At 47.3% G+C, this 104103-nt stretch overlaps 7 protein-coding genes and 1 pseudogene across 11 annotated transcripts; 3 read left to right on the top strand and 5 right to left on the bottom strand.

The window, feature by feature from the left end:
• Positions 1–652: 652 nt before the first annotated feature.
• LOC116648620 lies at positions 653–865 on the bottom strand (annotated as a pseudogene).
• An 18564-nt stretch (positions 866–19429) lies between these two features.
• Positions 19430–21087, bottom strand: PVRIG (PVR related immunoglobulin domain containing). The gene is given in 6 exon segments (XM_032430670.1): positions 19430–20057; positions 20170–20227; positions 20318–20441; positions 20521–20874; positions 20960–21011; positions 21013–21087. Coding segments are annotated over 6 exon segments (990 nt in total). The 3' UTR covers positions 19430–19730.
• A 6830-nt stretch (positions 21088–27917) lies between these two features.
• Positions 27918–56011, bottom strand: STAG3 (stromal antigen 3). The gene is made up of 33 exons (XM_032430669.1): positions 55860–56011; positions 54311–54413; positions 53773–53889; positions 49633–49729; positions 48718–48794; positions 48217–48421; positions 47501–47652; positions 44164–44237; positions 43243–43366; positions 42663–42761; positions 42372–42451; positions 41892–41999; positions 41514–41628; positions 40817–40922; positions 40548–40651; positions 40184–40276; positions 39969–40058; positions 39505–39705; positions 39313–39383; positions 39137–39224; positions 38561–38641; positions 38386–38478; positions 38076–38244; positions 37815–37951; positions 36923–37024; positions 36266–36414; positions 35881–36009; positions 35623–35780; positions 30686–30860; positions 30336–30437; positions 29944–30022; positions 28766–28825; positions 27918–28500 (listed from the first exon to the last, which is right to left on the bottom strand). Exons 1-33 carry the CDS (start codon positions 56009–56011, stop codon positions 28492–28494), a joined length of 3699 nt encoding a protein of 1232 aa, XP_032286560.1. The 3' UTR covers positions 27918–28491.
• Positions 56012–57377: 1366 nt separating this feature from the next.
• GPC2 (glypican 2) lies at positions 57378–63766 on the top strand. The gene is made up of 10 exons (XM_032431036.1): positions 57378–57718; positions 58384–58542; positions 58821–59143; positions 59985–60065; positions 60919–61081; positions 61300–61430; positions 61645–61818; positions 61921–62060; positions 62147–62322; positions 63372–63766. The coding sequence occupies exons 1-10, from the start codon at positions 57553–57555 to the stop codon at positions 63620–63622; spliced, it is 1764 nt and encodes a 587-aa protein (XP_032286927.1). The 5' UTR covers positions 57378–57552; the 3' UTR covers positions 63623–63766.
• Positions 63767–64841: 1075 nt separating this feature from the next.
• On the top strand, positions 64842–70581 carry GAL3ST4 (galactose-3-O-sulfotransferase 4). 3 transcript variants are annotated; one of them, XM_032431198.1, is made up of 5 exons: positions 64880–64930; positions 66123–66435; positions 66616–66919; positions 69128–69377; positions 69498–70581. In XM_032431198.1, the coding sequence occupies exons 2-5, from the start codon at positions 66311–66313 to the stop codon at positions 70160–70162; spliced, it is 1344 nt and encodes a 447-aa protein (XP_032287089.1). In that variant the 5' UTR covers positions 64880–64930; positions 66123–66310; the 3' UTR covers positions 70163–70581. The 3 variants fall into 3 exon arrangements, with proteins under 3 accessions (XP_032287088.1, XP_032287089.1, XP_032287087.1); XM_032431197.1 differs by having other exon boundaries at positions 64842–64930; positions 69128–70581; XM_032431196.1 differs by lacking the exon at positions 64880–64930 and adding an exon at positions 65311–65369 and having other exon boundaries at positions 69128–70581.
• A 173-nt stretch (positions 70582–70754) lies between these two features.
• MAP11 (microtubule associated protein 11) lies at positions 70755–75271 on the top strand. 2 transcript variants are annotated; one of them, XM_032431121.1, is made up of 11 exons: positions 70765–71425; positions 71634–71729; positions 71836–71965; positions 72134–72220; positions 72385–72505; positions 72610–72757; positions 72889–72971; positions 73058–73221; positions 73784–73938; positions 74171–74364; positions 74479–75271. In XM_032431121.1, exons 1-11 carry the CDS (start codon positions 71015–71017, stop codon positions 74630–74632), a joined length of 1743 nt encoding a protein of 580 aa, XP_032287012.1. In that variant the 5' UTR covers positions 70765–71014; the 3' UTR covers positions 74633–75271. The 2 variants fall into 2 exon arrangements, with proteins under 2 accessions (XP_032287013.1, XP_032287012.1); XM_032431122.1 differs by lacking the exon at positions 72134–72220 and having other exon boundaries at positions 70755–71425.
• LAMTOR4 (late endosomal/lysosomal adaptor, MAPK and MTOR activator 4) lies at positions 75124–78909 on the bottom strand. 2 transcript variants are annotated; one of them, XM_032431123.1, is made up of 4 exons: positions 78698–78909; positions 78124–78204; positions 76242–76359; positions 75124–75881 (listed from the first exon to the last, which is right to left on the bottom strand). In XM_032431123.1, the coding sequence occupies exons 1-4, from the start codon at positions 78698–78700 to the stop codon at positions 75784–75786; spliced, it is 300 nt and encodes a 99-aa protein (XP_032287014.1). In that variant the 5' UTR covers positions 78701–78909; the 3' UTR covers positions 75124–75783. The 2 variants fall into 2 exon arrangements, with proteins under 2 accessions (XP_032287014.1, XP_032287015.1); XM_032431124.1 differs by having other exon boundaries at positions 75124–75898; positions 78698–78806.
• A 17879-nt stretch (positions 78910–96788) lies between these two features.
• Positions 96789–97388, bottom strand: LOC116648879 (60S ribosomal protein L21-like). The gene has a single exon (XM_032431213.1). The coding sequence runs from the start codon at positions 97386–97388 to the stop codon at positions 96915–96917; it is 474 nt and encodes a 157-aa protein (XP_032287104.1). The 3' UTR covers positions 96789–96914.
• Between the last annotated feature and the right edge of the window lie 6715 nt (positions 97389–104103).

Genomic DNA, 104103 nt, shown 5'->3' with positions numbered 1-104103 from the left:
GAGAAGCAGGCCCCCCACCAAAAAGGGAGCCCGATGGGGGGCTCAATCTCAGGACCCTGGGATCATGACCTGAGCTGAAGGCAGATGCCCGACTGAGTGAGCCACCCAGGTGCCCCAGGAGCATGCCTTCCATATGCACACCAACCAGTCCAGAGCCCACACTCCAAACCACCTCCTCTATCTGATGCTCCAGGAGGGCAATATTCCTCTACCCCATTCCCCCCAGGGCAGCCCCTCATCCTCAGAACCTGCTGAAATTATTCCCATTGGTCAGTCCTAAGCCTGCTTATTCTGCTTTGCCTTGTCTTTTCCACAGACACTATGATAAAGTCTCCAGCCCCTGTTTTCCCTTCGCTTCCTCAGCCTCCTGACCGACCTTGGTGCCTCCCAACATGGCCCCGCTCAGAATTCTGTGCCTCCTCTTTCTAGAGGTCTGTGAGTATAAATTCGTATTTCACGACAGTCATTTCTGCATCTTTGTGTCTTACCATACCCGATGCAAACAAATCCAAATACAATTTTATTTTATTTTTAATTTTTTTTTACTTTTTTGTTGTTTTTATTATGCACTACATTAATACACTGCATAACCTTCTAGAAGGGATAGATGAGTATGACTGAGTTATTTTTCATCAATCGGGAAAATGCTTCCTTAATCGATATTCTCCAAACCCTTTGACACATAGTAACGATTAACTCCAGAGACCCGCCTATCCCTTTGCATCAAACTTCACTGATACGGATAACAGGCGACCCTTTTTTCCTTGCCCCCGTTACTGAACCTGTGGATGTGCACCGTGGCTATGCCGGGGAGGACCAAGCACTCGGCCATGACGCCGATCCTGGGCAGGATCTCGAACCACATCGCAGCGCGGTTGCCAGGGCCAAACCTGCCTTCCCGGCCCAGTAAAGGTGACCCGGCCTTGGCCCCCTTCCCTATAATTATATTTTAAAACAGTAGTTAAGTCTCCCCAAGCCCCAGGAGGTAGGCAGGGTCTGTTACGGTCCTCATTTTACAAGAGGAAACTGAGTTCCCGTGGGAGGTTATGAACATCACTTAAGGTCACATTGCCAGTGAATGTCTGCTGTGGTGTGGGGTCTGTGCTTGTGCACGGTGACATTTTCCCCACGCAGTGACAGAAGTCAACAGTCCCCTGACCCACATTACAGTCAGGGTTCCCTTTTCTGGGTTGTCTTCCTGCTACACAGGGAGATGCTTAAGGACAGACTGGCTCATGGAGCTTTGGGTCCCTGTCACCGGCTTCATGCACAGGGCAGTCAGGGCTGACTGGTGTGGTTGGAGAGAAGGCAGAGAGGTCTTCATCTTTAAAGGGTGGGCGTCAGGCGATGAGGATCCATGTAGCTTTCCAGTCAGTGTGCAGTGTTTTCTGTGTTGCTCATTCTGTCCCCACTCAGACCCTCTAAGGGAGGTGGCTGTTATCCCCACTTGACAGATGAGAAAATGGGCTCGGGGAAGGGAAGGCATTTGCCCAGCTGTCTGACCCAGAGTCTGCCTTCTGTGCAGTCGGCCTCTGTCACACTCACACGTTTCATGTGTGTCGTGTGACCGAGACTTCCTCACCTGTCAGCCTCCTCCTCACGGCCCCTGGCTGCATTCCAGCTCCTGACCAACCTGACACGTGCAGACTGAGCTTCTAGATGAGCGCAGAGGGCAGAGACCTGGGAGGCAGGGACTGACCCCTGACCTTGCTGCGTTCCCAGCTGGGAGGAGAGAAAGGATGCTCACAGAGGAGACCGTTGTCCGCCCTTGCCCTCAGAGCAGCGGAGGGTTGTAAATGTTGAACAAATAGCTCTCCAGAAAAGAAGCCCTGATTCATAGCATTTGCCCATTTCCATGGTGTAAAAACTCCCACAGTACTGAGTTAACTACTACTGTGTGGACCAAATGTTTGCGTCCCCACTCCACCCCCAAATTTACACGTTGAAGCCCTAACCCCCAGTGTGGCTGTAGTCAGAGATGGTGCCCCTAAGGAAATAATGAAGGTTAAAGGAGTCATGGGGGTGGGTAGCCGATCCTATAGGATCAGGGTCCTTATCGAAAGTGACAGCAGAGTGCTACTCTCTCTCTTTTTCTCTCTCTCTCTCTCCAAGTGCACAGTCTGAGGGAAGGCCTTGTGAACACATAGCAAGAGGGCACCACGTACAAGCCACAGGCCGTGACCTCAGAATGCAACCTTGATCTTGGACTTCCTGGACTCCAGAACTGAGAGAAATCCCTGTTACTTAAGCCACCAGGTCTGTGGCACTTCATTATGGCAGCCCGAGCAGACTACTCGCACTCCCAATGTGAAGTCGCTGAATTTGAGTCCAGAAGAAATGCACAGCAGCAGTGTGTCTTTCCCACTGTGGGACACAATAGCACGAATAACCTCAAGAGCATAGATCATAGTAATATGTGGTAAAATTAGAGAGGGATGATTCCTTCTTTTTAAATATAATTTATTGTGAGTTTATATTTAATTTTTTCTTGATTATAATTTTTGTATTGTCATAATGCTTACCTGACAAAATTTACCATTTTTAAGTATGCAGTTCAATGGCATTAGGCGTTGTGCACAAACTTAAATTTTAATAATGGCTGTGTTGAGAAAGGGCTCACAACATTCTCCAAAATGTAACAGTCAGCTCCAGCACACTTCCCTCTGTGGGATTCCTGGGTTGTCATAAGGTGACTTAGCAAATTTAGAAGAAAAAGCCATGAAATGAATTTGCTTATATGCATTTCACAGAATTCTAACTTAAGATGAATTAGGATTGACACGTAAGTCCTCTTCCTCTTTTTTTCCTTCCTTTATTTGTAAAATGGTTTTAGTAATCTGAGCTGAGCATGTGCCCTCAAGGAAACTGGCAAGTGGATCTCAGCTGAGGTGGGGCTGCAGTTCATGTTAGCCCCAAAACTTCATGTCACCGCATGTCACCGGCCATGGTATTTATGTGGTTTGGTTTGAAACAGCAGACGTGTATTCTCTCACCATTCTGGAGGCCAGAGGTCCAAACTCAAGGTGTCAGCAGGGTCGTGCCCCCTCTGAAGGCTCTCAGGGAGGGTCCTTCCCACCTCTCCCAGCTTCTGGAGCTCACAGGGGTCTCCCGGGTCCTTGGCCGGTTGGCACCTGGCAGTCCCTCCTTCCCGTGTCTGCCTTTCAGCGTGAAGACTGGCTCCACTGTATTTCCAGCTCAGACGCAGAGTGCATCAGGGCTCTGGGCATTCACCGGAGGGTAAAAAACTATGAGGAAGTGGTTAACAAACGTGCATGGGGACAACACAAGCGTGTGCTGAGGGTGAGACCCAGGAGGACCGAGAGAGGGGAGCTTGCATCTGAGATGAAGTACATGGGGGTGGCGACGGCAGCGAGGACCCCAGGAGGAAGAGGCTTCTCCAGAGTCAGGGCACGATAGCTGAAATCACCCCACCTGCAGTCCTGTCCCCAGCACACAGTCTGTCACAGGACTTGATTAACTTGCGGTCTCTGGAGAAAAGTTGTTATTCAGTAGGAGCAAAAGGCCATGTTCCTTCATACATATTGGTGAATGTTGTTTCTGAAGGCAGAGAAGAGGGAGCATCTCTACTTGCTGGATGGGATGCTGCTTGATTCATGAATTGCCTAAGAAAGCCAATTCTAAGAAAGGCGGAGAAGGGGGCGCCTGGGTGGCTCAGCCGTTAAGCGTCTGCCTTCGGCTCAGGTCATGATCCCAGGGTCCTGGGATCGAGCCCCACATCGGGCTCCCTGCTCCGCGGGAAGCCTGCTTCCCCCTCTCCCACTCCCCCTGCTTGTGTTCCCTCTCTCGCTGTCTCTCTCTCCGTCAAATAAATAAATAAATATCTTTAAAAAAAAAAAAAAAGAAAGAAAGGCGGAGAAGATACCAAAAGCACAGCGGCGACCCTCAGAGTTGGGCTTCCTGTAGCAAAGCAGGGCACAAGTCCTCCTGTTGGACCGCAGGGCCCATTCTCCCTCCCACACCTGCCTGAGTGCTGGTCCCACTTGCTCTTCCTGGGTTGATGGGCTGATGCCCCCTTGGGCTGAGCCAATGGAAGCAGCGACAGGATCCTGATTGGGGGCGGGGAGCGAGGGGAGCGCGGTCACGTGGGGGCGCCTGGGGTCCCTCTGGCCAGCGGGGGTGCGCCCTGCAGGGCTGTGGTCAGGTTCACTGTGGCCTGTCACCTTCCTTTCGGATGGTGGGTTTGCCCCTATCAGCTGTGAGACCTGGGCCAGAGCCCTACCAGAGCCCCATGCCTTATGTCAAAATATTTAAGTTATCATAATCTGCCAAATAATCTCTCTCTGCCCAGAGAAGTATACCTTCCTAATACAAAATTGAGAAACGTGTTTTTACACAAATGAAAGTCAGCAAAACAAGGACAACTGTATTGATTATTATTACATGAGCCTGGATGATCTGTTTTGGGGTGGCGATATTTGCAGGAGTTTTAAAGATATGTGGGATTCTTCAAGTATTACATATTTATGTTGTAAAATTTTTTTAACATCTCCCCGTAAAATCACTAAATATGTTATGATCATTATTCTCATATAATTTGTTTCGTATGGGTGGTAATGCCAAATTAGACCACCTTTCTTGGATCATTGTAGCTCTGAGGTAGTTTTGTTTATTAATTCCATCTGGAGAAACCCCTGTCTGTTGAGGCAGCAATCCGTACAATTCTTTTTTTTTTTTTTTTTAAAGATTTTATTTATTTATTTGACAGAGAGAGACACAGCGAGAGAGGGAACACAAGCAGGGGGAGTGGGAGAGGGAGAAGAAGGCTCCCGCTGAGGGGGCAGCCCGATGCGGGGCTCGATCCCAGGACCCCAGGATCATGACCTGAGCCGAAGGCAGACGCTTAACGACTGAGCCACCCAGGCGCCCCTATCAGTACAATTCTTAAAGCAATACTTAGATTTGGAAATGTCATGCATTTTACACAATATATTCACCGGCTGTGGTAGGGTCATATGACAAGTTATCCTTGTTACAGAAAATATTACAAAATGTTTAAATTTTATGATCTAAGTTGTTACCACTTACACCATGATTTTAACCACATTGTAAAGCAACTTTGGTAGCTTGCTTCATGCCTGATACGTCAAATTCGTATATATGTGTTACATATACGTGCACATATACACGTATGTCGTTACGGATATGCAATAAGACTTGTTTAAAGTTCTGCAGTTGACTTTTGCAACTGTTAGAGCTGCTAGTCTGCATCTCTAGAACTATGAAATGGAACATGAAGGAAGAAAGTGGGTGTTTGATACAACTAGGAGACAGGTGTTACGCAAAAATCTATTGCGTGCAAGTTATCTGAGGGAAAGATTTAACAAGTTAATTAGTCTTTTTGTTACTTAGGTGGCTTTTCTGCTCCTTCCCTTCATACAGGCCCATGCAAAGACAGTCTTCTGTGTCAACAGGCCACAGCCCCCACCCCTGGCATCGGGTCCAATCTGGGGGCCAGGCTTCTCTGGGGCCAGAAGGGTGTTACAGGATCCGGATTGCACTGGGCCAGCCCTGGGTGTTAGAGTCCCACATGTTCGTGTGTCTTTTATAAAGTCACTTGTATGTTTAGGTTCAAGACTTTCTAGAGCCTGGGGCCGGGGTGGGATCCCTGACTCTGGACGTGGTGTTGGTCACAGCCTGGCAGGCAGCCGATCTCCCCGCCTCTCTCTGCATTCTGGTAACTTAGCTGCTCTCTCTGGAGGGACAACAGCTGACTTTGCTGGAGTGGCCGTGGGCCCCCACTCTGTCTCAATAGCGTGTTCCTATACTCTGTAAGGGTTCCTTTCCTAAGCTCTCTGTTCCAATTGCCTGCATCTGAGAGAGCCATCTCTTTCCCATCAGGGTCTGCCCTGCTTCACGAGGGGACAAAGGCATGCGGGGTGTGAATTCGTCGTTGGCAAACATGCAGTAGACGCAAAGGGTGAGGTGCTCAGTGGCTATATGTCCCATCGATTGCTGAAGACTGCTGCAGGAGAGGAGAGCCACAATGTAGGTTGGAAAATGTAGACTGGAAAAACTTTTTTCATTCCTGGACCTGAGATGCACGGGATAAATTAAATCCCACCACTGCTGTGACACAAGCAAGCCGAAAATGCTCATGGTTTAAGACAATGAACATCAGTCCTTGATTGTACAACATCCCAGTGTGATGTTCCTGGTCCAAGGCACTCTGGGGCAGCTCCTCTCGTCCCTCCTGTACTCGGTGATTCAGGGACCCAGGCTCCTTCCATCTTGCAGCTTCACCTCCTCTAGTTCTGTGGGGTCCTCTCCACTCACCTGGCAAATGGGGAAACAGCGTGGAAAATTGCATGACAGAGTTTTGCATTACTTCCTCTGGAGGTAATATACATCTTTTTCCCCACACTGCACAGGCCAGAGATCGGTTGTCTGACCCTGACGTGTCTGTGAGGCAGGCTAGGAAATGTGTTTAAGTGTGGGACCAGGATCAGGGTGAGACAGGTGAGGCACTCACCTCTGCTCAGAGCCTTAAGAGGACTCCAAAAAACTCAGTAGATTTTGGAAGTATTATTGATGAGTTTGCTTCCATTAAAGCCAGGAAGGTAAAATTATAACAAATTCTATTTGGGGTATAAATAAAATATTTAAACTTAAAATAGTTTTGAGAGTTTTAATGACCTACTTTTTAATGTTTCAATATTTTTTCAACTCTTGAATGTTCTGTTAAGAATTGACCATTAAGGGGCGCCTGGGTGGATCAGTTGGTTAAGTGTCTGCCTTCAGCTCAGGTCATGATCTCAGGGTCCTGGGACTGAGCCCCAAGTAGGGCTCCCTGCTCAGTGGGGAGTCTGCTTCTCCCTCTCCCTCTGCCCCTCCTCACTGCTCAAGAACTCTCTCTCAAATAAATAAATAAAATCTTTTAAAAAGGCAATTAAACATTAAAAACACATGAAACATGTACATAGGGGCCCACTTTTTGTGTGTCCCATAGGAAAAGGATCTAAGTTTTGAGGAACATATAACAGTCTCAATCCTCAAACTTTATTTTTTATTTCTTTTATTTTTTTCATTTTTCTTCTTTAATACCAAACGCCTTTAAGAAGGGACACTTCTCTCATACAGCTTTCCTTGTGTCCAACGGTGTTGTTACGACAGTGTTTTCCTTCTTGTTGCCAAGTAGTTTGTTACTTCCCTTTTAATTTCTTTTTGATCCAAGATTTAAGAGTGTGTCTCTTCCTTTCCGAGGACATGTAACTAAGACTTTTTGTCCCATTTAAAAAAGGAAAGTTCTAGGGTGCCTGGGTGGCTCAGTCGTTGGGTGTCAGGGAAAGTTCTATCAAGCCATGATTCACACACCATACAATTCACTCATTTAAAGCATACAATTTGGGGTGCCTGGTGGCGGGTGTGCTGGCCGGGAAGTTTTCCTTCATTGGAGAATATCTTTCTTTTGCCTTCACTGCTAATGGGTGTTTTTGCTGGATAGAGGATTCTGGGTTGACGGCTCTTTCTTTCTTTTTTTTTTTTTTTTAAAGATTTTATTTATTTGACAGAGAGAGACACAGCGAGAGAGGGAACACAAGCAGGGGGAGCGGGAGAGGGAGAAGCAGGCTTCCCGCTGAGCAAGGAGCCTGATGCGGGGCTCGATCCCAGGACCCTGGGATCATGACCTGAGCTGAAGGCAGACGCTTAACGACTGAGCCACCCAGGCGCCCCTGACGGCTCTTTCTTTGAACACTTGAAACATAGTTCTACTATCTTCTGGCCTCCATGATTTCTGATGAGGAATCTGCAGTCCTTTGAATGATTGTTCTCCTGAATGCAATGCTTTGTTATTTTCTGGCTGCTCTCAAGATTTATTTTATCTTTGGTTTTCAATAGTTTGATTATGATGTCTTTGAGTTGATCCTGTCAGGCATTCACGGATCTTCTTAAATCTTTAAATTTATGTTTTTCACTGCATTTGAGTTTTCAGCCATTGTTTGTTCAAATATTCCTTTCTGCATTGATCTCTGTCTCCTCTTCTTCCAGAATTCCAATGACATAGATGTTCAATCTTTTTTAGAGTCCCATGGGTTTCTAACACCTCTTCATTTTTTTTAAATCTTATTTTCCCTGGCTATTCAGGTTGGATAATTTCTTTTGATCTGTTTTTAAGTTTCCTGACTCTTTCCTCTCTCATCTCTATTCTGTTATTGACAGACTTCTAATTAACTTTTTGTTTCAGTTATCATATTCGTCAGCTTTAAAATTTCCATTTGACCTTTTTTTATGACTTTTATTTTCTGCTGAGAATGTCTATCTTTCCATTAATTTCAAGACTCTTTACCTTTATTTCATGGGGCATGCTGTTAAAACAGCTACATGAAAGTCTTTGTCTAATAATCCCAACATCTTGGTGTTAGTGTCTTTCATCCGTGGGCTATTGAGATTTTCCTGTTTCCTTGAATGTCAACCGATGTTGGATTATATCATGAACCTTTTAAGTATTATTATTCTGTGTGGTGCTGGGTCCTGTTAAAATTCTATGGAGAGGGACACCTGGGTGCCTCAGTTGGTTAAGCGTCTGCCTTTGGGCTCAGCTCATGATCCCAGGGTCCTGGGATCGAGCCCTGCATCGGGCTCCCTGCTCTGCAGAGAGCCTACTTCTCCCTCTCCCTCTGCCCGCTGCTCCCCCTGCTTATGCCCATTCTCTCTGTCTCTGTCAAATAAATAAACAAAATCTTAAAAAAAAAAATTCTATGGAGAATGTTGATTTCTCTGTTTTGGCAGACAATTGAGCTAAGTTCAGACCACAAGTCCCAACACACCTTCTGTGGGCCGTGGTTCCAGTGCCATTATCTTGGAGGTGGGCTTGGGGCTTCATGCTTCATATACAGCTAATGGATCCCTTTTTCAAGCTTCCTCCTCTTACAGATAGAAGGCCAAGATTTTAGTTTCCTCTTGCACTTCATGTCATGCACTTCCTGTGACTGCATCTGTTCTCAGGGAAAGCAATGAGAGAAAAGGAAGAAAAAAACCAAGGGGATTCCCACCCTCCACTCCTTCCCTTTGCCAGTTTCTATCAGGCAAAGGGCTTTTTTCTCTGTCTCCTGGTTTCTGGAGGTCAGTGTAGTCATGTCTGCTTCTGGACCTTGCCTCAGGGCAGGCTTGGGTGGGATTAAAAATAAAAACAGGGTTTCTCTCCCCTACTCTCCCGGTCCTAGTCCCCTGACCAGAAAAAGAGAGTTTCTCTTGGAGCTTTTTCTTCCTGTGCCCGCTATGTAGTTCTGGGATCCAGGATGCCCTGAGTGTGAGCTGGAGATATGGGATGATAAAAACCAAAGAAAACCATCAGCTCACTGCCATATCTTTCCTTGAGTTTTGATTTCTCTCTCCAGTCTGTCTGTTATTACTTACTTTTCAGTCTTCCATTAGCTGCTTTTTGTGTACCCTGTCCAGGGTTTTCGTCGTAATAGTGCAAGACATGGGTCGGAGTATCACTTATTCCATCATAACCAGCACTGGGGCTCCTACCTTGATATTTTAAATCCCACGAATTAGGCGTTGTTGTTGCTGTTCGATAAGCTCAATTTGTTTCGAGTTACAATTTGTTTTGAGTTACCGACAGGCTTCTTTCTTCTCCCCACCCCCTTTTGTACCTCAGAACTTACTTCTTTCTGGTACTTTTATTTTGTCTGAAAGTGTCTTTATTTTTCCAGTGTTCTTAAAAATAATTTATCTGGGTGTATAAATCGAGGCGGACATTATTTTCTCTTCACAATTCAAAGACAACATTGCGCTATCTTTTGGGTTCCACTGAGAAGTTAGCTGTGTGTGTGTAGCTATGCTGTAGATAAGATTTTGTCTCTGTTTTTGCTTTTCATCTTGCCTGCTATTAACACCCTCTCTTTGTTTTTGGTATTTTGCTGTTTTACCAGACTGTTTCTGGTTGTGGACTTCTTCATATTCATTATGCTTGGAATTTATTGGGCTTCCTGAATCCATACTGGAAAACTCTTTTTTTTTTTTTTTTTAAGATTTTATTTATTTATTTGACAGAGAGAGACAGTGAGAGAGGGAACACAAGCAGGGGGAGTGGGAGAGGGAGAAGCAGGCTTCCTGCTGAGCAGGGAGCCCGATGCGGGGCTCGATCCCAGGACCCTGGGATCATGACCTGAGCAGAAGGCAGACGCTTAACTGACTGAGCCACCCAGGTGCCCCCATACTGGAAAATTCTTAACCATTGTCTCTTCAAATACTGCTTCTTCCCCATTTTTTCAGTCTTTCTTTCTGAAGTTCATATTATTAGACACATCCAACTTTCTTACTGTCTTTTATGTTTGATTTTTTTTCTTCATATTTTTCACCTCTGTGTTTCCATGCTGCATTCTAATCATATCTCTGGATCTGTCTTAGGCTCATCCAGTAATTTTATCTCTTGCTGTATCTAATTTGCTGTTTAATTTATCCTCTTACTTTCTTATTCTGATTTTTTAAAAAAGATTTTATTTATTTGATGGAGAGAGACACAGCAAGAGAGGGAACACAAGCAGGGGGAGTGAGAGAGGGAGAAGCAGACTCCCCAAGGAGCAGGGAGCCCAACACGGGGCTCGATCCCAGGACCCTGGGATCATGACCTGAGCCGAAGGTAGACGCTTAACCGACTGAGCCAAACATTTCTTATGGTTTGGGCCATTTTGATTTTTTCTTCTGTGAATGCCTCTTTGTATTTATTTCTTTTCTATATTTATCTATTTTTAACTTGATTTGCCATTGAATAGATCTTTTGATACCTGATTCCTTATCAGTCATATATGTTGCAAACACTGTCTTTCTGTTTGTGGCTTATTATTTCATTTTATTGTACCTTTGAACTATAGAAATTTTTTTTAAAGATTTATTTATTTATTTGAGAGAGAAAGACACAGAGGGAGAGGGAGACAAGCAGACTCCCTGCTGAGCGGGAAGCCAGACGTGGGGCTCAATCCCAGGACCCCGAGATCTTGACCTGAGCTGAAATCGAGAGTCGGATGCTTAACTGACTGAGCCACCCAGGCACCCCTGAACTGTAGAAATTTAAACCAAATCTTCTCAGATTCATCAATATTTTTTTTGTATGCCTTATTTAAGAAATCCTGTCCTACGTTGGGGAGGGGATGTGCTATGGTGAACTCTCGTGAATTGTGTAAGACTGATGAATCACAGACCTGTATCCCTGAAACAAATAATACATTATATGTTAATAAAAAAAAAAAAATCCTGTCCTACTCCTAAGGTCATAAAGATAACTTCTTGTATTTTCTGCTAAAGACCTCAAATTTGCTTTTCATTTTTGGTTTTTCATCCAGTTGGAATTGGCATTTGTATAAGGTGTGAAGCTGGAATTTATTTTTTCCAGCCAATTGTCCCACCCATTCTTCCCCAGAGAATTGTAATGCCACCTCTCTAATATTTAAAAGTTCCACATGCGCAAAGATTGATTTCCAGGCTCTCTATTATCATTGCTCTATTTATCTATCTCTGTGCCAAAGCCACATTGTCTGAATTTCAGTAACTTTGTAATTAGTACCTATGTGAGACCCTCATCTAATTTTGGCTCTTCAAAGTCTTATTTATCCTAGGCGTTTTGCTCTTCCATTTGCATTTTAGTATCTGCTTACACATTCCCATGAGAAAAACTGTTGGGATTTTTATTGGAATGGTGTGAATTTATGGACTAATTTGAGGAGCGGTGACATATTTATGATATTGAGTCTCTTATCCATGACCATGGTGTATAACTAAGTGAATTTCAATAGATTAATTTATTTATTTAGAACCCTTGTGCGTGGTGGGGGGAGGGGGAGAGGGAGAGAGAGAATCCCAAGCAGGTTCCACCTGGAGCCCAACGTGGGGCTTGATCTCAGGAACCTGAGATCATGACCTGAGCTGAAATCAAGAGTCTGTCGCTTAACTGACTGAGCCACCCAGGCGCCCCTCAATAGTTTTATATTCTTTTTTCAAAAAGATCTTATGTATGTTTTGTTAGATTTATTCATTTTATTCCTATTACCTTATTGTTTGCTGTTTTAGATAACTGTGTCTTTCTTTCTTTTTTTTTTTTTTTAAAGATTTTATTTATTTGACAGAGAGAGACACAGCGAGAGAGGGAACACAAGCAGGGGGAGTAGGAGAGGGAGAAGCAGGCTTCCCACGGAGCAGGGAGCCTGTTAACTGTGTCTTTCTTAAAATTAAATCTGGTCTAGTGCAGTCTAGTTTACATACAGTATCCTTTTCAGGTATTGTAGTGCAGTGAGTTTTTAAAAGGTATAAGGGGGGGGTGCCTGGGTGGCTCAGTTCGTTAAGTGCCCCACTCTTGATTTTAGCTCAGGTCTTCATCTCAGGGTTGTGAGTTCAAGCCCCACACAGGGCTCCACACTGGGCTTGGAGTCTACTTAAAAAAAAAGAAAAAGAAAAAGAGATGTAACGTTGTATAGCTGCGAACACAATTCGGATACAGAATATTTCCACTACCCCCAGAGCTCCTTTGCGCCCCTTTGTAGTCAGTCCTCTCTCCCCAGCTCCAGTCCCTGGCGTTCAGGGCTCTGTCCCTATAATTTTGCCTTTTCTAGAATGTTGTGTTAACCTTCAAAATAAAACTGCCAGCTATTTTACCAGCAAAAATGGGTTTGTTCGGGAACAGTGGAGGATTACAATCCGTGACAAACCAGTTATAGCAAAATCAGAGGCAAGTCCACCAAACAAAAGAGAGGAACACTTTTTTTTTTTTTTTTTAACAGAGGAAAGGGGGAAGCTGGGGGAGGCTGTTATAAACAAGTCCATTGGAGTCACCTGGGAGTTACAGTGGCTTCTCATTGGCTGGGTTGTCGCGGGGGGAGGGGATGAAAGCCTTTCTTCCAGCTGCTGGGGTATTAAAGTAGCTTCCACCTGAAAGGCCCAGGTCTTCCCATTGGATTTGCAATTGATGACTCAGCCTCCACGCTGCTCTGCTCGCTGCTCCGGGTAAGGCATGAGAGCGCTCCCCTTCCCAACCTCCCCACTTTATTTTAGTGAAGTTACCCTTTATTAATTTTCACAGTCGTACACATGGGATCCTAGCCTTTTGGGTTTGGCTTCTTCCACTTAGCAGAATACTTTTGAGATTTCTTCACATTATTACGCGTACCGGGGGTTGACTCCTTTATACTGCTGGTCATAGTGCCTTGTGTGGATGTACCAGAACTTGTCTATCCAGTCACCAGTTGATCGGTTGGTGGACAGTTGTTTTTTTTTTTTCCCCCACAGTTTTGGGTGATTACGCATAAAACTGCTATGAACATTAGGATGCTGTTTGTGTGAGACCATGTTTTCGTTTCTATGGGGTAAATACATAGCAGTGGGACTGTCAGGTTATATGTGCACATGTATTTACATTTATAAGAATCTGCCAAAATGTTTTTCAAAGCGGTTGTACTGTTGTTGTTGTTGTTGTTTGGTTCCGTAGGCATCCAGAGTCCACACCCTTCAGCACCCCGGGCCTGAAGGCCTCTGGAATGTTCTTGCTCTAACTTCGGTTTGTACCATTTTGAATCCCCGTCGGCAAAGTACAAGAGTTTGAGCTGCTCTGCATCCTCACTAGCTCTTGGTATTGTATCTTGTTGTGGTTTTAATCTGCATTTTCCTAATGACTAATGATTTTGAAGTTCATTTCACGTAATTATTTGCCATTTGTATTTCTTCTTTGATGAAGTATCTCCTCAAATCTTTTGTCCAGTTTGTAAAAATTGAGATTTGGGTTATTGAGTATTGAGAGTTCTTTATATGCTGTGGTTACATGTCCTTTATCAGATGCACGTTTTGCAAGTATTTTTTTCCAGTCTGTAGTTTTTTTTTATTATTTTTTAAAGATTTTATTCATTTATTTGACAGAGACACAGCGAGAGAGGGAACAGAAGCAGGGGGAGTGGGAGAGGGAGAAGCAGGCTTCCTGCCGATCAGGGAGCCCGATGTGGGGCTCGATCCCAGGACCCTGGGATCTTGACCTGAGCCGAAGGCAGACGCTTAACGACGGAGCCACCCAGGTGCCCCTATTTTTTATTTTCTTAATAGTATCTTTCAAAGAGCAGAAGTTGTTAATTTTTTTTTTTTTTAAAGATTTTATTTGACAGAGAGAGAGACAGCGAGAGAGGGAACACAAGCAGGGGGAGTGGGAGAGGGAGAAGCAGGCTTCCCGCGGAGCAGGGAGCCCAATGTGAGGCTCGATCCCAGGACCCTGGGACCATGACCTGAGCCAAAGGCAGATGCTTAACGACTGAGCCACCCAGGTGCCCCAGAAGTTGTTAATTCTGATGAAGTTGGTTTATCAATGTTTTCTTTTATGGATCATGGCTTTGGTGTTGAATCTTAGAGATTTTTGCCTAACTTATAGTCACAAAGGTTTTCCCCTGTTTTTTCTTCTGGAAGTTTTATAGTCTTAGGTTTAACATTAGGTCTACAATCTAGTTTAAGTTTTTAGAACATATAATGGAAAGTATGGGTCGAGGTTCATTTTTATTTTTTTGCAAATGAATATCCAATTGTTTCAGCACCAGTTGTTAAAAAGACTCTTCTTCCGTTGTTGAATTACCTTGGCACCTTTGTTAAAACCCAGTTGACTACAAAGGTAGGTAGGTAGGTAGGTAGATGTCTATTTCTGGACTCTATTCTGTTGCATTGCTCTGCTTATTCTTTCCCCTCTACCTCACTGTCTTAATTTCTTTAGCTTTACCTAAGTTTGAATCCAATAGCATGAATCCTCCAACTTTGTTCTTTTTCAAAATTGTTTTTGGCTTTTCTAGGTAATTTTGTTTTTCCACATAAAATTTAAAATCAGCTGGTCGGTGTCTACAGAGAAGCCTGCTGGAATTTCTATTAAAGTTCTGATTCTGTAGATCATTTGGGGAGACTAGACCTTTTAACAAGGAGCCTTTTGATTTATAAACATGGATATGTCTCCGTTTATTTGGGACTTTGCTTTTTCTCGTCAAGATTTTGCATACAGTTCTGGCCCCTTCCTGAGACTCTGCCTGGGCTCTGAGGAGACATCGATAGGCTGTATGTACTTCATTTGTGTGTCAGCCATCTCAACCTAAGCTGTCTTTTCTCGGCCCCTTGTCACCCCTTCCCTGGAAGATGCTCCTTTCAATCTTCCATTGAAGTAAATGGCACTTCTCCTACCTAGTGGCTCACGCTAGAAAACTGGGTGTAACCCTTGAGACCATCGTCATCCCCTCTTCCCACAGCCAGGCACAATTCTGCCTCCAAAACACATTTTGAATCCTCTGCTGCTTTCCATCTACATTCCACTGTCCTTGCCCCGGACACCTCATCTGCCACCTGGACCATTGCAGTAGCTCCCCAATTCTTCTTACTTCTACTCTTCCTCCCACACAAGTGCTCTCTTCCCCTCCCCAGAGTGCTCCCTTTATAATGTCCATCTGATCATTTTGCCGCACTCCGCTTATAACCCACCAGAGGTGGGCGCCTCTGTCGTTAAGTGTTTGCCTTTGGCTCAGGTCATGATCCCAGGGTCCTGGTATCGAGCCCCACATCGGGCTCCCTGCTTGGCGGGAAGCCTGCTTCTCACTCTCCCACTCCCCCTGCTTGTGTTCCTGCTTTCCCTTTGTTTCTGTCAAATAAATAAAATCTTAAAAAAAAAACAAAAAACAAAAACAAAAAACGCACCAGAGGTGACCCCCGCCCTTATAAAATCCACATCCCTTCCGGGGGCTTTGCGTACTCCCTCCCTCACCTTGTTTCGAACGCAAGGACCGGTTCGGGGCCCCTGCAGGGCCAGGCTCCTTTTAAGACCAGGGCTCTTGGACACGTCTTTCCCTGCCTGGCGTAGTCTCTCCACAGTCTTTGCCTGAACAGCTCCCACTCAGCTTCAGGTTCTATTGTAGGTGTCATTGATCAGAAAGGCCCCATCATTCCTTCTCACTTTGTGAAAGTGAAAAAAACCACTTTAATTTTTTTCTTTTAACATTTGTAATGTCTGTTTACTGTTTCTCCAAACAGCCCAGATTTCTGATTCATTTCACAGATGTTGCAATGACGCTGTTTGAGGGCCCTGTTGTGGAGGTTCCGGGTGTCACTGGTCCCCCTCAGCAGGGTTTGCCCAGAACCCTTGGGCAGGTTGGAGAGCCTCCCCCTGCCCTTGGCTGGGCCAGCACGCCTAGTATCCTGTGCCCTTGTGTGTCCCTGTGTTGGAGTGGGATCACAGCCTGGGGTTTCTTGTTGAGTAGCTACTCCCCCATAGCGCCTGGGAGAGGCCCAGAGAACAGGCCAGGGCCTTCGACCTGTGTCCCACTGGCTGAGCCCTCGGACACGCCTCGGCCCTATTTCTTCTTCCAAGGTCCCAGACCCCCCACCGTGTACTGTAGAGGTCAGCATGAGCAGGATGGACACCCCGGCTTGGCTGGGGGCGAGGCCATGTCCTCCAGGGCCCTGCAGTGAACCCAGCAAGGGTTCAAGTCTTCCTGGCCTGCAGGGGCAGAAGTCACACACCCAGCAGGAGGCCGTGGAGTCCAGGTCCCAGGACTCCTGGTGCTTGACTCTTCCCACCGGTCCCTAGAAGGGAAGCAACTGCCGAGCACTTTGACCACCCCCCCCCGCCCCTCAGGCTAGGGGTCAGTATGGAGAGGTGGCCACTGAGGGTCCAGAGCCGAGAGAGGCGGGACGGTCTGTGTGGGCAGTGGGCCACACAGAGGGGAGGGGTATTAGTGATGTGGGGCTGAGACTTTTTTGGTGCAAAAAAGTTTTTATTATAGCCCAGGGACAGGACCTGTGGGCAGAAAGAGGTGCACTGGTGATTGTGAGGAGTGACTGATTACACACTTCTTACTTCGTGGGGGTTGGAGATAGCTTAGGTCTCTAAGGAATTTGGGAGCAAGGTTTCCAGGACCTTGAAGGGCTAGCTGTTAAGATAAGGTTATTCTCTACTGTCAAGTAAAACCTCAGCCCTTCAGATGTAAATCAATGGGCCATATGTTGACCGAAAATTGTTACCATATTTCCTGAGGTCACCACACCACTTTGGGGGTGGGGCGGAGGCAAGAAGGAGCAACTGACCGTGGGTGGAGGTAGCCACGGGGTGGGGGTGTCCTGAGGGCCATTTGGGGAGGAGCGAGCTGGTGTCTTGGGTGGTCCGTTGGGCCAGGTGCGGTGGGCGAGGGCAGGGCTGAGGGACCCGTTATGGAGGGGTGGGGGTCGCTCTATCCTTTCCCTGAGACCCCTGCGGCGCCTCCAAAGATGCTCTTCTCTATGGAGGGTCTGGCGTCCTCTGCAGAGGGACTTCCGGAACGCACTCGCAGGCCGCTGCACAGTCCGCCCCACCATGGTGGGTGTCAGCGGCGCCACCTGGTGGTCCCCGCACGCCCAGCCTCCCGCCTGGGGCCTAGGCCCAGCTCTGGCTCCCCAGGGTCCCCACCGCCGCCATAGCCGAGCAGACCCAAGGACGTGTCCAGACCGGGCTGCTGGCACTGTGTCTCCTTTGCTCCCTGCTGAAAGCACCTCCGCCCTCCAGCTCAGTGACCCCAGGCTCGGGCGCCACATCTGTTAAATGAACTTCCTGAAATTACCTACCCCTTGAGGTTAAGTCCTAAGCAAGATACTCCGTGCAAAGTTGCTTCGTCCTGGTTTACAATCTTCACACTCCCCTCGGCCTTACGACCCTCCTTATGCACGCGATGAGCAAAGGGAGCCTCGGGGAAGTTAAGCTGCTGGGGGCCTCACAGCCAGGGAGTGACCCCTGGAGTTCAAACTCAGGGGGAGTCCAAAGCCCAAGCCTTAGCTCCAATTAAGGCAGAGGGCATGTCCTGGATGCCTGGTGGGGTAAGGGGGCGGGTTCAGTTCTGTCCCCTTGGGCAAGTCCTCTCTCACTCGGGCCGCAATTGCCACGTGTTGAATGAACAAAGAGCAGAGCATGAGCTCCAAGGTTGTGGCTGTGGGGCCACAACTCCGCTCGCCCAGCCGGGCCCTTCGGTGCTGCTGCTGGTTCCGGGACGTGGGGCTGGCCAGCCTGACTCGAAGACAGGCTTGAGTCCGGGGGTCCTCCCTGACTCCAAGATGGGCAAGTGGCTCAGGGGTGGAGCCAGCTTCAGGCCAGGGATCCCTCAGAGCTGCCTCCTTTGTCTGACAAACATTCCCTTTCTAGAGAAGCAACGGTTCCTGGGGGAGCCCCCCAAGGCCTCCCCTGAGACCCTGCAAGCCCCATTGCCCCCCCACCCCTGTCCCTGACATGGTCCTAAGGCAGCTGGGCCCTGATCTACTCCCTCTCTCACGTCTCCCTGACCCTCCCCAGGGACCTCCGCAAACCCCCACCTCTCTCTCTGCAGGGTCCATTGAGGTCCCCTGCAGGGACCATTGAGCTGATCAGGTCAGTGCTGAGGGCTTCTGAGAGGAGGAGGAGGATCACTGGCTGAGGAAGACAGGCCCTTAACCACTCCCTCACTCTGCCCGGCCCACCCTCTCCCCAGTGCTGCAGCGCTAGCGGCTGGGTGGTGCTGGGTCTTGGGAAGGCCCCCTTAGAGCATGCCTAGAATAGCAAACTGGGTTTCTGAAAGGTTCTGGGGTTGGACACCGCTCTGGGCAGGCCCTCCCTCAGCCGGGCAGAGGGGCTGGTTCCTGGCTTGGCAGGTGGCTCTGCCTGGGATTTCCCACAAGCAGAACCAAGGAAGGGATGGAGTGGCTGGTGTCCCCTCCCCCATGCTGGTATTCATCCTGGTTGCAGGTGCGGTCTGAGCCTGGCTCCAGGACCGTTCCGCCCCCTGCCCCCCAGAATCTGCCACGTTCCTACGGAGCCTTGCAGCTTTCACAGCTCTCACCACATTCTCCTGTGGCAAAGGTTTGATGAGGCCCAGGCTGCTCGCCCTGTTTACCGGAGGGCTGGCTCCGAGAGGGGAAGATTAGTGGGTAGGGGAGTGTGTGTCTGGTCCCTGTGTTGGCCGGGCCTCTACCTACCCCGCTAGCAACCAGTGGGGATAGTGCTGGTGCCCTAGCAGTGAGAGGCGCCGGAGGAAGCTACCGTGGGCTGATTTGAGGTGAGCTTCCCACCTATGAAGTCGGTGGAAGGCAGGCAGCAGGACCCCCTCCGCAGACCACCTCAGAGAGCCTGACATGGATGCCCCAAGGATGCTTTTCTTGGGTTGAAGACCCAGGAGCCCTTGCTGCTGTCCTACGATGTGGCAAGAATTGAGTATGGATCATCCTGCCATCAGCCCCCCCCCCCCCCCCCCCCCCCCCCCCCCGCCCCAGTCTTGTCTTCCCAGCCCCTGGTGTCTCAGCGAGGTCTGCAGGGCCAGGACTCTCCAGGGTGGGGGGCGGGCAGGTGAGCGACCTCCCAGGCTGAGGCCTATCCCCATCGAAGTCTAACCTGGCCCCTGCCTCCCAGGGGTTGAAACTGCCTCTAACTTCTTAACCCTTAAAGAAGAAAAGGTCCAGCCAAGGCCCCAGTCAGAAACCTTTCTTTTTTTTTTTTACTTATCAACATCACCTGTGAGGACTGGGGACTTGAAAACAGGAAACAACCTGGGATGGGATTTTGTCACTTCACGTAGACACGTGTGCCCACACGTGCCCACGTGCTGACCACATCCGCAGCAAGGGGGCCTTGGCCAAGTATGTGTGGAGACACTTACGCAGGCCTAAGAATAAAGTAAGATGTGCAAAGATGATGCGCCCCCAGGACACAGACACCACAAGGGGGTCCCAGAGGTCTGAGAGGAGAGGAGGCCCAAGCGGACTTGGGGTCCCTCTCATCGAACTCCTAAATGCCCCTCCACGGCTCTGTGCCCCAGAGAGTCCGGGAAAGGGACGAGGTTGGGGCCGGCTTGGAAAGACCTCTCTCCCGCCTGAGCATAGAGTCCGTTCTCCATGGAGATGAAACTGTCGTGTGCGGAGGCGGGCAGGGGTGGCCAGTGGGCGGGCGGCTGCGGCGGGCGGGCTGTGTGGGCGGGCAGTGCCGCCCACCGGGACAGTGGCCGGGGCGGGAGGACCGTGTCCAGAGTTGCCGGGCCGTAGCAGCTGGTGTTGACGGTGGCGTAGGGGGCCTGCAGAGAGACCAGGGAGGCTTGACCAGCCCCCTGCAGGCATGAGGGGAAGGAGGCCCAAGTTAGGCTCTACCTCACAGGACCCGCCCCCCCCCAGCTGCAGCCTCCTCTGTTCCCCACTCCCAAACAATGCCCCAGTCCTCACCCTTGCTCGTGGCTGTGTCTGGGGACTGGCGAGGCAGGGCTGGACCTTCATGACAGACCTGGCAGAGTGAGGCGGGTTAGAAGCAAAGCAAGTGGCTAGCCCACCGGTGCTGGGGTTTAGACTGGGCCCCACAGGGGTTGGGTCTCACCAGTGCCTCTGCCGATGCAGGAGGTGGAGGAGGTAAACACAGCCAAAGAGGAGGACCCCCGACACCCCAAAGATTCCGGCCAGGTCAGCCCGCAGTATGGGAGCTGGAGTAGGGGCAGGGAGCCCTGTGTATAGACAAAGAGGCGTACCAGACGGGTGGCTGGTGCCCTCCCTCCCTCCCTGCCCCCCTCTCCTCAGCCCTACCTTGGTCTGTGCTGAGGAAGAGGTTCCCACAGGCCTCCTGGGAGCCCTCAGGAAAGGAAACAAACTTGCAGCAGAAGGTGGTGTTGGGACTGGGGCTTCTCCCTGCAGACCCTTCTCCCACGGTGAGGGAGATGCTGGTTTTGGTTTCCCAGTGGGCCTGGCAGGCAGGGGGCCACTGCTGGATGCCGAATTCTGGGTGCAAAACAGCCAGCCTACTCCCTCCGGCACCATCAGGCCCCCCAGAGCTCACGGTCACTAGGGAGACAGAGCCAGATCCCAGGAATCCACAGCGGACAGTGAAGGATGGGGACTTGGTGGCCTCCATCTGAACTTGCACCCACACTTCAGGAGTCCCTGTGGGATAGAGACATAGGAGCACCCCAGGGCTGGGTCTCCACCTGACCCCCATGTCTTCCGCTTCTCTCCGCCCCCAACTCACCAGCAGTGATGCAGAGTGTCAGCAGCGCCAAGAGCAGGACCGGGGCCCGGGGCCTGTCCATGGCTTCCCTCTGGCCCCAGCTCTGGGAGCTGTCGTGGTGGGGACAGCACCTGTGCTTCCGTTCTCATCGCAGGAAGTTTTCATGTGAGCAGGCCCGGGGAGCAGCTGCGCTCAGTGTTCTCCACACCCCTGCCCCACTTCCTTCTCTGTCTGCCTCGGCTTGGTGAACACAGGGCAATGGACCCCCTGCCTTGAGAGACGTAAAGCCACAGCAACAAGGTTTTCCCTGCACCGAGGCTGCGCTGCACGCGAGCGGGGCAGCGGGCTCAGGTTCCTTTCCCAGCCCTGTCTCCAAGTAACCGCCCGGGCAGGCCAGGCCCTGGGAAGTACGAGGGGGTTGAGACGGAGCACCAGGGGTCCCTGGTCTCTCCTTAGGAAGAAGCCTCTGGCCCCCGCCCCCCAGCTAAGGGGTGGGGAATGTACAGGAATTTGGGAAGAAGGAAGATCCTTAGCAGGAAAGCCAGCAGGGCGCTACCTGAGAGCCGACCGGCTTGACTCATCTATGATCTCTAGCTCAGACCTCCCTCCTGAACCACAGCTTCATCATGTCCGGCGGCCCACTTAGCGTTGCCTCTTGGATGCCTGTCACAAACGTCCCCCAAACTGAGCTCTGTCCCATCTGCAGCCTCCCCGCAACAGTGGAGGGCATAGGGGCTTCCAGCTGTTGGGCCACAGGCATAGTCCTCTTTGGCTCTTCTCCTTCATCTCCAGCCTGTCAGGAAACCCCAAGGGCTTCCCATCCTGACCACCTGAGCCCTTTGTCCCACTCCTTCGCCGCCTCCCTGACTCAAGCCGTCTCTTTCCACAAAGTATTGCTCCAAATTGCTTTCTGGCTTCTGTTCGTTTATAGAACACACAGAGCAACCAGAATGCTGCTGTGAGCAGAATGATTTGCATCTTGTCCTCTCCTGTGCCAAGTTTTGTGTGGGGTGAGAGGAGCTTGGTGAGCTCAGGGTTAGAGCCAAGGGCCCGTGCTGAGGACTTCTTTGTCCAAGGTGTGGTCAGAACAGAGCTGTGGCCCTGTCCCCGCCCGTTACAGTGCGTTTAATCCTATGTTAGCCAAAAACCAAATCCGTCTTTTGGACAGACTCTCATCCCATCCACGCCTGAAAACCTAGAAAAGCAGGGCCTCCAGGTCAATCACTTCACTGCTCCCAGCCCAGTGAGCGTCCTCTCAACCCAGTGACCTTCACTCAGATCCGATGGGCCAATCTCCAAACCTGACTCAGACCTGCTGTCACTTCTTCCACTACTGTTCCCCTGACAGGGTGGGAGCCCAGCTCAGTGTGGATGCAGAGTACAGGGGCATATGGAACCTCAGCCTCCCCATCCTGGAAGCCCTCCTCCCACCCACTGAAATCCTCCCCACGTTGCGAGGCCCAAATCCCACCACCTCCGGGAAGTTGTCCCTGAGTGAACATTTCCCTCTTGAACAACCACTGCATAGATGGCGGGCCCTGGGCGGTGGCTGCCTGGGGGCCAGTCCTCCGGGGCTGACTCTAAGCCCTGGAGGGAGGGCTGGCTTTCAGAGCCCAATCCCACAAGGGGAGAGCAATACTTGGTGGTCGATGGGACAAAAAGCAATGGCACAACTACTCACCATCTTCCATTTTGTCTTCTAAGCCACACTGTCCCCTCAGTTCTCATTGTAGACGATTTAAAACATAGAAAACATCAAAGTTCTTTCACTTTCCCCGTCATTCCCATTCCCCTCCCCATTTTTTCAGGAGGTTCAGACTGTCCATATTTTATCATTTCTGGATTTTGTGCATGGCTTACGAAGACCAAATTATAAAAATAACATTGTAAGTTTTGTTTTTATCCCAAACTCTATGAAGGGTTTCCTTTTAGCCCCTAAATAATTTAATTTGGGGATGGTATAAAATAGTGTAACCTTTCAGGTGGAGAGCCAATGTCCCCAAAGTGTCTTTACCTGTTTTGAAATGCCATCTTGATCATAAATTCTTACAAATGATATACTTCCGGATTCTCTTTCCTAATCTATCTGTTGATTCATTTGCTTATTTCTGTTTCAATACCACAAGGTCCTAAGTAGAATGCTTTTGTTTTGATCTGATGACCCTTGCCCTTTCTCAAAACTTTCTTGGCTATTCCTGCACAATCTCCAGAATTCTGAGCTCCAGAGACACAGAAGGTCATTAAACCTGCCAACAAAAGCCCTGCATCATCAGGCCTGCATTGCTGGGCCTCTTCCCTTTTTTGTACAGAGACACACAGCAGATGACCCAGGTCTGATAATGGCCACCTCCAGCTCTGCCCTTTCTCAGTGAAGTCCCTGCAGCCACGCCCAGCTCACGTCCTGCTGCAGTAATACATCCCCTAGCATCAGTCTCTAGAATCAGGCCCGTGGGGGTTGAATTGGCGCCGTAATTTCATAGCTGTGCAAGCTTAGACAAAGCAACCCAACCTCCCAAAGCAGCAATATCCCAGCAGGGACGACACTTTGCTTCACAGCCCGTGGTGCTGCATTCATGCCTGGCTCCAGCCCTCAGTGAATGTTGGTGACCAGATTTTTTTTTTTTTTAAGATTTTATTTTTAAATAATCTCCACACCCAACATGGTGCTCTTGCTCACAGCCCTGAGATCAGGAGTCACACGCTCCACGGACTGAGCCAGTCAGGTGCCCCTGGTGACCATCATTTTATGAGAGACCTTCCTCACCTGAGTTTGTAGAGTGAGACTCCTAACTGATCATTTTCACAAATATCTTAAATGTCATGAAATGGCCATTTATGTTCCCTATCAAAGTAACAATAAGAGGTAACATCGAGGTGTACACTATGCGCTAAGTTTACTCTGAGCAAGTCCCACAGATCCGTTCCATACTTACAGTGACCTTATGAGGACGTAACTTGCCCAGGGTCGCAAGGCTAGTACACAGTGAAGCCAGGATTTGACAAAAATTTTTGCCCCAGAACCCACACTATTACAACTATGCTGAGCTGTCTCTCCCACATTTAAAAATGTTAAATGACAAGGTTTTGATCAAAATCCAGCAATCCTCTGCCCCATCCGTGGATAACCTGTGCTCAGTTCCGAGGCTGGGCTTGCCCCCCATCCCGATGGGAGCTGCTTCTGTGCCGAGAGGAGCTGCTTTATCCTTCAGCGCCTGCTCCCCCACTCCATCCTTTGGCTGGCTCTCTACTGCATTAAAGTTGATGTATGTTCCTTCATCTTCCCGAGTGTCCCAGGGTTCCTCCGGCGGGTGGGCCACTCCTCTATGCTCTGCTCTCGTCTGACCCCCCCTTTCAGTGCCTACATCTCCAGCCAGCCCAACTCCACACGCAGGGCTCACAGGGAATCTGTGCTCAAGGAAGACTTGTTGTGTGGGTCCTTTCCAGGTCTTGTGTTCCACCCTACCCCAGGGAAGGAACTACAGAGCTCAGGGAAGACTTCAGAATGTCTATGTGTGAAAATAAACCTTCCCCCGTCCTGCCCCCTTATCCTCTCCTGCCATCCAAGAACACTCTTTTCATCCTGTAACATCCCCAGTCAGTGCTGCCTGGAATTCAAAACACAGGATGACTTACCTGTTAGCCGAAGACTTTTCTCCTCAGCCATCTGAAAAAAATCTCTTCACTTTATAATTTAGGAGACCCCACCACCAACTCACCTTCTGGTGCAGCTCCTGGCCACAACAAAGGTTAAAAAAGAAAAAGCCTTAATTGAAGATGATTTAAAATAATTTAAAAGCTATTCTTTGCGGGGGGCACCTGGGTGGCTCAGTCGTTAAGCGTCTGCCTTCGGCTCAGGTCATGATCCCAGGTTCTGGGATCGGGCTCCCCACTCAGCTGGGAGTCTGCTTCTCTCTGCACCCCGTCCCTAAGCTCCTGTGTGTGTGTGTGTGTGTGTGTGTGTGTGTGTGCATGCACTTGCTCTCTGAAATCTTAAAAAAAAAAAAGAAAGCTATTATTCGACAATAAGCTAACAGGCAATGCACAGCATGCCAGTCCCCTGAAAAGCACTGCTCGGTGTCACCTGTCACCCCAGGTAAGGTCGGCCTGTGCAGAGGCCTCCACCTCTCTTACCCAAGCAGGCCTCCACTCCGGGTCCAGCTTGGCTGGGGCCTGGCCACTCAGGGCTGTTGCCCTGAAGCCCACGGCCCCGCCTCTGTTAGCAAGACGTTTACTGGCACGACACCCCCTAGAGCTGTGGTTTTTGGGGGGGGGCTTGAACCTCAGGTGGTACACAAGGGATCAACTGCTGTCATGCAGGACAAACTGACCAACATTTCTCATTTTTAAAGATAAGAATACAATGAAGGTAACTTTTATTACCACTAAGTGACACTGGGGCTCTCACTGGGATCCCAGCGTTCACCTCCAATCAGATCAGCGTCCTCAAGTAAGACACAAACCCAAAGCTGCTGCTGGCCTGCGGTCTACATGCTCCAAGATGCAGTGGGTTTTGTGGTCCTAACCATGCATATGCCCTCTAAACACACGGTCACTGTACTGGAAATCATTTTCTGACCTGTTTAAGTCTTCCAAGTGAAAAAATTTAGGGGGTTTTGGCTCATCTATTAAAAAACAAAAACAAAAACAACAAAAACCAGTAAATGCAGCCAAAGAAGCACCTATTCCATTTGGATTTACAAGGTTTTGAGAGGTACTCCTCTGTTATGTAGACCATAAAAAATAATTACCAAAATAAACTGAATTTTCAACAAGAACCTCAGAAAACATTAGACTATGATTTAAAAAATGTTTCTCACTTTGCTATTTTTTTAGAGCAAAAAGGTATTTTGTACTATTAATAAAATATTTCAAAACATTTATTTCATTAACTCACCCATTACTTTTGGGTTGGTTTTTTGTTTTGTTTTTTGAGAGCAAGAGAGAGAGCAAGACAGCGAGCACACGTGGGGGGGGGGGTGGACGGAAGGGCAGAGGGAGAGGGAGAACCTCAAGCAGGCTCCACGCTCAGCATGGAGTCCAACTCAGGGCTCGATCTCACAACCCTGAGCTCATGACCTGAGCTGAAATCAAGAGTCGATGCTTAACTGACTGAGCCACCCAGGCACCCCACCCACTACATTTTTAATGTGTGTAATAAATAAGGGCGCCTGGGTGGCTCAGTCAGTTAAGCGTCTGCCTTCGGCTCAGGTCATGATCTCAAGGTCCTGGGATCGAGCCCCACATCGGGCTCCCTGCTCACTGGGGAACCTGTTTCTCCCTCTCCCTCTGCATCTCCCCTTGTTTGTGCTCACTCGTGTGCACGTTCTCTCACTCTGTCAAATAAATAAAATCTTTAAAAAAAACTGGTAAATGTTTATATAATTCTTTTAACTGACAGACATGCCCAAACTTTTGGAGTCTTAGGACTCTAAGGTTCTCTTTTAATTACTAGTGCTATATAACAAACCACCCCAAATTAAGTGTAAACATTTTATAGTGCTCATAGATTCTATGGGTCAGGAATCTGGAAAAGGCACAGAAAAGATGAGGCCTGGGGCGTTACAATCATCTGGTTCATATCTGAAGCACGTCTGGTGGTTGATACTGGACATAGGCTGGGACTTGAGCTAGGCTGCTAGCTGGACCCCCAAACATTGCCTTTCCATGTGGCTGCTTGGGGCTGTCTCACAGCCTGGTGACTGGGCTCCAAGGGTGAACAGGTCAAGAAACAGGACATTGGAAACTGCTAGTTTAATTCAGTGTTCAGAAACTGGCACACATCAGTCCACCATATTCTATTAAGCAATCACAGAGCCCATATTCCAGGGGAGAGGATGTAGACCCACCCCCTCAATAAAGAGTGTTAAACAATTTGGGGAGCATGATATAAAACTTGCAAATATTCTAAGGTTGAGGCTCAATTCACCACCCTGCACCATCTGGATGCATAAAGATCTCCATATTTACAGAGCTGCCGAGTTTTTCTTTTGATCTTGTGAAGTACCCTCAGCTTGGCTGGTATTTAAATAACTTGGGAATCTTTCTCCTCCTGGATCCTTAGTGACCTCCTATGTTCACCTTAGTCTTCCACTCCGCTCCCAGATCCCATAGGAAGGGCTTCTTTCCCTGGACCTGTTCCCCCTTAATACAGATTCAAGATCTCTGAGTAGGTCAGCTGCCTTTCCAAAGAGACTCCTAAATCCACCTTTAGCGTCTATCTGGGGGAGAGGGTGCTGGAGAGGAAGGGAGGAGAAGGAAGAAATGAGTTTGGCTGAGTGACCAGATCACGGGAAGTCAGGATTCCTTTTGCACAGACCACCAGCCGATTGGCTGTATCCAGCTTGGGAGACCATAGTGAGAACCTGAAGTTAAAGCAGATGCCCAGGACAGGGAGGAGGCTGAAGGGCTTAAACAGTCAAAGTAGAAAGTGACAAAGAGTGTCTTCACATATCTGCGTGCTTGTCAGGGGGCAAAGAGAGAGCAGAGGTGCTGTGCTCTTTCAAGCAGCAGAACGAGAACAAAAGAGTTTGAAGGAGGAAGGTTTCCAGAGGTGGCCTAAGTGAGAGAGGATGGCTGCACTGAGCGAAGAGACTGACAGATGAGAGAGATTTTGCAGAATGACATGACAGGACTTGGTGAGGAACTAGCTGGGGAAGGCAAGATTAAAGGAGAAGGCAGCATTGAAGTCTTGGATTTTGGGGTTGGACATTTGGAGTCCCTTTTCTAAGTTTCCTCCTAACTCAGACACTGAGATTCTATACAATTTCAAGTTATAACAGGTGTCTTGGGGATGAAGTCACCAACCTCCCCCTGGAAAGAACCCTTGGGTGAAGGCTGCCAAGGTGGATGGCCTGTTCTCAGTGTAGGTGAGAGAGGCCACGCTCCAGCCATCAGGGATTCTGCCTGTCCTCCTCGGTGCTCTCTAGAGAAACTACTGAAAGGTAGCCAGTGTCCTCCCAGTTCCTCTGCCTCACCATGTGTCCCAGTTACTGAGCAGCCTCGAGCCAATACATGAAAGCACTTGGGGGCATGTGAAAGGCCGGCTTCTGTCTGTACACTGGGCCATGGGGCGAGCGAGGCAGAGCCGCTTAAGACACCAGCAAAGAACCTGATGGGCATTAGTTTAACAATCTCAAGCCACAACCCAGGAACCAGCTGCTTGAAACATGTTTATTGAGCTAATCACTAGGGTACAAAAGAGGCTGGGAAAGCTGTTCCAAAAATACAGGAAACTGTTGGGCTCTTTCCATTCAGCACAGGGAGGCAGCACCTCTCCCATACTGAGGTAAAGCCCCCACCCACTCCAGACACAGCAGGAAAAAGGCACTCAACACCGGGACGGAGCCGGGGAGCATTAAGAAGGACAGGGGGCCTAAGGCTTTTCTAGCCCAACATCATCAGAGAAAGGTTAGGTTAGGAAGGCACAGCCCACCTCTCCTTCCCTTCAAAGACCAGGGTGGGGCCTGGAAGTAATGGTTCCTTCTGCTCTCTTCTCCTATTTGCCTTTTCCAAGTTGAGGTGGGGAGTGGAGGTGGGAGGGGCACAGAGTCCTGTCAGAAATCCTGTAAGGGGAAAGATGAAAACACAGAGACAAAACAGCCCAAAGGGCAAAGAGATGACAGTGAGCTCCCCCAGGTGACCATTCTAGTTCTCCTCCTACTCTCCCCCCCCACAGCTACTCCTAAGGTTCCAAAAACAGCGGAGAGGACCGGCCACGGGCTATGGCCTCTCTTTCCGCCTACTACATAGGACAGAGGTTACCTGCAACACCTCCCAAGGACACAACTCCTCTAAACTGCCTTCCACAATCTGTGTGGGGACACTCACCTCAAGGTTCAGCTCTGTAGAATCTAAGAGGTCCAGCCCATGCTCGCTGGGAGAAGAGTGCTAGAGAGAGCAGGCAGAAGTCAGTCCGTCACATGGCAAACAATAACCAAGGGCCCTTTCCAAGCTGGGTCCCTGCAGCAGCCAGGGAGGGGAGACTAGCAAAGGGATGGTGGGCGAAGGTTCAGACCTAGAGGTGCCTCCTCTCCTGGCTTGCCAACTGAGGCCCTTAAATTTGTTCAGTTTGGAACCAGAGAATGGCATTTTTCCTGAGGGAACTTCAGGAAAGACCTTTTTTTTTTTTTAAAATATTTTATTTGACAGAAACACAGCGAGAGAGGGAACACAAGTAGGGGAGAGGGAGAAGCAGGCTTCCCGCTGAGCAGGGAGCCTCATGTGGGGCTCGATCCCAGGACCCCGGGATCATGACCTGGGCCGAAGGCAGACGCTTAACGACTGAGCCACCCGGGCGCCCCAGGAAAGACCATTTTAATAGAGGCCTTGCTCTCTAGTCTGTTTGAAGACGTCCTTGTTTTTATCCTTCTGAGTACAAGACCCTCCATTCCCCTGCACTATTCTGCCCTTTCTTTCCCCCACAAAGAGCAGAGAAGGGAGGAGAGTAACAGCAGCAGACACATAACCCTTCTCAGTTTACAAGCTCCATTTGAAAGATGAAGAGGTTGAGGAGTTAAGAGAAGCTAACTTGACGAAGTGGTAGAGCTGAGGACTCAGATCATCTCACAACTTCCATGTGCTCCTACTGGCCTGGAGCTATTTGCTCCTGAGGAAGCAGGTGGGCCAGGGTGGGAAACGGAGTGAGTGGAGGAACTGGGGGGAGGGGGAGGAACGGTGGGACCAGGGGACCGTCCATCGTCTCTAGCTCTGGGACTCCTGTCAACTCTTAGGCTCAGAGGCAAAATACTTATATGGGGATTGAGGGAGGGAAGGTTATCGGAGTCCTTTTTGGTATTTTTGTTTTCCCTCCCTTCTTTAATAAAAGTCCAAGCAAAGTACAAAGCAACTTACAAATCTCCCTCCTTTACTCTGTGATTCTTTAAAAAAAATCCTCAGCAGCTTTCAGAGAAAGGGCATCGTCAGGACAACAGAGGAGAATCATTCTAGCTTCTCTATCATAGTTGCCTCTAGTTCTAAAGGGAGAAGGGAATGCCGGGTCTACTCACCTTGTCTGTATCTTGCCATTCTTCACTTAACTCATTGTGACTTTCCAACTCTTCTTCATCCTCTTCCATAAGGCTGAGGCTGAGGGCAGGAGCAAAGGGCAGAGGCTCTTACACTGCTGCTTATGGACGAGCCCTGAGAGTCCCTGGGAGGCACCCGGGGGAGCGGGGATGGGCATGCGGGGAGCGGGCTCCAGGTTCCCGCTGCTGCTTCCATCAGAGCAGCTCTCCTCCTGTCAGTTCTACAGGCCGGGGGCACACACTATCCTGGAAGGAAGTGGTCTGTGACTTAAACATGTCCAAAAAGTATGGGCACAGAAGCAGTGGGTCACGGGAGAACCCCTCACAGTGGCCGCCAAATGTGAAGTGAGGACGGAAGACAATGAGAAGCTCACCGGGTCAGCCGGGTGCCCAAACCAGGACCTGAAGGGTTGAGCAGAGTCCGGAAATGCCGTGGACTCGAGAACCTTGACCTCTGGTTACCTGAAAGGGGCTGGCTGTTGGGAATGAAGTAGGATCAGGGATGGGGGTAAAAGTAAAGGGTAAAAAGGGGATGGTGGGCAATGTTACGCGAGAAAAACGTGTAGGGAGAAAGAAAATCCCAAGCTAAGAAAATGGGAAAGGTGCAGGGACGAACCGGAGAAGGATGGAGTGCCACAGGAGGAACAAGAGAACAGAAATGGCAGGACGGAGGCAGCCAGACACCAAGACCAGATGCCCAGATGCTGCTGCCCTCGGCCCTCACCCTTGGGTAAGCTCCGGTTCTGAGCTGCCTTCTTCCTCCACTTCTTCCAACCCCCTCAGGGGCTGCGCCCTCTTCACCGCTGTGGAGGTGAGGGTGGGTGAGGGGGGAATGCTGTTCAGCTGCAGGCTTTCTTCCTGGGATGAAGAGGCATCCCGTCTCTGCCGCCTGGAGGGGCCTGAGGAGAAACAGGCACGCATAGTCACTGGAGACCAGGGACTGCCACAGATCTTTCCTACGGTTTCAAGACCTGCCCAGGGTTTGGTTCGCAAAAGTTAAGAAGAGAATGGAAAACCTATATGGCCTCGTTATGTTAGGATAAAAACGAGTATAATCCTACTTACTAAAAAGTAAGGCTTACAGAATGGTATCTAGGGCTTGTTGAAGGAAAGTGGAAAAAAAAAGGCGTAAAATGGCTTTAGAGTTTAGGGACCAGAAGCCACAAGGGTGGAAGCATGAGGGCCAGCGAGAACAGAAAAATGGGAGACTGGATTTTCTAAAAGCCAGGAAAAATGAGGCAACCGCAGCACCAGCAAGCTGATCTGAAGGAGGAGTGGAACACCGGGGCTCACGGCCTTAGCCTCTCCTGCAGAGACCCGAGAAGGCAGAAGAGAAGAAAGAATCCAAGGTTATCTCAGAAAACCCAGGTCATAGTATTTTCAAACCAATATGAATATTTGTCAACTGTAAATGTTCACACCCCCGTTACCCTCTGTCCCACAGCCATGTCTGGGTGCTGAAACCAGTCACTGGAAAGTGAGCGGCTACTGGTCTAAGCGGAGGACTAGAGAAAACAAGGAAGAGCTACACGTAGGACTTTGGGGCGCCTGGAGGCTCAGTCGGTTAAGCGTCCGACTCTTGACTTCAGCTCAGGTCATGATCTTGGGGTCGTGAGGTGGAGCCCTGCGTCCGGTTCCGTGCTCAGTGGGGAGTCTGCTTGGGATTCTCTCTCCCTCTCTCCCCCTCTGCCCCTCTACCCGCGAGTGCACATGCACTCGCTCTCTCTCTCAAATAAATCCTTAAAAAAAAAAAGCCAAATTGAAAAAAAACAAAAAACCCCACATGTGTGACTTTGTATCCCCAGGGAGGACCAGGTGGGCCTTCCTCCTCTCCCCAGCCTATTCAAGGTGCGATGCCCAAGGGCTCAGCCCTTCAGTCTGTCCTGTCCTCCATCTTCACTGGCTTCCTTAGCCACACAGGTTCACATTTTTAAATACCAACTCCTAAATTTATCTCAAGTGTTTGCCTCTCCCCTGAACTCCAGACTCCTGTCCCCCCGCTGTCTGTCCAGCATTTTCACCTGCAACAACATGGCTAATACTCAAGTCCTATTCCTCTCACTCCCCACTTTACCCATCTAAGTTGGTAGCCATGCCACCAATAACCGTTGTTAGGTCAAAATCCTTTTTTCAGGCCAAATCCACCCTCAGCTCCTGTCTTAGATCCCACATTCAGTTTGTCAGGAAATCCTATCAGTGATACCTTAGAAATATATCCAGGATCTGGCCACTTCTCCCCACCTCCACCACTCCCCCCAGTCTATCCACTCCACGGCTTCCTTGCTGGTCCCTCTGCTTCTGCCCTTGCCCCTCTACAGTCAATTCTCAACACAGCAGCCAGAAGGATCCTTTAATAACAGAAGACAGATCTCCTCTGCTCTAATACTCTGTTTTCCCATTTCACTTTTTTTTTTTTAAGATTTTATTTATTTGACAGAGACACACACAGCAAGAGAGGGAACACAAGCAGGGGGAGTGGGAGAGGGAGAGAGAGCAGCAGACTTCCCGCTGAGCAGGGAGCCTGATGCGGGGCTCGATCCCAGGACACCCAGGCGTCCCTCCCATTTGACTGCTGAGTAAAAGCCAGAGTCTTTACTTGGCTTCATATGGTCTGGGCTCCTCCAATCTCTCTGGCCTTATATCCAACATACCCTCCATTTGCCATCTGGCCTGCCTGTTCTCAGAACGTGCCAGGCACATGCCCTGGGCAGCGGCGCCCCTTCCGTACGCTCTTCTCTACACACCAGGCGACCCCTCCCTTCCTTGAGGTCTGTGCCCAACACTCGGAGGCTCTGCCGGCTTCCCCCATCCCTCGCGAGGAGACTGCAGCTCCCGCCTCCCCAGTGTCTGCCAGCCCTCTTCCTGCCTTCCCACCACAGCACACAGCACAACCTGCCACTCTCTAAAGAAGAGAGATTTGTCTTTTTTCGTGCACTGCCCTATTCCCAGCACACAGCGCTCAATAAATATCTGTTGAATGAACAATGGAACCAGTCTCTTCAGTTTTCTCCTACCTTTACAAACCCTGTGTTTTAGGCAAACTGACCAATACATGTACATGCTTGGCTGACACATACCTTCCCATGTCCTGCTCATGCTACTCCTTCTTCATCTGTTCAGCTTACATAAGATCTTATCCATTTTTCAAGCTCCACTTAAATTCCATCTTCTTGGTGAAGCCTTCATAGGCTTTAGATCAACTAAACTCAAAGTGATACCTTCCTTCCCTGAATTCTAAAACACACATCTGTCAATTCTTAAAACCCTCAGGAAGTTATTTACTGGTGACTGTTCATAATTTAAATTTTCTATAAATGCATTTTCTCTATTAGACAGTAAGCTGCTTGAGGATCCTTCCCAGCCTCTAAAACACCTAACACAGTATCATGCACAGAATAGGTCCTTAACAAATATTAGTTAACTGATTAAAGGAGTTTCCTAGTGATATAAAAATACTTTTAAGTGGTACACAAAAGACATTAAAAAAAATGTTACACTCTACCTCACACCATATACAAAGATTTACTCAAAATGGATAACAGACCGAAGTCTAAGAGCTAAGACTAGAAAACTTTTGAAGAAAACACAGGTGTAAAAACTTCATGATCTTAGATTAGGCAATGATTTTTCAAGCTATGACACCAAAGCACCAACAACAAAAAAGAAACTAAATAACCTGGATTTCATCAAAATTAGGAACTTTTTCCTTCAAGGAAATGAAAAAAAAAACCCACAGAATGGGAGAAAATTTTTGTATATCCTGAACTGATACGGGACTTGTATCTGGAGTATATAAAGAACTCTTACAACTCAACAAAAAGACAAAGAACCCAATTTAAAAATGAGCAAAGGATCTGAATAGCCATTTCTCCAAAGAAGATACAAATGGTCAATAAGCACATGAAAAGATGCTCAACATTAGTTATTAGGGAAATGCAAATTTAGGCGAGGAGATACCACCTCATGACCACTAGGAGATGGGAAAAATAGGAAAGACAATAATGAGTGTTGTAAAGAATGTGGAGAAACTGCGGCCCTCATACATTGCTGCAGGAACTGTAAATGATGCAGGCACTTTAGAAAACAGTTTGGTAGTTTCTGCAAAAGATCTGGCAATTCCACTCATAGGTATACCTCAAGAAAATTAAAAACATGTACACACAAAAACCTGTACATGAATGTCCACAGCAGCATTATATATAAGTCAAAACATGGAAGCAGCCCATCGATAGGTGAATGGATAAAGAGTATACAGTGTACACATACAACAGAATAATACTCCACTTGTCTTAAAGAGATCTTGCCATTTGTGACAACGTGGATGGACCCAGAGAGTATCATGCTAAGTGAGGTATCAGACAGGCAAAGACAAATGATGATACAATTTTACTTATACGTGGAATCTAAAAAACAAAACAAATGAACAAAAAAAGCAGAAACAGACCCATAAATACAGAGAACTGGTGGTTGGCAGAGGGGTGGGGGGATGTGCAAAACGGAAGGGAGTGAGGTACAGGCTTTCCAGCTGTGAAATGAGGAAGTCACAGGGATGAAAGTCAGTGAGAATACAGTCATGACAGCGCTCTATGGTGATGGCTGATCACTACACTTACGGTGAGCTAGCACAATGTATAAAGTTGTCATACAGTTACAGAATCACTGTGTTGTACACCTGAAACTAATGGGAAGCTGTATGTCAACTATACTCCACAATTAAAAGAAAAAAATGAAAACCACCCAGATGTCAATCGACTGGCAAATGGGTAAGTAAACTGTGGCATAGCCGTACAATAGAATATTTGGCCATAAAAAGGTATGAGGTACTGGGGTGCCTGCCTTTGGCTCAGATCATGATCCTGGAGTCCTGGGATCAAGCCCCTCGTCGGGCTCCCTGCTCAGTGGGGAGTTTGCTTCTCCCTCTCCCTCTGCCCCCCCCAGCTTGTGTTCTCTCTCTCAAATAAATAAAATCTTTAAAAAAAAAAAAAAAGGTATGAAGTACTAATATATGCTAAAACATGGATGAACCTTGAAAATATTCTGCTAGGTGAATGAAGGCAGCCACACAGGGCCACCTACTGTATGATTTCACCGTATGAATGTCTAGAATAGGCAAATCCAGAAACAGGAAGTAGATGAGTGATTCTGACTACGGCTGAGAGATGGGGAGAATGAGTATTTTAAAATGTTCACTTGAAAACACAGAACTCATCAAACTTGTGATTTCTAGGATATTACCCACTTAAAGTGAAACTATATTTAAAAAGAAAATTAAAGAAAAAAAACCTTAGATTATAAGACACGTAGTGATCTGAAAGTGAAAAAAAAAAATCATGAAGGTTGTGTAAAAATCTTTAAAATCTGAAAAATAACAGAATACTAGATGCAAGGAGGGGCCCCCTAAATGTACAGATTTCTTCATTCAATCTTTGGTTTTATCATCAGTTTCTATTTGATTTTTCACAAAGGTTTGCTATTTTTACTCGGCAGATAAACCTTGAATAAAATGAATACCGCTTAATGACAACAGATGCTCAGTGAAATGTTTGACCAAAGACAAAAGTTTGAAGGAGGCAAAAGACCATACGCTGCTTATCTAAGAATTGGCTCTAAAGAAAGGAAGTAGTGCCGAGTACCCTGATACCCTCACACACAGTACTTTACCTTCAGTGCGCCTCTTCTTGGAGCGGGGGTAGCCCTGGGAGCTGGCCTCTGCTGTGTTCTCCACAGGGCTGAGGGAGTGGCGGTAGGTGGTGACTGGACCCCAAGGACAATCAGGTGACTGGAAGACACGCTGCAGACACTTTTCCAGGTAGGACAGTCTAAGGAAGGGGTGGGATGAAGAGGCTGAGTTGCTCGAGGGGCCCTCACCATTCCCTTCTTCCCTAATCCACGTCATTATCCACCCACCCACTAACTTACAGCAGCTGCTTGTCCTGATGGAAGAGTCGGGGGGAAAACTCGGAAAGGAGCTCCAGGAATGCCAGGTTTGGGGGCTGACCGGAGGAGCCAGCTGGAGGCGGCTCAGACAAGGAGAATTTGATGCCTTCCCTTGGTTGAGCAGAATTATTTTAGGAAGATAGTCCCTCCTCACTTCCCTCCCAGGGCTGAAGCATCCTGTCCAAGTGCACCCTCCCCGCCCTCAGTTTGTCTCTCAGAGAATACCCACTGGCCAAACTGATTGCTCCTCCTCAACATGCTTATCCCTCCATCCAAAACCAGACTTCAGTTCTCCCTGTACACAGCCTCTGGCTCAGCCCTCTTAGAAAGATCCAAGTACGCTGACCTCCAACCAATACTTCCTTACTGGTGTAGCATGACCACAAGGTCACGGTTCTGTAGCTGCTGGGGTCCAAAGCTCAAGGCAAACCTTCGGGCCAGGTCCCTCATCTCATTGAAGGCTGGAAGCTCATTCAGGCCCTGGGGCCCCTGTTCCTGCAGCAGTTCTGTGTACAACTGTGTCCAGGAAACATGGTACATTTGGGAAAGGGAGGAACAAAGTGGAAATAGAGAAGTACAGCATTCCCTTCTCGGCCAATTCTAAAGGGCTTGGGAAGCCATCTGCTACTTTTACTCTTTCCTGCCAGGACACTGTCCCTACCCCTGACCCCCTGCAGCACAGAGAGTCTTCACCCTTGCTCTAGAACAAAACAAATGTCTGTAGTAACTGAAGGGACTAAGAGACAACAGACTAGAAGAAAATTAGGAATTTCTATCATCTTACTGATGGTGCTCCTATGTCCTAATATAGTTGAATTTCTATGGAGTTAGGGTGGAAACTGCCCCTCAGCTAATACTTTCCACGCACCTACTAGTTACAAAGGAGACTGTCAAGTAGAGTCAAAATAAATTAGTTCCTGTTTGTAAGTTCTCACACCCTACGTGGCTGAGGGTGAGCAGACAGCTGGTGGGCTACAGGGAGGGCATATCATAGGCCTGAGGTGCTCCAGGCAGAAGGGAGTACCTGCTTGAGGCTCAGCAGCAGGATTCGGGAACAATGACTCCGGTCAATCTGCCTTGCTCTAGTTAGTGTTTCCTTGATAATGTCACCATAGTCACTGTAGAACTGAGGGACAGGAAATGGAGAAGATAATGTTTGACCACAAGACAAGACATTCCGTTCTGTTTCTTCCTTTACACTCATCATGTGTCCTTCCTAAAGTACCTTAGGTCAGGAAACATGAATCGAAGTATAAAACAACTGACTGGACCTCCTCTCTAGCCAACAGGTCCGGGCCCAAAGACATCAGAGTTTAGACAAAAAAATAAGGGAAGCAACTCTGCCCTGAGCCCATTTCTTGGGGAAGAAGAGTAATAAGCTTGCCACCGTCCGCTCTCTTCGCAGCACTGAAGCCTTCACTGTTTGCCTCTCCCCCACTAGAAGGGAGGCTCCGTGAAGCAGAAACTTTACTCTGTTGCTCACCGCTGTGTCCTTAGTGCCTGGAATGGTATCTGGCCCAGAGTAGGTGCTCAAAATAAACATGAATCAATACAATGGTGAGTCAAGGAAACTGAGGTACACATCTAGATATCTTGTAAGGATTGATACCTCTTCCATTCTTTTTCTTCTTATATTACACCCAGTTTAGGGAGACTGCATTCACAGAAAAAAAAAAAAAAAAAAAAAGATTCTGGAAAGAGTAAGATTTTCTTTCCAATGAATTTCCTCCTAACAGCTTTCTTCCCATGATTATTTACTACTGACTCTTCTCTGTCCCTTTATTCCAAACTCCTGTTGCCTTCTTCCTCGCACTTTTCCTTCAAGCCTGATAGCATCATCTCCCCCACCCTCCTTCCCAGAGTGCTCCAGTGTCTGAAGTTCCAGCTGTCCTCAGCCTGATGTCACTCCACTCCACCTTGTTGTAGTGTTTGAACACATCTGAGGCTGCATCCATCTCCAGGACCCCATAAAGCAAGAGTTTGCAGAACCCAGCCAGAAGGCGGCGCCGCTGGTGCAGCTGTTCTATCTGTAGATGATCCTCCTGGGAATGACCTGGCTCACATGAAATGCAGAATGGAAATATCAGAACCACCCATTTAGGACTCCTGCCCTCAAATGCCTGAGGCAGGCCCAAGCCCCAGACCCTTCCTGAGCCCCAGGTATTAAGTCCTTGTACCACTGCCCAGTTCTCCAGGCTGGATGAAGACGTGATCCATGAGGAAGCTGGCTAGTTCAGACTGGAGAGTAGCTTCAGGAAAAAAGACAAGGGGTCTAAGGAAATCACGACCCCCTACGATCATCTGAGGGCTGAAGATGAGAAGTAGATCACTTAATAAGACAAAAGCCTGTTGGGAAAAAGAGAATGCTTAAAAAGGACAGGATATTGATCAAGACAAATTACGCAGCTAATCTCCCCCTTAAAACAAGGCTTCCTCGGACCACAGGGAGAGGCGTGCCTCCTTGGTCCCACCCGAGTACATGCCAACCTGCTCCTGGATGTCCGAATCCACATCTGAGAGGCAACTCTGGCAGAGTTCGCAGAAGGCCACCATCCTGCCCTTCAAACTCAACAGGTGCTTCTGTGGAGACAGTGGCTTAATGAGGAGGAATGGAGACACAGGCCTTTCCATTCCCATTGTCCCTACTCAGACTCAGACTCACCTGGGAAGCATCTGATCCAGAAAGGTGGGTTAGTGTCCAGAGAATGGAAAAATAGACAAGAGTCAAGGCTGGCAGGATCACCTGTAACAACCAAACATTACAAAGATGGAGATCAGGAGAGTGAGGAGCAGATAGGGAGGGAGGGAGAAAGAAAGGGAAAGACAAATAGGCAACACACACCCAAAGCAGTGAAGAGAAACAAAAGCAGTGAAGAGAGAAAATGAGATTAGGGGACACCTGATTCCTTCTCTAGGGGGAAAAAAGCACTGAATCTGGACAATCTTCAGAGAATTCTGTCTTGGATAGACATGCCACCTCTTCCTTATTTATCTGTCATCTCCTAGAATCCCTCAATGTTATCCTTTACTCCCAGGAAAAGGGAGAGGGTGGCTGTTTTCAGGCACCGGAAAGTACAGTTCACCTTCTAGAGTGGAACGGAAGGCACAACATGCACACGACTTTCCTCCTGGGTCTACTCCACACCCCCGGGACTGGGACTGCCTGGCACTGTTGGCCACCTAGAACCCAGAACCCTGAAATGTTCCTCTCAGACTCATCTCGGACTCTTCTACTTGCCTGGTGAGGAACCTCTCCTGTGTCCACAGCCTTCCGGAGGAGCCGGTAGCATGGCTCATAGAGCTCCCAGCGACTCAGATCATGAGCACTTTGGGGAGGAGAGAGAAACGTTACTCAGGAATCAACGCCACAGACACCGACAGACACAGGAGAAGGAACAGAGGTGAGCTGCTCACTTGTAGAAGGCAGAGAGGCGCTTCAGAGTGGCTGCCAGACTATACACCTCATCCTCATCTAGGAAGGATGACTGAGGAAGGAAGAAGATCCACAGTGGAATTTTCCCGAGAATTCACAGATCCATGTTCCCCATCTTGTGGCCTTCTCTGACCCAAGTTTGGGGTGTCCCATCTTTCAGCTCCAGGTCCTACCTGCAGCAGCTCTTCAAGTTCCTGCTGGAAGCGGTCAGTCAGCAGATCCACAAGTTGGCTGCGGGCAAAGTCTACCCGGCCGAAGAATGTGAACTCAGGATTACAGAGCAGATAGAGGGCATGAGCACCCGCCTCAAGCACCGCGGGCTCTGCGTGCTTCACCACCACCTCGTGGAGTTGCTGTAAGAACAGCTCCAGATGCTGACAGAAAGAGGTGAGAGAAGATAGTGTTGCGGGGGAGCAAAGGGGGGGGGCAAGTCTTCTGGAGGGGAGGAGAGCTGTGGGAGATAAAAAATACGTAGTTGAAAGCATTAAACTTAAAGGATAAGATGCCTATGAAAGGGAAGACTTACTGATTTTTCTGGAACCCAGGTTCTTGAGAAGAACCAGATCTTGGTAGTAGAACCTCTGGCCCTAGCAAGGAAGCAGCACTGTGTAAGAACTGTATTTTCCTCTCTCCTCACCTTCTCCAAGCGCCTAGTGCAGTAGATGTTGAGGTCAAAGTAGCTGAGAAGCTGGAGCAGGGGAGCAACTTTCTCTGCATCAGCTGAGAACTGCAGGGATTGAGAGGGAGAACTACTTACTAGCTCATATATGCTAAGCCCTACTCCCAGTCCTCACTGGAGGCCATTTCCATTCACTGCTCATTCCCAGATACTGAATGGTGGGGCAGCTCTACCTTGGCCAGGAGCTGGGGGAGCAGAGGGATGAGGTGCTCCGTCAGCTTCACCTTGTCATCGGCTTGGATCTTCCGTTCTTTTGGGGTTAAGCCCTGGAATTAATCATTTGGGGGATGGAGGGAAAGATGTAGAAAAACAGTGGGTCCAGAGTGTGTGGATGTGTATCCCTCTTCCCTACGATCTTATCTGCCCTAGAAGGAAGAGAGAATTCATTTGGCAGCTCCTTCAGATCTCTTTTTTCTAGAAATGGGAATCTTTGAGGGGCAGAGAAGTGCACCCTAACCCAACACTTGAGGATAAACATGAACAATGCCTATCTGCATTTAATATTGCTAACCAACCCACCCACCCTTCATGCCATACCTTCCTCCCAGTAATCCGCCCCACAGGCGGGTGACCCTCTGAAGCTTGCCGAACGCTGGACACAAGGATTTCTATCAGCGTGCTTTCCTGCACATCTCCCAAGTCTGGGTTGGCAGGAGGATGAAAAACACAGAATCACAAATTAGCCACCCTCCATCTCCAGGTCACTCCAAATCCCATTGCCCATGACACCTCTGCCTTTATTAAGACTCCTGGTTTCCTATTAGGAGGTGAAAGGTCCCCTCCTCCGGCTATCACACAGCACGCACTCTGGTCCTTCTCCAGCAGCAGACTTGTGAAACTCTCCCAGTCTTTCAGCTGAGACGCTGCACAGTCCCACAGGCTGTCTACTAAGTAAGCAACGTGGTCATGGAGCTGTGGAAAAAGGTACATTTTTTTTTTAATTTTTAAAATTTTATTTTATTTAAATTCAACTAGTTAACATATAGTGTATCATTGAATTTCAGAGACAGAATTCAGTGATTCATCAGTTGCATATAACACCCAGTGCTCATTACATCATGTGCCCTCAATAGCCATCAGCCAGTTACCCCCTCCCCCCACGCCCCCTCCCCTCCAGCACCCTTCAGTTTGTTTCCTATAGTTAAAGAGTCTCTTATGGTTTGTCTCCCTCTCTGATTTCGTCTTATTTTTATTTTCCCTCCCTTCCCCTATGCTCCATTTTGTTTCTTAAATTCCACATTCGAGTGAAATCATATGATATGATTTCTTTCTCTGATTGACTTACTTCGTTTAGTTAGCATAACACCCTCTAGTTCCACCCACGTCCTTGCAAATGATAAGATTTCATTTGAAAAAGGTGCCTGTTAAGTTATTGAAGCCACGTTAGAAAATTCTGGTAAATACTGATAAACCATGTCTTTCCTTCCTGCAGTGCCAGCTCCCATCCTTTTCCACCAGCAGGTCTTATGCACAACAGCCAAATAACTCCTTCCCATACGTCACCTCACTCTCCACAAAGAAGGACAGCAGAAGGTGGAAAAAAGTCCTCTGGGCGTGTGGACTTCGGCGTCGCTGTCTCCCACCGACTGTTCTAGTCTCACACTCAGGGTAGAAGAGCCTGGTAGAACGAACATGGGGAAAGAGCCACGCACAGGAGCAAATGAGGAGTGGAATAATCACGATGGGGGAAAGAAAGAGTCCAAGGAGAGCTGTAAGGGAAAGAGGTGCAGAGCCAGGGAAAGCCTCAAGGAGTTGAGAGGGGGAAGGCAACACCAAGAGAGACTTTAACGGGTATGGTGGGTGGTCCCTGGGAAGAGCAGCAGCAGATGCAGGAGAGAAAACAGACAGTGTCATAGGAACTAATGAGAGGCCCCTACTCACTTCCAGTACAGAAACTCCCCTGCAGCAGACGCCAGGGCTCGATTAGAGGCATACACAACAGGGTAGACGCTCTCACAGTCTGCATCTGTCAGCACCCCTTCCATGTTCCTGCCAAGACAAAAGAGTAAAAAGCAGGTGGTTATGGATGTTGTCCTCTAGCACAACTAAGGCCAGAAATAAAGAGAGCCAAATGAGGATTTGGAAAAATCCAGAGGAACCAAAAATTAAAAAAAAAGGAATGAAGATTAACTGACAAAGAACTTTTAAATGACGAGTAGAAGACAGAGGAGTATAGAGAATTAGAGAAGATAGGAAATTTTCCTGGAGATCCTGCAACTCAGGAATGACCTCTGTCTTTCAACCTGTACATAAGGAAGTGTCAACTTATGATAGGTGGAGGGAAAGAACTCTAGAAGGGCCTGTCTGATGTTGGAAAGGTCAGACTCTGAGATGCACGCCTCCCCATTCCCCAGGACTCACTTCAGGATAAGTATTAGTAACTTGACGGCCTCCACTGCCACATCATACTCTCGGTCCATGACCATGGAAACCATCCGGTCCTGTAAGGAAAGAACACATCGCTCAATACTTCATTGTACCCATCCCCAAACATCACGCTCTCACAGAATTTGAGAGATTCCTAAAGAGAAGGCGTGGAGGCAGATGCTGGGATAGCTATAGACACATAAGAGCAATAGGAATGGAAAGATGAGGTGGGGAAATGGGAACCACAAGACAGAGCCAAGCACAGGAGTACTGTCCCGATTTCACCTTGAAGCGGCTGGTAAAGAGCTCCAGGCGGGCAGTCAAATCCCGGCTGCTGTACAGCCCTTTTAGAGCCTTCAGGCACTTCAGACGGACTTCTCGATGCTATCAAGGAAAATGGAAATATGACTGGCTATTCCTCTACTTAACCCCCACTGGGCCTTCATACCCCTCCGGCAGATTACTCTTTCTGGGCCTTGGTGTCCTGCATGCTGAGGACTTGGGGATGACTCAGAAATAACAAACAAAAGGATCACAGCAGAATCTAACAATCATAATGAAAAGGACCTTTTGGCTACCACCCTAGCACTTGTCTTACCAATCCATTTCTTGCTTTTCCTAGCTTTCTTACTTTTTCCTAGGGAAAGTCCTTCTCTCTGTACTCTGGTTTTGAGGTGCTCCATCTCCTGGATGTAGCCTTCTCTCTTTTGCCTTATCCTACCCAATACTGGGGAGTTTTGAGGTCGTCTTCCTTGATGGGCTGACCACTAGTGAAGCTTCCAAATGGCAGAACCAGGAAAAGCTGCAGCATCTTAGGGCAGGAAGAGGGTGAGGGGAAAAGGAGAAATGAGACTTCAACACGCACCTTATCATGCAGGGTCCAGCCAATATATTTCAAATAGCTGTCAGTGAGGAAAGATGTGCTGTAGCTTTGCATCCAAGACCCAATCTCCTCGATGCAGATAGCACGGATCTCAGGAAGGACATCCCTAGGCACAGACAGAGAAACTGACCCCCTATCACCTTCTTTCCAAACTCACTTTCCATCCTCCCACACATCTTCCTGCCATAGAAGAATCTATTTTCTTCACTAAATACCCTGCCCCATGCCTTTCATCTTCTCCTCCCAATGTAAATACATAAAAAATAAACATTTTCTGTCTGTAATACTGCATAAGATTATTGAGCGTATCCTCCTTGCCCCTTTTAAAACTGAACTGAAATTAGAAGTTAATTTAACTGTCGGCCAAACTTCCACTTGAAAAAAAAGATTAAATCAGCTGAAGAGTTCTGGAAAGGCAGAGGCTGAAATCTAGTTAAGAGTGAAAAAAATACGGATGCTATTTTTAACTTAATTCCACTAGTTCTTTTAAACGGTGTAAAACTCCCGTTTTTAGCACAGTGACACGGCAGGCTGGGCTAGGAAAAGGCCTGCCAAGTTGCATGTCCTTGGGAAAGCCCGCCTCTTGGCTCTTTGCTCTTGTCCTCTTAGGTCTCCAGTCCCAGGAAGATGTGGATGGGAAAGTCTTCTGCAAAGCTGGAGCAGAATAATATCAACAATGCCTTATTCTCTTATTTTCTCTCCCAAAAGAGCTTACAAGAGCCTTTGTAGTTGGGGATGAACTAAACCTTACTAATTCAAAACATCTGTTGTCAGAGTTTTTGCTCCAGCTGCATTAGCGCTAGGACTCACCAAATAACCAGGGTCAGGAGAGCGGCCTTGCTACTTTTACAGATTCTACAATCAAGGACCAGCTGCTTCAAAGAGGGGAGCCCATTGACTCACCTGTACCGATGCACAAAGACACCCCTGAAAAGGGCATTCATCATCCCCTCAATCTCCTCTTGATGCTCTTGGAGCTGGAGGACAGGGAGGAACAGGTCAATCTTTGTTGTGCCCCATTGGCATAAGACCACAGAAGTATAGTAAAGTATGACTTCCATCTACTTCTTATTTATTACAGGACACAGTCTGAACCCCTGAAAACCTTCTAATTCTAGAAGAAGCTATATAACCAACTAATGCCTCAGAGATCTCTTTGTGTTTTTGTAAAAAAATAATATTCCCCTCTGGGTCTGGTTATTCTGGCTATCTTTGGCTATTTACAGGAGCTAGCTGGTAGTTACATACGTTTTCGACTAACAACAGTTGAGAAAATGAATTTTTAATAAATGTAGTTTGACAGAAAAAGTAGAACTAGCAGAAAAAGAGAGGGAAGAGATTAGACCAGTGGTTCTCAACTGAGGCCCCTCGGGGGTCATTTAGCAACTTCTGAAAACAATTTTTTGGTGGTCACTCCTGGGAGGGGGCACTACTGCCATCTGGTGGATAGAGGCCAGGGATGCTGTTAAACATCCTGCAATGGCAAGACAACCTCCTGTGTCAATAGTGTCATTGTTGAGAAACCCTGGATTGGATGAATGATAAATATCAAGGAAGCAGAATGATAAGGAGAATTACAAGAACAACAAGGAAGCAGAATTATAAGAAAATGTTCTTTAAGACAACTGACCCTACCTCTTCAATAAATCAACATACTGGGAGGAAAATGGGGGAGGCAGAAGTTCTATATAAGATTAAAAGAGGCTTAAGAAATACAACAAATACAATGCATAATCCTTAATTAAATCCTGGTTGGAAATAATCAACTATAAAAACCATTTTGCAGACACATAGAGAAATTTAAATATGAATTGGGGTTAGAAAATATTAAGGATTATTAATATTTTTGAATGTGAAAATGGTATTGGGTTAATGTGGGGATAATTTTTTAGATGACTTTTTAAAATATTTTTGTAGAGTACATAGTTTAAGTCTTTAGGTGGAAATACCAGTATGTTTACAATTTACTATAAAATATCAAAAAAACAGATGAGGAAAATATGGTGAAATATTAGTTGTTAAATCTACATAATTTGTATACAGTGTTCACTCTACCAGTGTCCCTATTTCTCAGAATGTTTAGAAATTTTCATATTGAAAAGAAAAGGAAGGGGCGCCTGGATGGCTCAGTCGGTTTAGTGGCTGGCTCTTGATCTGACTCAGGTCAGGATCTCAGGATCCTGGGATAGAGCCCTGTGTCCAGGCTCTGTGCTCAGCAGGGAGTCTGCTGGAGGATTTTCTCTCCTCCTCCCCCCCACTTCCTCCCGCACGCGCATGCAGGCATGCACTCTCTCTCTCAAATAAGAAAAGGGGGGAGCCTGACTGGCTCAGTCAGTTAAGTGTCTGCCTTCAGCTCAGGTTATGATCCCAGGATCCTGGGATCCAGCCCCACCTCAGGCTCCCTGCTCAGTGGGGAGTCTGCTTCTCCCTCTCCCTCTGGCTGCTGCTCCCCCTGCTTGTGCGCTCACTTGGCGCGCACTCTGTCAAATAAATAAAATATTTAAAACAAATAAAAATAAAAAATGAAGAAAAGGAGAAAGAGGGATCGAAGGAAGGAGGAAAAGTGTGTCATCAGTACCAAATTCTACGGAAGTCTGGAGAAAGGAGATTGAAAAAAGGCCATTGACCACAGGGATTAGGAAGTCACTGGTTTGGAGAGAATAATTTCAAAGAAAAGCTAGGTAGCAAAAAAGGATTCAGTTGGAAATTAAGGAAGTAAGGAAATACTAAAAAGAAGGACAGAGATGGAATACTTCATAGAGAAGAAGAATAAAGGATCAAGGGCCCACAGACATTTATTTATACATGAAGAGCAGAAAACAGTGGGGAGGGAGCAATTAAAAACCAAAACCGAGGGTGCCTGGGTGGCTCAGTCAGTTGGGTGGCTGCCTTCAGCTCAGGTCATGATCCCGAGGGCCTGGGCTCCTTACTCATCGGGGGTCTACTTCTCCCTCTGCCCCTCCCCGTCCTCGTGCTCCCTCTCCCTCTCAAATAAAATCTTTAAAAAATATACAAAATAGGGGCGCCTGGGTGGCTCAGTCAGTTAAGCATCTGCCTTCGGCTCAGGTCATGATCCCAGGGTACTGGGATCGAGTCCCACATGGGGCTCCCTGCTCAGCGGGGCATCTGCTTGTCCCTCTGCCTGCCGCTCTGCCTACTTGTGCACTTGCACTCTCCCTGTCGAATAAAATCTTTACAAAATAAAAATAAAATAAATAAAAAATACAAAATAAATAAAAAATAAAAACCAAAAGAGAATAACCGATAAAACAAGAGCCTAGACAAGACAAATAAAAGATTCATGGTGGTAGACTCAGTTTAAGGCCTGAAACAAACCTTAAGTACATAAGGTTTAAGATCATACAGACACTGAAAATAGTGAGAGTGAGGAAAGAAGGTTTACCATGGAAGAGACCTTGGTGAGGGGTGGGAAACAGTCAGTTGGTGCAGTGACACATGGGGAGTCCTGCCAACCTCATGCTCGGGGAGTCTCAGACACTGCTGGAGAGTAGGGGGGAAATCAGTGTCTTGTGACAGACATAGCTGTTTGAAGGTTTAATCGATGTAAAAGATTTTGGTAGGGCTTATGTCATCCGGTGGTCTTTAAGTTTGAAAGGAAATAAAGCAAATACCTACTACGTGCCAGACTAGGCAATTCACTCACCATCTCATTTAATCTTCATAAAATGGTAGAATTATCCCCTTTTTAAAGAAAAGGAAACGGAAGCTTAGAGGTGACATAAGGCCACGGAACTAGTAGCTAATTGGAACAGAACAAACCCAGGAGTGACTGAAAGGCCTATCGCTTTCCAGTCCTTGAACAGTTGGCCTCCCTTGCCAGTGGCTGGCCTTTAACACTCCTGCGGTGACCTGCAGACTGTATACTTGACCAGGTCAAAAATTAACTGCCTGCACGAGATGCCAGCACAACACTTAAACACATTTCTGATAATGAATGTAGACAATAAAAACTAAGCCAAAGTGGAATTATAAAGAACTCTGAAATTTACTCTAAATTAGAAATAATTCATTGAGCTCACATTCCAGAAACAAGCACGCAATGACCTCTGACAGGATGGGTCTATTAAGACTGTTAGACTCCACTGTTCATGGCCTGAAAGGCTGCATAGGGGCCTGTGTCTTTCCAAAGAGAAGTGCTCGGGCACTGCTAAGACGGCCTACAGCAGCAGTGGATGGAAGCTGGGAGAAAGGGAAGGAAGAGGCAGGAAACACTTCTTACTTCTTTGCGTTTCTCCAACAGGCTCTCCAGCCGCTCAGGTGCTCTCTGTCCTGGCCCCTTATTTCGTTCAGCCTCATACTGTCGCTGATTATTGTCTTTGTGCAGACTCAGCTGAAGGGCAACTCCTACCAGGGAGGTCATTAGCTTCATGGCTTTGAGCCAGGAAAAACAAGAAAAGGGAATTATTACTTAGGTCAGAGGAACGAGGATAGGTTCAAAAAAGAAAAAAAAAGCTTCTTGTGGTTTCAGTGGGAAGAGGAGGAGGAAGCAGGAAGTGGGGCAGCTGGGGGAAAGCTACCATGGCTGCTGCCACCACTGCCACCAAAAAACAGAAGAGAAAGAAAAGAAAGGAAAAGGAAAGGAAAGGAAAGGAAAGGAAAAGAAAAAGGAAGGGCAGTAAAAATGAAAAGCTAGAGCAGGGTGACCCTAACATCTGAAGACTGACTGTTCTGGAGTGGACCTTTTTTTCTCTTTTTTGGCCTTCTTTTAATCCTTAGCATACTCCCAGCAGGTGAGCTATGAGAAAAAAGTTTAGGCTGAAAATTGTCACTATAATCTACCCTTTTCTATAATACCACTAGTGAGAAACTTGATTGAAGTGTAAGAAGACTGCCCTTGAAATAAAGAGCTAAGACAGAGGTAAGAAAGAAGATCCAGGACCAAAGAACAGAGGAAATCTCCCCAAGAACATTTATAGAGTAAAAGTGAGTGCTCACCCGCCAGGGTGCTAGTGTGACGGAAGGCACGGACTTGGGAGTCTGAGAGGCCGGTGAGCAGGGAGATGAGGTCGTCCATGGGGAAGCCGTCATAGAGAAGGCTATACTGGCACTGATAGACCAAGGTCTTCACAAATTCACAGAAGCTGCCCTGGAACTTCTTCCAGGATGGACCTGGTGCTGTCAGGGGATAGTCTCCTGAGTCCTACAGAAGGATTTATGAAAAGGATGAGAAAAGTATTATCAAGTCTATGAAGCCATAGGGACTCGGGATATCAAAACCCAATAGTATAGTAAAAATGTATCTCAGGTACACCTCATTTCCTGCTCTTCTGAACTCTAGAGGCATATTCAGATAACATCTATGGGTCCCTTTTACCCCCAAGAAATTAAACTCCTTCCAAAAGCTATCCCCTATTTCCCAAAATCAGAAAGAGGGGGATAATGGGCCTTATATTTTGAAATAAGAGTGGCAAGAGAATCCTAGTTGTCTTCCTCCACCTCATTAAACTGTTCTGTTAGGTGCCGGATGATCTCTGAGTTGGACATCTTCTTGAACATCTCGGGGGTCACATTGCCTGAGGAATGGAGGAGATGAGGTACTTAAGAGAAAAATAACAGGACACTGTGACCATTTGCATATACACCTGAAGATGAACTACGGAATACACTGAAAAGAGCTTAGGTGGGGAATAAGAAGACCTGAATCCTAGTCATAAAATCTGCTACCATCCAACTGTGTATCTGCTATAAAGCAAGCTCTCTAGAAAACCCAAGGAATCAAGCAATAGAAAGCAATGGAAAACAATGGTTTAAAATAAATCCAAATGGGCCATCTGGTTTGCTCAGTCAGTAAAGCATGTGACTCTTGATCTCAAGATAGTGAGTTCAAGCCCCACGCTGGGTGTGGAGCCTACTTTAAAAATAAATAAATAAATAAAGCAATAAAGCTACACAAATTCTGGATTCTTATAATACAACCTGCCTGAAATTATCTTGCCCCAATAAATTAGGTCATGACCTCTGGGGATCTGGGGGCCCACAGCTTCAATGGAGAAATATGGAAGGAAATGGCTAAGGAAATAAGGAATAATAAAAAATTATCTCATCTAGAGAAAGGACGACTGAAAGATGTCTAATGGTCTATTTTCAAATTTGTGAATATCATCTTCATCACATTAGTGTGATTAGTTATTTTTCCCCAAAGGGTCTTAGCTCCAAACCAACATAGTTCCCTAACTGGATCACTTACCTATTTACCAATCTACAATGTAGTCGAATCAGTGAAACTTTTTTTATGTTTTACTTTCTCCCTTTATTTAGAAAATAACTAGTCCCGCTCATCTAAATGTAGCAAAAGTTTCATAACACAGGAGTAAAGGGCTAGGGATCACAAAGGGGTAGGAATTTCCTCACCTTTACATCCACAAGATCGGATGAAAAAGTTAACGAGCTCCAGGAATCCTGCATCCTGGTCTTGCTTGTAGCTATCCAGCCACTCATCCACCAAAGACTAGGAAAACAAGGTGGATGATTTCTATTTCTGGCACTATGACAGACTGGAAATCCTGTATGATTGTCCCAACTGAAACAGCTAAACTTCCGATTAAAATATTAAAAACATGTTTTAAAATGTATTGCTGAACTGGAATGAAAAGCAGAATTCCATATAGGCCAAAAATGAAGTGAAGGTAGCAATCCTGGGAGATAAGAAAGCTGATTTTTGCCCTGGGGTTCTATTTAACACTGGAAATCCTGACTTTCTGTCTAGATAGCTGCATGGAATGCAGAGCATAAGATATAGAGCCTTTGGGTTTTCCATTCACTGGAATGAAAAGTAGAATTCCATATAGGCCAAAAATGAAGTGAAGGTAGCAATCCTGGGAGATAAGAAAGCTGATTTTTACCCTGGGGTTCTATCTAACACTGGAAATCCTGACTTTCTGTCCAGACAGCTGCATGGAATGCAGAGCATAAGATATAGAGCCTTTGGGTTTTCCAAGAGAGGTCCAAAGGGAGGCTCCTGCAATAAACCTAGGTGCTGGAAAAAGTCACATCATGGAAGCAGGAATAAGAAATGAACCTACAGGTCAGACGGGGACAGCAAGAAAACTAGCCTGTTATGACTAGTATAGGGTGAAGGGGGGAAAAAAAAGAATTCTCCCTTGAGACTTCATAACCATAAGCCAGCTCTCAGGTCAGGTCTAGATTTGCAGTCCAGATCCATACTTCCTATACAATCAGAATACTCTCAATCAGAGAATTTAATTCAAAGTGATTCTGGAATGTCCCCAGTCAACTACCGGAAGGAAATGCAGATTCCACTCTTAAAAACCCACCTTTAACCCAGGGCCCAAAGAATTCCAACATACAGAGCTCCAAGAAAAATGAGGAGCTCACAGTGAAACTTAGTAAAGAAATAAGGCACTGAAAATAAGACTTAGCAGGAAAAAAACAGAATTACATTCACAGACTTCAAACATTAAAGTTATTACAGATTATATATGATCCTATGAATAGAGAAATAAAAGTTTTAAAGAAGCAAAGAACAATAAATTTTGAAAAAGGGCCAAAAAAATCTATAGAAAAATATAATAAAATTTAAACTTCAATGAACGGATTAAAAGCAGATTAGACACAGTAAAACAAAAAATGAGTGAACTGGAAGATTAAATCAAAGATATTATCCAAAATTCAGCCTGGAGAGACTAACAGAAATATTGATAGAGCTATTAAGAGACATGGAGAATAGAGTGACAAGTTCTAATTGATGTCTAATTGAATTGCAGAAGAAGATACTAGAATGACAAAGAGGCAATATCTGAAAGGGACTGTCCACAGTTGTTGAAAGACACCAATCTTCAGAGCCTAGATGCCAATAGATTTCAAACATGCCAAATAAAAAGGAAATTTACACCTTAAAAAGGATTTGCATGTAACACAAACAAAACAATTTACAAATTAGATCTGCACAAATACATCAGCCCCTAGCCATCTATGGCTCTTAAAACTAAATCAAATAAAAATTAAAAATCCAGTTCCTCAGTCACACCAGTCACATTTGAAGTACTCAGTAGCCACATGTGGCTAGTGAATACTATACTAAATGATGATATATAACATTTCCATCATTACAAAATGTTGTATTAGACAGTGCTAACTTAGACTGACAGCTCACTTTCAGCAGCAATAGGGAAGTTAGAATAATCTTTTCAATGTGCTGAGAGAGAAAAATATATTAGAAGTCTATACCCTTTCAAGACTTTTCAATAACCTTTCAAGAACAAGAGTAAAAAACATTTCATACAAGCAAACAAAAAAAATTAGTTTGTTAGTAAACTCGACCTAAAGGAAATTTTAAAGGATACACTTTGAAGAAGTGGGTGAATTTGTATGAAAGATTTGAGAAGCAATGATTAGCCAAATGATAAAAATGTAAGTAAATACAAACACTGTATAAAACAGTAATGTCTAATTTGTTGGAAGAAGGGACATAGACTAGTGTTAACTAAAACATTACAAGACAGTATGAAAACTGGAAGGGGCAATTAGAATTAAAGTGTGCTTGGGTCCTTATAGAAGACAGAAATCCAGGGGGACCTGGGTGTCTCAGTCGGTTAAGTGTCTGCCTTCGGCTCAGGTCATGATCCCGGGGTCCTGGGATAGAGCCCCCGTCGGGCTCCCTGCTCAGTGGGGAGTCTACTTCTCCCTCTCCCTCTGCCCCTCCCTGCCCACTCATGCTCACTCTCTCTCTCTCTCTCAATAAATAAAATCTTTAAAAAAAAAAAAAAGAAATCCAGGGGTGCCTGGGTGGCTCAGTTGGTTGGGCGACTGCCTTCGGCTCAGGTCATGATCCTGGAGTCCCAGGATCGAGTCCCGCATCGGGCTCCCTGTTCAGCAGGGAGTCTGCTTCTCCCTCTGACCCTCCCCCCTCTCATGCTCTATCTCATTCTCTCTCTCAAATAAATGAAAAAAAAAAAAGAAATCCAAAACCAAGCAAAGAGAGGAGAAAAAGAAACAAAAAATATAAAGTGGAAGCACATAAAATGATAGAAATAAATTCGTATGTATCCACAGTGATAATAAATGTAAATGAATCAAACTCTCTTGTTAAAGTAGAGATTAACAGAATGGATTAAAGAACGTAATCTAGATATAAACTACACGCAGGAGATAAGACTCCAGACATACACGGAAAGATTGAAGGTAAAAAGATAAAAGGAGGGGAGCCTGGCTGACTCAGTCAATAGAGCATGGAACTCTTGATCTCAGGGTTGTGAATTCGAGCCCCAGGTGGGGTGGAGAGATTACTTAAAAATTAGAAAAAAAAAGGTATTAGGCAAATGCTAACTAAAAATAAAGTTAACGTAGATGTAATAACCAACAATTTTTTGTCTTAAAATATAAAAAATGACGATATATAACAAAAGTTCAATTTACTAGGCAACAAATGCTCAAAATACTTTAGGCAAAGATAGGCACGAATACAAAAATAGTAACTAAAAAGATCATCTTTGTGGATTTTAATACATCTCTCTGTAATTGACAGACTACACCAAAACCAAACAAAAAAACCCAAAACCTAGAGAAATATCAAAGGAGTATCACATTTAACACTTTTGATCTCACACAAGAGAACACTCTATACAACAAATGGAGAACACACACCTTCTTTGAGCACATGTGAAATAGTTTTGGAAATGAACTACATGCTAAGTCATAAAGCTAGTCTCCCTAAGCTTCAAAGACCACATTTTCTGACTACAATGTAATCAAGTTAGAAAACAATAACAAAAATATAAAAACTCCTTATGTGTGAAAATCTAAAACTGTTCTAGAAACTATAAAAATCTACATTACACATCAATATAACTACATCTCAAATAATCAAAAGAAATCACAGAAAACTATATAAAAATGGTTCATTTATTTAAAGAACATATTCATTAGTGACAAAAGTATAAGGAAAGACAATGGAATGATTAACAGAAAATTTACTCTAGTGGTTATCTCTGGGTGGTGAGGGACTGTGTGGGCTGGATGGAGAGAAGATATACTATGGCACTATTAATGTTTCTTGAGCTGAGACTAGAGATCTGGGTGATTATTCAAATTTTTAAAAACTATATATGAGCCTTCTACACTTTTAGATAACAGAATTACAATAAAATTATGGAAAAAATGCAGGGAAGAGGAAAAAGAATTAGGTATAACTGTTAAAATGGAGCTAAAGAGTGACAAGGGTGAACAAGTTGCCACCCACATGCATGATTTCTCTCCAGATTATCTAATGCCACTGCTTGCCTCCTCCATCCCGATTAGTAAAAGTAAAATCTATCCTATTCTGTGATACTTTTAAGAAAGGAGGATTCTCTCACATCCAAGGTCTCCCTTACATCATTCCAAAGATTTACTCCATGGTCTTATCTCTCTTTCCTCATACAGGTTATACTCCCTACATCATCCATATTAAATCAATTTTGTAAACATTTGTCCTTATCTTTCTACAACAGGTAAGATATGTATCAAGAAACAGAGGGTGAGACACTGTTTTACCTGCATGTCACTTTTGGCAGCTTTCACAGCATCAAAGAGATCACTGGGTGGTAGCTCTGAGTCTTTCTGGCCATGACCACGTACCATTCGGGACCCCTTCTTTGGATGTTTTGCTACCTAGTAAGTATAAAGAGATCAGAAATATTTTTAAAACGTCAAAGTGATATTAACAGTCTCATCACTGTCATACAAGTAGGCTTAAGCTGCCAATTTCACAGCAGAATTTGAGTTACTGAGATCTAAAATAACTGATTTTTACACTGTGAACTTTATTATTTCTAACTTTTTCTCCTTTTAAAAAGTCCCTTAAGCCCATTCTTTTTCCTCTATTCTTAATACCCTTCTTTTATTCTTTTCTCTTCAAAATTTGCCTTCCTCCTACTTCTGTCCCTTAACACTCTCTAAATTTTGCCCTTTCATCAAACATATTACCTGAGCCTTTTCTAGATTTTCGTTTTGTTTGGGTTTTGGGGTTTTTTGTTTGTTTTTGCTGCTTCCCAGACTAGGTTCAAAAGCAAAACGAAACTGACTGACTCACTGGGGTTGTTTTGAGTGGTCGTTTTGCTGCTCTCTTCTTCACGCTGTGTCTCAGGCTATCTTCAAAGTCACTGCCTTCATCAGCTGATAAAGAATCACTATCCCTATGAGAGAGTGTGGTTCTCCTTAGATACACAACCCCAGTCCCTCCATATAAAATGGCAAATAAATGATAATTTCTTTTTCTGTAACTGTAAACCCCTTCTCCGTGAGAAAAATATATTCAGATTTTTTTTTTAAAGAGGAGGTTTACTTTAACAGGGAGTAGAGACAGAATCTTAAAGGAAAACTTTCACTTGAAGAAAGCAGTGAAGATGTAAAATGAAAACTGGAGTGGGTAAAGGGCAACCCCTTCCTAATATTCTCTCTGAATAAGAAAATCAAATGAGGGCGCCTGGGTGGCTCAGTCGTTAAGCGTCTGCCTTCAGCTCAGGTCATGATCTCAGGGTCCTGGGATCAAGTCCCACATCGGGCTCCCTGCTCCGTGGGAAGCCTGCTTCTCCCTCTCCCACTCCCCCTGCTTGTGTTCCCTCTCTCGCTGTGTCTCTCTCTGTTGAAAAATAAATAAAATCTTTAAAAAAAAAAAAAAAAGAAAAGAAAATGATATTCACTTAAGCAGGGAGAGGGATCACTGCTGTGGAGAAAAATCAGCGTGGCTTAGGAAGTCACACATTACTTATACATAAACTGGAGATTAATATATGCCTAGAGTTAAATTTCACCCCTTGAAACAAGTTCACAAGTGTTATCAATCAGAGTTAAGTTTATAACATAGATAAAATCTGGTCCCAAACAGTAGCACTGAGAGAAAGGTGTCAGAGGAAGCCAATTAAAAAATAACCAGGAGAGGGGTGCCTGGGTGGCTCAGTTGGTTGAGCAGCTGCCTTCGGCTCAGGTCGTCCATCCCAGGGCCCTGGGATCAAGCTCCATGTCAGGCTTTGTGCTCAGCGGGGAGCCTGCTTCTCACTCTCCCTCTGCCTGCCTGTCTGCTTACTTGTGATCTCTCTGTCAAATAAATAAAATCTTAAAAAAAAAAGTTAAAAAAAAATAACCAGGAGATAAATCATATCTTGTAGGAGGTTATTTTTTTCCTGGAAAAATAAAAAAAGATATTACTATAACCTTCACAAAGCAAGCTCATAGATAAGGATAGACCAATCTGTTTATAAAATCCCTAAATAAAGGAACATCACACACCAACTAACAAGTATATACTATTTGTTAGGAAACAAAGAACTCTTTACTTCTTCCCCCATCTCCCCACTCCCGACAGAGGTTATACATGCTGAATATACAAATGTATTCAAGAAAGGTTTGGATGAGCTGGATGATGGATTTCGAAGAAGATGTATTTTTTTTTTGGTGCCTACAACATGCAGGGCAGGAAAGAGAAAAACAAACCCAAAACCAGCCAGCAGAGCTGGAAAGGGTCACTGTTCTGAACCAGTAAGCTTATGTTCTCAGAGAGTCACAGGCAGACAGAGGGGAAAGCTACCCGCACTGCTGGAGAAAGCCAGACAACGCAACAAGTTCTCACCAACTCCACTCACCCCTGTGAAGCCTGGTCCGAGTCCCTTTCACCATAGGGCACACTGACAGATGAACTAGAGGATGCAGACATGCCCCTCTGTACACCACCTGCTGCTCTCTGCAGCGGGGAGGACACACTGCTTGGGGAGGAGGAGGACCGCAGAGTAGGCATGCTGGTCCAGCTGCGGAAGAAAAAGAGGAAAGGGCCTCTACCCACCACATCTCCAGCCTCAGCTCCAACCATGCCCTTTCTTTACAAGGGGACTGCTCTGCAACTCGGGGTTGGGGTGTGGACGCCCCCCCCAAAAAAAGGACAAGAGTCGTGCCCTAAGACACCACGGCCCCATGGACGTGGGTTGGGAGTCGCTCTCCAGCGCCACAGCAAAACGCACCCCAGAGCCGCTTAAAGCAGATCTTTCCCTGCAGGCGTCCAAGCGTCGACTGCATGGTGCAAGGGGACCAGCTCGCTCATGTTACAAATAAAAACCCTCAAAACAAAAAAGGACCCACTCCTTCATTTTCAGGCTGGAGCCTGATTCCACATTGAAGAGAATGGGAAGCGCTTAACGGGGCCGCAGCCGCCATTAGAACAGGACCAGAAACGCTGAAGGAATAAAGACAAATTCGCGTTCTCCGTTTTTCCAAAAGATGGTATCTCTGACAAGATCCCGGGGTAAGTGGGCTGAGGGGCTTCCTAACCGTTGAAAAGAGTGATTATCAGTCTCTTGGGGGCTGGGGCTTGGGGTTCCTGGCCTCTCTGGAGAAAACCACTGAGGCATGGAGGAGGGCGGTTCCTCTCTCAGGGCTGGGAGTGCGGGGAGAGGGCGTATTCTTGGGTCCAAGAGGAGCCTCACTGTCTGAACCCGGAACAGCGACGTCTGGTTGGGCAGGGATGAGGAAAGATCACTGCCTCGGGTCCCTCGGGGTTCTGTAGTCACCCCACCTCCAGGACAGGCGCCGGCTGCTTCTCTTGCGGTGGTGGAAGAATCCAGAAAAACGCGGGAAGGCACGAGGCACGTTGTGCGCAGGCGCGAGCTCAACGGCCCGTCCCACTGCTGGTAATTGTCGCGAGGCTTGGGCGTGCGCGAGCTCGTGCTCACCACGTTCCAGTCACGCTGCTCGGGCAGCCTCGTGCGGGCACAAGCTTTCCGGCGTGCCGCCCCTTCACGTGGGCTCGGGCGCGCGGACAGCCTACTTTAGCCCTTCTCCACCCAGGTCCCGCCCCTTCTGCCCCCAATTTCTCCCTCCATTGGCCGGGCTTCGCACTAGACTAGTTGTAGCCCCTTCACTCTGGCTTCTCAACTGCCATAGGCTAGGTTCCACCCAGGCCCCGCCTTTCGAATCGGATAGCCACGCCCCCAAGAAAGGCTACGCCCCTCCCCCACCAGCCTCCTTAGTTCCGCCGAGTCCCGCCCCCCTGCCGAGCTTCCCCACTACATTGGCTTAATTTCTCCCTAGGCCCCGCCCCTGAGGCCCGCTACTTACCATCATTGGCGGGGCCCCGCCTCGGGCCCCGCCCCCTGTCCGGCTCCCGGCTCCCATTGTCTCCGCAGATGCCGCTTGGTCCAGCTATCGTGCTCGGTGTTCAGTTTTCCGAGGTCGCGCTCTTTCTCTGCCCCGCGGAGAGGTCCCGCGGCAGAGAATCGGCTTCCCGAGTTCGGGCTGCTCTTTCTTTCTTAGGACACACTTTGCTGAACCAGGGCGGCAGCAGCTATGTCCGCTCTGCGATCTCTTCTGCTTCTGCTGCTGTCTCTGTGTCCCGGTCCTGGTCCTGGACCCGGGAGCGAGGCAAAGGTCACCCGGAGTTGCGTTGAGACCCGGCAGGTGCTGGGGGCCCGGGGATATAGCTTAAGCCTACTCCCTCCCGCCCTGATCTCAGGTGAGGAGAAAGAGGAAGACTAGAGAATTGGGGGCGAGGGAGGGGGGCGGGGGCGGCTCCTCCCCAGTCCACAATAACTCTCCTCCCTTTCAGAATGACCGTTATAATAATCTTTTCATGCCATAGTCATGCCAATAATATCTCTTCTGAACTTACTTACCAGGATCACAATAAGCCTCCCGTTCACATAATAGGTTTCTTACTCCACCCCCACCCTAGGAATCCTGTTCGAGTAATTAGCACCCCCTCTGTATTTCATTCTTCACAGCTCAATTTGTTCCCATCGCTATTTCTAAGAGCCCCTTCAGTGATAACACTTTATTGCTTACCTAGTAACCCCACCCCTCCAAACCCCATTCTTCCCATAGATGCTGTCCTGTAAGTCCTTAGAGGCCTGCAGTGTGGGATGTTGGGGAGGGTCACCTAAGGACACTGATCACTAATTTGGCTCATTACTATTTGATCCCTTAACTAATGCCAGTGGACTCGAGATGGGTGAGGGTACAATAAGGAGGGGATAGGGTCAGGTGGGGTGAGGGAGAGACAATAGAAAAGAGAGCAGACAGGTAGAAGAGAAAGGATAGCCCCCTAGACAGACGGAAAAAGGAAAGAATTTCATGATAGCATTCTCCCTCCTTCCATTCTTCTGTGTCTCCTCTGTCCAGGTGAGCACCTCCGGATCTGTCCCCAGGAATACACCTGCTGTTCCAGTGAGATAGAGCAGAGGCTGACTTGGGAGACTGAGACCACCTTCCGAGGCCTGGTGGAGGAGAGCAGCTCATTCCTGGTTCACACACTGGCTTCCTGGCACAGAAAATTTGATGGTGAGGACTGGGGTCCCCAAACCTGGCCTCACACCTCCTCTCTGTGCTCATGACCCCAGCAAACATCCTGCCTTAGCCCCCTTCCATCACCACCCCCAGATTCTCTCCAGGGTCGCCCCCCCCCCCCCCCCAGTATTCTCAGGTCTCTAAGAGTTCCTGAGGCTCTAGCTTACTTTTCTCTTGTCCCTCCATCCCCATCTCTTCCTGCCTCCACCCTTTCAATTTTCCATTCTCTGAACTCACTCCACCTCACACTCCTTTCTCCACATTTGCCACAGACCTTTTTCGGGAGATACTCTTGTCATCTGAGCGCTCTCTGGCCCTGCTCTTCCACCACTCCTTCGGCCGCCTGTATTCCCAGCACGCCCCTGTATTCAGTGGCCTGTTCTCTCGGCTGCGGGACTACTATGAGAGGTCCGGTGAGGGGTTAGATGACGCTTTGGTGGATTTCTGGGCACAGCTCCTGGAGAGATTGTTCCCCCTGCTGCATCCACAGTACACCTTCTCCCCCGACTACCTGTTTTGCCTCACTCGCCTCGCCTCCTCTGCTGATGACTCTCTGAAGCCTTTCGGGGATGCACCCCACCGCCTCCACCTGCAGGTGAGAGGCCCCAAAGCCTGAGCTTCAGCCACCTCTGACCTGGTGACCTCTGAGCTGTGCACCACTCACCCTAACTCCCCTCTCATGCCCCAGTCACCCCTGACCTGGTGATCTCCCCAATCCTGCATGGCAGCCATCTCTGACCTGGTGACCCCTATCTTGAGCCCCAGTCCCCTCTGCCTGACCCCATGCTCTTTGGCCTCCTTTAATTGGGTACCCCCTCATTCTCATTCTGCGCCCTAGTTGCATACAAATTCCTAACCCACTCACCTGCTCTTGGCCCCCAGACACCTTTCTGCTAATTGCTCCCTAATCCTAATATCTTGACTTCCTGTGGTTCAACTAACCATGAATTAGGCACTTAATAGTTGAGACGGACTTTCATTTACAGTATCTCATTTAACTGTTGTAGTAACTTTTTGAGATAGATAGTGGTATTCCTATTTTACAGATAAGAAAACTGAGCCTCCCAGAAGTTAGGGTTTCACAGCCAGTAAGTGGTAGAGGTGTATCTTACACCCAGGTCTTCTGTCTTTAAGTTCAGTGTTTGTTCTGATATGCCATCCTTCTGTCGCCAAGCCCTATAAAACACAAACCCTCCATTTCTTCCCAAACCCAGCTCCCCTTTATCCTTCTAGACTATAATTCCTTTGAATATAGTTCAAGGAATTATATTCCTTGAACCTGCTTCCTTGTACCACCTGACACTCCTAACAACCCCACCATAACTCCACACACCTAACCCCCACTGCTTGTGCCCTTGGTGCAGTCTCTTGTCTCCAGTCTTGACTGAACCATGACTGACCCTATGGTTTCTCTCACCTTCTTTCCCCTACCCCAGATAACCCGGGCCCTGGTGGCTGCCCGGGCCTTTATCCAGGGCCTGGAGACCGGAAGAGATGTGGTCAGCGAAACACTTAAGGTTAGAGGGGGCCTGAGTGTGGGCAGGGCCCAGGGAGGGAGAGGCAGAAGTAAGAAAGGCCCTATGAGGAAGAGTCAGGTGCCAGCTGGAGAGGTCCAGGGCCTTCCCATATCAGCCCTGAGGCCCCAGTATCCAGGGTAAAGCAGGAAGGAGGGGGGCAGGAGTGGAATCTCCCTTGTGTCATGATCCATGACCTCCTCCCATTATCTGACCCTCTTTTGCTCTCTGATGCCCCTTGACCCCTGCAGCCTCTGGTGGTCTGCTCATCTCCATAGCAGCCTGAGATTGAAGTACTGCCTCCACCATCCCCCCCCCCCCCCCCCCCCCTCCCCCCCCCCCCCCCCACGTCTCCCCCCCCCCCCCCCCCCCCCCCCCCCCCCGCCCGCCATTTCCCACAGGACCCCTCCATGGCTCCCCCTTCCCTGCTTCTGAAGGCCAGATTCCTGCCTTGGCCTTCAAAGCCCTCTCTTCACCACCCATTTTCTCCCTGACCTCCCAGCTTTACCTCCTGCATCCGCAGTCTCTTCACTTCTCAACCACGATGGCCTCTCTCTTCTTGAACCTTTTCTCAGACCGCTCTCCCCACTGCCTCTCTAATTCCATCACCCACCCCCCCCAAGAAGGAGGTATCTGTAGCCTGGCCCCTGGGAAACTTCCTTATCAGATCTGTGGCAGTCTTCAGGTCTTACCTGATGCCACATGGGGTCACTAACCCTAGACATTCACATCCAGCTCTCCACAGAGAGCCTGGGGAAGGTGAGGTGGAGTATTTGATTTCTCTCTGTCCAGCACCAAGCTTGGCTGAGTGCAGCCACTGTGTTTGTGAATGACAAGTCCTGCTGTCTGCCCCCAGGTGCCCATGTCTGAAGGCTGCAGGCGGGCTGTGATGCGTCTGACTGGCTGCCCCCTTTGTCGGGGCATCCCCTCGCTGCCACCCTGCCGGGGCTTCTGCCTCAATGTGGCCAATGGCTGTCTCCGCAGCCACGGACTGGATCCTGACTGGGGGGCCTATCTGGGTGAGGGGATTCAGGAGGGCCTGGGAGGGCTGTTTGTGTTTGGGATGCCTTGGGGTGGACTGGGGAGGGAGTTTTAAACCTTACGGAGTTGAGAGACTATTCTCATGTGAGTTTCTCCTATCCAACACCTTGTTGCTTCCCTCCAAGACCCAGGTCAGGATTTGTGGGAGCATCACAGTCCCTCATGACACCCTTTCTCTTTCTTCCCCTCCTTCAAGATGGTCTCCTGTTCCTGGCTGAGAAGCTCCAGGGCTCTTTTTCTTTTGAGCTGGCAGCTCAGTCCATTGGGGTGAGGATCTCAGAAGCTTTGATGTATCTGCAGGAAAACAGTGTGGCAGTGTCAGCCCAGGTACAGGGGCCATGAGAAGGGTGGGAGTGTCAGCCTGAGGAGGGGGAAAGACAGTGCAGGGAGGGTGTTGGAGTACAGGAGAGAGATGAGTGGAGCTGAGGGTCTGGAGTGGGGGGACAGTGTGGGGTGTCAGGGAGACTGGGGTGTTGGAGTGGGGACACTGTGTGGTTCTCATCGCAGGATGACTAGGGGGATCCTCTTCCTTGTGCCTTAGGTGTTTCAGCAATGTGGCAACCCCCAACGGGTACAAGGCCGCACCCGCCGAGCCCCAGCCCCCCGGGAAGAGGTGGGACGCCTCTGGACCTCGGCGGGAGCGGTGGGGGCAGCAGGGGTGCCAGGGACGGAGGAGAGGCCCACGACGCCTGGGAGCACCAGCCTGAACCGCCTGGTGAGTGGGGGGCAGAGAGGGGGCGGCGGCGGGGGGCGGGGGGGCGGATACGGGTAGTGGGGGGCGCGTGCTCCAGCCCAGCCGCGCTCTCTGTTCGCCCAGGTGTGGGAGCTCCGCGAGCGGCTGGGCCGGGTGAGGGGCTTCTGGGCCGGGCTGCCTCTGGCGGTGTGCGGGGACCCCCGCATGGCAGCAGACATCTCGAAGGAGGCGGCGCCCTGCTGGACCGGAGCTGGGCGGGGCCGGTGAGACCGGACGGCGGCGGGCGGGCCGGGCGCGGGGCGGGCGGGTCGGGGCCGGGCGGGAGCCTTCGGGGCTGCTCTGCCCGCAGGTACTTGTCGCCCGTGGTCGGGGTCTCCGCGTCCGAGCAGCTCGACAACCCAGAGCTGGACAAGGAAGACTCGAGCACCGACCTCCAGACGCGGAGGCGGCGGCTGCAGCTCCGGGCAGCGACGACCAGGATGAGGGTGGCCGCGCTGGGACGCGACGTGGAACTGGACGACTGGGGTGAGAACCCCGGGCGCCCCGAGCGCTTCGCCCCTCCCGGCTTTCTGCGATCCGACCCGGCCCCGCCCACTGCCTTCTGAGCCCCTCCCCTCGCATCTTTACTCATTCATTACTTTCCTCCTTTTTTGAACACGCCTTTATTGAACGTTTACCTCAAAGTTGAGTGGTAGAAGACCCATGGCAGGGTCTCCATCCTTGAGTTCACGACCCAGTGGGAAGACACCAAAACACTCTTACATAACAGTGGGAAGCCTCTTAGATCGAGCAAAGGGTGTGGGTTGTTGGGGAGGGCTTGCAACCTGGGGGAGGTGGGGAAGCTGGGTGGGGGGCCATTGGGCTGGCTCCCAGGATAGAGTTTGCCGGAGAAGCAAGGCACAGACAGTGTTTTTGTTTTTTCTCATCATCTGTTTGTCCATCTCTGTCTCGCATTGTCTCTCCTTCAACACCCCTCTTTCTGTCTGCTTGCTGCTTCTGTGTGCGTCTGTTTTGTCTTTTCCTGTGTATCCTCTCTCCCCATCTCTCTCTCTCTTCTGTCTCTGTCTCATTGTCTCTTTTCTTCTCTCATTCCTGCATCTGTCTGACCTCTCCCCTCCCCTTCCTGTCACTCACTTTCTCCCTCTTCCCAATCTCCATCTATCTACCTGTGTCTCTCTCCCATCTCTTCTGTTTTTATTTTTTAAAGATATTTATTTATTTATTTATTTGAGAGAGTGAGAGAGAGCAGAATGAGCGAGAGCACAGTGGGAGGGGGGAGAGGCAGAGGGAGAGGGAGAATCAGGCTACCCGCTGAGGAGGGAGCCGATGCGGGGCTTGATGTGGGGCTTGATGTGGGGCTTGATGCGGGGCTCGATGTGGGGCTCGATGCGGGGCTCCATCCCAGGACCCTGAGCCGAAGGCAGACACTTAACCAACTGAGCCACCCACATGCCCCATCTCCTTTCTGTTTTTAATCTTAAATTCTCTTGTCTCTCTCCCCGCTCCCCCTCACTGTGTCTGTCTCCCACTGCCTCTCTTTCTCAACCCTGTCTCTGATCCTTTCCTTCCTGCAGATGAAGACGCCAGTGGTTCTGGAGAGGGACAGCACTATGCAGATGACTGGATGGCTGGGGCAGCAGCTGTGGCCCCCCCAGCCAGGCTGCCTCGCCCTCCTCGAAGGGATGTTAGTGGGGGCAAGGGAGGAGGTGTCCTTGTCCGCCACAACCAGGGCAGGAGCAGGACTGGGGGGACATCTGTTGGTTTTCACACCCAACCCATCCTCATTCTCTTCCTCTCAGCCCTGGCCCTGCTTGGACCAAGATAACAGGGGAGGGGTGCCCTAGCATCAGAAGGGTTCATGGCCCTTCCCCTCCTCCCCCCTGCCCTTCAGCTGGGTCTGGGGAGGAGTTGAAGGGGGATGCAGAGAGGTAGAGAAAGGGACTTTTTGGGTGAATGGCTGGGGCCCCAAATCCAGGAGATTACCATTGGTGGGTTGGGGGTGGGTGGGTGGGTGGGTGGGTGTTCACAATATTTATTTTTTCATTTACAATCTGGGGAGGAGGGAGCTGGGGGTATTTATTTAGGAAGGAGGTGTACTCACCAACCAAGCCTCTATGTTGGGCCAGTTGTCAGCCCCAACAAGGAAAAAGGGAGGAGTTTTAGAGTTGCCATTGGGGGTGGGGTTTGAAAGAAGCTGGAAGTGGGGAGGGGTGGGGCACCTGGGCTCAAAGGGACAAAGCTGGGTGCCGATAGGGTGCAGGGCAGGGGACAAGGGTATGTGAATAAGGTCAAGATCTGTGGGCCTGGTTTCTATGGAGTTTTCTCAGTATCAATTTCTTAAACTAAAATACCAAAAAGAAAAAAAAGAGCTCATCTCATGATCTCTGTCATCCACATCCTTCACAAGCTTCCACACTTCATGCTTCAGTGTTGGATTCAGTGTTTATTCTACAAATAAACAGCTAACGTATTGAACCCTGTGTGTGACTCTGGACTTTTAGCATCCTTCCCTGAGCCCAGGCTCCTGGCAGAGGCTTCTGACCTCTCTTGGAACCTGCCCCCTGTCATTCTGTTTGGTCAGGTTGTCTACCCTCTGGGTCTGAGCCCCTTCATCTGTAAAATGGGGAGAATTGTGGGGACCGGCAAAATTCTTCCTGAACCTGAGGCGCCTTTAATATTACCACACCTCTGGCCCCTGCCTTCAGGGTGGGGACCCCTGTTCTCTGTGTGTCAGATGGGGGCTACCTTGTCAGGTCCTTGACAATGTCTGCTTTCAGCTCGTCTGTTATTTTCTCTTTCTTTCTTTCTGTTGCCTGAATGAGTCTTTTGTTCTGCAGAAAGCTAAGAGGAAAAGGTATAATTGATTCCTAAGTGCAAAAGGAGGGTAGAAGTGCTGTGTTCCAAGGGCGGGCTGGGTGCCCTGACGAAGGAAAGATGCCGGGAGTGAGAGACCCAGAGACGCGATTAAAGCCCAAGCAGCTGCAGGGACTGGCGGGACAAAGGGAGGGAGGGGGAGGAGCCTGGGCGCGGAGCAAGTTTATGGGGAAAGTTGAGCACTGCGCGGAGCCGGGCGGTGGCTGGGGCGGGCGGGAGGGCCAGACCCCGATTTCCCTGCTGCTCCTCAGGTGGCCTGGTGAGTGGGCAAGTGAAGCCAAGGCCGCGGCCGGTGGAGGGACTCTCGAATTTATGGGAGGAGACTTGGGGGGTTCGAATTTATGGGAGGAGACTTGGGGGGTTCATAGAACCCCGGAGGGGGCCAACAAAGGGCTGGCCACAGACTGAGCAATCACCAAAGCTGGAGGGGACAGAGGGCTGGAATGGGGCTAATGGGAGGAGACAGAGATGGATGAAAAAGGACTAGAAGTCTGGACACAGGAGGGAGTCCGGTGCGGGGCTGGATCCCGGGGGCTGTGTTGGGGGAGGGATTTGAGGGGTGATGCCAGAGGGGGCGGGTCTCTAGGTAGCAAGTGTGGGTTCTCCTTGCCCGGGGTTATTCCTGGCTTGTCCCAGAAAGGGGCTGTCGGGCTTGTTGGAGGGGCTGTGGCCCATGGTTGCGGCTGTGATCTGAAGGGGTGAGTCCAGACTCCCAGTTGATTAGGAACCTGGGGCCTGGGAAGGAACTCAGAAGCTCCATGTTTGTATCTTTCGGTATCTTTATGTCGCAGAGTTTTTTTTCTCTCTCTCCAGCTCCACCCTCTCAATCTCCTCTGGGTGCAGAGGGAGTTGGAAAGCCGGCACGGGGGAGTAGGGGGTGTCCAGGGAGCTGAGCCTCATCAGCAACCCCACGTCTCCCCCAGCTCTTCACACACTGGGGTCTGCCCTGTGCTGAGAGCACTTCGGAAGGGGCGAGAGATGCCTGAGTTTTGACTTGTACTCATGACAAAGTCGTTCCTGTAGTTGACCTCCCTGGGTTCAGTAGCCTGTGCCCTGTCTGACCCCCATTCCCTCCTTATGGAGGCCCCTTGTGGCCTCAGAATGGGGCTCTTCATCCCTATCTGTCACAGGCAGAGGAGCTCATGAGGAAGCTAAGGAAGCCAGGGGCCAGCCGATGTCCACCTCAGTGGCACATGAGCGGATGGGTCCTTCTACAGGGTCTTGCCTTTCTCCTCTCCCCTTCTAAACCCCTGAGGCTCAGGTAGAAACTGCAGGTGGGGGCCGGGGAAGCTGACAGGAGTAGTTGTGGACCACCAGGAAGATCTGGGTATAGAGAGCACATGCCCCCCCCACCCCCCAGGCTTCCACTCCTGGAATGAGCTGCAGCAGCAGGAGAGAAGGCTCTACCCTCTCCTTAGACTCCCCTCCTTCCCCCCTCATTTCCCTTCTAGACGCTGACAGAGGCAAAAATCTGCTAACTCAGGGGGCAGACTCAACCAGGGCTACGAGCAGGCCTGGGGGATGACCCCCCGATCTCAAACCAGCGCCTTCCACGGCTGCACGGCTGTCTCAAACTGTCTCTGCCTCTGTGCCTGGCCCTTGCCCTGTCCCTCGCTAGCATCACCCTTACCTGTGCCACATGGGCCCTCTGTCTCCTACCAGGACCATGCGCCTCTGGGGGCCTCGGAGCCTGGGGGTGGCTCTGGGAGTCTTCATGACCATCGGATTTGCCCTCCAGCTCTGGGGGGGCCCCTTCCACAGGAGGTGAGTTCCCATCTTGTCCCAATGCCTTATAGATGCCCCCCATTTGCTCCGCCCCATACCACCTAGGTCTGTGACTCTTGGGGACTCTGAGGAGGTTCCATGTCCTCTGTCCTTGCTCCACAAGATGCCCGCCCACCTGCTGGTGAGGGACAGGAAAATTCCCTTCCCATCTCTCCCCAGGCTACCGGGCCTGCAGCTCCGACAGCCCTTGGCCCCATCCCCGGGATCGGCTGTTTCATCCTGCCTGCCCCGGCAGCGACTTGTGTTCCTGAAGACGCATAAATCTGGGAGCAGCTCTGTGCTGAACCTGCTTCATCGCTACGGGGACCGACACGGGCTGCGCTTTGCCCTCCCTGCCCGCTACCAGTTCGGCTACCCAAGGCTTTTCCAGGCCTCTCGGGTCAAAGGCTACCGCCCTCAGGGTGGAGGTACCAAGCCCCCCTTCCACATCCTCTGTCATCACATGAGGTTCAACCTGAAAGAGGTGAGGGGTGTAAGAGGGGATGGGTGGGATTGGAGAGACGTGGGCTTGGGCTTGTGGCCAAGACCACCAGGGGAGGAGGCCCCAGGCCTGGGGGTTCCCAGGTACCCCTTCACCCAAAAATTGGGCATGGGAGCCACAGAGATTCCTGTTCTCCTCTCCTCAGCTGTCCCTTGCCTAGTAGTTTCTGGGAGCCAAAGTCCTGCCTTCTCCCATCTAGAGCTTTCCAGTCTCTTTCCTTGACCAATTTACCCCACTGATATCAGTGCCCTGACAACTCTGACCCCCCAGACTCTCACTCTTCTTGGCCCCTTCTACCGACATTACCAGGGCCCTTGCTCAGCCACTGCCTTCTGACCATCTTCCTCTGCCAGATACGGAGAATCAGCTACATGCCAAGCCCTAGCCTGGTCCTGACCCCCTCCTCCCCAGTTCTAAAGGGGAAGATGTGTGCATGCACTCACGTACTCATCCATACACACCCAGGAACCTGAGAGCTCTTGGGCAAACAAAATCAATGTGCAAATGAAAATATACAGGGAAGGAACTTTTATTGAATACTTACTGTCTGCTGGGTACTAAGCTTACCATCACCTTGCCAGAAAGGCATTATAAATGTCTCCATTACACAGATGAGGTCAGGTTTCAGAGAGGCTAAGTGACTGGCCTCCTTAACAGAAAGCGGCAGAGCTAGGATTTGAACTCAGGTCCATCTGCTCCCAAGTCAAAGGGCCTTCCCTGGCATGTGTGCATGTGTATGTGTGTTTATATTTGGAACTGTGAGGAGAATATTCACCAAAAGAAGCAGGGCTTTCTGGTGAAGTGGTTTTTAAGGAAAGGGTGGACACAACTTTGTAGTAAGAAGAATATCAGGTATTTTAGAGGGAGCAGAATATCAGCAAAGGTGTGGTGGTCCCGGTGGTGGTGGCAGTCCTGGTGTGTGTCTGTGTGTGTATGTGTGTGTGTCCTATTAAGCTGGAGCTGGAGAAAGCAGCTGAGGGTCATGAGTATCATCTAAAGGGCAGTGAGGGGTCACTGCTGGAGTGAGGTGATGACAATGATCTTTCAGGCAGGTGTCTCTGGTTTTTGACCTTTGACCTTCATTGTCATCACCATTCAGTGAGTACCTACCATGTTCCATGCACTTCCACATTCAAGGTAAGTGTTAACCCAGATTTATAGATGGAGGAACAATGGCTCTGAGAAGTTCAATAACTTGTCTAAAGTTACACAACTGGTAAATGGCTGAACTGGGATTTTATTGCAGGTTCACCTGATGCCACAGACTGTTCTCTGTACTGTTCTTCCCTGCCTTCAAAGAGACACTCAGTTTACAAGCTGTGCTCTGCAGGCATGCCCACATTAGCAGAGCAGATTGGAGGACAACGTGTGAGGGCGTCAGGTTTAGTGATAAGCCATATTCAGAGGCAGAAACCCTTTGGGGAACCCAGGGGCTGGGTCCTGATGTGGATCTGCTGCAGGACCATCCTAGGGTGCGGCTCAGTCCAATTCCCACCATCTTTCTTGCTGAGAAGTAGAATCGTATGTCCCAGGCCTCAGGGTAGCACCCTACCAAGTGTCCATAGCTCCCCAGTGCCCAGTCCAGGGGTGTCCTTTACTTTCCAAGATGCCTAAGAACCCCAGAAGTACCCTATCCTTTGGCCATCCTGGGCTTAGCCTGCCTACCTGATGCCTATACTTGAGACAGCATTATGGTTGGTCCCTCTCCTCCCTCTTTGCTGCCAGTGACCACTCCCCCCCCCCACACCCCCACCTGGAGGAGGCCTGAGACTAGTTCCTTTCTTGAAGCTGTGACCAAGAGTCCCAGGGTAGGCACCTAAGAGGTTTTTGTTGGAGAAGTGAAGACAAAGTTTGATTCTTAAAGATTTTACTGACCAAAGCCATACAGAGAGGCCCAAAGAAATTAATGTTCTTGAGTAGCTTCCCATGTTCCAGGTTCCTTCATACCCTTTATCTCATGTACCTTCATAATCAGTGGGAAGCTACGTCCCCATTTTTCAGATGAGCAAATTGAGTCTCAGGGATGTTAAGTAACTTGCCCAAGGTGTTAGTGTAGGAAGCTGGGGGTTTCCAGCAAAGCCCAGAAATCTCCAGGAGTTGAGGAGTCTAGGGGATCCACTGGCAATGGGCTTGCTTAGTTCCTTCCTGGCCCAGTTCTTTCTCCCTATGCCTGTTTTCTCTCCTCTGCAGGTACTTCAGGTCATGCCTTCTGACAGCTTCTTCTTTTCCATTGTCCGAGACCCAGCAGCTCTGGCCCGCTCTGCTTTCTCCTACTATAAATCCACCTCATCGGCCTTCCGCAAGGCGCCATCCTTGGCTGCCTTCCTGGCCAATCCTCGAGCCTTCTACCGACCTGGGGCCCATGGGGACCACTATGCACGCAACTTGCTCTGGTTTGACTTTGGCCTCCCCTTCCCCCCAGAGATGAAGACCAAGAGAGGTAATACGCATCCACCTAGAGACCCCAGCCTCCCACAGCTGAATGTTTTGCCTTCTGGCACTGGCCCCCGAGCCCACCATCCCCTAGATCCCAATGCTGTCTTCCATCCTGCTCCCACAGTTGCTGGTGGTCACAGCCAGACATCCAGCCCTTCCTCTTTAGATTTGGGATCTTCGTCCTTCATCCAGTGGAGTCTGGCCTGGCTGGACTCTGTCTTTGATCTGGTCTTGGTGGCCGAGTACTTTGATGAGTCATTGGTTCTACTGGCAGATGCCCTGTGCTGGGGTCTAGATGATGTGGTGGGCTTCATGCACAACGCCCAAGCTGGAGGTGAGCAGGGCAGAGGCCCTGTCAGCAATGGTGGACTGACCGCTGAGGACAGGGAGCTGACTGCACGGGCCAGAGCCTGGAACCACCTGGACTGGGCTCTCTATGTTCACTTCAACCACAGTCTGTGGGCACGAATAAATCAATATGGCCAGAGCCGACTGGAGAGTGCCGTGGCAGAGCTCCGGGCTCGCCGAGAGGCCCTGGCTAAACATTGTCTAGAGGGGGGTGAGGCTTTAGACCCCAAATATATCACTGACCGACGGTTCCGCCCTTTCCAGTTTGGGTCAGGTAAGGTTTTGGGCTATGTACTTCGGAGTGGACTGAGCCTCACAGACCAGGAGGAGTGTGAGCGTCTGGCTACCCCTGAGCTACAGTACAAGGACAAGCTAGATGCCAAGCAGTTTCCCCCAACAGTCTCTCTGCCCCTTAAGACTTCAAGGATACTCTCCCCCTAGGCATCAAACCACTAAGTCTTAGGCTGAAGAGCAGTGAAGCTAGAGGGCACACATGATTGAGTATGGGGGGGCCAGATGCCATTTCTGCTTCCCTCTGAAAGCATGTCTGTGCCCTGGAGGTTGAATGAAACTTTGCACAGATGTGGGGACCAAGTCTTTCAGCCTGTGCAAAGCATTCCAGGCATTCAGCTCCTTGCAGTACCCCCTCCCCGCCCATTTTGCCCCTTCCCCTTTCCAACCCCCTGGCAGGTCCCTATAGCACTCTCAAAGAGCCCCCGGAGGAGAAAATCATGGAGTAAGCCAGAAAAAATTTGGAACGTGTGGGCTGGAATAATGCGTCCATTTCTCTATGAATTATTTGGTTCTGGACTATGCTCATTTCACTATGAAATGTTTGTTGAATAAATAATTTGAACCTTTGACTTGCTTTGCATCTTCCTGGGAGAAGTGGAGTTGGAGGGGGTTCTTTTAATATTTCTTCTCTAAGAAATCTGTCTTGTAGTCTCTCCTAAACCCTTCTTACTGCAGCCTAACCCCAGCCGGACCCCGCCTCTCCCCCCGCCACAGCGGTCCGGTCACCCACAAATTCCGGGGCCTCAGAGGCCACGCCCCTTCCTTTCCGCTTCCGGTTTCTCGCCAGTCAATCGGCCCAGCAGTCCGGTTCCGGCCCTGTCGGGTCTCGGTTCCGGGTTCGTTGCCCCGGTTCCCGGCCCCGGCTGGTCTCCCGGGCCGGCCCGGCCGCGCGCAGCACCCGTTGGGTGTCGGGACTCCCGGGCCCCGCCCCAGCGGCCCCCTGGCCCTCCGCCGGCCCCGGCCCACCTCGCCCCCCGCCCGCGCCGTCCTCGCCGCCCCATGGAGTCCCAATGTGACTACTCCATGTATTTCCCGGCGGTGCCGCTGCCGCCGCGCGCGGAGCTGGCGGGGGACCCGGGCCGGTACCGGGCGCTGCCCCGGCGCAACCATCTCTACCTGGGGGAGACTGTCCGCTTCCTGCTGGTGCTGCGTTGCCGGGGAGGCGCGGGGTCCGGCGCCGGGGGCGGCCCGGGCTTGGGCTCCCGAGGGGCCTGGGCAGAACTGGCAACGGCCCTGGCCGCCCTGGCCTCGGTCAGCGCCGGAGGCGGGGCGCCCGGGGGCGGTGGCTCCGCAGACCAGGATCCCGAACCCCCAGGGGGCGGGGATCCTGGCGGTGGGGCGTTGTTTCGAGGCTGCAGCCCCCTCCTCACCCACGGTCCGGGCCCTGCTACCTCAGGGGGAGCGACCACGGTGAGGAGCTTGGGGTGACACGGCACAGGGCGGAGGGGCGGTTTGCTGGGCTCCAGAGACAGGAGGGGATGGACGCTGGGGGCCTGAAGGAGGCAGATGACGGAGGAGAGCGGAGGCCAAGAAGAACGGAGAACATCACATCTTAAAGGGAACGCCGCAGGCTGCCTCTTTGACTCTCCCGCCCTCTTACTCCTTTCACAAACCCCAGCTGCCTGTGGAGGAACCAATTGTGTCCACAGATGAGGTCATCTTCCCACTCACCGTTTCACTGGATAGGCTGCCCCCAGGGACACCTAAGGCCAAGGTAAGATTGGCAAGGGGTGGGGCTGTTGTCCTAATTCAGACTCCTTTTCTAAGGCTGGGCTGGCTGTCTCTCGTCTTGACCGAGGTCCTGTGTCCCTTGTGCTCAGATTGTAGTGACTGTGTGGAAACGGGAGGTTGAGGCACCAGAGGTCAGAGATCAAGGCTACTTGCGCTTGCTGCAGACCCGATCTCCGGGGGAGACCTTCCGGGGGGAGCAGAGCGCTTTCAAGGCCCAAGGTGGGGAAAATGCAGAGAGGAAACGCTGGAGTCTGGAATTTGGGGGACAGAGTGGAGGGGTAATACTGGCAAGTGCATGATCTGGGGAGCAGAGTAAGATTAGAACTGTGGGTTGGAGGTGAGGTCCGTGCCCAGCTCATCAGTTCTTGCCTGGGCCCTCTCCTGCAGTGAGCACCCTGCTGACTCTGCTGCCCCCTCCGGTTCTGAAATGCCGCCAGTTCACTGTGGCTGGAAAACACTTGACAGTGCTCAAGGGTGAGCAGATCTGTGGCTCAGGTCTTTGGTAGCAGCAAGGGCACTGACTGGGTGGCAGTTACTCTGGGCACACTGGTGGGGATCGGTCCAATTTTGGAGGGGTAAAGTCGGGGCTTGAGGGGTCCAGGTACTCTTAGCTGAGCTGAGCTGGTTACCTCCAACAGTGCTGAACAGCTCCTCCCAGGAGGAAATTTCCATCTGGGATATCCGTATTCTCCCAAACTTCAATGCTAGTTATCTACCTGTCATGCCCGACGGCTCAGTGCTGCTGGTGGACAATGTCTGGTGAGGTCCTGAGGAGGGGGCAGGGCTGCAAAGTGGGGATGGGGGCAGGGCCAAGAGCTCTGGCATGAAAAGATCAAGCTCTGTCCCTCTTTCTGCTGAACTAGTCACCAATCTGGGGAAGTCTCCATGGGCTCCTTCTGCCGGCTCCCTGGTACCTCTGGCTGCTTCCCCTGCCCGCTTAGTGCCCTGGAGGAACACAACTTCCTGTTTCAGCTGAGAGGGGGTGAGCAACCTCCTCAAGGGGCCAAGGAGGTGAGTATAAGAGGCTGGTATGCTCGAAGAGCAAGGTTAAGAAAAAGCAGTGGGAGGGAAAGGCCAGGGGGTGACAAAAGATGGAAGGGGACCTCAGATACACATGGTGTTTCCTTTTGTCTCTCCTACAGGGCCTAGAAGTTCCCCTGATTGCTGTGGTTCAGTGGTCTACCCCAAAGCTGCCCTTCACCCAGAGCATCTACACCCACTACCGGTGAGTTTGTGGGACTCCCCGCTGGGCATCGTCCTGTTCACCTATTTGGCAATAGACGCCCCGCTTCCCTCTCTCACTGCTTCTAGCCTGCCCAGCATCCGCCTGGACCGCCCATGCTTTGTGATGACTGCCTCTTGTGAGTCCCCTGTTCGGACTTACGAGCGATTCACGGTCACCTACACACTGCTCAACAATCTCCAAGACTTCCTTGCTGTGAGGCTTGTGTGGACCCCAGAGCACGCACAGGCTGGTAGGTGGGCTGTCAGGCTCTGGGACCTTGTCCCAAAAGAGGAGGGGAAAGGAAGTCATGGAGGTGGGTGGCTTGTGGCAGGCTACCTCGGCTTTGTACCATGGTGGTCTCCACAGTGTCCCCGATGGAAAGCTTACAGAAGCAGCGGGACAGTGATTTTAAGGGCACTGACCCTGGATCTGGGCTCCCCGGTATATTTGATTTCTACCTCTCCCATTCACTAGCTGTGTGACCTTAGGTAGGCTACTTAATCTCTCTGAGCCTCACTCCGATCCCTCTTCTCTAAAATGGGGGAAATAATATCTCATGGGGTTGTTATGGTGATTTAACGGTTAACATAAGTGAAATGGTTAGAATAGACCTCAGCACACAGTAAGTATTAGCTGTTGTTACTTATAAAGTTCAGCAAAAGATGACATACTCAGTTTGCTGCACAGAGGGGCTCTGAGGAGCAAATGAGACTGTGTTCATGAAAGCCCTGTGTGAACAGAGGAGCACCGTACAGATGTGTTTAGTGGTGGCTGTTTCTGTGTCCCTCCCCCCCCCCCCCCCGCCCCTGCAGGAAAGCAGCTGTGTGAGGAGGAGCGCCGGGCCATGCAGGCTGCCCTGGACTCTGTTGTCTGCCACACGCCCCTCAACAACCTAGGCTTTTCCCGGAAGGGCAGCGCGCTCACCTTCAGTGTGGCCTTCCAGGCTCTGAGGACGGGGCTCTTCGAGGTGGGCTGGGGAGGGGCTGGACTGCGTGATGGGCTATGCAGAGTGTCGGGGTGGGAGGAGTCAGCCACCAGCCTCTGTGGACGAAACACCACGGGTGGTACTAAACAGCGGGGGTGGAGGGAAGGTGGAACTTCGATCCCACACTGGCGGGGCAAGTGGGGAACTTGATTGGAAAGGAAGGCTGGGGCCCGGAGGCCGAGCTGGAATGCTGACTTGTGTCTCCCCGCTCCAGCTGAGCCAGCACATGAAACTGAAGCTGCAGTTCACGGCCAGTGTGTCCCACCCTCCGCCCGAGGCCCGGCCCCTCTCTCGAAAGAGCAGCCCCAGCAGCCCTGCTGTCCGGGACCTGGTGGAGAGACACCAGGCCAGCCTGGGCCGCTCTCAGTCCTTCTCTCACCAACAGCCCTCCCGCAGCCACCTCATGAGGTATGGACACATGGGAGGGGGTGCCACTGGACTCAGTAGAGGCCGGAGTTGGAGCGGGAGCAGGAAAGGGTCCCCGGGGTCCGACCGGAGCCCACAGCCTCTGCCTTCCCCCAGGTCGGGCAGCGTGATGGAGCGCAGGGCCATCACGCCCCCTGTGGCCTCCCCTGTGGGCCGCCCCCTCTACCTGCCCCCGGACAAGGCTGTGCTTTCTCTGGACAAGATTGCCAAGCGTGAGTGCAAGGTCCTGGTGGTGGAGCCTGTCAAGTAGCACCGTGCGGGCTCTCCTCCCTCTTACACTCCCAGAAACCGAAAGCCCCTGGAGGGGGTCCTCGCTCCAGACTGTGCCTCCCCTGGGATGCCTCCCACCGTGGATAAGGAGGCCCAACAGGGCCGCCTGTCTGTGTCTGCTGATGAGGGACGAGGAAAGAAGCTGTGAAATGGGCGGGTATGGCTACAGCACTAAGCCAACAGTATTTCTCCGACTCCCTGGGGGGGCTGGCCCCACCCCGAAGCCAGGGCAGGGGCTCCAAGAGTTCCCTTGCCCCCCGCCCTGTACCCTGGTTCTAAGTTTACAAAGTGTATTCCTTGTTCCTATTAAGTTGTCCCTCCTGCCTCTGATATTCCCTCCCTCCCTCCTCCCACCCACCCGCAGGGCTGAGATTAGAGGGTGGTGATGGTAAAGGGACCCCGACAATGACCCTCCTGTCTCCGGGGAAAGGGGAGATAGCCAGGTGGCCTCCTCCTGCCCCTCATGTTTACGTTTGCAGCCTGAAGCACTTTAAGTTGTGTGGGGTTTTCTTTTCTTTCTTTTCTTTTTTTTTTTTTTTTGATCTGTCTGTTCCTGTAACTTATTCTCCAACTACTGCTTCCAACTGAAATAAGACTATTAAATGCCTGTTCAGGAGGGAGAAGAATGACTTTCGTTTGTGTGTTGGCGGCAGGAGCAGAGGCCCCAGGGGCTCAGAGTGGTTCCCTTCAGCATGCACACCAAGTAGCTCCCCTCAGCTCCCTTCCTACCATACTATTCTCTGATTGCCAGTTTTATATGCCCAGGTGCTTTGCCCCACCCCTCTGGGCCCACATACACGACTGTCTCCCTAGAAGACAGAAGACAGACTTAGGGTGTATCCCTCCCTCCCCCATCACACCCTCTCATACACACATCCCTGGGCCTGGGAACATCAGACTCATGTTTATTAGGAGGGAGGGAGGGAAGAGGGAGATCCCCTTGCCCTCACTCTCCTTGACACAGTGCAAAGTTCCCAAGCCTCTGCCCTTCCAGGTAGGGGTGGGGAAGTGGGTGAGCAGAAAGCCTTAGTTCTAGCAGCAAGCCAAGAAAGAGGTGGAGGAGGTTTGCGTCTTCCTCATCACAGAGGCCCATGGACCCAATCCACCTCTGCCCCTTGCCCTCTGGCAGGCTCAGACGTCAACAGGCTCCCGGCCTCGGTTCTGCCTCTTCACCACAAATACCCTCTGTCCTGACACGGTCACCAGCAGCGTGTGTTCTCCAAAGACCACTGGAAAGGAGACACACCTTCCCCCGCCCGGGAGAGGGAAGGGAGCACAGAGTTAGTGGGGTACAACGGCCTCTACAGGGTCACACAAGCTGGTGGGATCAAAAGCCAAAGGCATTCGATAGTTCAAGGCTCAGAGATTTGAAGATAGGAGGGCTCCATTACGTCCCCTTCCCTCTCTTGCTTTCTCATAGTTCTGATGCAGGGGTGAATCCCAAAGGGCCCAGGGACCCCAGGGGGAGATGGTGGGAGGTTGGCAGGAGACAGCCGTTTTCTCCCCCCAGCCCTCAGAAGACAAGCCTCTGGGAGCAACCCCCACCCCCTCCCACCACCACCACCAGGGGGGCAGGGGCTGAGGCTCACCCGACAGGCGCTTGAAGGGTATGCTCGTGCTGTGGTGCAGCCGGAAACCACAGGCCGTGCTGACCAGCTCAGAGATGGCACTGGCTGCCTGCTCGTCATTCTCTAGATCCCCAGATGACTGCATGCAGAGGGAAGAGGAAGGATGGCAGAGATTAGGGAAAAGAATTGGGAAAGAATTCCAGAACAGTCACTTTGGCTCTAGCATTTGTAACCTCTCCCTCTCAGCTTTCCAGTACCCCTAAGGTTACCCCCATTTTTGGAAAAATAAACCTGAAACTTTCCTATGATATTGTTGCCCCTCTTGATGCCATCTTGTTTCTCATCCTTACAAAATGGGGCTTCGCCCAGTGAGCAGTGACTCTCATTCTTTACTGACCATTCTTTCCTAATCGCTGAAACTTGATTTCTCCCTCTCTCCCCACTTACTGATAAAACTACATACTCAAACATCTATGCCCACCCACCCACCACTGACAGGTTCAGGGACCCCTCCAGAGCTCTTTTCCTCAGTCTTTCTACTTGTTGCCCTGTCTGCAGAATCTGAAACATAAAGGAACATCCTCTTTGTCCTTGGCCCCTCCCTCCTACCTAGCCCTTGGGTAATGATGTGACTGTGGCCTAGGCTTCCTCTTTTCTGCTGACTGTCTCAATTTCCTCTCCCAACCTCCTCAACATGGACCTCCCAACTAGGTCATGTTCAGGCCCTTTGCTCTCTTGGACATTCTGTACCTCTGTTTTCTCATCTGTAAATTGGGACAAGTTCCTATCCATGGGCCCGTTGTGAGGATTACACTGAGATATTGGTGAGATGCTCAGAACAGCTCCTGGCAATATATACTAACTGCTATCATTCTATATCAAAATGTCTAAAGTCAAGTCATCAAAATTCTCCTTACCTCACCCCCTCCCCAATCAACTTCATTTCTTAATTTCCTGTTTGTTAAGGCACCATCATTCTAGGCTTGGGTTCAGTCTTACTAGATGGAGAAGTATCCCCTCTATTATCTATCTCTAGTCATTACCAAGATACATTGATTCTTCCTTCAAAATTTCTTCTCTCCTTGCTCCTCCTCACTGCCACCAGACCTGTCTCATACCTAGATTTTCGCAGCAGTTCCCCCTACTTCTGAATCCCACCCCTTCCAGCTGTCTTCACACCTAATAGAATAATTTTGCTCAACTATTTCCTTAGCTCACATTTCTGTTCGAAACCCTTCAAAGCTCCCATTACCCTCAAGATTAACCCAAATGTGTCAACCCAGCCTTGAAAGTCCTCCACAATGAGATCCTTCCTTACCATATCTTCTTCCAAACCTTTCCAAATCTTTTCAACACAAACCCACCACTCCAACCCTGAGTACTCTCCTTTTCTGCCTGTTCACAACCATCCATCCTTTAAGCCCAGCTGAATTCTTACCTCCTCCAAGAGTCTCCTTGTTATAATGTAAGTTACAACACAAGGGTTGAATCCTTCATTTTCTGGTCTCCTTCACTAGTCTTTACCACTTGCATTGCTTTCAACTTTTATCCTTAAGCCTTGGCTCACCAGCTCCATTAAAAACTTCTAGAGAGCTTAACACTATATTGTACTATGAAACAAAATTCAAAGCCTCTTAAATAAATACCAAATAAAGACATATTCGAGAAAACTTGGATAATATCAGTTATCAACAATCCTGTAAGTAGTTGTCTTTGTTAAAGTCATTAAACCTCTTTTAACTCAGAAGTTACCAGACTATGATTCCAGGATTTATTTGATTAGTTACTGAAAGCTTACTATCTGCCAAGCATGATAGCTAAGACCTAGAATACAGACAACTTAGGCTAAACCGGGCGATATTAAAAGGGATCACGGGGCCATGTGCCCTTGCCCAGAACGCACCGCCAGCACTGCGCCTTCACTCAGCACCAGATAGCCAAGCTGGTCTGGGATTCGCTCCAACCCCTGGGTCAGTGCAGAAGTCTAGTGGGTAAAGATGCAATTAGTGAGAAGCATGCCAGGATGGCCCTAGATGCCCTTCACTTGCAACCCCAAGTCTCCCTTGACAAGGCCCCCCCCTCCCCAAACCTCTTTCCCAGCTAGGTCTCTTCCAGACCCTGTTCCTCTACAAAGCCTTCAACACTGATCATGCCGAGCTTCCCACCTTCTCACCCTCTGACCCTGGACTCCCTTGGCCTCCGCAGCACCACTGTTCCCTTCCCCCACCCCGCCCCATCTCCAATTCCCCCGGTGGGCCGCCCCACCCCCGCAGACTACTCCCCAGCTCCCATACACCCTCGCACGGACCCCTCTTCAACCCTCTACGTCGCCTCCCCTCCCATCTCCATTCTCTCTGCGTCCGGGGTGGATAGGAGGTAAGGGCGGAGTACAGGCCCAAGTGGGGGGAACCGAAGAGATTGGGAAACAGGGATGCAGAACCCCTAGCGCGTACTCCCGCGCATGCGTCCTCACTCACCATCGCAGCCTTAGGTGCTGGGGGCGCTCCCTATCAGATAGGTAGCTTCCGGCTCCAGACCCAGGTCACGTGCTTCCACCAGGCGGTCCCCTCCAGCTTTGCGCCTCAGGATTTTAGCCCCGCCCCCAAAGTGTGGATTGGAACACGAGTACATCATCAGCCTTAATCTACCAGTGCGTAGCGCTGCTTCCCGAAGACGCAAGCGGATTGGTCGCAGGCCCTCCTTCACAGCCCTCTCCCCGCCCATCAGCCCCAGAGCTCGAGGGGAGGGGGCGTGTCGGCGGAGGGAGGGGCCTGGAGGGGCGGGACCGGAGGGAGGAGGGCGGGCTGAGGGTGTGCGCCTGCGCGCAGAGGGGCCGACATTCCCTTTGGGCGAAGCTACCCGCCAGTGAGACTATGAGTGAGAGAATAAAGTGAAGTGACGTGAAATGCACGTGAAGAGCTAGTCAAAGGCTACTCTTATCCCTACTCCAGGAAACTATCCCTTTAAGACAGGGATTTGTTCCCAAAATGGCTTTTCCTCCCGGGATTCTGTGAGGAACGTTGTGACGGTGAGTTGGGTCCCTCGCCTCCTCCCCTCAGGCGAGGCAGCCGCGAAGCTGAATATTCTCTGCCGGGAAAAATTAGAAACAGTACTCTGAAGTCGTTTCTTTAATACCTGAGTGTCACCTCGATTACTTTTGTTTTCATTTAAATAGTTTCCAGACCCGCAATATCAGTATGACTGAGAAAGTGTTGGTGAGGTAAATTGAAGGTTGATTCTAGAAATAATAAGTCCTAGTTGGTGAAGGTGTGGAGAAATTGGCGTCCTTGTGCAGTGCTGATGGGGCTGTGAAATGCAGCAGCTGCTGTGGAAAACCCATCCGTGGTTCCTGGAAAAGTTCAATTAGAGTTATTCTAGGAGCAGCTCCACTCCTAGATGGACTCGAGAGAATTGGAAACATGTCCACCCAAAACACTTGCACACCTATGTTCATAGCAGCGTTAGTCCGCCCAAGGACGGAAACCACCCAAATATCCATAAACTCAGCAACAGGTAAATAAAACGGTGGTATATCCATACAACAGACTCTCATCCGGCTGTAAAAAGGAATGAAGTATTGATAAGTCCTACAACATGGATAAACCTTGAAAACATTAAGCCAAGTGAAAGCCATCAGATACCCAAGGCCACACAGACTAGGATTCTATTTACGTGAGATGTCTAGACTAGGCAAATCCATAGAAACAAGAAGCAGATCAGTGGTTGCCAGGGGCTGAGGGGAGGGGGAAATGGGGAGTGACTCCTAATTGGTGATGAAAATGTTCTAGGATGATAGAGTGATGACAGTTACACAGACTGTAAATGTAGTAAAACCACTGAATTGCACACTTTAAAGCAGTGAATGTTACTGTATGTGAATTATATCTCAACAAAATAAAACAGTACTGTTGCTTGAGGAGAAGTTTCATTAGAGAAGATGGATGGATGTCTTTTTTTTTAATGAAGTATGTTTGTTTATTTTTTTTAGAGAGAGAGAGTGCGCACACATGAGTGGGGGAGGAGGGGCAGAGGGAGAAAGAATCCCAAGAGGCTCCACACTCAGCACAGAGCCCAACATGGGGCTCAATCCCACGACCCTGAGATAATGACCTGAACCAAAATCAAGAGATGGATGCCTAACCAGCTGAACCACCCAGATGCCCCAAAATAAGGTATGTTTATAACATAAGTTGGGAGGAGGATGTAGAGACAGTTACGTGGAGTTGCTTAATTTGCAAAGGCTCCCGTTGGCCTTAAATATTGATGACACTTCGTAGCATCATTTTCTTTAACTTACTCTTCAGAGCATTTTTATCCATACACTTACCTATCCCTCTTATTAACCACGCTGTAATAGTATCCCTGTTTTGCGGATGAGGAAGTGCAAATTTAAGAGAGGTTGAGCCCTGCTCACAGGCACACTAGCTGGCAAGTGGCAGAGCCAGATTCCAATCTAAGTTTGCTGGCACTGAGTCGGATGCTTTTCCCATTGCTCCATCAGCCAACTACAGTTATTATTACTTTTTAAAGCTACATTTAAGGGGCGCCTGGGTGGCTCAGTCGTTAAGCGTCTGCCTTCGGCTCAGGTCATGATCCCGGGGTCCTGGGATCGAGCCCCACGTCGGGCTCCCTGCTCGGCGGGAAGCCTGCTTCTCTCTCTCCCACTCCCTCTGCTTGTGTTCCCTCTCTCGCTGTGTCTCTCTCGGTCAAATAAATAAATAAAATCTTTAAAAAAAAAAAAAAAGCTACATTTAAGTTTACCCCAGAAATTCCCTGTTTTTATTTTACTTAACACAGAGGAGCCCTTCACAGGACACTGTTCATCAGCCATCAGAATTGTTTCATTTTCACAAATCATACTACTCATGTAGTGAGCAAAGTTTCTCATTCTTTCATTCAACCAGTGTTTATTGAGCACCTTCTGTGTACCAGACACTCTTCTTGGAATTGGAGATATTATCTATCTATCTATCTCAAAACGATAAAGATCAAGGGAATGATTTTTAAAAGTTGGAATAGTGGTTACTTCTGGGATTGAGAGGGGGATGGGATAGAAAGAGATACAAAGGGTTTCAAAGTATTGATAATTGCTATAGTCTGAATGCTTATGTGTCCCCACCCCCAAATTCACATATTGACCCGGATCCCTATTTTGATGATATTTGGAGGTTGGGACTTTGGGAAGTGCCTGGAAACTACACATTCCTTTATTTTCCCCTAACTTGACCCCTCCCAACATACACACTTTGTCCCACCAGGATCTAAGGGGCTCATATCTCTAGTGTAGCACTTACTGCACTTCACTGCTACTCTTTGTTTGCCTGCATAGCTCACTTACAAGCTGAGCAGTACGGGGGTCAGGGCTGTGATGTTTTCAACATTTTATTCCCAAAGATAATGACTATTACCCTTCAAAAAGTGCTGGTTGAATGGATGTTTCAGGGTTAAGAGCCAGGAAGGGCAGAGTGGGGGTTGGGAAGTGTGTTGATGGTTGTATATAATTTAGACTGTTGTTTGACCAAACCACTGGGTCCCGTAGCCTAGCCAAGTTGACACGTAAAATGAACCATCACAACCACAAAACCCAGAGAGGCTGGTGCCCCTTTGCTGTGATGGTCTCTGTGGCAGCATTCATACCTGGGCCTGTAGTTGTGGGTAATCCTTTCCCACTGGTTTTCCCCTGCCTCCACCCAGGAGTATTATGGGATAATTGAGCAAAGGGGAAGGAATGTGCTTTGTAAGTACATATTTTGGGGGAAGCACTGGTGAGCCAGAAGGGGAGGAGGCATTTGAGTGTCTGGGGCCTGGCAGCCTGTGAGTGCTGGGAGCCCATGTAATGTTGGAGAGTCCACTTCCTTGGTTCTCTGTGGCCAAGAGGCGACAAAGCCCATCTAACACATGCAGGCTCTCTCAAAGCTCAGGCCACCCCATTTCTCAAATTTAGTAGTATGTGAAAAACCAAAAAGAAGCAAAAACAGGGTTCCAAAATTGTGGCACGATTGAAATGGTTACATTTAACAGATGAATGCTTTTAACACAGGGATATTACAAAGCTTTATGATTTTGACAGTCTTACAATAATTGCCAGGTTTACAAAGTTAATCTGTGAGGCAGGATGCTGTAATGAGACACCAGTTAAGTTGTAATCTGAAAAGTCTCCTTCCTTTCTTGTGGGCTTGTCTCTGACTGAATATATAACCAACCCCCTTTAGAGGGAACATTCAAAACCTACATTTGAGGCTTTCGTGAATGTGAAGCCCAGGCAAAAAGTCCCTCTCCGCCTGGGCTAGGCTCCAGATACAGCTTTAACATGCCTGAATTTCTGGTTATTTTTATGATCTTAAGGAGGGGGTCCCAGACAGAATTAATAATGTGGTCATGAGTCACATCCTCAGCCCTGGCCTCATACTTTTTTTCCAGTTATAGATTCACACTCAACTGAAGTTATAATTCCTTCTAGGATTTAAGTTTTTCCTCTAGGGCTAGAAGGGATGAATTCATTCATTATTGAAAGCTATGATTCTATGCCAGCCACTGTTCTAGAGGCTGTGGGTAGAACAAAGATCTCTACCCTCATGGAGCTTATACTCTAGTGGATGGAGACAGAAAACAAGCAATACATATAAAAGGAAAATTAAGTAGTGTGTTAGAAGATGATAAGTGATATGGGGAAAAAATCATCAAGGTAAATGGGGGCCAGAGTGTGGAGGTAAGAGAGGACATGCTACAGTATTAAATAGGGTGGTCATGGTAGGTCTCTCTGAGGAGACATTGAGAAGACTCAGGCAAAGACTGAAAGGAGGTGAGGGAGTCAACCTGGAGGAAACCTGGGAGAGAGTATCCATGGCAGAGGTAACTATCACAAAGACTCAGTGTGTGTGTGTATGAATGTGCATGAGTGATATACTTGAGAATCAGCAAAAAAGCCAATGTGGCTGAAACTGAATGATCAAGGGGAGAGTAGTAGGAGAAAAGTTCAGGGAGGTAATGGAGGCCAGATGATGTACAGCTGTGTAGGAATTTGGTTTTTCCTCTGAGTTAGTTGTTGTCAACCTTTCACCCCCCATTATTATGCCCCTTAGGAGACTCTTTAGATTTTATTTCCTAATTGCTACCCTCTCATAAAATTTTAATACCATAGACATAACTTGTATTTGTTTATGTACTGTGGCCTTCGGAGGGCCACAAACCATTGTAATATCCAAAAATTTTTTTTACCCCCGATCCCTAAGAAACAGCTTTCATTCCCTTGGAGATGATATTGCTCCTGTTGAGAATGCATACTGAGTGAAATAGGGAGTCACCAGGGAGTTTAAACAGAGAAATAACATGATCTCATTATTAAAAGGATCATTCTGGCTGTTAGGTTGAGAAAAGACTGTAGGAAGGTAAGTGTGGAAGCAACAAGCAAGACCAATTAGGTAAGAGATTATGGTGACATAGACCAGGGTGGTAGTAGTGGAGATATTGAGAGGGAGTAAGATTATAAATACATTTTGGGGCGCCTGGGTGGCTCAGTTGGTTAAGCAACTGCCTTCGGCTCAGGTCATGATCCTGGAGTCCTGGGATCGAGTCCCGCATCGGGCTCCCTGCTCGGCAGGGAGTCTGCTTCTCCCTCTGACCCTCCTCCCTCTCATGCTCTCTGTCTCTCATTCTCTCTCTCTCAAATAAATAAATAAAATCTTAAAAAAAAAAAAAAAAAGATTATAAATACATTTTGAAGGTAAAACCAATAAGATTTCCTGATGCATTGAATGTAGGATATGAGAAAAAAAACAAAGCAATAAGAATGATTTTGTTTTTGCCCTGAGGCACTGGAAGGATGGCATTATCATCAACTTAGATGGGAAAAGCTAAGGATAGAGTAGTTTATTTAGAGGGCAGTTGGTGGTGGTGGAAATAGAGTTCATTTTTCCCCACATCTATCTGTTATGTATGCAAGTGGAGATTTTGAATAGGTAGTTACGAGTCTGGAATTCAGGAAAGAGTTCTGTGCTAGAAATATAAATTTGGGAGCTATTGGTAGATGGATGGTCCTTAAAGCCACGAGACTGGATGAGCTCAACAAGGGAGTAAGTGTAAATAGAGAAGAGAATCAGGATCTGATCCCTGGGCCATGTCAACATCAAGAGCTTGTAAGAAGAGAAGAAATCAGCGAAGAAGTCTGAGAAGGAACAATCGGTGAGGTCAGAGGAAACCAGGAAAGTGAGGTGTCCTGGAAAACAAGTGAAGAGCATGTATCAGGAAGGAGGTGACCAGCTGGTGCAGACACTGCTGATGGGTGCTGAGAACCTTCAGCAGGTGACTGATTGTTGGATTATATACGATAAAGGTCATTGATAACTTCAAGAAGGGCAGTGTCAGTGGAATGGTCACAACAAAGTCTGATTATAACAAGATTAATAGAGAATGGGAGTGGAGAAATCCATGACACTGAGTAAAGTCATCTACTTTTAAAGGTTTTACTGCAAAGGGATCGAAGAAATGGGGCAGTAGCTGGTAGAAGGGCCGGATACATCAGTGATCAGAACAGACCTCGGTCATCAGTTGGGTCAAGGGAGGGTTTTATCAAAATGAGAGAATAAAAGCATAGCTGTGTGCTGATAGGAATAACTTAGAAAAGAGGGGGGAAATGGTGATGTAAGAGAGAGCAAGGAGAATTTCTGAAGCGATAGCCTTGTGAAGGTGAGGAAGGATGGAGTCTAGTGAAGGATTGTCTTTATACAAATATAGATGGTTCATCCATGGCAACTGATGGGCCGATTATATGGACACAGATTCCGATGGCTAGATAGAAATGGGGGTGGGGAAGTCTGTGAAATTTTTTCAGAAATGGGAACCACAGTCACTGCCTGAGAGAGAGGAGGAGATGACATATTTGGAGTTTGAGGACAGAGGCCCAGGTGTGAAATGGTCAGCCCAGAATGAGTGACTGAAGGAGGGTGGATGACAGTGTTATCGATGGAGAGCAGCTTACAGAAGTGAAAGGCTGTATAGTGTTGACAAGTTCATCTACATGGATTTTCAAATTGCTGAGTGTTAGGACAGGTAAGAAATTGGAGAGAGTGACACTGAGCCAGGAGCTGACATTGTTTAGGAATGAGGGGGAAGGACATGTCAGCTGGCAGATAGCAGGAGCAACTTACAATGGGATCGGAAAGGCCCTGAACAGTTATTAGCTTGAGTCCCATTCCTGGTCAAGAAGTGGAGCTGGGAGTGCAGCAGGTGAGGGTGGGCAAAGGTGGCCTCAGAGGAGTGGCACGCTGAACCAGAAGGCCAAGGCCCAGGGGCAGCCAGTCAGCAACAAGTGACAAAGCTGACTGGGAGCTAGAGTAAGGAGGGGCTCTTCTGCTTTCATTAGAGGGTGAGTGTGTACTGGTTGGGGCAGGCATTTGTATTCAAAGGATCCTGATAGTAAGGTGGAGATGTGTAGATTCCCAGAGCTGCTAGTGCACATGATCCCATAGGGCCTGATCGCTAGGAGTCCTGTTGGCACCACTGTGAACTTTTAAATAACATTTTCTTGGTTTGTGGAGTAATAGCCCTGTATTACTTGTATTTGAAAATATCAATTCATCCTCATCCTCTGTTCAGCCCCTAAAACCTCAGTTCAGGGCTGTTACTAGAATTTAGCCCTTGCCTTGCAAACCAAGATCATGTTCATAAACTGGGGCCATATTTTCTCAAAATTTAGCAAAACAAAATCAAATAAAATTCAGGCTCACAAACCCAATATCATCTTTTTCCCAGCTAGCCCTCCTTCTCCTTTATCCCCACGTCTCTTTCCATAAAACCACCCACAAGGGATAAGGCAGCCAAATTTGGTGACCCTTTCCTCTCCTCAAATAAATGACAGTGTAGCCACTGCAAAAAGAAGAAAGACCTCGGCAAGTCTTGTCAGACAGTGGGAAGAGGGGAAGGGTGGGAGACCAGGAAGGGGCTAAGATGGGGATGGGATGGTAATGTGAACCCAGAGGGGTATATGCTGGAGCATGGGGTTTAACAAAATTCCAAATCAACGCATAGACAGAGGGGGTTGGGCCCATCAAGGAGATCTTTCCTTGGTTGGATATGGGAGAGAGTCTTTTCTGATTTTGGCTTTTCCCTCAAAAAGTCCTCCCGGGGCGCCTGGGTGGCTCAGTCTGTTAAGCATCTGCCTTCAGCTCAGGTCATGATCCCAGGGTCCTGGGATAAAGTCCCAGCTCCCTGCTCAGCTGGGGATCTGCTTCTCCCTCTCCCTTAGTCACTCCCCCTGCACAAGAACCTGACCATGCTGGCACTCTGATCTGGGACTTCCAGCCTCCAGAACTAAGTTTCTGTTGTTTATGAGCCACCCAGTCTGTGGTATTTTGTTACAGCGGCCACAACCGAGACACCCTCTTTAGTCTCTTTTTACAACATTGCATTTATTTTTTTATTTTTTTAAAGATTTTTTATTTATTTATCTGAGAGAGAGAATGGGAGACAGAGAGCATGAGAGGGGGAGGATCAGAGGGAGAAGCAGACTCCCCGCTGAGCGGGGAGCCCGATGCGGGACTCGATCCCGGGACTCCGGGATCATGACCTGAGCCGAAGGCAGTTGCTTAACCAACTGAGCCACCCAGGCGCCCCTACAACATTGCATTTATGATGTAACCTTTTACCCGTTTTTGTTTCAAATTTATTAAAATTTTCCTTTCTACTTCCAATATCCATTGGATATTGGATACCTTCAACATCCATTTCTACTAAATTTTTTTTTTTTTTAAGATTTTTTTTTTTTTTATTTGACAGAGAGAGAGACAGCAAGAGAGGGAGCACAAGCAGGGGGAGTGGGAGAGGGAGAAGCAGGCTTCCCGCTGAGCAGGGAGCCTGATGCGGGACTGATCCCAGGACTCTGGGATCATGACCTGAGCTGAAGGCAGATGCTTAACCTGAGCCACCCAGGCGCCCCTCTACTAAATATTTTAAATACTTCAGATAGTTCACAGACCTCACTGTGGGATCCCAACTGCCTCATTTCCTGTACTGCCTGGGTCAGTTCCTGTGTATTGTGCCAGTCCTGTCCATATTACCGTTGCCTTTCATCAGGGCTGACTTCGTGGGTGCTCAAACTGCACAGTCACACAGAGCCCCGTGCTCAGAAGGGCCTGTGCTGGGTTTAATGCTCTGCCATCCCCATTTTGAAATTCGTAATAATCTTTGAACAAGGGGCCCCATGTTTTCATGTTGCACTGCATTGAGACCACTCAATGATCCTGCCAGCCCACTCCCGAGACCACAACAAAAACAAAACCAGAAACCCCTGAGCTGGGTTGTTAAATCCAAACTCCCTAGTCAGGTTTAAAAACATCCCTGATGTGGCTGTAACCTTCCATTCTAACTGCATTTTCTGCCTCTGCCTTTCTGGGATTACCCATGTTTCTCTCTGTGCGTGTGGCCCTTCTATCTGGGATGCTCTTCTCTCCCTCCTCTGCCTATCTGTGAACTATTTCATCCTTCAAGGCCCTCTTCAAACCACCACTTCCTCTGTGAAGACTTCCTGTGCCCAGATTTTGTCGCAGGGTCCTCTGTGCCATTCTAGTACTTAGACATCATACTGCAGCTACTGGTCTACGAGCCTGGTTCCCCACTTTAGCTGTGAGCTCTTCAAAGAACCCTAGCAGTGTGCCTGACCCAACTGTTGATCAATGTTTGCAGAATGAATAAATGAACAGAGGTGAGGAGGTAGAAAATGGGAAGGAGAAGAGGCAGAAAAGGAAGAAAATCTAACAAGTAGTCAAAGGAGGCAGGAGAGCAAAAGAAGAAATTAGAGAGGAAAAAAATTGCCTCCTTCAGAATTTATAAAGTGTATTTTATATCTTCAGAACATTTGCAGGTTATATTTATCAACACCACTACTTTGTAATGCAAATAAGGTAGATATGATTAATTTAGTTACAGAAGAAACAGGTGAAGCAAGTTATACAAGATGCATAGTAAGTGGCTGGATAGTAACAGTAAGTATGACCTGAATCCAGGGTGGTGTGTGGGGGGGGGGGAAGTGGTGGTACATTATCTATTTCTTTTCAGAGAAAAGGAGAAAAAAGATAAAAGGAGAAGCCCCCCCACCGCCGCCGCCAAAAACAAGAAAGGAAAAAAAAAATTTGAGAAGGGGTGGGATAGGTTTTATTTCTATGCTTTTCTTTTTAAGTCCTTAGTCACATTTAGCTCCTCAACCGTGCAATACTAGAGGGTGGATTTGATGTTTGTTTTGAAGAAATGAAGGCATAGGTGTAAGGGGGGAAGGAAACAGGTTGAGTTTGCGGGTTAAAATAGTGACATCTGATTCTCTTTTCATCTGGACTAGAGACAGCTTGGGATAGTGCAGACTGGAACCCAAAAGTTTCAAAAATGGAGAGGGGATGATGGGAGCATGATAGGTTTTGTGTAAGGTCTCTAGATTATACTGTATCCCAAGGGCAAAGGGATAGAGGAGGTTTGTTGATGACGACAGTTAACATTTCAAACTTATTTTATTTTTTTAAAGATTTTTTTTTTAAGTAAACTCTTCACCGAACATAGAGCTTGAACTCACAACCCTGAGATTAAGGGTCCCACAGTCCACCAACTGAGCCAGCCAGGTGCCCCTTTAAACTTATTTTAAAAACCAAAAAATACATAAGCATTATAGAAAAATTAGGAAATACACATATGCAAAAAAGAAGAAAATAAAAGTTATCCACAATCTATCATTCAGAGATACTATTAGCATTTGGAATCATTCAACTGTGTACACATATATTCAACTACCCATTTAAAATAGCTGCCTCAGGGCGCCTGGGTGGCTCAGTCGGTTAAATGTCTGCCTTCAGCTCAGGTCATGATCCCAGGGTCCTGGGATCGAGCCCCACATCGGGCTCCCTGCTCAGTGGGAAGCCTGCTTCTCCCTCTCCCACTCCCCCTGCTTGTGTTCCCTCTCTCGCTGGGTCTCTCTCTGTCAAATAAATAAATAAAATCTTAAAAAAATAAAATAGCTACCTCTTAGGATGCCTGGATGGCTCAGTTGTTAAGTGTCTGCCTTCGGCTCAGGTCATGATCCCAGGGTCCTGGGATTGAGTCCCACATCAGGCTCCTTGCTCAGTGGGAAGCCTGTTTCTCTCTCTGCCTGCTGCTCCCCCTGCTTGTGCTCTCTCTCGCTCTGACAAATAAATAAATAAAATCTTTAAAATAGCTACCTTGGGGCACCTGAGTGGCTCAGTCCTTAAGCGTCTGCCTTCGGCTCAGGTCGTGATCCCAGGGTCCTGGGATCGAGCCCCACATCGGTCGCCCTGCTCCGTGGGAAGCCTGGTTCTCCCTCTCCCACTCCCGCTGCTTGTGTTCCCTCTCTCACGGTGTCTCTCTCTGTCAAATAAATAAATAAAATCTTTTAAAAAAATAAAAAAATAAAATAGCTACCTCATATTCAATCACATAATTTATGTAATTTAATAATTTCATATTGTACACCTGGGTATTTAAATTGGTTTCAATTTTCATTTTTAAACAGCATGCACTGAAAATTCTTGTGCACATCCAGGATGATTTCCTTGGGATAACTTTCTAGAAGGAACATTTTAAAGAATGGCATTTGTGGTGCCTGGGTGGCTCAGTTGGTTAAGCATCTGCCTTTGACTCAGGTCATGATCTTAGGGTCCTGGGATCGAGCCCTGCATTGGGGCTCCCTGCTCAGCAGGGAGTCTGCTTCTCCCTTTCCCTTTGCCCCTCCCCCCTCTCTTGCATGCTCTCTGTGTGTCTCTCTCTCAAATAAATAAATAAATCTTTAAAAAACATAAAAATAAAATAAAAGATGGCAGTCTACAGTGTAGAGTAGTGGCTAAAGCATGGATTAAAAACACTTACTTGCTATGTTATTTAGTTACATCATTTAGTTTCTCTGTATCTCTGTTTGTACATCTGTAAAATGAGGGTGATAGCACACTGCTCCATAGGGCTGCTGTGAGGATTAAAAGAACTAATAACACACTTAGCCTAGTGTCTGAACATGATAAGAGCTCAATAAATGTGAGCTATTATTATTGCCAGACAGTTTTTTCAAAAAGTTGCACAAATTACAGAGCACCCTATACTAGGATACACTGTCACTAGAATTAACGTTGGATATTATCATTCTTTTAAGTTAGTGATTCTCAACCTTGTCTGTACATTGGAATCATGTGGGGAACCTTTTTTTTTTTTTTTTAAGATTTTATTTATTTTTATGTCAGAGAGAGAGAGAGAAAGAGAGTACAAGCAGGGGGAATGGCAGGCAGAGGGAGAAGCAGGCTCCCTGCTGAGCAAGGAGCCCGATGAGGGACTTGATCACAGTTTCCTGGGATCGTGACCTGAGCCCAAGGCAGACGCTTAACCAGCTGAGCCACCCAAGTGTCCTCATGTGGAGAACCTTAAAAAATACTGATACCCTGGTCCCATTCCCAAAGATTCTGATTTAATTGGTCTGGGATGTGCCCTTGGGCATTGGAATTATTGAGGCTTCCCAGGTGATTCTGATGTACAGATAAGTGAATTATCACTGTTTTATTTCCTCTTTGATGGAAAAAAAAATATCGATGGTGCTAGCAGCTGGGGGGAGGGTGAGTGAGGAGTAACTGCTTTTAATGGGTACTAGGTTTCCTTTTGGGGTGATGGAAATTTTTGGAACTAGATAGATGTGGTAGTTACATAACATTGTGAATGTACTAAATGCCACTGAATTGCTTACTTTAAAATGATTAATTTTGGTGTTACGTGAATTTCACCCCAGTAAGAAAATTAACAGAGAAATATTATGTCTTTATTTCTTTTAATTTTAATTTCTTTATTTACAATTATGATTCAGAATTTATATGTTTAGTAACCATTAGGGTGATTTTTCTTTCATTCATTTTCTTAGGCTTGTCTATTGCCTACTTTTCTGCTAGGATGTTCATTTTACTGTTTGCAGGAGCTCTTAGAATGTTAACCTTTGTCTGACAAAGGTTTTAAATATTTTTCCAGTTTGTTTTTTGTCTTTTAATTTATTCATGTGTTTTTTTATGTATATAAGTTAAATGTTTTTCTTGTAATTAAGCTGTCAGGGGTTTTTTGTGATTTTTATCCTTTGGTGTCAGGCTTATAAAGCACACTCCCCCCCACACACACTAGAAAAAGAGCAAACTAAACCTAGAGAGAGCAGAAGGAAGGAAATAATAAAGAATAGAGTGGAGATAACCAAAGTAGAGAATACAAAAATAATAGAGAAAATCCATTAAACCAAAAGTTGGTTCCTTGAAAAGATAAACAAAATTGACAAATCTTTAGCCAGACTATGAAAAAAAAAAAGAAAGAAGACTCAAATTAATAAAATCAGAAATGAAAGTGATAACATTAATACTGACCTTACAGGAAAAAAAAAGATTATAGAAGAATATTCTGAACAGTTGCATGCCAACAAATTAAATAATCTGGATGAAATGGACAAATTCCTAAAAACACACAATGTGTGTTTATTAGCGCTAATAAACCAATTCAGCAAAGTTGCAGGATACAAAACACACAAAAACCAGTTGCTAATATTCATTAGCAATTAGCAATCTAAAAATGACATTTAAAAAACAATTCCATTTATAATACATAAAAAGAATAAAATACTTAGAAATAAAGTTGACCGAAGAGGTGTGAGACTTGTACACTAAAAACTACAAAAAATTGCTGAAAGAAATTAAGGAAGATCGAAATAAATGGAAATACATCCAAATTCATGGTTTGGAAGACTTAATATTGTTAGGATGACAATACTATATCTATCATACTACAAAGTGATCTACAGATTCAGTGCAATCCTTATCAAAATCCCAAAGGCCTTTTTGTAGAAATGGAAATCACTCCTAAAATTCATAAATCAAGAGCATTGAAAACATAGGTCCACACAAAAACTTGTACACAAATGGTTGTAGCAGTACTATTCATAATAGCCAAAAGGTAGAAACAACCCAAATGCCCATCAACTGATGAATGACAAACAAAAAGTAGTATATCCATACAATGGAATATCATTCAGCCGTTAAAAGTAATGAAGTACTGATTCATGCTAAAACATGGATGAGTTTGGAAATATTATGTGAAATGAGAGAAGCCAGAAACAAAAGGCACAATATATATGTTTCTATTTATATGAAATGTCTAGAATAGGCAAATCCATAGACAGAAAGTTCATGGTTGCCAGTGGGAAGGAGGGAAAAATGGGGGTTGACTGCTTAATGGATATGGGGTTTTCTTTGGGGTGATTAAAAGATCTGGAAGCAGATAGTGATGACAGTTGCACAATATTGTGAATGTACTTAATGTCACTGAATTGTACACTTTAAAATGCTAAAATAATGAATTTCATGTTATGTGTATTATACTACAATAAAAAGTCTTTTCCAATGCAAGAGTAAGTAAATCTTTATTTTCAAAAAATAATAGGTTTTTTGTTTTATCAAAATTTAAATTCTTTAATTAGAAAATTTCACCCAGGGGCGCCTGGGTGGCTCAATCGGTTAAGCATCTGCCTTTGGCTCAGGTCATGATCCCAGGGTCCTGGGATCGAGCCCCGCGTCAGGCTCCCTGCTCAGTGGGGAGCCTGCTTCTCCCTCTCCCACTTCCCCTGCTTGTGTTCCCTCTCTTGCTGTGTCTCTATTTCTGTCAAATAAATAAATTTTTAAAATCTTTAAGAAAAAAAAAGAAAAGAAAATTTCACCCAAATTATCACAATATCATTATTGAATAATGTCTTTATTCTGTACTGGTTTGAAATGTTACTTCTGTCACATGCTAATTACTATGCTTGGTCTGAGTCTAGGTTTTCTCTCTAGCATGCAGTTGGATTTTGCAGTTTTATTAGTCTCTCTAGTCTATTTTCAGTATAATATGTTTTTTATTTACTGTCGTTTAAAGCACATTTTAGTTCAGAGCACATTTTAAGATCAAAGTACCTCTCATTACTTAAGCATTTTCTTGGTGATTTTTGAACATTTTCTCCCAGATGAGCCCAATGATTATTTTGTTAGATTAAAAATACCCCCTCAGAGAAAGACAAATACCATATGATTTCACTCATATGTGGAATTTACAAAACAAACAAAACAGATGAAAATAGGGGAAGGGAAGGAAAAATAAAATAAGATAAAAACAGAGAGGGAGGCAAACCATAAGAGACTCTTAACTATAGGAAATAAACTGAGGGTTGCTGGAGGGGACGTGGGGAAAGGGATGGGGTAATTGGGTGATGAGCATTAAGAAAGGCACTTGATGTAATGAGCACTGGGTGTTATATGCCACTAATGAATCACTAAATTCTACCCCTGAAACTAATAATCCACTATATGTTAACTAAATTGAATTTAAATTAAAAAAATTTATTTTTATTTAATTTTTAAAAAGATTTTATTTATTTGAGAGAGAACGTGCATGTGCGCATGAGAAAGGGGGAGGGGCAGAGGGGGAGGGAGAAGCAGACTCCCCCCTGAGCGAGCCTGACATGGAGCTCTATCCCAGGACCCTGGGATCATGACCTGAGCCCAAGGTGGACGTTTAACCGACTGAGCCACCCAGGCGCCCCCCAAAATTTTTTAAAAATAAAATATTAAAAAATATATTTAAGAAATACCCCTTTGGAATCAGGAACACGTCAAGGATGCCCACTCTCGCCACTATTGTTCAACATAGTACTAGAAGTCCTAGCAACAGCAATCAGACAACAAAAAGAAATAAAAGGTATTCAAATTGGCAAAGAAGAAGTCAAACTCTCTCTTTTCGCAGACGACATGATACTTTATGTGGAAAACCCGAAAGACTCCACCCCCAAATTGCTAGAACTCATACAGCAATTCAGTAATGTGGCAGGATACAAAATCAATGCACAGAAATCAGTTGCTTTCTTACACACTAACAACGCAACTGTAGAAAGAGAAATTAGAGAAACGATTCCATTTACAATAGCACCAAAAACCATAAGATACCTCGGAATAAACCTAACCAAAGAGGTAAAGGATCTATACTCTAGGAACTACAAAACATTCATGAAAGAAATTGAAGAAGACACAAAAAGATGGAAAAATACTCCATGCTCATGGATCGGAAGAATAAGCATTGTTAAAATGTCTATGCTACCCAGAGCAATCTATACCTTCAGTGCCATCCCGATCAAAATTCCAATGACATTTTTCAAAGTGTTGGAACAAACAATCCTACAATTTGTATGGAATCAGAAAAGACCCCGAATCACCCAAGGAAATGTTGAAAAAGAAAAACAAAGCTGGGGGCATTACATTGCCTGATTTCAAGCTATATTACAAAGCTGTGATCACCAAGACAGCATGGTACTGGCACAAAAACAGACATATAGACCAATGGAACAGAATAGACAACCCAGGTATGGACCCTCAACTCTATGGTCAAATAATCTTTGACAAAGCAGGAAAAAACATGCAATGGAAAAAAGACAGTCTCTTCAATAAATGGTGCTGGGAAAATTGGACAGCCACATGCAGAAGAATGAAACTCGACCATTCTCTAACACCATTCACAAAGATAAACTCAAAGTGGATGAAAGACCTCAATGTGAGACAGGAATCCATCAAAATCCTAGAGGAGAACATAGGCAGTAACCTCTTTGACATCGCCCACAGCAACTTCTTTCAAGATACATCTCCAAAAGCTAGTGAAACAAAAGCAAAAATGAACTTTTGGGACTTGATCAAGATAAAAAGCTTCTGCACAGCAAAGGAAACAGTCAACAAAACAAAGAGGCAATCCACAGAATGGGAGAAGATATTTGCAAATGACCCTACAGATAAAGGGCTGGTATCCAAGATCTATAAAGAACTTCTCAAACTCAACACCCAAAATACAAATAATCAAGTCAAAAGGTGGGCAGAAGATATGAAAAGACACTTCTCTGAAGAAGATATACAAATGGCTAACAGACACATGAAAAAATGTTCATCATCATTAGCCATCAGGGAAATCCAAATCAAAACCATATTGAGATACCACCTTACACCAGTTAGAATGGCAAAAGTGGACAGGGAAAGAAACAACAAATGTTGGAGAGGTTGTGGAGAAAGGGGAACCCTCTTACACTGTTGGTGGGAATGCAAGTTGGTACAGCCACTTTGGAAAACAGTGTGGAGGTGCCTCAAAAAATTAAAAATAGAGCTACCCTATGACCCCAATTGCACTCCTGGGTATTTACCCCAAAGACACAGATGTAGTGAAAAGAAGGGCCATATGCACCCCAATGTTCATAGCAGCAGTGTCCGCAATAGCCAAACTGTAGAAAGAGCTGAGATGCCCTTCAACAGATGAATGGATAAAGAAGATGTGGTCCATATATACAATGGAATATTACTCAGCCATCAGAAAAGATGAATACCCAACTTTTACATCAACATGGATGGGACTGGAGGAGATTATGCTAAGTGAAATAAGTCAAGCAGAGAAAGTCAATTATCATATGGTTTCACTTATTTGTGGAACATAAGGAATAACATGGAGGACATTAAGAGAAGGAAGGGAAAAATGGGAGCGGGAATTGGAGGGAGAGATGAACCATGAGAGACTATGGACTCTGAGAAACAAACAGGGTTTTAGAGGGGAGAGGGGAGGGGGGGATTGGTTAGCCTGGTGATGGGTATTCAGGAGGGCACGTACTGCATGGAGCACTGGGTGTTATACAAAAACAATGGATCGTGGATCACCACATCAAAAACCAATGATGTATGGTGACTAACATAACATAATAAAATTAAAAAAAAAAAAAATACCCCTTTGGAATTTTATTCATAATTGCATTAAGTTTATAAATTAATTTTGAGAGAATGAAGGTATTTACAATACTGTGTATTCCTGTCCAAGAACATGATACGTCTCTCTATTTAACTCTTTTTCCACGTCATTTAGTAAAGTTTTGAAGTTGAATTCATATACATATTATACTTTTATCACTTAATCTCAGAAAATTAAAAATTCATTTCTGTTGAAACTTTGGTGACTAATCATTGCTAGTATGTGGGAAAGTATATGGAAAAGCTATTAGTTTTTGTTTTGTTTTGTTTTGTTTTGTTTTCACCAACTTGAAGTGTAGGTATTTCAGACAAAGACAAGTACAAAGGAACTGGGGCAAAAAAGAGCAATTCCAAGAAATACATTTTTCCTAAGAGCTAGAGCACCATACAGGAAAACCGTAACAGGAAATGACAGGGAAAACAATTTAGTAGGAACCAGACAGTGCTTTAAACCATCTGTTTTTAAATAGTAGGCTTCAAAGGCAAGTTCTTTATCCTTAAAACACAGCTATTTAAGACAGGATACAATTATAAGAACTCAGCTTTCCCTGAGCTTAAATGCAATGCGACAGATAACCTTTCACATATTTTTAAAATTCTTTTTTCTTAGGGATTTGGAGGGACTATTTTCCAACTATAAATATTTTTAAAGTAGTATCTGGCAGTTTCCTAACGAATTGAGTATATTGTTCTACAATAAACCACCTCACTCTTTCAGCAAGAAAAAAGCCACTAAGTTTGAATAAGGACATCACCCAATGAATTAGGACACAAAGTTTGCTTTAAATATTTTTTGGGGGGAAAGGACACCACACTTCTACTCAATTAAGAGAAACATTTTTACAGTCTTGAGGTCTTTTATTTTCTTTACATTTATCATGCCATGAATTCATAGGGAATGGGTTCCAGCAGTTCGGGCTCCTTTCTTTCCATTGGTTCTCACAAAGTGTGCTTCTCTTGGTGGGGCAGGCTGACGCTTCAGTTGAACCCAAGTACCTTTCTCTTTGGCTTCCTTCTTTTTCTGATCATTTTCCTTCACACGCTTCAGGAAGCTATCTCGGCTCTTTGAGTGTTTAATATGCTCAATGCGTACATTAATTCTCTTGGCAGGAATCTTGCCCTTAACTTGTTTGTTTACAACAATGCCAGCAGCATGCTGAGTAACATTGTAGACTCTTCCAGTTTTGCCATGGTAACATTTGTGGGGCATTCCTTTTTGAACAGTGTCCATTCCCTTTATGTCCACAATATCACCTTTCTTATAGATTCGCATGTATGTGGCCAAGGGAACAACTCCATGTTTTCTAAAAGGTCTAGAGAACATATAGCAGGTACCTCTCCTCTTTCCCTTTGTGTTGATCATTTTGGCGAATTACTGGAAGATGGCCATTCCGGCTGAAAGGAAGCTATTAGTTTTTGTTTAAATATTTTATAACCAGCTATGTTACTGAATTATAATTGATTCCAGCAATTTTTCAGGTGCTTGCCTTGGGTTTTTAGGTAACGATATCATCTGTGAATAACAGAAACTTTGTTTATGCCCTACTGTGTAACCTTGGGCATAGTTCCATCATAGGTTTGTTCTGAGGATTTAACTACTGAATGTAAAATTCTTGGAATATTGGCTGGTACTTTACTTAGTAAGCACTTTATAATCCTAGTATTATAGTAATAGTACCATGTTACTTAACAGGAAGATTTTTGGTGTTTTACCTTTTATCTTTTGATATTAGCTGTTGGTTTGAGATAGATTTAAATTTTTTTTCATGATATAGAAATACTTATCTATTCCTACTTTTCTAGAGCTTTTGTTCATTAAAATAATTATTGAATGTTTAATTTCACAGAATACTGGTTTTGTACCTATTTGAATTGTCCTTTCTCCTATTTATGCAATGAACTATATTAATAGATTTCCTAATGTTTAACTAGTTCTCCTGTGATAAATCCAAATTGGGCACAGCATCATTATGATCCTTTAAAAATGTGGTTGAATCTGATTTGCTTATATTTTGTTTACAATCGTTACATCTGTACTTTTAAGTGAGATTGATAGGAGGTTTTGAATTTTTTTTTATGTTGTGTATGTTAGCCAGGAGTCGGTGTCCAGGTTTCTGTTAGTTTCATAAAATGAATTGGGAAATATTCCATTTTTCCCAGTGTTCGGCAGCATTTATACAGTATAGAAATGATTTATTTCTAGAGCATTTGAAAGAATTTACCCTCAAAGCCAATTAGACATCTTTCTTGGTAGTATATTGTTGATAACCTAAAAAAAGCTCGTTTGTGATTTGTGATCAGTTCAGGATTTTAACTTCTTCTTACATCAGTTTTGAAAATTTCCTAGAAAATCACCCATTTCACCAAGATTTTTAAAATGTTTTAGCCTAGAGTTGTATATACAATCAGTTCTGCAATAACACAACATATGCATTCCTAAAAACCACTATATCACACAGTGAAAACCATGGGGCTTATGGGAAAAATGGGATTAGGGGCATAATCCTCAAAAACTGTCAGTGACGCATTAAAAAAAAAGATACGAACCTACTAAAACAATAGTGTGATTTCACACTTCATACCCATTTGTGAAATACATAAATACTACAACAAATATGGCACTTTATATTGAAAAAGACCTGAAATTTGCTTGTGGAAGTGGGCACTGGAAAAGTTGCAGCTTTAGAATTGTGAAGTGACCAAAGAGGAAATCTAAAATGGGACAAAGCTGTGACAGGAGATCTGGGTGGGTGGGGCTCATAACACATCCAGGGAGCTGAGGTAGCTAGAAAATGCTTTGGATGAGTGCACTGTGGGTTTCGTGTATTCCTAGTGACTGGGCTCGGCTGGGTGCAGTGTTTTGCATTCACCTGGTATTCCCCTTGAACATCTCTCACTAACACCTTAAAGCACTGATTTCCAGGAGGTTCCAGAAGGTAGGTTTATAGCAAGTTCCACTGCCGTGCCACCACAGTGACTTCTCTGCCATTCAGTGGGCCATGACTTGAGTCCTCTCCAGAAGGTTTGGAACTCAGCCCTAGGAGTGGTAGCTGCCTTTATATCTGTTATTCTTGCTAATCATTGTCCTCTGGAATAATCCACTCTGATGCTCTCAGATAGATACCCTTTTCCTACAGTGGGAATTTGTCATGCCAAAGTCCTCGCATTATAGAGTCACAATATATCAATAAAACAACTGCAATGAACACCAAATACATTTTGTGAAAATTTAAAGTGAATGACAAAATGTAAATTCTCTCACTGATGGCTTTTGGATATGGTGAATTATTACCTAAAACAGTTGTGAAAAAAGTAAGTCCTCAGATGTGCAAGCCAGACTTCATGCAAAGGCCTGGGGTGGGGGTAGAGGGTTCTTGGCACCCCAGAATGGAATCTGCCTGCTTACAGGAAGCTGTATTGGCTCCAAAGGACAGAAAGTGAGACTCTATGATTCCAGGGGCTGAGAAGGGCGGGATGGGGGACTAGGACTTAAAAAGGTGGATTTTGATCCAAATCAAAACCTCAATGAGATACCACCTCACACCAGTCAGAATGGCTAAAATTAACAAGTCAGGAAACGACAGATGTTGGCGGGGATGCGGAGAAAGGGGAACCCTCCTACACTGTTGGTGGGAATGCAAGCTGGTGCAGCCACTCTGGAAAACAGTATGGAGGTTCCTCAAAAAGTTGAAAATAGAGCTACCATATGATCCAGCAATTGCACTACTGGGTATTTACCCCAAAGATACAAAAGTAGGGACCCGAAAGGCTACGTGCACCCCGATGTTTATAGCAGCAATGTCCACAATAGCCAAACTGTGGAAAGAGCCAAGATGTCCATCAACAGATGAATGGATAAAGAAGATGTGGTATATATATACAATGGAATATTATGCAGCCATCAAAAGGAATAAGATCTTGCCATTTGCAACGACGTGGTTGGAACTGGAGGGTATTATGCTGAGCGAAATAAGTCAAACAGAGAAAGACATGTATCATATGACCTCACTGATATGAGGAATTCTTAATCTCAGGAAACAAACTGAGGGTTGCTGGAGTGGGGGGTGGGGTGGGAGGGATGGGGTGACTGGGTGATGGACACTGGGGAGGGTATGTGTTCTGGTAAGCTCTGTGAATTGTGCAAGACTGTTGAATCTCAGATCTGTACCTCTGAAACAAATAATGCAATATATATTAAGAATGAAAAAAAAGAAGAAGAAGAATGTAGCAGGAGGGGAAGAATGAAGGGGGGGAAATCGGAGGGGGAGAAGAGCCATGAGAGACAATGGACTCTGAAAAACAAACTGAGGGTTCTAGAGGGGAGGGGGTTGGGAGGATGGGTTAGCCTGGTGATGGGTATTGAGGAGGGCACGTTCTGCATGGAGCACTGGGTGTTATGCACAAACAATGAATCATGGAACACTATATCTAAAACTAATGATGTAATGTATGGGGATTAACATAACAATAAAAAAATTAAAAAAAAAACAGAAAAAAAAAAAAAAAGGTGGATTTTGAGAGACACAGGGCCTGGAAGAGTTTGCAGTACCAGGCAGAACATGCATTTATGCCACATAACAATTTCCACGCGCTTTCTTGGAAAGTTGCCAAAGTTAACTCTTTCATGTTGGAAGGCCTAGGGGTGCCTGGGTGGCTCAGTCGTTCAGCATCTGCCGAAGATGCTGAATGACTGAGCCACCCAGGCGCCCCTAAACCTTTATTGTTTTATGCTGTACATGGATCCATGGTTCATAATGGATATTTAAGAGAAAAGTCTAGGCTGTCATGGATCCATTCACGGGGTACAAGATTCTGACTGGGATTTGTCTTTCTGGCTTGGGGGAGTAACATGCTTGCCTCTCATCATTGGCTCCTGTGTTCTCTCATTGTGCAACCTAAGGTTTGGATTGATTAATGCTTTAATCTGGGTGAGGGGACTGAGGGAAGCTCTCAGTCTCCTTACCTGTGCCCCCGTGGGACTGCAGGGGCAGCCATTGCAGGGTGGGACATCATCCTTAGGAGGAGGGTGAGTGGTTGAGTATTAGAGTCTATTAGGGAATTCAAAACACAAATCCAGAAGAGATTTTTCAAGGAAAATCCTATGGAGAAAAAAAAAAAAGCAATGCCCATGGTTCTCCACTCTCCTCACCATTCAAAAGTGTTTCCTTTCTGTCCCATTGTGAGAGAAAGAGATGGAAATCCATGGTGTCCAGTCCTGCTTTTTAGAAAAGAGAAAAAAAAAAAAAAAAAGGCAAGGATTCAGGGGAAAAAAAAAAAATCCCTGTCTGGAAAGAGTGGGTAATTGGCTATATCTTTTGGAAACATGGGTATGGCAAGAAGCTAAAATATCTCTGAGAGAAGGCATTTCCCTGTTTGTCCATAAGTCAGAACTGGAGTTCTGGGGCTTAATGTAGCTACAGATGCATTTTGTTTGGACTGTTTAAACTCATGTTTAAAACAGTTGAATGGTTGTTGATAGTTAAACAGTAGGGGCTTTCAAATGAAAATATGGATTTCTGGTTCCACTTAAGTGGTTGATCTGGCAAGATTGGTCTTTATTCTAAAAGTATGAAGGAGTTTGGCAGGGAAACCCCAATTCCTTAATAATCTGGTCCAAGGAAAGTGTTGATTTCATTTCCAGAGTAACCTTTCACTGTGAGAAAGAGCCAGACTTCTTGGTATAGCAGCCAAAACTTTACACCTTTTAAAAAAGTTGAACTATAGGGCGCCTGGGTGGCTCAGTTGGTTAAGCGACTGCCTTCGGCTCAGGTCATGATCCCAGAATCCTGGGATCAAGTCTCACATCGGGCTCCCCCTGCTCTGTGGGGAGCCTGCTTCTCCCTCTGCCTCTGCCTGCTGCCCCCCCACCGCTTGTGCTCGCTCTCTCTGTCAAATAAATAAATAAAATCTTAAAAAAAAAAAAGTTGAACTATAACATGCATGAAAATATATAAATCATAAGTGCTCAATGAAATAAAAGATAACACACCTGTGTAATCATCACTCAAGTCAAGAAATAGACATTACCAGGATCCCCAGAAACTTCCTTTTACGCCTTCATCCCCATCACTACCACCCTCTCTTCTTTCCAGATATAAACATTATAGTTTATTTTTGCCTGATTTTGCATTTTATAGAAATACAAATATATTATGTACTCTTTTATGCATGTCTTCTTTTTTTTTTAAAAGATTTTTATTTATTTATTTGACAGAGACACAGGGAGAGAGGGAACACAAGCAGGGGGAGTGGGAGAGGGAGAAGCAGGCTTCCCACTGAGCAGGGAGCCTGATGCGGGGCTCCATCCCAGGACCCCGGGATCATGACCTGAGCCGAAGGCAGACGCTTAACGACTGAGCCACCCAGGCGCCCCGCGTGTCTTCTTTTTTATCATTAAGAAGATGTGTCTTCTTGGGCGCCTGGGTGGCTCAGTTGGTTAAGCGACTGCCTTCAGCTCAGGTCATGATCCTGGAGTCCCAGGATCGAGTCCCGCATCGGGCTCCCTGCTCGGCAGGGAGTCTGCTTCTCCCTCTGACCCTCCTCCCTCTCATGCTCTCTATCTCTCATTCTCTCTCTCTCAAATAAATAAATAAAATCTTTAAAAAAAAAAAAAAAGAAGATGTGTCTTCTTTCATTCAATATTTTTGTGAGATTCATCTATATTGTAGTGTTCATTTTCATCTCATAGTACTCTAGTGCATGAAAATACAACAGTGTATTTATCATTTTTTTTAATTATTACTATTAGAGAGAGAGAGAATGGGAGAGAGAGCACAAGATGGGGGAGGGTCACAGGGAGAAGCAGACTCCCCGCTGAGTAGGGAGCCTGATGCGGGACTCGATCCCAGGACTCCAGGATCATGACCCGAGCCGAAGGCAGTCACTTAACCAACTGAGCCACCCAAGTGCCCTGAATTTATCATTTCTATGGTTGATAGACAATTGAGTTTCAGTTTTTGGCTATTTTAAATATTGCTACTATAAATCTTCTTGTCCAGTCTCTTGGTGTGCATATGCATGCCTTTCTGTTGGGTATACACCAAGAAGCTAAATTGCTTAGTCCCAAGGTATACTATATGTTAAACTTTGGTACTTATTGCCAAGCAGTTTTCCAAAGTGGTTTTCCCAATTTGTTCTCTTACCAAAATAATATGAGGGATTCGGTCGCTTCACATCCTCATGAACATTGGTATCGTCTGTCTCCTAGTTTTAGCCTTTCTTTGAATATGTAGGGGTACTTCCCTGTGGTTTTAATTTTCTTTCTTTTCTTACTAATTCCATTGAGCATCTATTCATATATTTATTCATCATTTGAATTTTGTGAAATGGCTGTTATCTTCCCATTTTTAATTGGGTCATTTGTCTGTTTCTTATGAATTTGCAGGAATTCTTTATAAATTTTGGTTACAAGCCCCTTCATTTGTTGTGTATGTTGCAAATATCTTCTCCAGCTCTACATCATGCCCGCCTTTCACATGAATAGTGTCTTGATGAAAATGACTTATTTTTTATTTCAAAATTTTATTGTGATAACACAGTGTGAGATCTACCTGCTTAACAATTTTTAAAATGTACAACACAGTATTATAGGAACAATGTTGTACAGCAGATCTTTAGAACTTACTCATCTTGCTTAACTAAAACTTTATGCCCATTGATTAGTAACTCTCCATTTCCTGTCTCCCTAGCTCCTGGCAAACACCATTCCACTCTTCAATTCCGTAAATTTGACTATTTTAGATACCTCCTGTAAGTAGAATCATGGAATATTTGTCTCTCTGTGACTGGCTTCTCTCACCTAGCATAATGGCTTCAAGGTTCATCCATGCTGTCTCATATTGCAGAATTTCCTTCTTTTTAAGGCTAAATAATATTCCATTGTATATACATACCATGTTTTCTTTATCCTTTCATCTGTCAATGGATATTTCCACATCTTGAATATTGTGAATAGTGCTGCAATTATCATAGGAATGATAATATCTTTCAAGATCTTGATTTCAGGGCGCCTGGGTGGCTCAGATGGTTAAGCGTCTGCCTTCGGCTCAGGTCATGATCCCAGGGTCCTGGGATCGAGT

This window comes from Phoca vitulina, unplaced genomic scaffold (genome assembly GCF_004348235.1).
Source record: "Phoca vitulina isolate PV1807 unplaced genomic scaffold, GSC_HSeal_1.0 scaffold45, whole genome shotgun sequence".
Lineage (NCBI taxonomy): Eukaryota > Metazoa > Chordata > Mammalia > Carnivora > Phocidae > Phoca > Phoca vitulina.
The sequence above is the reverse complement of the archived record's forward strand: the minus strand, read 5'-3'. Positions and strand labels throughout refer to the sequence as shown.

What these genes read in the sequence shown, in the direction of transcription:
- LAMTOR4 (XM_032431123.1), bottom strand. An exon ending in GTGAAGGCGCAGTGCTGGCG is followed by an intron (nt 76,360 to 78,123) that starts GTGCGTTCTGGG and finishes CTCTGCATGCAG; the next exon opens with TCATCTGGGGATCTAGAGAA. An exon ending in ACCCTTCAAGCGCCTGTCGG is followed by an intron (nt 75,882 to 76,241) that starts GTGAGCCTCAGC and finishes TCTCCTTTCCAG; the next exon opens with TGGTCTTTGGAGAACACACG.
- STAG3 (XM_032430669.1), bottom strand. Translation starts at nt 56,011, where the DNA reads ATGCCTACTCTGCGGTCCTCCTCCTCCCCAAGCAGTGTGTCCTCCCCG. An exon ending in TGTTGGAGAAACGCAAAGAA is followed by an intron (nt 44,238 to 47,500) that starts GTAAGAAGTGTT and finishes CCTGTCCTCCAG; the next exon opens with CTCCAAGAGCATCAAGAGGA. An exon ending in CCTTCTTTGTGGAGAGTGAG is followed by an intron (nt 40,923 to 41,513) that starts GTGACGTATGGG and finishes CTTTTTCCACAG; the next exon opens with CTCCATGACCACGTTGCTTA.
- GPC2 (XM_032431036.1), top strand. Translation starts at nt 57,553, where the DNA reads ATGTCCGCTCTGCGATCTCTTCTGCTTCTGCTGCTGTCTCTGTGTCCC. An exon ending in CCCTCCCGCCCTGATCTCAG is followed by an intron (nt 57,719 to 58,383) that starts GTGAGGAGAAAG and finishes TCCTCTGTCCAG; the next exon opens with GTGAGCACCTCCGGATCTGT. An exon ending in TGACTGGGGGGCCTATCTGG is followed by an intron (nt 61,082 to 61,299) that starts GTGAGGGGATTC and finishes CCCTCCTTCAAG; the next exon opens with ATGGTCTCCTGTTCCTGGCT.
- LOC116648879 (XM_032431213.1), bottom strand. Translation starts at nt 97,388, where the DNA reads ATGATCAACACAAAGGGAAAGAGGAGAGGTACCTGCTATATGTTCTCT.
- GAL3ST4 (XM_032431197.1), top strand. Translation starts at nt 66,311, where the DNA reads ATGGGCCCTCTGTCTCCTACCAGGACCATGCGCCTCTGGGGGCCTCGG. An exon ending in GGGGGCCCCTTCCACAGGAG is followed by an intron (nt 66,436 to 66,615) that starts GTGAGTTCCCAT and finishes ATCTCTCCCCAG; the next exon opens with GCTACCGGGCCTGCAGCTCC. An exon ending in TGAGGTTCAACCTGAAAGAG is followed by an intron (nt 66,920 to 69,127) that starts GTGAGGGGTGTA and finishes TCTCCTCTGCAG; the next exon opens with GTACTTCAGGTCATGCCTTC.
- MAP11 (XM_032431121.1), top strand. Translation starts at nt 71,015, where the DNA reads ATGGAGTCCCAATGTGACTACTCCATGTATTTCCCGGCGGTGCCGCTG. An exon ending in CAGGGACACCTAAGGCCAAG is followed by an intron (nt 71,730 to 71,835) that starts GTAAGATTGGCA and finishes CCTTGTGCTCAG; the next exon opens with ATTGTAGTGACTGTGTGGAA. An exon ending in CTGCTGGTGGACAATGTCTG is followed by an intron (nt 72,506 to 72,609) that starts GTGAGGTCCTGA and finishes CTGCTGAACTAG; the next exon opens with TCACCAATCTGGGGAAGTCT.